The following is a 117,643-nucleotide window of genomic DNA, read 5'->3' as shown; positions in this document are numbered from 1 at the left end:
TCGTATCATAATCGAGTTTTGTTGTAATAGAGTGAGTGTGTTTTCCTTGTGAGGTATACTTGAGCAACTATATCCTATTATCTTATCTAGAATTTATCTTAATTTTACAAGAACGATAATAGAATAGAGTGGTGTGTTTAGAAAACAATAATTGTAGTTATTAAAAATTTTGGAGAGATGATGGATTGCATTGGTTTGAAGATTGGAAAATTGAGCCACAAGAATGCAATTTTAAGACTAAATAAGTAGCACATGTTTTGCTTTTTGCTTTTTCAATGCCATGATAAATTTGTTTAGGTCTCATTAGCATGCCAATGTTCAAAGTAGTCTACACTTGGATGTTATGAAAAATCGAGCTACGAGATTAAGTTTTCATTAAAATAGAAGTAGCACATGTTTTTGCTTTTTGAGGTGTTCAATGCCATGATAAATTTGTTTAGGTTTCATTAGCATGTTAATGTTCAAAAGTAGTCTACACTTGGATGTTGTGAATTCATTGTCAATTTGCCACGATGAATTCGCCCTTTAACATTTGGCCATGTAAAGATGTGAATAAATGCATTTTATACTTCTATACCTTGTTTGTTTTACATTGTATAAGTTTCTACATTTATTTTACCTTTGTGGTGTGTTGAAGGATATTTTTTATTTCATATTTCTATTTCTTCTTTCTCTTTTTTGGACAAAGTTTTCTCTAATTTATTTACAAATTTCTGATTTTTAATATTTTATTTTATTTTCAATTTGTAGCTATTTTTCTTATTTGTTGTTTCATGCTTTCTTTCCATTTCTCCTTGTAGGGTTTCTGTTCTTCTTTCCGTTGCCACATGCCCTCGAGCCTGTGATGAAATCCTCAAACCGCCAGGCGATCAGCGTTCTCAATCTTGAAAGTCGGCGATATTTCCTCGTCTGAATAGTTCCTCTTGAAACTTGGAGAAGATGTAAAGGTTTGATAATGTACACTTGGTTATATTAAAAGTTTTGTAATGAGTTATTATTAGATTTGACTTAGCTGTTGTCATGATATGATTGTAAATATGTTTGCCTTCCCCATTTACAAATGACGCAATATATATTTTATGAAATTAGTGACTCTATTAATTAAATGGAGATTCATTTTATGATTTTTTAAGAGTAAAGGCGTATGATTAAGTAGTAGAGGCAGGTATTGATATCTTTTAGTGGGTTAAGAATTAGTCTTCAAAGGAGCAGGTACTTGACAACCGATGGTTTAAGTGCCCAAAGTCGGCGGTGTTAGAAAGACTTTCCGGGTGCAGAGACCATGGGATCACGGTGTCATGGGTGGGCATCCACCATTGGCATTACGTTGCCAGGCGGGTCTTCACAGGTGGGTGCGAGGGAGCCATTTGACAGACAAATGATGGCAGGCGACTGACATGATGGCAAGCCGGTTACGTGAGAATAAGGCCGCTCACAAAGGCGGTGATGAGGAATAAGTGCGTGAGAACCGTACCTAAAACCGTAGCAAAATTAACCGCGGTCAGAAGTCGTAACAAATTATATTTATCACGCATATTAAGCGCGGTTAAGTTTCTTGCCAAAATCGAAAGCTGGGTTCTCCACGTTTTTAACTCATTTCCAAATGTAAACCCATACCAATGTTTCTTCTAGTGAATTATTAATTAATATATCAAACTTATTTTTGCTTTTCCTAAAACCACAATGATAATACTATATAGAACATGAAAAAAAAACAAGAACAATGATAAATATATGTCGTAGTTGATGATGTGATATTTACAACCAACCCCTGCACCAAAATTACGATTAAATATCGACAATATTTATGACCTTTTGGAATAGTAGAATAAATTATCTCCAATTCTAAGCGGGGATATATTTTGGAGATTGGAACTTATTCAATATTGATAAGCATCAGTGATATGAATCCTAATAGCATATTTTGACTAACAAAAATAATTAAACACCATAAAATTAAATCATAGCATTAATTATATAACTTCAATATAAATTTATATATAGATAAACACACTTGAATCTTCTTTATAGCTTCATGCATGGGTATGTACAACATTTTGAAACCCACTAATATTAAATAAATCAAAGATGAATCAGGTTAACATTCACATAAAGCAATGCATGCATGTGATAAGTGTACAATTAAACAAATTTATATTATTTCATACATTTAATTGGCATGAATTAGAGTTTTTGTTTGGAAGAAGATACTTAACATGGTGTAAAATTTGATTTCAAGTCATAGCCAATGAATAATGAATAAGATGAAGCTAAAAGAAGTAATATTGAACAAAAAATAAATAAATAAAGCTCTCTCAATATAAAAAACAAAGGAACAAGCGGACAAACACCATCGGCCCTTCTTACAACTTCGACCCTAAGCCCTCACAAAGAACCTTGGCATATTTATGCTCATAAGTAGGAGTATATATAACTCTAAGATAAAGGGACTTCTGCAGACATAACCCGCGCCGGTACACCGGGACGTAGGGTTTCATCTAAAGGAGTCGAGGGAGGCGGTGCACATACGCATACGGAGGTCGCGAGCATCATTTAAAAATTACGGTCTTAGCACACACTGCGATGATCAGTCGAGCCGTGAGCATTGCGCGAGCACGTAAGACCCATGAGCGGAGTTTGTGGCTGCATGGATGCCTGTGAAGGTCACACTGATCACCATTATCTGTCACTATGATCTTGTACTCGCGAACCACCGAAAGGTTAGGTATAAAAGCTAGTGAGTGTGAACAATCTTGCCGGCCGTCGATCAGCAACAGCGGAGTAATCAGACTCCCAGCCGCTTTCCCAAGCAATCCAACAACTTCAAGGGGCCTCATCGATAATCTGGGGCATCATCGAGCCATTGGGGAGAGATCTCGTGTTTGTGAAGATTGGTGAGAAGATTTCACGCTCAGGCAAATGATCATGGAGAGAGCTTTTCTATGACAAGAGACCCCTTTTCTTGAGTTTTATCTTTCCTTTCTGAGAAGGTATACCTGGAAGGGTTTTACATTTAGCTCTGGGAGAATACTGATCGTGGAACAGTATTTTTGGCATTTTTAGTCTGTGAAAGACTAGTGCGCCATATATGCGGCTGTGTTTATACCGCTGCTTACAAGAAAGTGCGGGGACTTTATGCCGGTGCTGAAAATCATCAAACTAGCAAGACGTGCCTGCGAGCACGCTGCAGCTCGCCGAAGGCGGCGCTTTGATCTCGCACCGCTGCGATTACGGAGAATAATCGCCATGCTTTTCTTATTGTACCAATGTAGCATGCTGTAGCTGTTACTGTGGACACTCCTGCGTGAAGCATGCTTAGCGCGTGCCAGAGGAGACTGCGTTTGTGATTGGCCTTTCGACCCCTAAAGCCACTAATTATCTTTCTTCTTTCTCTTTTCCTCTCATTCTTTTAACACCCCCACCCTTAGATGAGTAGAAGGTGCCTTTGGCTGATCATCTCCCTTCTTGGTAGATTGCAGTCCTTTGTCCATCGTCTTTGCTTTCTTTGTGGCTAGAGGGAGCAGCATCCTCGTCCTTTCTGGTTTTATACCCTTGTTCCACCTGTAGAGTTTGGAGGTGAATGGTAGATCTAGAGGTTTGGTTATGAGCTTGGCAAAAGCTTGTTTGCTCACTCCTTCATTCTTTAGTGCTAGAAACTTGAGGAGGGTTTTGTGTGACTCGCATTTTCTTTCAAGATTGCTGTAAACTTTTGAGGCCCTTCTTTTTGCACGGGAAACAATCATATTGTAGCTTTGACAACTATAGCAAGTATGTAAATTTCTTCATTTTATTGTCTCATTGGTTTAGATTGGGCTAGACCCTTTAGGAACTCTTTTGGAAATCTATGAACCCAGCTTTTGTGCTACAAACCTAAGCCTCTAATATGGTTGCATTGCATTTTGGACTTAGGGTTTATTTTTGTGCATTCATTTGCTTGCTTGTCTTGGTTGTGTGTGTGTGGTTGCATGTTTGGTTAGGTGGTGAGAACTCGGCTCAAGCAAGGAGTCGCGTGGAGAAGTAGCACCTCACGTGATCTACTAATTGCCTAAGTTGTGAGTGGGTTGTTGTTTTCACATTTGTAATATAATATTATCTAAATATCTTAATCGTTTGATTGAAAAGAATTCAAGGCTTCATCATATTGAATCGATGCTTTGATTGATTTGGAAGGAGTTTCTATGCTATTGATTTATATATGAAACTCATGATATTTGAATGAAAATGTTTATGACTATACTCCTATATCGACCTGGAAGGATTTATGAAACTTTGTACACCTTGTTATGCTTTTGGCATCGGTACATGTGAAAATGTTTTTCCATTCCCGATATATGAATCTTTGTCCTAGATATGGACCCTATGATTAGATATGCATGGATTGTATTATTTGAGCACCTATAGGTCTCTGACTTTGAACATATACACTGAAGTGGCTACGGGCCTCAATGTTCTTTGATAGGGCGGTTTGATGAGTGACCCAGGCTTAGCCCTTCCCCGTTACTCGTAGGCGCCTTCCGTCGCCACCGTCAGTTGAAGAAGACCTAGATTTACTTGTCCACTTCAAGTGGTGCATTGAGCCCTAAATGGATGTGGATCGGGAACCTAGAATCACCTCATAGTGTCCATGTGGGTCAATGTCGTGGCATGAGTACCTTGACGGGTTTGAACTTAGCCACAACCACGGCTAGAGTTTAGGAGAGGCTTTTCTAGACCACTGATCATTTGATCAAGTTGTAAATTTTGTATTTGAGAAATTTTATGTTTTCATGCAAATGAAATCTTTGAGATGTGATCTCTTGTATACTCTTTTGGGAAAGGGTTTGATATCGAGTTTAATGTATTAAGGCTTTTCAAAACTCGTATCATACTAGTCATAACCCCATATACATATATGTATTTATTTATGCTGAAATGTTCTAAGACTATATGTGTTATTGCAAAAGCTTGTTCATTACAAGTTCAAATGGTTTGATTTCATATTCTCTTAGATTTGTGCTAACCCATTTACTAAGTGACTCTAGTTACTCACCATCTTCCTTCCTTCTATGCTTTTAGCTAGTGTTTAGTGGCCTTGCTGCCAGGCGGAGTGCTGGGCATCCTCGTGTCTATCTTTCCTCATTTTCAGTCTAGTTTATGTTTACTTAAGAGCATGTATGAATTGTATAAGGACATGGATCCACTAGTGTGCTTGACACTCTCTTTGTTTGACTTGTATGCTTGTCTTATTTCTTGAAAACTTTGGTGGTAATTGCGATGAGCATGTCTCCTTGAACTCTACTATCATGTTTATGGCATTATTTCTTCTTCAATGTAATTAGTGTACTCCATGCCTTGTGTATTATGAAATTGTGATTTTATGTGTAGCTTTGTGTGATCCCAGGAATTGTTAGCCTCGTGGCTACCGAGGGTTGAGTAGTGTGCATCCCTCCTCGGGTTGTCGCGGGCGGTTGTCGTGAGCCGATCCCTGTGCGATGGAGTGTGACATTTTTCAATGTTTTTTTATTTACTTTTTCTAGCATTGATTGATTAGTACGATTGTTCTCCTCACCGGAGAACTAAACTTCTTGGTGTTTAGGTATGGATAGAATCTAGGGCTTATATTTTTTATTGACATTGGTTGTAGACATTGGAGCTTTTAATTGATTGATTGATTACAATGTGTTGATGTTGAATTCAATTATGTTTTAATTGTCTTGAATTCTATTGTTGGAAAAGCCACAAATTCATGATTATTGTACTTGTGTAATGAATCGAGAGATCAAAAACCTAGTATAGATATACCACAATCGAAGGAGATCATGAGTCCAGCTTTAGAAATACACCACTTTTCGAATTGAAATTTCTCCCGGGTCATGATTTTTTTCCAAGTTAATTGATATAGAAGTCCGAGTGTAATGCAATTATAGAGAGTAAGCATTAGGAAGAGATTCAAAGCTAATTTTGTATGGAATTAGGGTCAATAGCCTCGAGAGAGGGATAGGTTACTCATTGTATTCATGTTTTCTCTAGATAGAGTTTACCGAGTGTAATGCAGCAATAGGGTAGTCTATATGAACGCCGTATGAGAATAGTTATTGTTCACCTTGAGAAAAGGGCAATGAGTTAGGAACTTTCTTGGTTTAATTGTATTACAAAACCTTATGTAATCTTGTCTAGAATTAACAAAACCATAGGGGAAGTCTATGCCCAAACACCTTTCTTACATGCTTGATTTGCCATAATTTTAATTTTTGCTCCAATTCTTAGTTTGTTTTTCAGATTTATCACCCACAACTTCAATTAGGTTAATTGATGACTTTAGAACTTGTACTAGTATTCTCTACTTTCTCGTGAATCAATAACACTGCTTTCTAACATTCTATATTATTTAATCGGCATGTGCACTTAACATAGGTGATATTAGTCCCTCGTCAACATGCAAGTGTGAATGCCGTTAAGTTAATTAAGAACATTAACTCAAGAACATATACCTTTCTAAGACCATGGAGACCATGCTCCTCCGGGCGTCCCCTTCAATTAATGATCGGTCTCCGCATTCCCCGACCACAAAATATTAATTGTATATGGTACTACTATACTACTCACGAAGCAATTAATTAAGGAAATGTTTAAGAACTCATGAAGATATATATATATATATATTGCAAGCTCAATGGAAGGAGAGTGCTAGACCAAGTCAAACAAAGAGTGTGTATTTATATACGTATACTCTGATGATTGTCAATATTTACGTAGTTTATAAGCTTCCATCTCTTTCAAGCTGTTAATAATTATTAAGAAACTATCAAGGTCAGTAATTACAGATCCAAATGGTGTTTCAGCTTATGGCCATGGCCAGCTTTCTTAATTCCAAGCTCAAGCTTTTGATAGCAACGGAGATTTTACTTTTTGTCTGTAATTTTTGAGTGTTTAAATTATTGATATTCCTTGTGCTTGTGTTAGAGAAACAGATAGAGATATTTAATGGAGAAATGTTAATTTATATACTAGAACTTCCTAATGAAGTAGTTTGATATTCATGGGTATGAATTGCCATTTGGTCCATATCAAACTCTTAAGTGGTTGTTGCATATATTTCAGATAGAAATATAAATAAAATAATAAACAAATCCTCTATATATATAGAATGTCATTTGCGGACGTTTGTAAACATTGCTAGATTTAAAAAAAATAAGAGAGAACAGATGAAAGTTGGGTGTAGAATCAAAGAGGAGTCTGGGGTGGGTGGGGGTAATTAGATATATATTGACTTAACTTCCACCAAAAGGCTGGCGCTTTGTACTTAAATATATATACACATATATACACTCATATAGAGAGTGTAAATCAAAAAACATTTATAGATCAGTCGTTGGATTCAAATCTAATGACTGCACATCTGATGTATAGTGTCCAATGTGATAAATGGTATTTGTATAGTGTTATAAACATCGGCAGTAACAATGATATATGGGATGAAACAATATCTCCTGCCCAATGATGCATTCACAATCATATTGGATCAATATCCAAACAAAATCTATACAATCTTGACCGTTGAATTCCATTTGCACCCCTTCCCCTGACCCTAGCAATATTTATGCAATCTTGACCTTTAAAGCTTATTTGCAGCCCTTCTTCCCCGCCCTCAAAACAACTCTCCCTAACACATTCAAGTAGAAGTACAGTGGGGAGGATACTTTTCGTTCATAATGTAGTTCATCTCTTTTTAATTTTTGTTTGTCTCACTTATTTATTCTCACTCTTTTTTTATATATTTGTAGAACGTCCATAGTTGATGTTTTTTGCCATATACATATCAGCTATGAATAAATTCTTTATATCCCTTTTTATCAAATCGTTTATTTGCAGTTGCTACAAAACACAAATATTTGTATACTATGGAATGGGCTGGGCTTGGGCCTGTCTCTTTTCCCAACTGGTCTATGGCAATGATTTGGAACACTACTAATATTATTTTGGAAACCCAATAACAGACATTAACATAAATTAATTTTATGAAAATGGATTGAATAGTTACATGAAAAATTAAGTTATATATATATATACATATATTTATATTAGTAATAATTGTCTTTTTTGGGAAAAAAAACACTAAATTCAACATATAACTTACGGTTTCCATATTATGATTACTTTCAACTATATATAAAAACAAATAACGATAAAAGAAAAAAACAATAAACTACTTATTGACTGAAAAAAAAAATTAATAAGAAAATTTTACAACTAAACCAAAAAAACAATCAATAAATTTTGATCACTTCCCACCACTTTCCAATATATAAGTGTAGGATGTGCACATCACAAAAATCCGCTATGTTTTTATAAAGAAATTGATAAATTACAACTTATATTAAAAAATTAAAATTAAAATTAAAAGATCCGTAACATGGTCACCCTCTCTAATAGAGAGATTAAATTATTAGACCAATAAAATAGTAAAAGAAAAACAAAGAGAAAAAAAGTTCCTAAAAAATAACTAAAAGTAAGAATTATCCATTTTTGACAGTATTTGTGAAATTTTTGTTTTTGTATTTTTGTTTTTGTTTTTTTGTTTTTGTAGTTTTTTTAGAAAAGTTGACAAGCGATAAAGTAAAGGAAAGACGGGTATAGAGATGCACCAATTACAGTGGTTTGACTGATGTTTTAGGAATAACCCCTATTATACAATTCTAGAGAAGAGAACGAAAAATATTTTTTACACAACTCCCACAAAGGATCTAGAAAGTGAATTGTAATCTGAGAAGTTCAAACTTGAGATCTTTCAATCATAAGTATGGATAATTATTGTTGAATTACCTTAGTTCCTTATATGGGAGAGCTAATAAAATCAAGACTATTTCTGATAATGGACAATGACTTTTTCAATATTTTTTAGTTAGTTGTTGTAGGGAATTAAGTAGAGAACATACAATAGATTTTAATAATAATAGTAGTAGTTTAAGCTGAATTAAAATTTGTACTGGTCTATGGCATGTGCCTCAAGTTCTCACCATGTTAAACAATTTTCATATGCAATTAGCACCAAAGAAATCATAAAAGAAATGGCCACTACTTGTCATTGTTGAATGAAAAGGACATCACAAACTTGAACATCATTCATTACGTCAGCTAACAAGAAGACATTGCTTGTTTTCATTTGTTTATTCAATTATTTCTTGATTACGTGATTCATATGTTTTTGTCAATGAATTATTGAATCCCAGTATCCCACCTTGTTGTCCTACATATGCATGCATATCTATATCTATATATATATATATAATAAAAAGATAAAAAGAAAATCCACGTCACCAGCCACATCAGTTGTGTGGCTGATTTGTGTGATTTTTTCGCCTCATATACCATTACTCATATATATATATATATATATATATATATATATATATATATATATATATATATATATATATATATATATATTCATACATGTGCTCACAAGACCTTTTTTAAAGGCTTCTTCTTTTGTTCTTATTTATTTCTAAATAATCATTAGTTGCCATTATTGAAAAACAATTTGATTATTAAATATAAGTGGCGCAAATGAATCAATATTAGTTTATTTATCTTGGGAACCAAAGCATGTGCACGTGTTAGGACTGTAAAATGAACTAATATGTTCGTTAAAAGCTCGGCTGGTTAAAGACTCAGCTCGGCTTATTTATTAAAGCTCGTAAGGTAAACATGCCGAGCTTGAACACCACCAAGTCAGGGTCGTTAAGGCTTGTGAACAACTTATTTATAGTATCATTAAAAACTAATTTACAAGAATTTTTCAAATGCTCATTTATAGTATTATTAACAAATTTATTTATAAAAATCATTAATAAAATTATTTATATATCACCAACAATCTCATTTATGTAAAGAATTTATAGAAACTTTTATAGCAATATTAACATTGTCATCTATGGGGTAATAATAATGTCTTGTAAAAATATTACACTAATTTTTAAGTATAAATTTAAGAAAAAAAATGAGATTAATTTATAATTTTTACTATAAAAAAGTTCAATATTAATTTTAAAACAATACTTTTTTAATAATAATAATTATGACGATGTATTATTTTAAAAAAAATAACCGATCTTTATCAAGTAAATGAGTTGAACTTAAGGGTTTTACTATTTATGAAGCTCAATGTAAGCTCGAGCTCGACTCAGACTTGAATAAAAGAAGTTCCAGCTCGACACAAACTTGATTAAATTAATAATGAGCCAAGCTTGAACTTGGCCAAAGCATGTGTAGTCCTCACCAAAAACTAATTTTGGTTATCTTATTTGGCTTTAATTTTTTTCCCGTTTATGTGATTTTAAAATATTAAATAAGATTGAATGCCTATTTATTTGTAATATTTAAACAATTTAAAGATAAAAGAAAGTTGAGAAAAAAACTTTACAAATCAAACCTTGCAATCAAAACAATGAAAACACCCAAAAAGGAATGTTAATGCCTTAATGTACAACTTTATATAAAGAAACAACTAGAAACTGAAATGAAATAAAACATAAGAAATTATATATAACACAATATATATATATATATATATTGCAAATTGAGAGACATTCCTATTTTACAAATTAAAATTATATGATTTATATTGTTGAAATAAATTCTTTACAAGTAGAATAGTCTTTTAAAAATAACTTCTTCCATAGTTAGTTATACTATGGGACAATTTATTCCATGTCAACATCTGGTTCAAATTTTTTTTTAAATAAATTGTTATTTAGATGGTGGCAATGGCGTATGTTTCATAGGATAGACTGTGACATTATTTCTATCTTCCACATCAGTCAAGAAAAAGGGAATAAAAACAATTATAAATTTTTTTAATACTATGAAAAAAATAGTGATCACATTATTTTTTTAAGATTAGCAAAAGAAAAATATAAAGTTGAATAATTATAATGGACATTTAGAATATAAAATGATAAAAATAAATATAAGATCAAATAGTCTTACCTTGCCCCCACTTAATTTGTTTTTTTGCTTGTGAGAAATCGTTTGTTATCATATACTTTAAATCTCTTTAAACTCTTTCAAGATTTGATCATATGAAATTTGTTGTGCTTATGGTTTCAAAATAAAGCATATGGGTCCTTACCAAAAACTAATTTGGATCATCTACTTGGACTTTCCCCCCTATTTACATGATTTAAAATGTTATATTTAAAAAATAAAAAAAAAATGAAGAGAAGAAAGCTTTGAGAAAAATTTGAAGAATAAAAAAATAGAATTTGTGAAATACCACAAAGATGATAAGAAAAAGATGAATAAAAATAAAAATTTAATGAGACAAGCGCATATAATCAAGGGCATGTGCATGCATCGAAAATTTGATCGTCAAGTCTGTGCTCCCGTACTTGAAGACACAGGGTTTAGGAGCCAAATTCGCACCCACAGAACCGATTATCACCCCTACGCTTTAGCTGAAAACTTAAACTCAAGATTTTTTTAATCCCCACACTAACACTTTGTATAGTAAGCCCAATATCAGCTTAACTAAAAAAATCCTTTTGACCAAAAAAAAGCGAATCATCTAAACACAAAAAAAATAATAATAACACTCATTAGCAAGCTAATTTCTCTCGTTTCAATGTATCTGCAATTGCCATATTTTTAATACCTTAATAACAAAATTACAAATTAATATCACATGAAATACAATCTGTGATTGAAGTCTAGTTTTAAAAATAATTCCTTTAGCACGTTGCTTAATAATTTGTTATATTAAAGTCTCTAAAAGTTTTTTTAAAGCAAATTATCATATAGATGGCGACATGGGAACATGCATTGAATGGGAAAACCATGACATCATTGATATATGCTTTATATATTCGAGGAAATGGGAATATATAACTATACATTTTAAGTACTTCACGTCACTTCTTAAAAAGACAATTAACAAAAAAGAAAAATAATAATAAAATACAAGGTTCGATACCTGCAATGGGTAAATCCGTAAATATAAAAAAAATACATCTACCAAAATAATTTTAACCCCATTTAATTTTTTATTACTTGTCATAAATCACTTGTTATCATACTTCTTTTGAAACCTTTCAAGATGAAACACAACTCTATTAGTTTAGAAATGGTAACTTTTTAAGATGTGATCAAATGAGCTTATTCATTGGCAATAGTGTACAGCTTATTGTTTTATATTAAAAAATATTTTTGTTATTTTATTTTGACAAATTATTTTGTTAAAAAAATTTGATATGCTTGTTTATTTTATAATAATCTTTTGTGATTTTGTTTTGGCAAAAGATAAATTGAAACCAGAAAAATTGGGTTTTGAAATAAATTTTTGGTATGATTTTCAAATATTATATCATTTAAAAATATATATGTATATTTTTTTGAGAAAAGCAACAAGTGCCGGAACCCAGGGATGAACACGTGGGGGAGCCTCGCTCACCACCGAACCGTGCCCTCACCTTGCGCGAGATGGGGATCGAACTCGGAGAGCCACGTTTGACATTCGAGACGAACACCCTACGCAAGAGACCCGATGCCAATAGACCAAATGATCGTTGGTATCATTTAAAAATATTGTCATTTTTTTGTTGTGAAAAAGAATTAGATATTTTTTTCTTGTCCGAGCACTTCATAGATTCCTATTATAAATGTTTATATATTTGCAAGATAAAATTTACAATCATACATAACCCTAATGCATCACCAGGTATAATAAGATTTTGAATCATTCATGTTTTATTTTTTATATAAAAATCTTCAAATCTTAAGATTTTTAATTTTTCATATTTGATGTGTTATTATTTAATGCTCTCAAATACATTCATAACCACACAAAGTGCCAAAATAATAATAATAATAATAATAACAATAATCTATACATACTATTAAAGTAGATGTATAATCTACTCTGAGAGCATTTCAAGAAACAATTTTAATATTTTTTTAACATTTAAGTTTTTATTTATATAACTTATAATATTAAGTGAAAATTGCCAAAAAAAAAAAAAACCCCTAAGTTTGTCATATTGCCAAAAAAAACCCCTAATTTTACAATCCCCAAAACCCAATTCCTTTTGCACTCCATGATTTTGAAACCCCCAAAGTATGTAACGGTGGTTAACGGAGTGATTTTTAAATTTTATGAACAAAAATGCCCTCTGTACGGAAGTCGAGTATGCATGCCATTTTCAGGGCAGTGAGAGGAAGTGGGATGGAGGGGGTTTTTCTTTAGTGCTACAACCATTTCGAACTGCTTGCTTTGTCTTCTCTCAACTCGCTCTCCACCATTTTTTGCAAAGACATCCTCTATAAAATTCAGCTTTTTCCCTTTCCAATCGTGTCTCAAGGAGAAGTCCCGCTAAGTATTCGGCATTTCATCGCTTGTAAATGTAAGGTATTGATTATGGTTTTATGTTAACTATTCTCATATAAAAAAACATTTTTTTCGGTTTTTGTTTTTATGATTTTGTTTTTTTATTGAAGACATCAAGCCCTCGCAGAGGGATTTATCTACTGGGTTTTTGTTAGTCTCGCAGGGAGATTTCTCGCTAGGGTTTTGTTTTTGTTTTTACATTTTCGTCTCAGTACATGATCGAAAATAGTTTTTTTCGATTGTTGTGATTTGTGTAATGTTTATAATGTACGTTTCCCTTTTCAAATGATATGGTTGCAGTTGTACAAATGAGGTCTCCGTTTAAAAAATGAGCTTTTACCGTTTAAGTTTTGTCGTCTCCTTTTGAATATTGGTATCCCTATTTAATAATACAGGCCTTTGTTTAACAAGTGATATCACTGTTTAAGAATTGAGAGTTTATCGTTTAACAACTTATATTTCCGCTTAACAATTTGTGAATACTGATGGTCGAATGTGTTGTTATTGCTGCAGCTTTGTGATTACGGGCGGTCAATCTAGTTAACGGGCGATGCTACTTGACACCCCTAGAGTGGAGACCGTGGTCGAATTGAAAGTTCATATGATCCTCGACACTCGAGATCATCCGAAGGACACCGTTTGTAGCATTTACTAAGTTGGAAGCTGTATTCCAAGAGCGGGCCCTTCTTGATTCTCTGTTGCAAAGATACGATAGCCGCACCAATAAATTCAGGATCAGGGAAAGCATGCTGACTTTCAGGCCTGAAGATGTGGCCCTCATTCTTGGTCTGCTTTGCGATGGAGATGCAGTCGTGTTTCAGAAAAAGAAAACACACGCAAAACTTTCGAAGAGAGGTATTTATCCAAAACCTACGGGAGACACAGAGACTCCATCAGGAGCATGCTTCAGCAACTTGTTGGACAGAGGGGAGAAGAAGAAAAATTTTGCGAAACTACTGATGGTGTACCTCATGGGTACAATCTTCTTCACAAATACCTCATGCTCGGTTCCTAACTGGATCGTTGAATATGTCGATGATCTACCTGGCATAGGGTGATACGCATGGGCGCAGGCGACACACAAGTGGCTTATGAAGGATATTCCACAAGCAGCCACTCGAGTGCAAGCTAGATACGCGGGGAAGAAGACCAACATAGGGTATATCAAGGATTGCACGGTCACTCTTAACATCTGGTTTCACAAGCTGACTAGAACCTGAAAGAAAGTCCGTTTCTTTAAGATCCCAAGGATGCTGTGCTACGGTGAAAATACTTACCGGAAGCAAGCGACGATAGAAACCAGTTTGTCATCTCTCAAAGGAAAAGAGGTAATAAATCACTGAACAATGTGTTTAATAAGAGATGTTAATGTTTAAACATATTATTTACCGCTTAACTTTGTTCATTTACCATGCTTTCAAAAAGTATTCTTCAATGTTTAAAAACTTTTGTTCTCTGCTTTACGCTTACGCTATAATGTTTAAATATATAAGTTCAATGTTTAACTATAGTTTTTTATTGTTTAAAACCGAATGATTTCACTAAATTGTTTGGTTTACACATGTTAGTTTCCGAAACTGGTTCCCGCTGAATCGTCGATGAAGATATATTTGTTCGGGCCAACCGTCTGGTTGATGCTATTGCTCCCGAACCACTTGCTCGAAGGCAAGATGAGAGGGAAACCTCTTCCATGCGCTCTCGACGCCGTTCTCCTACTTCCAGCCCAAAACGCGCACGCATTCCTCGACATCGGAGAAGCTCTCCCCTACCCCGCCAGATTGCAACACCCTAACCGACGATGACATCGACAGGGCCCCCCGACCGCTGGGCGCAGCTCTAACGAAACTAGGCGAGGATGTCACTACAACTCTTTTGCAGGCTTGCCAGATATTGATAATCGAATTTCCTCGGCTTGTCGCTCGGGTTGAGACATTGAAGGCCGGCCACATCGATCGCGCCGGCCCCTCCGAACAAATAAAGCACCCGGATCGACGCAAGGCCGAATCACGACGATGACATCATCGGGAGACCATTCGAAAATGGCCTCATTCAAAGAGGCTCATGCGAAAAAAAGAGGAAAAACAATAATGCCTCCGTTTCCACCGCCGGTTGATAATGAAACAATAGCAGCACCATCGGCGGCAGATGGTGTTACCGTTGATGACATGGCAGTCACGGTGGAGGAGATCGCAGATGATGTTGCCATTGTCGTGATTGATAAGATAGATGACTCTGTTGTTAACGAAATCATGAACCCGGTGGAACGGGCGGCTGATAGTGTTGCATCAAAGATGGATACAATCCCAGAAGAGTAAGAACCAGCTAACATTGTGTCTCCCATTGATGCTGTTGCCGTGGCCACGGTTAAGAAGGTCGTTGACTCTATTGTCAACAAAATCATAGTCACGGTGGAACCAACGGCCGACAGTGCCGCATCGAAGGCAAACACAATCTCACAACAACAAGAAGCATGTAAGGATATGTCTCTGTTTGATGCTACTGTCGTGCCCGCATCAAAGGAAGATGATGCTGGTGCTAAACACCCACAACCGTCAACAACAGTGTCGTATGAGGATCCCAAAACAGCTGTTGACGAGGGTCAAGGGAATGCCGCCGAAATGACGACGAGAGAGAAGATCAATGCCAATAAAAAATTAGAAGAAGTTCGGAAAGTCTTTATTCTGAAGAAGAAAAAATACGTTGGCCAATTGCGCCTCAACAAGTACGAATAGGAGTTGATAAGGATCTTCCTCAACTGCCCTATGGACAAGTAAGTTTGAAGTTTTTATGGTATTGTTTAAACTATTATATGTTACCCTTTAAGTTATATATTTAACATTTAACTATTCCAAATAGAATTTAAACTATTATATGTTACCATTTAATTTATATAGTTAATGTTTAAATATTCAACATAGAATTTAAACGGTTGATGTATCAGTTAAATATTTACAATATTGTTTACGTATCTCTGTTACCGTTTAACCATAGCATTGTCGTGTGGAAGAATGACTCTGTCAGCCTCACACGGTCTAGGTTATTCGATCTGCTTGAGGGGAAAGAGATGGTCGTAGACGATGTGATGGACGCTTTCGTATGTATAATCCAAAATTCGCTAATGATAGTGCCATATCATTATAAGAAGCGCGCCTCCATCACTCGACCACTGGCGTTGTTTATGTTAATGCAGGAAGACGCACATGATACCACTATGGCTATGATCGGAGATGCCGCGCGCAACGTGCATGATGTTGAAATTGTCATCCTCCCGATAATTATGAATGGCCACTTCTATGTCGTCGTCCTTGACAATGGCAAACAAGAATACAGGCATTATTCTTCATGCCAAAGCAAGGAATACGATAAAGACGCTCTAGAAATGGTAAGTGCTTTAATAATTTGTGTTTGAGCAATAATGTTTGGTAAATAACCGATATTCTAATATCAATTTGTATACCTCCACAGCGGAACCTATTCGACCTTTGTATCGATATGGAGTTCGGCGAGTCGGCGACCGTAAAATACCCACTTGTTCATGACAATGAAACCCCACGACATAAACAAGGAAGTGTCGATTACGCCATCTATGTGATGCGGTTTATCAAGCAGTTACTCGCAGATGAGAAGCTACGGCTACCATAGACGGACGTCCCTTATCTACGATTAAAGTATGTTTCCCACATACTAAAGGAGGGGAGGGCAGCCAGCATCACTGCCAAAGGGGAGTGTTCGAAAGCGGGTTCATAGAATACGTTGTCTTAGTTTCAAATGTAAACCAGTTTAAATTCAATTTATTGTTTTCGAAGAACATGACAAATTTTGTCAATGTAAATTTACATGTATCTATATTTATATACTTGACTCTTTTTTTAACCTTCCAGTATCATTGTTTAACTTGCACTTTCATTGTTTAATTTTAAGTTTCATTTTTTAACTGTCAATGTCATTGTTTAAATATCCATGTTACAGTTTAAAACGAACTAGTCACTTGTAAAAATAACTATTTACCGTTTAAAATAATAATGTCTTTATTTAAATACATGTGTTAACTGTAAAAATAAGGTTTTCTCTGTTTAAAAATGAAAAGTTGGCACACAATTAAGTTTGTTTCTTTTTAAAAATCAGTTGTTTTACAATGGCTAGTCGGCGACAGTTTCATTGCAAGATTTGTGATTGTGACCGGAGTCGTGGCAGCGGCTGCAACTTAACTCGCCGACCTCAAAACTTGTGCCTCGATGCTCTTTCGCCTAGGACGCCCAGGTTGCCTTCTCGTCACAGGTAGTCGCAGACGCAATTCATGATTTCCGTCCGTAGGCTTGTCAACATCGGATATGGGGAATATAGCTTCCTTATACGCCAGTTTGTAATTATCGACGGTAAAGTAGCCGCTAATAAATCGATGAACGTTGGTGTCTGTCTGCATTATTGCAGCGCAAGCGTATTTGCACAGGATACCATAAACTTGTCACCTGCGACATGAGCATATTCTGATGGCAAGATCTACAGAGTAGCTGCACTGGTCAATCACTTCATAACGATCATCGACACAACGACCAACACGAAGATTTCAGCTATTCTGAACAAGTATCTCTACCTTCGAATGTATGTCCGGGCACAAGTAGGTCTCTCATTTGTTCACTTGCTCACGGCTGTTGCATAACATGCGCATCAACTTGAACCTGTACAGTGTACAACACAAATCTCCGACAAGGTTAAGCGAAGACATTGATAGTTAAACATAAACACACTTTATTAAATAGTATTATCATAAATTAAACAATGATGTAGATGGTTAAACACAGAAAAAGATATTTGAATATTTATAAACTATTTTAAAGGATAATACGAATTCTTAAGTGAAAATGAACATTCGAATACCTTATGGAGTCGACCATCTTCGTTACCGGCAGATGCAGAGCTTCTTTGATCCAGGCATTGAACAACTCCGCCAAATTGGAATATATCTCACCCCAATGTTCACCTCTGAACAGATAATTCGATCAATGTGCCATATCCGATTTATTAATCAACCAGTGATGGGCTTCGGGTGATGTGGCCTGCAGTTCATTCACGGTATTATCGAAATCTTTAGCCGTGGATGCCCACGCAATACGAAAGTATATAGACTAGCACTCCTCTCTCAATGCCTTCCCTAGTCTAACATTGGATTTTATGAAATTGGCCTCCAAGTGTCGAAGACAGTATGCATGTGGGGAAGAAGGGAAGACTCTCGCAATAGCGTTCATAAGGCCCTTAGACCTGTCCAAGACGAATGTAATTATCTCATGATAATCTCCTTCCTCGTATAAAGCATCACCTAACTTAGATATGAACCAAGTCCAATTAGCATCAGTCTCGTTGTCGATAATACCGAAGGCGACGTGGAAGAAACCATTGTTTCCATATTTGCCTGTAGCACCCAGTAGAGTACCCCCGATACTTTCCAAGGAGATGGGTACCATCGACAAACAGCAACGGCCTGCAAGCCTTCTTGAATATGACAATACACGCTCTGAAAGAAAAGAATACACGTTTAAACCGCTCACCATCTCTTTCCACAATCGCAATGCTTCCGGGATTTGTCTCAACCACCTTATCCACGTACCAAAGCAACAAATGGTAGCTGGAGATGTCGCTGCCATCGAGCACCACCTGCGCATACTCTTTTCCCAACCAAGCCTGCTTGTGTGTAATGTGGACACCATGTTCCAGCAATATGTCCTTCTGAATGTCGATGGCTTTATACAAGGGCCGGTCTTTGAGTTTCTGAATCACCCGTGCGCTTACCCATTTTTTGGACGCTTTCGGGTGTGAGGTCGATCCCACTCCACCACCACAAGTGTGTGACGGGTTCATTGTCTTTATTCTGAAAGTATTTTTATTATATTATTTTGATCCATGAAGTCGCCATTGACAACCAACGGCAGCGCCCGGTGTTTCTCGTTCTTTATGAATTTGAAATCAAAATTCCGTTTGATTGCAAAATTTTGAAGTGCGTCCCTAAAATGTTCAACGCCTTCAAAACGTTGTCCGATATCCAACGACAACACTTCAGAATGATCTGACGAGGAAGGAAGGCATCCCACACCGTCAAGTTCGCCATGGGGTTGACCGGGAGCGCTCGCAGAATCCGAATTCCTGCCAACACTTTAGTTTAAACGAAACCATCCATAAGTTAAACAGAGACATAACGTGCTTAAATGATAAAATCATAATTTAAACGTTAAGTCAAATAGTTACACGTTGAAGATAAAATTAATTACAAACAGAATATATTTAAACAGAGCCTGTCAAAGTTAAACCGTAATGAACTTATACAACTAGATAAACATAAAAGAGAATAATCTTATAAAGAGAAAAACTCATTTTTAGTAGGATTCGACAATGCCACATCGTCTTTCTCCACAACAAGATCGACTACAGAGCATTTAAAGATCGAGTGAACGTGACATATCAGCTGGAAGTCGACATCGTTTTCTATTGGACAAGCCGTTTTATACCCGTCGGATGTGATAAACTTCACCCTCACACGGGAAACATCGAGACCCCATCGCTCACATATCTCAGCTAACACCGACTCCCAAGAAGTCAGCGCCGTGAACATTAGCACTTTTCCCTCCCCGTTGTATCTAGCAATACCACAAAAACTATCCATAATATAACTACTGAACTCAAATCGAACAAACCAAACGAGAAGAAGAAGAAGAAGAAGAAGTAGATGATGTAAAGAGCCTTCTAAAATGTGTTTCACAAAAAAGTACACAATTATATGCATAAAGTCAGACATGATGTAATTGGGCGGTATTTTTCCCACCATTTTAAATGGAAAAAAAGGTATTTCATTACATGGACCCACTTGAAGTGACCGACAAGCGTTAATCCCTAGAGACAATCATTACTGGCTCCTTGGCTTGTAGTTCTTCTCCGTTTTCCACCATTGTCGCTTTCCACCATTGCCGCTTTCCACTATTGTCTCAAAGTTTTTCTTCGCTTGTAAGGAAGATGCTGCAGTGTGAAGTCCTTGCAAGCGACCGGTCGACTGCAAGCGAGAAGTGGCTGGAAGTAAGCAAGTGACGATAGAAGCCAACCTGTCATCACTCGAAGGAAAGTACTCCACTTATCATGACTCTCTCTGTTTAAATATCAATCTTTAATGTTTAACAAATATGATTCAGTGTTTAACATATTGGTTCACTATTTAAAATCTTTTTATATAGTTTAAACAAATATGCAAACCGTTTAAATATTATCATTACACTGTTTAACAATATATGTTATTGCTTAAATTGAATGTTGTTACTGACATTGTGTTCACTGACAGAGCCTCCATGAGGAGAACACTTGAGCATCTTGCTTGTTCACTGTTTAAATTGAATGTTGTTACTGACATTAGGTCGTTTAAACCAATATGTAAACCGTTTAAATATTTGGATTTAACTGTTTTAAAATATATGTGATTGTTTAAATTGAATGCTTTCTGCGACATCGTGTTGAAGATGGATATTTTTTGAAAACATTGTGTTACAAACATTCCATCAATCCTCTTGGGTACCTCATGGGTCTCTATTTAAACGTCAACCTTTTTACGTTTAAACAATTATATATATTCTTTAAACTATCGGTTCATTGTTTAAATAATTTGTATATCGTTTAAACATATTTATTTTTTTGTTTAAACCGTTGTCATTTTTTAAACATATATATTTTTTTGTTTAAACATCGTTGTCATTGTTTAAGTAGTAAGGCGATTTTGTTTAACATTTTGTTTGTTTACAATACCATTTTTTGTTTCTAAAAATGTTTAAATATCAAAAGTTGACACTCAAATAAGTTTGTTTCATTTAAAATATTTAAACATTTACAATGGCCTCTGATTAAATATCAAAAGTTCACACTTAGATACATTTGTTTCATTTCAAATAAAATATTTACAACATTTACAACATCCACAACATTTACAATGTCTTCATGGACATCGGACACTTGCGAGTCTATCCTAGTTCGTCTATTAAGATTTCGGCTTTCCTCAACGAGTATCTGTACCTTCGAATGCTCACGGCGGTTACATAACATGCGCATCAACTTGAACCTGTACAACGTAGAACACGAACAGTTAAAAAAGGCAATTAAACAATTTAAATATAATCGATGTGTCATGGTCATCCTCCTCTGGAGAATCCTCCGCAATCAAGCAATAAGTGAAAAGATAGTTAAACTTTCTTTTCTTGACCAAGTCGAAACCCCCGTCCTCCTCCTCTGGAGAATCCACGCATTAAGGCAATTATGCGGGCATTTTGACCTGGTCAAGAATAGATAGTTTAACTTGTGGTCTGAATGAAGCGAAGATACTATGAGTTAAACACAGACAATAATATTTGCACACTAAGAAAAAAATTTTAAACGATGAGAGTAATTCTCAAGTGATAAATATCAATTTCATTTTAAAGTTTATGTCATGGTCACCCTCTCCGGAGAATCCTCCGCAATCAAGCAATGCGTGAAAACTTTCTTGTCCTGATCAAGTCAAAATGCCCGCTTAATTGCTTGCCCGTCATCCTCCGCATTCAAGCAATTAGGCGGGCTTTCTGACTTGAACAGGAAAAGAAAGTTTAACTAGTTGCGTGATTGATTCTCCAGAAGAGGATGATCATGACACATCCTTTAAACGAATAACCTGGACACATGAAGATGAAACTCATCCGAGAAGAAGCAGAGGACGAGGAGGAGGGGTGTTCAGGGGAAGTGGTCTTCCTTCTCATTTATGGTATGAAGTCCGTAAGCCGGTTGACGCTTCAGATCCGAGAAAAAAATGGAAACGCACGGGTGACCGAGCTTTTGTCATTAATGAGATAGAATTTAATGTCGTCATTAATTATTGTGCACGGGATACCATAGATTTGTCATTGGCCACCTGGCAACACTTCAGTTTAAACAGAAAAGAAAATATTTTAAGCAGAGACATAAAATGTTTAAATGATACATTACAATGTTAAACGGTAATACAAATAGTTAAATACTGACATATAATTTAAACAAAGAAGATAATTGTTAAATATAAAAATAATGTATTTAAACAGAGACAGGCGACGTTAAACGGTAATCAACTTATACAACTAGATAAACATAAAAGAGAAGAATCTTACAACGAGAAAAACTCATTTGCAGTAGGATTCGGGGAACTATTTATTTTATATCCATCGGGTGTGATAAACTTCACCCTGACACGGGGAACATCAAGACCCAATCGCTCACGTATCTCAGCTAAGCTAACACCAATTCCCAAGAAGTCAGCGCCGTGAACAATAGCCTCAAATCGAAGAAATTCTCACCTTATCAAGAAACCGGCAGAATTCAAATATAACAAACCAAATGAGGAGAATAAGAAAAATAAGAAGAAGAAGATGTAATGAGCTTTCTAAACTTTGTTTGACAAAAGGCAACAAAAAAAATGCAAAATTGTATGTATAAAGATTGGACGATGTGAGTGGTCGTTTTTTCCCGCTATTTTCAAAAGCAAAAATGGAATTTCATAACATGGTCGCATTTCAAGTGAACGGTAGGGCGTAAAAGGGAAGTTAAACAATAACGGAGGGGTTGTCCGGGGTTTGCCAAAATTGGAGGGGCTGTTTGGGAATTTTTGAAATTCGCGAGAGGTAAACAGTAATTTTCCCTATTAATTAAATAAAAACTTTATCAACTTCAAATAAAACTTAGAGAAACTGTAGTGGGATGGGAATCTTCGCTCAATAAGCGATCAAAAACTGGGTGCCCATTAAAAGTGCTCAATAGCCACTGAGTACTCAAACGATCCATTAAGAACATTCAACGATCTTTGATAGTTCAATTACCACCGAGCGTTTAAATGATAGCTCCATATGGTCTATTTTATTAAAAAAAAAAAATTTAAACCCAAATAATTAGCATGGGATCCACACATATATATTCTTTTAAATCGAAACGTTGAGTGAATGCAACCGTTATTTTCTTTTTAATTTTTAATTTTAAAGTTTTTATTTGATCTTTATAAATACAATTACATTCTCAAATAAAACTTATATTCTTCTCCACTTTTTTATTTTAAACTTTCTACTCTATTATGGATAAAAATACTCCTCCATCTCCCCAAACTCCAAATTTTATAAATAATTTTTAAAATTTTCTATATTGTTTCTTTCCACCAAATATATAAAAATTTTCAATAGCCTCAAAATTCACAAAATTTTCCCAATTTTCATCCAAATGTCTAAAATCAACCAAATTTTCCATATAATTATTATAAGTTTTCAGGACCCGATTTTTTTCTATCCAAGCATGGTAAGTCAATAAGCCAATGCAAAAACAAGTGGCTTTCAGATTCCTTCAAGCAACCCCGAAAATTTAAATAAAAGTTCTTGTGCCAATCAACAAAATACAATGGAAACATGTTCATTTTCTAACTCTCAATTTTCCCATTATTCCACACAACTAGAAATTTAAGAAGATCGTTCTGGATGAAGACCAACATGAAGATCAAGTTGAAAAACGACAGAGCATGAACCATGACTCTCAATTTATATTAAGTTGTTTTCTTATTTCTTCATCATTTTAATAAATTGTTTTTTTATTTTTATCATCCGCAAATTAATTATTTTTTTCAAAGTAATATAATAATTTATTATTATTCATATATTTTTATTATCTAAATTATTTATTTCGAAATATAATCTTTTAAATATATTATTTAACTATTTTATTAATAATATTTAATATTTTATTAAATAAATATGTTTTAATTAAATATATAATGTAATAGTTAAAAAGATGAATAAAATGATTGTGGTCCCATATTATAACATAAATATTACGAAAAATAGTTTAATGGGTAGGAGTTTAATGAGTTGACGAGGTGGTGTGGACATCAAATTCTTTGATAGTATGACGATTAAAGTTGCCTTTACCTTCCCGGTCTATATAATCCCGATGAAACACTAATGAACATCCAGATCAATTGTTATATTAGCTTCACTTCCATCATTTTTTGTTTTTTAATTTAAAATATATAAACAATAAAATGTCAATTTTCCTACTTCACCATTATCGAATTTTCGACAAAAAAAAAAATGGAGGGTTTCCCTAATTTATTTGAATTTAATTTTAAAACATTTAAATTCATTAAATAGCCAAAAACAAAAAAAAAAATAGACACACCCTTATAACCTTATAATATATATATATATATATATATATAAGCTTCAGTCTTCTAAGGATGTATGTATATTTCACTCTACAGACGTCCCCTAAGGTTGTTAAATCAACATCTAACACCCTCCCCTAACCCCTTGGCCCCTCGCTGCTACTAAGGCCAACCCCATTCGTTCCCTTTTCTCTCTTACTTTTTCAAATCTACGAGCATTCTATGAACATTCGCAGATGCCGTATAGTGTGTGTGTGTGTATCATGTTACTCATATATACAAAAAATATATATTATTTTTAATACTTTATAATTTTATGAGGGTAGTTATGAATTTTTATATTTTTATAATAGTGACTTATTAATTTCTCTTTTACCGTTTGGTGCAAGGAATCTTACGTTACCATCCAGAATATGATTACTAAGAATGTGATTCTCCATTGACAAGAATATGTGTAATTTCTATTTATTTGACAAGATAGGAATTTTATATTATCAACTATCTTTTTACTAAAATACTCTTCAAATTCTGAATTACTTGGTCCAAATCATCAAACAATATAATATTATATTACTTGGTCCAAATTTTAGGAGTAATTTAATATTACTTCTAATCAAACGCCACCTTTTGGTGTGTTTAGATTGAGGTCTTGAAAAGAAAAATAAAAAGAGGGTTAAAGAGGGTTGGGTTCAACCCTCTTATATAGAATAATATTTTTAATTCAATAAAGACAAAGAAAGGATTAACTCTAATTTTCTAAAACTCTTTAAAACCACACTACTTGGGGTGCCAAGGATAGAAAACTATCAAAAAATAATTTTAATTTTTTAAAAAGATTATAATGCACTCAATTTTTTAATTAATTAAAAACCTTAATTTTTAAATATGGTATAACTGATAAATCATATTATATTTCTTTTTTTTCTTTTTCTTTTTCCTCCCTAGATATTAAGTTTATCAAACAATTCTCTCTTTCTTTTCTTTATTAAGATTCAAACATTAAATTAAAATTTCTAAATAGAAGAGTTTTTATTTTTATTTTTATTTTTTAAATTTGGGCAGGACAACATAAAACAATAAAACCTGTTGTAATTAATGTCCTTGTAAAACTCTTGTACCATATATTTTGTTTGAATTTTTCAGTTGTCTATGGTCATTATTTTTTTTTCTCACCATCTTTATTTGTTACTTAGATCTTGGAAATATCTAACTAAGATGTATCCCTGTCTATTTTGTATGTTTAATTTGATAGTGTTAATCACTTGATTGAACGCTACAACATTCTGTTTTATCATTTATAACCAATGAAAATGCTTTACAAATCTCTTTGCAATTCCAAAGACAAAAATAAATAAAATAAAAATAAAGAAACAGTGAGAAAAAAGAATAAAAGGAATAAAGAGACTTGGTAAAGATAGAATAAAAGAATAAAGAAGAAGATAGGAAAATAAAGAATCAAAGAATAAGGGAACAATATAAAGAACCATTGCCAGAGAGGAAAATAATAAATTAAGAGGAAGGGAAAAAAATAACAAATTGGCTATTTTATAATTCTTGAAAATGTTAAAAAAATTGGCTGATTTAGCTTTAAAAAATTATATTTCACATAATATAGGGCCTATCTAGATTGGTTTATTGACAAAGTGTTTTTTAACCTAGCTTTGCAATAGGGAATTGAAGTTGGTAATCCAACTTGTGACTTATTCACAATTATTTCAAAAAAATATTTTTTATTGTAAAAATATTTTTAGAAGTTTCTTTGATGTTTTTAAATTTTTTATTTTGAGTAAGTTAAACGGTTTGTTTTTTTGGATATATTAATTTAGAAATGCTTTTGTGGTTGAAAAGTTTCTATAGCTCTTTATATCTAAAAGTGCTATTAAAAAATCTATAAATAGACCCGACTACCTTCCTTAAACTTTGCAATTTACACTGTTGTTTTAATCAACATTGTTTTAATCAACAGTGTATGTTTTTCATCCTAAACTAAAACTTTAATATTTTTACACTGACACTGTTGTCAGACGGTGTTCTTTGCCAGTCCAGATATTCCTTTATTTTCTTGCATTTTATTTTTCTGTACTTTTTTCTTTTGTGTACCTCACCTTTGGTGGAGGACTTGTTTTGTGTTTTTTTTTTTTTCTTCTCTGTTTGTCTTGTTTCTTCAATAAATCTATAATTTATCCATATTTATTAAAAAAACATATTTTTTATAAATTTGAAACTGCGATCATTAAATTGGGTTTAAGGATGAAGACAACAGAGAGCTTATGGATTCTTATAGATTATAACACTTCCCTCGCAATCAAGGATAATAGACAATTATTAAAAAAACATATATAAATGTGTTTAGTATTAATCTTAAAACTAATGGGCCATTTGGACTCGGATCTTAAAAAAAGACATATAAATGCGTTTAGTATTAATTTTAGAACTAATGGGCCATTTGGACTCAGGAATCATTGATTCCAGAGTATGCAACACAGAGAATGATTCCCCTAACCAAGAGAAAGTCCATTCCCTCAATATTAGGGGGTGCGAGAATGTGGGAGAACAGGCATGACATGATTTGAATTTTAGTCCTAAAATTTTAATTATAAAATTATTAATTTAAATTATTAATTGTAATAATTAAAGTGAATAATATATTCAGCATATTTTATAAATACAACATTATTTATCATTAAATATAATTGACTATTTTTATTTTATGCAAGAAAATTATTTATTTTGCATTATTATTGCATTTCCTCATTTTTCATTCTCAATGAAAATCCTCCCAACAATCATTATTAGTTTCATTTTTTATTCCTCAAATCAAACACCCATTAATCTTATCCTCAATTTGATCCTAAAACTAAAAATTGCTATAAAACTATATAATATAGCAAGACAAACATAGAGCAAAAGAAAGTAGTGGAAATTCTCTTTCTTGTTCTTATTATTTATATCATTCTTTTGGTATATATATATATATATAGGTTTTAAATTAGATACTGAAAAAACTTTTGGCAAATGAAACGCCAAGAGTAAAGAGGAGTTAAGATAAACATAATGGGTATTCACTTTAAATGTTTCATAACACTCCTCCTTGAATGTCCATTATATATGAATTGCCTCATTAAAATCTTACTAGAAAAAAACCCAGTGGGGAAAAAATCCTATTGAAAGAAAAAGGTTACAACTTTCTAGATATACGTTTCATCTGTTTTCTTATTAAAACTTTGTCAAGAAAACCCAGTGGGATAAAATCATGACGAAGAGAAAAAGAGCACAGCGTGTATATGACTCCCCATAAAGAGAACATTATTGAAGATCCCTGAGGCAACGCATCCCAATCTTGGGAACAAACATTTCAAAAGTTGATGTGGGTAATACATTAGTGAATAAATTCTGTAGAATTTCACTGGATTGTATTTCTAAATATGGACATCACCATTTTTCTCAAGATCATGTGTGAAAAATAACTTAAGTGATATATGTTTTGTTCTGTCGCATTTGATGTATCCTCCTTTAAATTGAGCTATACAAGCTGCATTGTCTTCATATAATAGTGTTGGTCTATCCTTCTGGGATAACAAACCACAATTTTCTTGAATATGGTGTGTCATTGAACTTAACCAAATACATTCACGACTTGCTTCATGAATTGCAAATATTTCTGCATGATTTGAAGAAGTAGGAGCTATAGTTTGTTTTATAGAACGCCATGATATGGCCGTTCCCCCATGTGTAAACACATAACCAGTTTGTAATCGAGTTTTGTGCGCATCAAATAAATACCCCGTATCTGCATATCCAACTAATTGTCTTTTTGATTCATGTGTATAAAATAATCTCATATCAACTATTCCTCGAAGTTAACGTAGTATATGTTTAATATCATTCCAATGTCTCCGTATTGGTGCAGAACTATATCTTGATGATAAATTTACAGCAAAAGCTATATCTGGCCAAGTACAGTTAGTAAGATACATCAAGACACCAATTGCACTAAGATATAGTACTTCAGGGCCAAGTAATTCTTTGTTATCTTCTTGAGGTCGAAAAGTGTCTTTATGAATATCAAGGGATTGGACAACCATAGGGCTTGTTAATGAATATGCTTTATCCACATTAAATTGTTGCAAAACCCTTTCTATATATATATCTATATATATATCAATTGGTGGATAAAAACACCACTCTCTAAGTGTTCGAACTGCAGTCCGAGATAGAATTTTATTCTCCCAAGATCTGTCATTTCAAATTATTTTTTTAAATAATTAACGATATTTGGAAGCTTTTCAGGAGTTCCAATTATATTTAAATCATCAACATATACCCCAATTATCACGTATCCCTTTTCCTATTTCTTGATGAACACACATGGGCAAATAGGGTCATTCTTATACCCTTCCTTTAACAAATATTCACTAAGGCGATGATACCACATATGCCCAAATTGTTTCAAACCATACAAAGATCTTTGTAACTTAATTGAATACATGTCTCGGGAATTCAAATTGTATGCTTTAGGCATCTTAAGTCCTTTTGGGTATATATATATATATATTATTATTATTATTATTATTATCTAGTTGGCCATATAAGTATGCAGTAACAACATCCATTAATTGCATATGTAATTTTCTATGTACTGCAAGACTAATTAGATAACGAAACGTGATTGTGTCAATTACAGGGGAGTACGTTTCTTCATGGTCAATACCAGGTCTTTGCTAAAACCCTTGTGCAACGAGCCTTGCTTTATATCTAACAATTTCATTTTTCTCATTTCGTTTTCGCACAAATACCCATTTGTAACCAACTGGTTTAACATCTGTAGGTGTTTTAGTTATGGATCCAAAAAACTGCTCGTTTTGTGAGACAGTTTAATTTTGTATGTATTGCATTTTTCCATTCTAGTCAATCATAATCCTTATCTTCTTTCAAAAGATAATTGCCACATTATATGCAAAAATATTGTCAACAGTTGTTTCATTTCTGTCCCAATTTTTTCCATTTGAGACATAATTTATGGAAATTTCCTGATTTTTCTCTTCAATTTTAGGATCTTGAACTCCTTCTAGAAGTTTACTATTATTTATTTCAATGTTTATTTTATCTGCATTTTCTTTATGATCTTTTGTTTCCCTTTTCTTTCGAAGATTTTTATCTTTTGAACCAGCTAGTCTTCCACACTTCAGGCGTACTTTAGATTCATTTGTTATGTGAGGGACATTTATTCTAATAAGAGCATTTTCCGCAGGTACATGTGATTTTGTTATTCTTTTGGGATTAGAGAATATATCAGGTAATTGATTTGGAACTCGTTGTAAATGAATTATTCGTTGAACTTCCAGTTTACATTGTTTTGTGTGAAGGTCGCAATGATTTAAACTCTAGGCATTCCATGTAATTTCTTTTTTCAACATTTTCATCTTTCCATTTTCTCCCCTAATATTGGAAAAATTGTCTCATCAAAATGGCAGTCAACAAATCTTGCTATGAAAACATCCATTGTCAACGGCTCAAGATATTTAATAATAGAAGGAGATTCATATCCAATATATATTCCTAATCTCCTCTGAGGTCCCATTTTAGTTCTTTGTGGTGGAGTAATTGGGACGTATACTCCACACCCAAAAATTCTCAAATGAGATATATTTGGTTCTTGCCTAAAAGCCAATTGAATGGGGGAGAATTTTTTATAACTTGTTGGCCTTATGCTCACAAGTGATACGGCATGTAAAATTGCATGTCCCCAAGCATAGATCCGAAGCTTTGTTTTCATTAATAACGGTCTAGCAATCAAATGGAGTCGCTTAATAAATGATTCTGCCAAGCCATTTTATGTATGAACATGAGCAATATGATGTTTAACTTTTATTTCAATGGACATGCAATAGTCATCAAATGCTTGAGATGTAAATTCACCAGCATTATCAAGCCGTATTGTTTTAATTGCATGATCAGGGAAATATGCTCGTAATAGAATAATTTGAGCCAACAATCTCGAAAGCGCCAGGTTTCAAGTTGATAATAGGCAAACATGTAACCATCTCGTTGATGCATCACTTAAAACCATAAAATATTTAAATGACCCACATTCTGGATGAATTGGTCAACATATATCACCATGATTTCTCTCTAAAAACATAGGAGATTCAGTCCCAATTTTATTTATGAATGTCTAGATAATAAATTCGCCTTGAGAGCATGCTGGACATGAAAATTCATTTGATTGAAGAATCTTCAAGTTCTTTAATGGATGTCCATATGAGTTTTCAAGTACTTTTCACATCATTATTGATCCAGGATGGCCTAACCGAATCATGCCATAGAATGAATTCATTTGAGTTAGTAAACTTCTAGTTTACAATAGCATTTGACTCAATTATTCGAATATATGTATAATAAAGGCCACATGACAATGCCGGCAGTTTCTCCAATACATGTTTATTACCTGAAGTAACAACAGTACTATATAAATATTCAGTATTTCCCATATTTGACTTCTCTATGTGATGCCCATTGAGACGTATATCTTTAAAATATAATAAGTTTCTGTAGGACTTTGGAGAATATAATGCATCAGTTATAATAAATTTTATTTATCTAGGAAACAATATATTTGCTCTTCAGGAACCTTCAATCAAATTTATACTGCTCGATATTGTATCGGCATTGGTTTTACCCATTATTAAATGGGAAAAATATTTTTTGCTTTTAAATATTGAGTGCATTGTTGCACTATCAACAAGGCATACATCCTCATCATTTGATGTCCAATCCAACCATGGATTTGGTAGTATCCATATATTCTTCACAAAATAAATAAAAGTATATAAGTATTATAATTGGAAGAACAAGATAAAACATGCATAGATTAATTAAAACAAAATGCATAGGGAAAAAAAAACAATTATGGTGTCAATTCAGTTGCCACCATTAAACTGAGAATCTTCAAGAAAATCAGCAACATCTAAATGTGACGGCATACCCACAAGAGGGTTATTGTTGAAGTCATCATTTTGGTATATAAAATTTGCCTCGACGTTTTTCTCTTTTATCGATGCTTGACAAAGATTGACAAGGTGCCTTGGTATACAACAAGTACGCGATGAGTGCCCTTGTACACCACATCGATAACATACATTTTTTGATTTGTTACTTGATCCATTTTTGACTTTAAACTGTTTTTCTTCATAATTTGTCCACTTCTGGTGGTAAGATGCATCTCTATGATCTCCATGATTTTTCTGATATTTATAGCAGCCATGCCCTCTTCCATGACCACGGCCACGGCCACAACCACGCCCTCGTTTGGAGTTTTCATTTGTCATCGCATTCACTTCAGGGAATAGAGTAGAGCGAGTAGGACGAGATTCATGATTTTTCATTAGTAGTTCATTGTTTTGTTCAGCTACAAGCAAACACAAAATCAAATTAAAATATTTTGTGAACCCTTTCTTTCGATATTGCTGTTGCAGGAGCATATTTGAGGCATGAAAAGTAGAGAATGCTTTCTCTAGCATATCAAAATCAACAATCCTCTCTCCGCATAATTTCAATTAAAAACTGATTCGAAATATGGCTGAATTATATTCACTTACTGTTTTAAAATCTTGTAATCGTAAATGCATCCAATCATAACGAGCTTTCGGTAAAATTACCATTTTTAGGTGGTTATACCTTCCCTCCAAATCTTTCCACATTCCAAGTGGATCTTTCACAGTTAAATATTCAATTTTTAAATCCTCATGCAAATGATGTCATAGGAAAATCATTGCTTTTGCACGGTTTTGCTGTAAGGATTTTTTATTACCATTCTTGATGGTTTCTCCAAATCCATTAGCATTCAGATGTATTTCAGCATCAAGCACCCGTGACAATATTTTTTTTTCTGAAATATCAAGGGCAACAAAATCAAGTTTTGCAAGATTGGACATGACAGAAAAAAAATGTTTGTGTACTTACGTGAAAAAAATTTGCCGAGAAATTGAATTAGTCACAACTTGGTTAAAAAAATTAATTGATACAATATTAATCAAAATAAATATTTTAAAATATAGAAAATATTTTTATCTGAAAATAGGTTTTATTAATATCAATAATTTCAAAAAATAATTATATAACTATTTAATTACTTTTAATTAATTTAATATTTTGTTAACTCTGAACTCTAACATTACCTTACCCTACATATCTATAATTATAAATATATAATAATCAATAATTATTTTTTAAATATTTACTCATACAACACCAAGAAGAAGATTTATGTTCATTATATTTTAACAAAAATGTAACCACTAGCCATTAGTTTCATTCAGATTCAGGACTTGCAAAATGGAGTTAAAAATTTACTGATTTCAATAAATAATAATAATTTTTTTCATTTGAGTTTATTTCCACATGTTTTTATCAATCTGGTCAGTACCCATAGTCAAACATAAAATCCAAACATAACTTTGATATTTTTCAAATGGTAATGAGTGAAAATTCCAAACAGAAAAACACAAGCACAACAACCAGATGTTGTCTTTGAACTAACCAAAAGAAGCTCATATTTAATTAATTAATTAATTAATTTAAAAATAATAAATAAAATTAAAAAAATTAGAATGACAAGAACTAGTACACATAAGTTCACTTTTGCTAATTTTGGTACAAAAGAGATGCTGTGAAGGGCAAAGAAGACAATTGGGATCATCCAAATGAGGAAGCTGCCTCATCATACCATGATTTCTTACTTTAAAACAATATATATAATAAGCGTTATTTTTGTTTATTTTATTTTATTTATCTTAAAAATAATTTCAAATTACATGTATATCTCCATAATAGTTTGTCCCTGACAAACTCTTAAATCGAGTGTTTGTTGTCTATGTCAAAAAAATGAAAATTATTTTCAAATTTTAGGGGTGCTTTTCCCTAGATCATTCTCTTTATTTTATTTTATTTTAAAAAATATTATAAAAATTTTAGGGTTGTTGTTGTGGAAGCATTGCAAAATTTAGACTGATTCATGCATATATATATATATATATATAATTTTATAATTTGAATCTTTTTTAATTAGTTGTAATTAACTTAGTGCTAAATCACAAATATATTTTGTAGTTTTACAATTTTTGCAATAATTCATAACAACTTTAAATCTATATTTCAACAAGGTTTACATATAGTATTAAGGATATTTGAGGGGAAAAAATTATTTTGGAAATAATTTCAAATTTTTAGGGAGTTTTTTCTTCACGTATTGTTGAAGATATTTTGCTAAGAAAATACAAAGATATTTTGGCTTTTTCCCAAAATAAAATTTCAAAAATGAATGATTCTTGATATGTTATATTTCAAACTATAATTATTGCAAATTCGAAAAACAAAATTAATAAGACAATATGTCTTAATTGTGTATTACAGGTAACTTCAAATCCAATTTATAATAATATGTAATGAATGATTTTGCTATCAAATTTATTTAAATAAAACACTAATAAAATATATTTAATGAGGGTTTAATAGTTACTTCAAAACTATCATAATAATAGTACATGATCACTGGACTCCATCCTCATAACCTTCCAAAAGAATTATGGTTTATGTAATAATGCATTTATTGGTGAATGAATAAAGAAATAAAATAAAACAATATAATATTCAAATAATTAAATTATATTACAGTAGACTAGAACCTTTGCCTCTCATATCAGTTCAGGCCTCTTCATTTCTTATTTATATAAATATTAAATAATTAGTATTAATAAAGGAAAACATCATCTGTGTTTGTACACATAGTTACTCTTATTTTAAAAATAATTGATAATAGCTGTTAAAATTATCATCTAACAACTATTATTTACATAAATTTATTATTATTTATTATATATAATTATTGTTTATTATATATTAATATTGTTAAGTATTACATATTTTAGTAACTGTTAAATCTAAAACCATCCTTAAATGATGCGTACTCTACTTATAATACCACATACTATACAAATTTTTTTAAATAATAATAGCATTAAATATAAGCTCATCATATATCTACACATGCATATCATCATATTTTATTGAATAGTTCTTTGAACACGTCTATTTGGTAACAAATTCTTCATATGTAAATTATATTATAGGGCAAAAATCTTGGGCTAATTAATGTCTTGTGAGACTAATTATTGATTTTTTTAGACCAACGACCTCGGGTCTATTTTGACACTGGTCGCTGACAGAGTTCTCACCGAGTGGTGAGGAGTCTCGATTCTCGACCGACAGCACATTTCCTGGGAGTCTGTGAATAATGGCTGTGATGGGTGGTTCCAGCTGCACGTGAGCGTGCCCCATCCCCATTTATTCCACCGAGCGCTTGTCACGCTCCCTGGGCTCTTTAGTGGGGTTCGCCCGCCCTCTTTCCCCAAAAATTATTGATTTTTAACAAAAATGGCAAGCATTAAAAATAGCAAGGGAGTGCACACGAGCTAAGAATTAATCGTTCAACCCATATAATTTCAATCTGGGATGAGGGAATAGAGCTGTGAGTCCGCACCCACAACCAGCGGCCTATTACTATTATTAATTTTAACAAGAACTTGAGACTTTTTTATTGTCTCACCTTCGATTTTTCACAATAATGTCAAATAGCACTACATTATAAGCACTTTGGTATTATTGATTTCTTTATGAAAAAAGACTTTTTTCTTGAATAGCAATTACTTAGTCTATAATTTTTTTTATTTTATTACTCGAAAAATTTATCTTTTTTATTTTAAATTTTAAATTCATTTTTTTTCAAACTTATCATTATTATTATTATTTTACTTGCCCATTTTCTATATGTTCACACATTTGCAGACAAATGTATAACCATTCAAAGCTTGTTGAAACTATATTTGAAAATAAACATAAATTTTTTTTGTCGTGTATGGCTTATATACGAAAGTAAACAAGCAAATGCGGAAATGAAGTATAGTGGAGTGACGACATTTGTCATATTAGGAGAGCATCGGTTTGATAGGTTGGGGGTGAGGGGCAATGCCCCGCGGTATAATACAAGGGTAATTTGTATCAAGTTAGGACTATGATTTAATAATCATGTAAACTGTACCCAGATAGGATTTGTATCTGGATAGATTTAGAATTCATATAGGGTTAGGATTTGAATAGGTTTGTATCTGGATAAGCTTAGGTCTTTTATTTATAAATACATGTAACCCTAGTCTTTTGTTTAGTGCATGAGACGAGTGAATAAGAAGAATATGACCGCTCTACTTCTGAGGATGTAGGCACATTGCTGAACCTCGTAAATCTTGTGTGTTCGTGATTGTCTTGTTGCTTTCTTGATTTTCCCTGCATATTCTCTATTTTTCTAACAAGTGGTATCAGAGCGAGGTTTCATTGGTAGGATGAACTCAGTTACAAAATTCGATGTGGAAAGGTTCGATGGAACTGGGAATTTCGGATTGTGACGGCGGGGGGTAAAGGATTTGCTACCGTAGCAATGGATGTTGTTAACATTAGAAGAGACAAAGTCTCAAGGTTTGGAAGACCAGGTATGGGTAGATTTACAAACAAGAGCTGCGTCACTTATTCGGTTGTGTTTGGCGGATGACGTTATGTATCACATCATGGATCTCTCATCTTCGGTGGAGGTTTTAGAGGAAATTAGAGAGTCAATATATGTCGAAGTTGCTGACAAATAAGTTGTATTTGAAACAGAAAGTTGTATGGCCTGAAGATGCAAAAGGTACATATCAGGTACAACATATCAATTTCTTCAATCACACAATCAGTGATTTGTAGAGAATTGAGGTTGGAATTGAAGATGAAGACAAAGCTATGATTTTATTGTGTTCTTTACCACCTTCGTATGAGCATCTGGTGACTACACTCACATGGGGGGAAAGATACAATCATAGTAGATGAGATCACTATGGCGTTATTGGCCTATAATCCACGAAAGCAGAACTATGCTGAAGGTTCTCAGACTGAAGCGATGTATGTGAAAGGTAACCATGAAATTGAGAGAAGGCAAGGAAAATATGGTTTTAGCGAAATGAATTCTAGAGTCAAAAAATCTGTGCAATGTTATAATTGTCAACAGATGGGGCATATTAGAAAAGATTGTCCAAACAAGAAGCAACAAATTGATGAAAGGAACAGTGATTCATCAAAGTTTGCTAATGTGGTCCAGAATGAATCAGATTATAGTGATGGGGATCTGCTTTCAGTTTTATCATGTCATACCTCAGATTCATGGATTTTAAATATGAGATGTTTGTTTCACATGACATCGAACAAGGACTGGTTTGATTCATACAAATCAGGGAGTTTTGGTTTTGTCTACATAGGCAATGATAAAGTGCGTGCTATTGCTGGAAAAAGGCAGATCAAGATTCGGATGCATAATGGTGTTGTTCGGACTTTGTGTGATGTTAGACATGTTCCAGAATTAAAGAAGAATTTGATTTTTCTGGGTACTTTATATGGAAATTGTTTTGGCTATAAAAATGAAAAGGATTGCATTAAGGTGAGTAAGGATGGTGTGATAATGATGAAAGGGAAAAAGAGTATAGGAAATATCTACAAGCTAATGGGAAATACAGTTGTAGGTGGAGTTGCAGCTGCAGTTACAAAATCTAATCAAGTCTATCACTACAAAGAAGTTCAAGCATTGCTTGGACTTGATTAATGTCTCCAATGCTAAGGAGACATAGCACTCAACCTATCTGGATATTAAGGAGCTTCCTGGTTTATATCTTCATGGGGTATAATCGCCAAGGTGGAGATTGTTGTGTGTAACTCATATACAAAAGTAAACAAGTAGATGCGAAAACGGAGTGAAGTGGAGTAATAGCATCTGTCATACTGGGGGAGCATTGGTTTGATAGGTTGGTAATGTGGGGGCATAAAATACAAGGGTAATTTGTATCTGGTTATTATTACGATTTAGTAATCATATAAACTGTATCCGAATAGGATTTGTAAAACTAGATAGGTTTCATATCTAGATAAGGTTAGGATTCGGATAGGTTTGTATATGGATAAGCTTTATGTTTTTTACCTATAAATACATGTAACCCTCGGTCTTTTGTTTAGTACATGAGACGAGTGAATAAGAAGAATACAACCGTTCCGCTCCTAAGGACGTAGGCATATTTCTGAACCTCATAAATCTTATGTGTTTGTGATTGTCTTGTTGCTCTCTTGATTTCCCCTATGGACCCTCTATTTTCCTAACATATTCAAACTAAAAGTTCAACATTACCAAATAAGCTATTTTATACGTGCTTAAATAGATTTATGAAAGGAAGTAATAATAAATTCTAAAGTTAGGCCTCTATAAATATTGGATTTTATTAAAGAGAATTTTTAAAAAAATTGTGATTAAAAGGTATATCTAATGATGTCAAAGTATTTGTTGAAGAATTTGTCTATTAAATTTTGCATCATAGAAGGTTAATAAAAAATAAACACATAAGGTTATTGCTTTATTCTCCAGCACACTTAAATGCCTACAAGCAAAGAAAGTTCAAGAAAATAAGATTTTATTAATTTCTTATAAGATTATTCCCACTAATTTAAGCATTTTCATACAAAAATCATTGAGATACATTTAAAATAAAATTCAAACTTAACCAAAATAATAATAATAATAATAATAATAATAATAATAATGAAAAAATAAAATAAAATTGGAGTAAATTATGATTGAAAATCAATAAAAAAAAATACATGCTGTTCATTTAACTCATTATGTTGAATAAAGCTTCTCAAACATATGCATATGTATATATATATATATATATATATATGATATATATATATATGCATATGTATATATATATATATATATAATATTTATATATTTTGAGTTATCTAGGTGACTTAGATGTAGTTTAATTTGATTTTGATAATCAGCTTAAAAACTATACTTAACTTTAGTTTAAAAACTTTTAGTATAAGCTTTTATCCAGCCAAACTCAAGCGAATCATAAATATCTTAATTGATTGGCAACTCAAAAGTTAGGTAAAGATTAAAGCAAATGTTACTAAAAGCATGCATTGTAAGAGGATCGAACTTTTGCAATATTCCTCACCCCCTAAAAAAACATTGAAATTCCATGCCTTTATATACACACATATATATATATATAGACTTCTCTAGAACAACACTTGTCTTGAAAACCACTCAATTGATGAAAAAAATGATTCTTATGCTTTGGCCTTGATGACTCACCATATCACATCTTAAAGTTATTTACTAAACTTATATTAAAGCCATTTTTATTATTGTATTTTTATTTTTAATTTCCATCCCTAATGTTGATGTAGTGCGCACATAATGTAAAATGATGAATCATATGATACTATTTCATTATAAATTCCTTTTATTCCTTTAGAAATGAAAATTCTATGTGCCAATGTTTATATGAGATATGTTGCCATATCATCATACTAAAATATAAAAATTTAATATTTATATATATATATATTATTGTCACATATTTTTGTCGCACTATCATTTTTATAAATATTTTTTATAATTCGTACGGTTACAAATGTGGTATAATAGACAAATATTACATGTCATGTCAACAATAATACATTTCCAATTATATGTTGCATGGCATCTTAGCATCAAAGATGATGAAGAAAATATATATAAGAAACTTCTAGTCAAAATTAATTGAACTTCTCAAATACTAAAATAATGATAAAGTAAAAACTCTGGAAATTTAAAATAATAATAATATCTCACCATGCTAGATATAATTAGCATATTTATAATATCTTAGCACTTTTATGTAAGCACATAAATATAAATAAAACTATAATAAAAAAAATAACATAATTATCAATTTATAGAAACCAACATGTATAAAAGATTACAAATCAATCCTACATACCTTATATCATTATTATAACTCTTTGGCAATCCATAAGTCATATAATTCAAGATCTAAATGGTTTCAATCAATTTGAGAGCCATAAAAAATAAAAAGAAAAAAATTAAAGAGAAAAAAAAGGGTGGCAATGAAAGTAAAGCATCATTGCAATGGCCCTCTTTCACTCTTTTGTGTCAAGAGAATCATGACAAAGCTTTACATCAAATGGGAGTGTGCATGATAAAGTAGGAATGTCAGGGTGGAATGTTGGTTAAATTTAGGGACTACCAATATATATATATATATAAATATAAAAATATATAATATTTATTTTCACTTCACAAATTGATTGTTCATGATATTATTCTATGGTGTATGTTTCTTTGTAGTGAATTAAAAAAAAGAAGATAATTTATGTTCAACCTAACCATGATCACAATGTTTGAGAGAATAATCGAGAAAAAATCACAAGAATAAAGTGTTCATATGCATGAAATTTTCAAAAATTAATTTTTAAATCCTAAATTGGATGGATTTTATCGATAAAATTATTTATTTTATATGATGTATAATAAAATTTATAATTCAACATGACATCAAGTTTTATGCATAAGTTCAATAAAATATTAACTTGACAAAAGTAAATAATGTTCTAAAACATCTTTTTATCACATTGAAGAAAAAAATATATATAATAAATAATTAAATAAAAAAGCTTTGTAACAAAAGCAACCAATTACTTCAACACAAGAACTTTACTTTAAAAGTAAATAAATAGAAAAAAAAAATTGGAAAGTATATGTACAAATTAGAGATCAAACAGTACACAAAGGGCAGACAAAAGATGGCAGCTTTTGCTTTTGAATGCTTGTCCCCTTTCCTTTTCTCTATCTATAGGACTATAACTATGCCTCTGATGCTCTTATAATTTTCCCAGTGAGATATGACAGCACCCTGACTTTTATTTTATATATATATATATATTTATATTTATATATTTATAGTATATCTATTAATATATATGTATGTATATATATATCTATGTATGTGTATATGTGTGTGAGAGGGAATCAATAAAGCAACAAAAACAAACACTCACTTCCTTGTTTATATTTTATCTTTACTTTTTTTTTTTCTATATTATTCTCATTATTCTCTTCATGCAATATTATTTTAAAATTAACATTGGCTTATTATTTATATTTGGCTTCTCACAAGAATTTTTTTTTTACTTTATGAACTAAATAAATTCATGTGTTTTGATATTTTTTTTATTTACATAGAGTTTTTTCAACATGGTTAATTTATGAAATAAGTGTTTATAAATAATAGATAAACATATTTATTTTTTTTCTAATGGTGTTTATTTTATAAATAAACAGTTTTGAATCATAAGCTAAGAACTAATGTTTTTGGTGAAAACAAGTATATGGTAGAAGAATTTTATAGAAAATATAAGTTAATACCTAATTCATGACAATTATTTAATTTAAAAATTAAAATATTTGCTTAGTAATCAAAACCAATAATCAACTAATGGAGGAGTCCAAATGATAGAGATTTGAGGTTTATTTTTTTTTATTTTTTTTTAATAAATATGGTTGAGTTTGAATTCTTGTGAATAATACAAAAAACTCTGTAAGAGATCTCTACTCTCTTATATAGTTCTCAGTATCTTTTTCTAATTGGTTTAAATTTTGTGGTTCTTAGAAACCTGGTGGATCATACATAGCCTTAAAAAACCAACAATAATAGGATTCAAAATTTTTTCAACCACAAATATAATTGAATAAGCGTTTCGGGGGTTTTTTTCCCACTAAAAGTGTATTGATATTATAAAATAAATAATTTTGATGCCTTTTAAAAAACATTTAATAACAAATATTATTTTTCTCAGGTATTATTTATATGCCCACTTTAACCAATTCATGGGGATTAAGAAGCCTGGTTAAAATTAGTTGATAGTCTTAAAATTATAAAAAATTATACCAACAATCCATAATTAACTTTATTTAAAAGGTCCATCATAATTCTATTAATTTCTTTCTATTTTAATTACTCCCTTCGGTACTATTTATATGTCCATCTTAATGATTAAGAAAGTTAATTAAAATTAATTAGTAATTTAAATTTATAAAAAAATATATCACTTTTTAAAAATTACCTTTATTCAGTCCACCAAAATTCCATTAATTTTTTTATATTAATTTATATTTTATTTCTTCTTTCAAAATGGTGTTTTATATTTATCAAAGAATATTGAAAAATGCAGGATAATTTTGATAAGAAAAATTATTTAATGTTTTATAGATTTTCTAAATAGATATATAAAAAACTAAGAAAAAAAAAATATAAATAGGACCGGATAGAAGATATCTCTCAAAATGATAAAATAATACTTTATATTTTTCAAAAATAGTAGAAAATGAAAAAAATACATTAAAGATAAATTAAAAAAATATAAAAACATTATTTAATATTTTATAAATTTTTTAAATGTACATAAAAAAAACAGACAAAACTTTCCAAAGACATGAATTAATGAATAGGACTGGGAAGTAAAAAACATAAATTATAAATTTATTTCTACAAGTACATTCAGGTTGTATTAGCTAATAAAAATATAGGGGGAGAGAATGAGGAGCACAATCCAACAAAGATATGCTTAAACTTTATCTTTCACCAAATCAGAGAAGAACACATATCCCAAGGCACATATCTCAAAATGCCACCAAATGCCATATCCACACACACCTCATCCCACTACCAAAAAAAAAGGGACATGATTTAGGAGCTTAATGAATGGCCAAACACAAGGAATGTTAGTATTCTCTCATTGCATGTCTAACCACAACCATAATCTCACACTTTCCCACATTACTACCATTCCTCTTCTCCCTCTCTTTGTTTATTTTCCTTCATTTCCCTTTTGTTTATTTATATAATAATAATATCACCAACTCCTACTTTTACTTTTGTTCTCTGTCTGTCTGTGTGTGTCTCTCTCTCTTTAACTTTTTTTTTTTTTAATATATTTGTTTAAGATGATCATCTTTATTGGAAATTTGAAATTTGTTGCTTTTGTTTTCACACCTCCAAACTACATATGTGGTATCATCTAAAAAAAATTGCCCATAGTTGTTTAAGTGTGAGAATTTATTTTCACTTCTCATGAAATGAAAAAGTTCAATTTAATCATGAACCAATCTTCAAACTTTCAAAATTAATCATTAGAAATATTTTATATTTTTAAAGATTGAAATTATATACATAGCTTTTTTTCTTTTGTTTTTTATTGTATTTGATTCACTGATTTCCATGAGAGTCATGGATTCTAAATCAGTACAGTTGAGGTTTTAAAAATTAATTATATAAACATCTTCTAGTGGGTTTTTTTTACATATAAAAAATGAACCAACTCTTGCTAATAGCCTTCATTTATTTATAAATAGAAAATAGATAACTAGTATTTTTTTTATTAAATTTGTTATATTTCATTAATCGATTAAATCATTACTTAGACATAATAATACATCAAAACTTGTAAAATTGATTTTGAACTCTTATTTATTATTTATACAAGTAAAAAATTACATTGTTATTTGTCCATATTTATATATAAAAAAAAATTAAGTTGTTATTATTTCCATATTAACATTTATTTACATGTGTTTAGCAAATATTATAAATAGACAAATTAGATACGCATTCAAATAAAAATAAAAGTAATTATTGACTTCATGGCCATCTTTTTCTTTTTACCATATGACCTAAAAAATTATCATAACTTAATATTAAGTAGATGTTTTTTTCTAAAGGAAAATTAAATCAATTGCATTTCTTTTATATCATAGCTCTAACATGGAAATCATTCTTGCACTCTCAAATGCTTGCTAGAGAATAGAGAACCATTACTAATTTACAACAATGGACCACAATCTTTGCATGGCATCAAGTTTGTCAAAAAAAAGTACTTGCAATTTGAGCTTACATCGAAAGGAGCCTTTAGTGACAACTCAAAAGAGAAGGCCTCAATGTTGTTGATCTCGAGGCAATCGATCGATAAAATGAACGGTGGTGATATGATACACTTCATCTTTGCCTAATATATATATATGTCTACCAAATGTACCAACTAAAGAGTTTAATCACATGCTATGGACCCCTTTTTGAGAGGGTCATGCAAAAATTATTCTCTTTTGAATTGCATCATTTAGGTGCTTTTTCTTATTGTTCTTAACCTAACTAACATTCCTTATTAAACCTCTTTAAGCAAGTGGGCTATATATTTTATTTACTTTGCTCTCTAACTTTCTTTATTTATCTATTTAATGCGGCGCAATGATATTTTCTTTTTCTTTATAATTTTATGTGCTATTAAACATTTCTAAAAAGGTCATATTTTTCTAAGTTTTTGGGAAATTTTCTTAGGTTATTATTATTTGATTTTATTTTTTTTACAATTCTATTTATAAATTATTTGTTTATGTTCAATAGAATACTATTAAATTGATATTTTGGCCATATATATATATTTATATATATATTATATGTTATATATATAATTAGAATATTTAGAAAGCAAGATGGAATAATAATAATAATAATAATAATAATAATGACACTATGGGTTCCCTTTTTCTTCAAAAACAAAGTACTAACTATTCAATTGGATCATATGGTGGTCCTTTTTTGTTTTTTATATGATATGGTGGACAAATCACTCAGCTTAACCAATGATATAAGAGAAAATCGATCACTAAACCTCTCATTTACTAAGAAAAAAAGTTATTATTTTTCTAATCATAGACATGCATAGATAAAAAAATAATTTATCAACTCACCAGTACTCTCATCTAGTGTGCGTTAAGGTTCGAATATGCTTTCTTAATAAAAATGTAAATATTTTAATTAAAAAAATCTGATATTAATAAACCAAGAAATTATTATCCAATTTGTTCTAATTTATTTATAAATGTTAGTTAATAAAAAATAGACACATTCTTTTAAAAAAAAATAACATTCTTTTAATTTTTTTTAATTCACTTGTCTTATTATGTTCAAATTTAAACGTTCTATAACAGTATATAAATAAATATAATTTCATAAGAACATAGTACTAATCACCTACTTTCACATAGGCATACAAGGCTATAAACAGTTATATATATATATATATATAAAGAGGACAACAGAAAAAGAAATAAAAAAAAGAAAAAATTCCACTCCCTCTCATCCTCTCTTTGAAAAAAGAAAATTCCTTGGCATCAATCCAAGAAAGAGAGTGAGAGAGAAAGAGAAAGAGAACTTATCCTTGCAAAAATCCCAATTATACATGTCAATGTCATGCTTTAACCAGTCACATAAAATTCTCCAAAGCTCACTTCCCAAGCAAGTGATTGTAACAGAACCCCACCAAAGAATTCTTGTCTTTTGATCTCTTTCAAGCATGCATTGGTTCAAGTTTGCATCTTTCCATCTTTTAACACTCCACCACTTCTCTCTCTTTCAGTCTTTTTCCCCAAAATCAAGAGTGCTAACCATGTTCTCCTCCTCCACTCCCTCTCTTTTTTATGCTTTGTATACAATCAAAACAGCTGTGAAGGCTCTATACTGAACCTCTTTATCAGTGTTCTTCTTGTTTTTCTTCAGTTTTTCAGCAAGAGAGTGAGCTCAATGGCAGTAAAGAGTGGTAAAGTTGGGATCTTTTCAATCTTGTTCTTCTGCTTATGGCTTTCTTCTTCTTCTCCACCTTCTTTAGCTGAGCTTTTATCTCCAAAAGGTGTCAACTTTGAAGGTATTTCCCTCATTCTCATGGTTTTCCTTTTTTTATGAATTGGTTTTTCATCTACTACACTTGTTGTTGATTCACAGTACAAGCTCTTATGGCCATAAAGGAGATGCTCAAGGATCCTCATGATGTTCTTAATAACTGGGATGGCAACTCTGTTGATCCTTGCAGCTGGGCTATGGTCACTTGTTCCAACCAAAACTTTGTCACTGGATTGTAAGTCTCACTCAAATGGAAACAAAAATAATCTCTTTTTATCTTTGTTTAACTTTATCCATTAATGTCATTCAATCTGTGAACTACTTGATTTCAGAGGGAGTCCAAGTCAAAATTTATCTGGTACTCTTTCCCCAAGCATTGGGAACTTGACAAATCTTGAAACTATGTATGCTTATATCTTGTTATTTTTTTTTTCTCTTCACACTTTTCTTCTTCTTCTTCTTACTCTCTGTTTCTGTTTATGTTTTTAGTCTTTTGCAGAGTAACAATATATCAGGAACAATCCCAAGTGAGATTGGCAAGCTTCCCAAACTGCACACACTTGATCTTTCAAACAACAAGTTCAGTGGAGAAATTCCCAATGCTTTAGGGAATTTAATGAGTCTTGAATACTTGTAAGCAGAGATTATGAAATTTCCAAAGTTTTATTGCTTTATTTGTTCACTTAATAATTCCCAATTTTATTTTGATTTGAGAGCAGGAGGCTCAACAACAACAGTTTGTCTGGAGCTTTCCCTTTATCTTTGGCAAACATCACACAACTTGCTTTTCTGTATGTCTATATATATATACATAATGTTGTTTTTCTCTTTGAAAGTGCTAGTGATGTAGTTTTCATATGAAGTTTTGGTCTAAAATGTATTGCTTCTATTGCTTTCAATGCCTCAGGGATTTGTCCTACAATAATTTAAGTGGTCCTATTCCTCGGTTTCCAGCCAGAACTTTCAGGTAAGATTTTTGGCATTCTCTTTGCTGCCCCATCTTAATATTCGAAATGTTGTGCAATAGTGTTAGGAATTTTGAGCACCATGGAAGTTGTTTTCTCATTGATAGGCTTCCAAACAAACACTTCTTTTGGATGGATTCGATTATTATTTGCTATGGACCATAATATGCGGAAATTCACATTCCATCTGCTCTTTTGGGCTAAACATATCTTCTTTGTTGATTGATTAGTGTTTTCTCCCGTCTTGATTTATACCAAAATGTTAATTAATCCTTGTCTGATGTTTTTGCAGCATTATTGGAAATCCTCTAATTTGTGCAACTGGTTCAGAGCATGAATGCAATGGAACAATGCCGATGCCGATCTCCTTCAACTTGAATAATTCACAAAGTACTTTTTATCTATCAGTCAATTTTCATGTATAGTTTCTAAAATTCACATAATTGATTCATTAACTTTTTATTGTTTTTGAATTTGTAATTTTGCCTATATTCCGTGATCTCTCTGTTTTGAAACTTTGTCAGCTTCTTTAGACGTACAATCTCTTCAATATGCTACTGAAACTTGATTTAAATTACTGTATTTCATCGTATTTTTTTTATACTGATTATGTATGTATGTATATTCACAAAGGTGCTCCACTGGTGGGAAGAACAAAAACTCACAAAGTTGCTCTTGCATTCGGTTTGAGTCTTGGATGTGTTTGTGTAGTTGTTACTGGCCTCGGGCTTTTTCTCTGGTGGAGGCAACATCGAAACCAACAAATTTTCTTTGATCTCAACGGTTAGTGAAAATTTCAAGAAATATTACCATTCAAAATTACAGCATCGTACTGATTACTTGTCTAATTTCCTTCCAGATCAACACAAAGAGGAAATATGCTTAGGAAACTTAAGAAGGTTTCAATTCAGAGAGCTTCAGATTGCGACCGAAAATTTCAGCAGCAAAAACATACTCGGAAAAGGCGGCTTTGGAAATGTCTACAAAGGTCATCTGCAAGATGGGACGGTCGTTGCAGTTAAAAGGCTTAAAGATGGAAATGCGGCTGGTGGAGAGATACAATTTCAGACTGAAGTGGAGATGATAAGTTTGGCAGTGCACCGGAACCTCCTCAAGCTCTACGGGTTTTGCATGACTGCAACCGAGAGGCTTCTCGTTTATCCATATATGTCAAATGGAAGCGTTGCATCCCGACTTAAAGGTAAAACATTAATCGTTATTATTTCCTGTGTTTATCAATCATGTTAGAACTTATCTTCCAAACAGAACTCGAGACAATTGGAAAGATATGCTCACATTTGTCATATTTTTATTTCCGGCAGCAAAACCACCATTGGATTGGAGTACTCGAAAAAGAATAGCATTAGGAGCTGCAAGAGGCTTATTATATCTTCATGAGCAGTGTGATCCGAAAATAATTCACAGAGACGTAAAGGCAGCCAACATATTGCTAGATGATTATTGTGAGGCAATTGTAGGAGATTTCGGTCTTGCAAAGCTTTTGGATCACAGGGACTCACATGTTACTACAGCAGTTAGAGGCACCGTCGGGCATATTGCGCCAGAGTATCTCTCGACCGGCCAGTCTTCTGAGAAAACCGATGTTTTCGGCTTTGGCATTCTCCTTCTTGAGTTGATTACTGGACAAAGAGCGCTGGAGTTCGGCAAAGCGGCAAACCAGAAAGGGGCCATGCTTGATTGGGTATGCACATTAGTCTCTTATTCTTCCAAACATCGAAAATATATGTTTGGTTTACATCTAACATCTGACCATGTCTATACTGCAGGTGAAAAAACTTCACCAAGAAAAGAAACTGGACATGATGGTGGACAAGGACCTAAAGAACGGCTATGATCGAATCGAGCTTGAAGAAACCGTCCAAGTAGCGCTTCTATGCACACAATATCTGCCAGGCCACAGGCCAAAGATGTCGGAAGTAGTACGAATGCTTGAAGGCGATGGTCTCGCCGAGCGTTGGGAGGCATCACAGAGAGTAGAGTCTCACAAGTTCAAGGCCCCGGAACTCTCATCATCAGAGCGGTACTCGGACCTCACTGACGACTCATCGTTGCTAGTTCAAGCGATGGAGCTCTCTGGACCAAGATGATACACTATAAAAACATCGGAACTGAGGATTTCGAGACAATGTATCGTCGCAATTTCATTCAAGAACTTTTGTACAGTTGTGTATATGAAACCGGTGGTTCGGTTACGTCGAGGTTGATTCATGAGCACTTGTATAAAATTATAGCATTGGCTTAAGCATGAATCTAGGATCTAGATTCATGAAAAGAAGAGAAAGTTCCATATGATTCAATGGTATGAATTGTAATGTAAGTTGTTTGTTCATCTTTTGAAGGTTTGAGTGTTATCTAAGTTAATTGGTTTTGAAATTATAATTTGAATATTGAATCAGAGGGAAACTTGTTTGTATTCTTGGTTTTTTGTTTTTTGTCAATTTGATGCAAGTGGGTGTATGGGTTGAAATTTTTTTGAGAGTATGAAAATATACATTTTTGCTTTCATGTACCTGAGAAGATTTATAATGCTGTATATACCCTTGCAAAAGGCAATTATTATTATTATTATTATTATTATTATTATTATTATTATTATTTTTTGAAAAAGTGGATAAACCAACCACATGCATTAAAAAGATGATCCCACGGAACCGGTTCCATAATAGTTATCATGGAACCGAGATGTGGCTCAAGTCAACCTCATCCGTTGGATCGCCTCGATTTAATAACTTCTAAAGTAAAGGGCATGGATCTTTTAAGATAATTATCAATATATCCCTAAATTATATAATAAAAAACAATAAAATTTATAAATACATGGTTAAGATTGAGTCACGGTTCCGTGGTAGTTACCATAGAACCGAGTCTACCGAATAAAAAAATTCTGCATTTAAATAGAAAAGAGAGATACAACAAAAGTCAGACCAAACAGTTAGAGATAATCCACAGAACACAAAAGCCCACTAGAAGTGGGCACAAAAACCCCCCAAGTCCAACAGCAGACTGGCCAGAACCCAAACAAAAAGCACTACCCCAACCCCTGAATAGAGTCCCCTCCACCGGTAGGATCAACATGCTGCCTCGAGAACATCAAGCTGCAACGAAGGGTCGAAGAGCGCTCACCAAAACTCGCCTGCTGGGAGGAAGAGGCTTCGCGGAGCTCATCGCAGCCTGCTGGTAATTATTTTTTAGTCCCTCTAAAACTAGGATTGTTTTTATAAATGTCCTTGTTGGAGGATGGAGTACATGTTAGTACATGTATAATAAGGTTATAGCTATTGTGGTGCCCTCAAATGGGTACAATTATTCCTTTTGATCCACTGAATTAAAAAAAATTGTATATATTAGCTGAATTTTCCTATGTAAGCTGAAATAATTACTTTAAAAACATGCTCCAAAAATTATTGAAAATTATGATATATTTCCAAAAAGTGGCCGGTTATTATTATTATTATTATTATTATTATTATTATTATTATTTAGCAATGACAAAAATTGTGGAGAGTTTTAAATGGAATCAAGAATAAGTGAGGATTTATTTTTAATTTACTGAAATTTGGAAAGCATATATAACAAAGTTTGCATCTTTCTAGGAACATCTGTAGATTCAAAATCTATGAATGTCTCCGGAAGTGGTTGGATAAACATTCAATAGTTCTCTTTCTAAACTCCAAACTCATATGTTCTTTCTTTATTATTTTTTGATCTAGATGCATATTTTTTATATAAAAATATTAACTATATTGTTAAGATATCAAAGCAAAAACAATATAAATAATTATAAATTCTTATAAGGGTTTATATATAAATGTCTCATAGGAATACCAAATTAAGGGCCTATCAAGAAATTTTGAACTTTCCAAGGAGTAAAAAAAAAGGTTAAGAGACCTGTTAAAAACACCACAGGTTTTAATAGGGGTGAGAAAAAAATCCGGATCCGATGATCCGATCCGATTTTTTTACCTGAATTTTTTGGGTACCTGATCCGAAAAAGAGGGTCGGGTACCCGGTCCGAATTTTTAAGGTGAAAACCGGATCGGATACGGGTCGGGAGAAATTAAAAACCGGGTATCCGAATCCGATCCGGTTTTTAATATATTCATTTATATATATATATATATATATATATATATATATAAAATTAGATATAGATATATAATTAGATATTATAAATTTTAATTTTATATGATTTAAAAAGTAAAAAAGAAAAAAAAAATCCAAATCCCTCATTTAAACCCTTTAGTTTAAATTTTCCAAATCCCTTATTTAAACCCTCTAAGATATTTTTTTTTCTTTTTTACTTTTTAGACCATATAAAATTTAAATTTATTATATATATATATATTAATAAATTTAAAATTTTACAAGGACGTAAGTAGAAAAAAAATAAATTAAAATCCCTTGTTTAAATACTTAAAGAGTTACTTATATAGTTACATTATTATATATATATACATATTAATAAATTTAAACTCTTATAGGGTTAAAAAGTAAAAAGAAAAAAATTTCAAATCTTTATGTCTAAGATCGGTGAAACTCTTTTATTATTTTTTTGAATTTTTTTGTAGGGGACAATAATGTAAGGTTTTCAATCCTCTTTATAAAGTTCATGAGTTTCTCATATTTGTTTTTTTTAATGAAAGTTGATATTGTTATATAAAAAAAAATCCATGGAGTAGATGAAACTTAATTTGGATCCGGATATCCGATATCCGATCCGGTTTAAACCGGGTACCCGATTTTTAGTATCCGGTTTAAATCGGGTCGGATACGGGTCAAGCTTTTGCCGATCCAAAAAAATCGGGTACCCGATCCGGTTTTTAAAACCGGATCGGGTACCCGGTTTTGCTCACCCCTAGGTTTTAAGATGATTTAATTATATTAATTAATATGTTGTGAAATTCATTTCTTAAAAAGAATAAATATATTCAAAATTTTTTAATCATATATATAGAAATAAATTTTAAAGAAAAAGAGAAACATAACATATGGATGCAATTCTGTTTAGCCACTCAAGCTAAAATTTATTATTTTCAGGAAAAAAATTAAAATAAATTTTCTATATATTTACTAATGAAATAAAAGGGATAAAATAATTTTTTTTTAAATTTGATTTTACCCAAAAAAACAAAAGGGGTCAAATCGTGCTTAAACCCATCTAAAGATAATTTCAACTTTTCAAGGGGCTCAAAGCAAAAATTTTACAAAATAAATAATAATAATTAAATAAAAAAACATCTCAGAGAAGCAATAGAGACGTTGTTATTTAATATCTCAGTGAATCAGTGAAAATAAATAGATATTAATTAATGTTTTATTGTTTTTAGATCTCAAAACGAAACGAAAACGGCCACAAAACGAGATCTCGTGAGAATTTTGTCCCGTTTTCTCGTTTTCCGTTTTCATTCTCCATCGAAGCAGAAGAAGAAGAAGAAGAAGAAGAGGCCATGGGGTGCTCCTTCTCCGGCCTCAACGCGATCTATGGAGCGGTGAACGGCGCCGGAGACGTCTGGATCCGTGACAACCGCTTCCGGATCGTCCGGCAGCTGGGTGAGGGCGGTGCTGCCTTCGTTTTCCTTGTCAAAGAGGTGCTCGCTGATCCATCGGCTGGTGGGCTTGCCAGGAAGAAGTCTATTAACCCTTCTCATCTCTCAGGTCTGCTTTTGGCTTTAATTGTTGGTTTGCTTTGACTTTGTGAGGTTTTTATCTGAAATTTGATGTGATTTGTGGCATTCTGAATCAAGGTGTGAAGTTCGTTTTTTGGTTCTTTGGATTGTGGTTTTTGGATAAAAATTGGAGTTTGAAATGTTTCTGTATGTAAATGTCATGATTTAAGGGTTTTTTTAGGTGTGAGGATGCTGAGGAGGTTGTGTTTATGTGTTTGTGATTGTATTGGAAAATTATGAGATGGAAAAAGTGTAGGAATTTAATTGATTGTGAATCAAATTGTAAGACAGTTCAGTGGAATGGAAATGTTGTTGAATGTGGGAAAGTTTAGAAAAGTTTACTGCTTGCATGACGTGCAATCCTTCCATGATAGTGAGGAAACTACATTTATCAACTTCTCTTTGCATATACGGCATGACAAATTAGTGAGAATCATAGTCATGTTGACCGAATAAATAAAGTAGATTTTCGTTTTTTGGCTTGAGGAAATGGAGTCACTGTATAACATTTTGTTTCCTTGATGAATGTTCTGCGCATGTAATGAGCATACTATAGAATCTAGCAAGACAAGGAAACTTCACTAGAGGTAGTTTTGGCTTTTCTGATAATATGTTTTTCTCTTTGGATCTATATGAGATGGGGCTTTGGATAAATTCTATAGTCATAATTTACTGGTTGTTTCATGTTTGTGACCTTGTTTGTGGAATATTTGAAGAATCATGCTTGTCTTCTGTGTTGCTTTAGATGATGGAATATATGCTATGAAGAAAGTTCTCATCCAAAATGAGGACCAGTTGGAGCTAGTGAAACAGGAGATCAGTGTTTCTTCTCTTTTTAGTCATCCTAATCTTCTTCCTCTTCTTGACCATGAGATCATCGCAGTTAAGGTAATTTATTTAGAAATTTGGGTATCTGATTTCATTCTACATGGTTCTTTCCTGTGAAATGTTCGGATTTTAGCTTAAATGGTCAGTGTGCTTGCTAACTAAAATTTTAATTTGGTATTTAACATGTCATCACTCTTTCTAACACTGGAAAGCTCGTCTTGATAATTAATACAAACATGATGGGGATGTTGTTGCTTATGCTAAGACTCACAAGGAATCATGTAGTTAACTTTTTTGTTACAAAACATTACACCATATGCTAGGATTTGCTACTTTGCTAAGGCTTTTTTATAAAGCCATCACCCACCATTAACTTCTATATTTCAAAAAGAATCTGCCTTGGCATGCTTTACCATGTAGTTTTCATGGGTTTGTGTTATTATTCATGTAGGGTGCGAAAGAAGGATCAAAGAGTAATGAAGCTTACTTGTTATTCCCAGTTCATTTAGATGGAACTCTACTTGATAATTGTAAGGCTATGCAAGCGAAAAAAGAGTTCTTTCCAACCATTACTGTTCTTGAAATATTTCGACAGGTATGCTATTTGAGAATAGATTATTTTTCTTTCTACCTTATTTCTTGTGGGATCGATCATGCTTTGCATTACATTCTAGGAGCTTTGGCATTAAGCTATCTGAAATTCAGATTTCTTTCATTATTAGGTTGATAATTAGAATGCTCAGTGTTCAGTCTGATTTGGTTGGTTTTAATGAGATATGCTATTTGAAAGTTTAATTAGAGCTTTGACAATAGCTAATATTTGGGTTGGGTTTATGAACTCTCATTAGCTCATTCCTAAGGTAGCATCTGATATTACTGAAGGCACTAACTTTTTGTAAATCACTAGATTGTTCATCCATGGACTGGAATCAATGTTTGCTGAATAAGTTTTGATGCTTGCCTTGATCTGATCTTATTTGTATGAACTGTGAACCATGTAGCATTTGTATAAAATTATAATTTACACTTCTAATGATCAATCTATACTGATTTTTTCAAACTGCAATATTTTCCATTGGAAGGGCGTTCGAAATTTCAAATTGACACAATTTCTCACAGCTTTGTTCAGGACTCCAGCATATGCACAACTTTGATCCACCATATGCTCATAATGATGTCAAACCTGGTAATGTCTTAATAACCCATAGAAAGGGGCAGCTGCCACTTGCTATTTTAATGGATTTTGGAAGTGCTCGACCTGCAAGGAGAACAATCAGCACTCACTCTGAGGCACTTCAGTTGCAGGTATCTATTGGTTCTTCCTTTCTGTTAGCACATGCTTTCTATACTAACTGGAACGCGTATTCAACAGTACTGCACTATCCAACAATATGCTACCTTTTTCTGGTTATCCTTTGTTTTTCCTCCAGAGGTGTCAGGATCTCTTTTTATCTCTTTTTATTTTAATCTTTTATAACTGCCCAAAGGCATGAAGCCTTAAATGCATGTTTTTCTCTCTTCCCTAAGGATGTGCTTCATATGCTTTTCTTCTGGCAACTTTTATTTCCCTTGTTCTTTTGCTTAAACTCATGCACTTTAGTCAGCCTGTTACCAATTGCTGCTGTAGACAAAATGTAAGGCAATGTTCTCTAATACAATAAATATTATTACTATATCGTAATTATTTATTAGATTTTTTATGTTTTCTTTTCATAGGAATGGGCAGCTGAACACTGTTCTGCACCATTTCGAGCTCCTGAATTGTGGGATTGTCCAAGCAATGCAAGTATTGATGAGAGGACAGATATTTGGTCTCTGGGATGTACCCTGTTTGCCATTATGTGAGCATACTTTAATCTCTTCATTTTACACTGCTTTTACAACGAATTTTTTATATTTTTTTAAATTGATAAAGTATCATATATATACATATATACATATATATTAATTCTAGTTTCATGGCCATGAGGATTTTCAAATGTGTTTGCAAATAATGGTTTTAATGATAAACTCTACCTGCGAGACTGTCATCTATGAAATAATCACTACAAGAATGGATCACAGCTAATCCGAGAAGTTCTCAAATGTATTTGAGCCAATATTTATTCATGCATGGGACATCATTTTGCATGTTCACCGATTAAATTCTGCTGCAAATTTATGCACAAGTTTGCTCATGGTATTTGCAATGGACACATAGAAGTCAGCAAGTGTCAAGTCAGATTGTTTTGCTTGTTAGAGCTCAAGCCTTAAAATCTTTGTTTGATACTTCCCTTTTGACCTTCATATGAAAAGTAAATGGTTTTATTGTTAAACTGATTTATTTTCTGTGTGGATCACTGTCATATGAAGTTAGAATGCGTGGTGTTGGATCTCAACTTAGTTAAATTGTGCCTATTCTACCATGATCGATCATTGTCCTAAGCATGAACACAATTTCGATTATTAGAGTAACCAAAGTATTTGATAACCTCTTTATATTTTGTCATTAAATGACAGTATCATACATGAATTATATATAAACTGTTTTCTTGAATCCTTACAGGTACGGTGCATCGCCCTTTGAGTATGCACTTGTTGAATCAGAAGGAAATCTAAAGGAGACAGTTATGAATGCACAGATAAAATGGCTTCCGGTGCCTGACCCAGCGTATCCGGAAGCCCTGAATCAGTTTGTGGTCTGGATGCTGCAGCCTCAGCCGGCCGTTCGCCCTCATATCAATGATATAGTCATTCATGTCGACAAGCTTATATCAAAGTGCGTAAATTAAGCTATAAAAGTCCAACACCTGCAGAAATTCAATCAATGTTGCAGCAGATCTAGTGGTTTTTATTTTTGTTGTTCTCATCAAGCATTTCTTGTTCTTTTATAGTTTTATATATGTCGATTAATGTCAGTTGTATTCTTTATGTTATAACTTATATAAGTGTAAGAGTTATGGAAAAGGAGGATAATTATTACCAAGGAAAAATCAAATTTATTTTTATCAGCATATTATGAGCAAAATGAGATTTCTTGGAAGTTTTGTGACAATTCATGGTGTTCTCATGAAGCCTGCCCTTTTATACGTACATATATACATATATATATACATACATACATACATACATATATATATATATATATATATATATATATATATATATATATATATATATATATATATAAAAGAAAGCATTTGGGAAGAAAGGTTTGGAATGTTTATGTTTGTTTTTTTGTGAAAAAAATAATACTAGGAGCACTGTAAAGGTTAAAAAAATGGTCAATTTGTTTTTTTAAAGGACCATTTATTAATTTAAGAGCAATTTTAATTATTATACAATTTCATTCATTAACTCATTAAACTTATACGGGAATCACAATCATTTCATTTATTTTTTAACTATTTATATTATATATTTTATTAATATATATATATATATATATTAATAAAATCTTTAAATATTATTTAATAAAATAAATAAAATAGTATATTTTTAAAAATTATATTTCAAAATAAATATTTAAAATAATAAAAAAATCTTATTTAAAAGATGGAGCCCTATTACATATGAATTATAAAAAAATAATTTAAAATGGAAAGGGAATCTATTAATTAAATGGTTGGTGACCACCGATTTAAAATGGAAAGAAACTCAAATTAAATAGTTGGTGGCCACTAATACTCAGTGGACATGAATGTTTAAGCGCAATCTTTAGTAGCGCACTCAGTGCCTTCTCTAATAAAAGAGAGTTGGGTTGAATGTTCAATAAACCCTAAACTCTCTCCCATCGAAGATGCTCTAATATTTGTTTTTGGGTTAAAAATCACTTTGAATAGCTTTGGGAAAGCACTTGATTAATAATATTTGGATTAAAATATTATTGTTAAAAATATGTATCTCAAATGATTCTCTGAGTTTTGTCTTGTTTCTGGTTCAATGTAATACTCTATTTTAAATTTGAGTGGTTTGATTTAATTAAAATAAGATGAATTTAATTTTATGAGAAGTCTCTTGATGGATGTGCTCGCAAATATATTTAGATTGAGAGATATTTTTCAATTTATTTTAACAATTTTTACAACTTATCAAGTGATAATTTATGCTAAATCACCCAAAATTGACCCATTTAATTCCCAATTTAAATATTTATATGATAAGTATTGCTATATTTACGTAATAAATTTCTGAATAGCTTTCCAAAATTTAGTTGATGCTAAATTGATATCTTTATCATTTTTTCTCTCTTTAGCTCTACATTTTATAAAACACTATAAAAATCTTTAAACCAAAAACTCAAAAACCTTAAGCCTATAAATCCCTAAATCGTAGGCTGTAAACACTATAAAAGCACTATATCTAAAACCTTTAAATCCTCAGCCCTATAAATCCTAAACCCTAGACCATTAATTTAAACTCTAAATCTTAAATTCTAAACTATAAATTCCTAAATCTTTAAACCTAAACTTTGAAGTTTAAACCCTTATGTTATACATTTAGATGGAAGGAGACCAAGAGAAAAATGATATATATATATATATATATATATATATATATATATATATATATATATAAAGATTCATCTGAAAAGTATAACATCATTTAAGCAAAATCATTAAATCTTTATGAAGTTTAAACCCTTAGTTAAAACATTTAGAAGAGACCAAGAGATATATATATATATATATATATATATATATATATATATATATATATATATATATATATATATGCCAGTATTCATCTCAGTATTCACATCATTTAACAAAATTATTTGAAAAGGTATAACGTAAACATATCATTAATGTTATGAAAGATTCATGTATATATATGTGTATGTGGATGACTATTATCAAAGAAACCAAATCAAATCAAATAACAACTGTTCACATGTAGCAACACCATGTAGTCTTCACATCCCATGTATTGGTTTTTCCTTTCTATTTCTTAGTCTATTTAAACCAGCAGAATGAATCACTTTGAATAAAAAGGTGATGAAGTGAAGTGTTAGTAGCAGTTGAAAAAGAAAATTTTAAGAGGAAAAATCTAAAGTAAAACAGTGATAAAATTGTCAATGATATCTTGTTTTATTGGCATTAGTCTTGTTTTAAGATGTTCATCTCATCGAGGAAGCATATTCAAATATTAGCTCATGCATATGAAAGGGACATGCGTTGTACAACTCAACTCCTCTTCGTGTGTCTATTTCTAACATATACCTTATCCAAATTTGTATATAAAAAACATTTCTTCTCCTAATTATATCCCTCTGTATTTTTCGTTCTATTCATTTATTTTACTTATTCACACACATTTTGAGCTATTAGTTTTCTGCAATCATCAATTATTAGTTTTTCAACAATTAAAAATTATATAATATCCAAGGGATTTGAAAAGTGAAAGACACAAACAGGCATTTTGGGAGAAAATTTCAAAATTAGTTGCATAAAGTAAATATTTACTAGTATATCTTCATAAAAAAACCAATATTTACCTCTATATGCATATAAACATTATTTATTTATTTATTTATTTATTTTTAAAATTGAAAATCAACATAGATTATATTAAAAAGAAAGCTGTCTTTCATCATAAGAAAGCAAATACATTCAATTGAACAAATAAATATGTAAACATGGACCTCAATAAGAAGCAAAATTTAAGACAAATTTGCAAACAATGACAAATAATGATTTTTCATAATAAGTAAATTTTCACTAATTCTCTTGAACAGTATGTTTCTGAAATTAATATACAAAATCAAACCAATGATGAGCATCTCAATGAAAAGTGGTCATTAATTGAGACTTACATAAATGGAGGGAAAATGAGGTCCCAACTAGTTGTGCACCTAGCTGAGGTTAATCTGCTAAAAATTAACTATCAAAACTACAGAATCTCATGAAGTTTTTCTAAGCATCCAATGCAACAAATCGAGATCGCTAAAGCGATCACAATATAATCGAGAATGTTGAAGAACCTGCCGCAATGGGAATTCACGTCTAACCATGTTGAAGTAATTGATTTGATTCAATTCTCAATCTTCATGTTCTTCTTCATCTTCGGAATCTATATAATAGAAAACATAAGTTATTTCATATGAGACTTTTGTTGGCTTGGAGCAAAAACTAAGAGTAATTTTTGTTTTGAAAAAGATAGGACATACCGGAACGAACATCATCCCCGACATGTCCTCGGGATTGGATTTGCTTCACAAGCATCCGGAAGATTAAAACCCACCAATAGATGTGAAGAACAAGTAATGAGATCAAAAGGGAATTGAAAATGTAATAATAAATCGGTCCTTCCACCTTGTGCTTCTCCTTGTCTAAAGTCAAGACCACTTCATAGCTGAAAGACAAAGATGTTCAATATGATCAAATACATGCCACTGGATTATACGTGTTTTAAATGAAAGTTCAGATCAAGCATCTTGTTCACAACTTATAAATGATTCAGGATGGTCCAACCATCTCATAATCCACGTTTTTAAATCCACCAATCCATTCCCAAAACACAAGTATTGGGCACTGGGTTAAAAAATATGCATGCACCTTTTTCAACAAGGTAAAAATAGCAAAATATCGTCTAAAATAGGAGCAATGATCCCTAACCACAGAAGGAAAACAATCGGAATAAATGTGCCATGCAGAACGATCACCTTATGAACTAAATATTCCATAGATAGCTGAGCATCTGTTAATAGCAGTTTGTAAAAAGAAACTAGTAAAACAACATCAAAAGATAAGGAATAAGAAAAGCAACTTTGATTTACCTGGTACTTCGAATGACCCAAAATGGGAAGCATATGAGGCGGAATAGCACCCATGAAGTAACAAAAAGTAGAAACATAACAACAGCCAGTGGCTCACAGCCAGTGTACTTGGACATCTTTCCTGCCTCTAGAAATACATCAGAAGCATCATGAAGGGCTAAAACAATCGAGCCAACACGTGCAAATCTGTTTAATAAGGATGATGAAATTTGTTAGAGCATCAAAAACAATTATAACAGCAGTAATTGCAGTGATATCAAAGAAATGTGAACAATTGACCAGAATAAATATACATGAGAACATGACAAAACCCAGGTAGTGATTTTTAATTCAAGCAATCTACAAGAGCAGTGGAATCCCATTTGCAAGCCAAAGAGGAAATTTTGACTGTTGCAAATATGACAAGAAGACTTTGACTTCTAGAATTCCTTTCCATTCTCGGGTAGGGAGATTGATATCTTATTTGACCAGTTCAAAAATGGCAACCAATTCATTTGAACATGCATTCAAAGCATGATTTTGCATCTCATAGAATAAAAAACCAAAATAGGTTCCTCCGGTATCACATATAATTAGAATGAAGACCTAGAAACTTGTGTTATAATATCATCTTTTGAATTTAGACAATTATCTCTCCACTGTGTCCAAGAACAGTATTATCTCCTTGTAAACTTTGAATTATGCATATTTCAAGGACAATTTATATAAGAATTGGTTTAGTGGTTGTCATAGATGAAGATCAACTTGAACCATTGAGAAACTGAAACAGCAAGACAAATACTAAGGCAGAAAATTACATCATTTATGAGGGAATCACAGACCATAAATCATACCTCCAAGCTTCATTTTCATGTATATTGCATGACATATATAGCCACTCAAATACAGAAGTAAGATACCATTCGGTTTTACTTATATCATAGATGATAGTATAAGTAAACAATATCCGCTGAGATGAATAGATTCGACAGTATTGCTTCATGTAATTCAGAAATAAACAACCTGTTCTAAGATTTTATCTCTAAATATGCACCTCTCTCAACATTGGTTGTGGAGCGCCTAGTCAATGTTCTTATATTGTGAAACCCATTAGCCTCAATTTATCATCATGGGTCCTAGTCAACGCACAATTTAACATTCTATTCTAAGCTTTTTCCTCTAAACATGGACACCTCTTAACCTAGGTGGTGGAGGGCCTAGACAATATTCTTAGGTTGTGTAACCTAACAGCATCAATTTAATCAACACGGCATTAACTTATTAATTATTATCAAATTAGTCCTAGTCAATGCAGAAATTAACATTCTGTTTTCTGTTTCTAAGATTTTACCTCTAATGGGCAAATCTCACAACCTTGGTTGTGCACAATGTGCAGGGCCTGGTCAATGTTCTTTTATTATGGAACCCAAAGGCATCAATTTGTTCTTATTACTACAGAAGTTCATGTCAGTAAATATGATGCAAAATCAAAATCAAGCCTCTCCAGGATAGCCAAAGCTTGGACCATAATGTGAAAGAGGGGCTTGATTTTCTTAGAAAATCACATTCAAAATGAGATGAATATTATAATGGAAACAAACTAGGATTCACACACCTGCATTCAAACATAATTTGCTTGAGTACAAGATTAAAGTAGAATTTAAAGAGACAAGCTACTTGAAAGACAGTATTAATAACAAATAACTGAAAAATAAATAAATAATGGAAATCATTAAACCTAACAAAAAACCATTTCAGTCAGAGACAAACCTGAAAATATAAGACAACATTATAAGAATGGCAGTTGCAACATGATGGGACATTGAAACACCCCAATCTGCACGTTTTGTTTCCCAAAATATCAAAGCAAATATGGAGTAGGTGTAAAATCCAGCAGCAAACATGTAAACGCCCTTAAGCTTCAATCTGGAGGTTAGAGAATACTAAATCAACACGTGCCATATAGACTTGACTTAGAATAACTTATTAGAAAATAATGCATGATTTTTTTGAAAATAGCTTACTTATATTTTTGGTCAGGCCAAACTTGATCTCCAGGTCCCACCCAAAAGTAACGGGTATTTTTGAACCATGGCTCATCATACGTAACATACAGGGAAAGAAACTCAGCAGAAAGAAAATAGACACACTTCCAGGCTGATTCCTTGAATTTATTGATCTTTTTTCTCCGTTCTTTTGTTTCAAGATCAAGCTTTTCATGCCCCTTCCCAATAACAAGTCGCCGTGCCGCTTTCTGCATAAACCATACATATGGACTTCAGAATAAATCATGCTCAGAGGTTTGATGTACAAAAATAAGGTTTTAAATCTCAAATTTGTTTCAAATTCAGATAGATTTGAGTTGCTAAAATAGGACCTGGAAGTGAAGGATCAAAAAAGTAAAATAATTAGGCAAAGCTTTTGATGTTTGAATACAAAGAGAATGTCATAGTTTCTCTTATATAAGATCTAACATATTTTTATCAGATTCAAACATATTTTTACAAATTAATTCTGTTGCCAAAAGCCCTGCATGTCATGATGAACACATTCAGTAAGGGAATATTGAACATAGATTCTATGTAGAGAATAGATAATCCAACATTTTGACCGGAACATCATTTAATAACATGTTACACTAATAGCTTTTAGATGTATCTTCAAAACAAAGTCAAACACCAATGACACCAAACAGAAAATATAGCACTTTTCCATGACATTTCTCAAGCTTTCAGAGGTTGGGTATTATTCATCATAATAATTCTCAAGACATGATCTTATACAAAGAATGAAACTTGTCAAGAAAGAATGTTGAAAAGCTGTAACAAAAAGTATCTAGGAAATACTTCAAGATGACAGCAGAAAAGTTCTGACCATATTTTTCTAAAATTTCTGCCTCAACTGCAATATGTTCAACTAAGTGTCACTATGCAAAGTGTCAATGGCGCCATGAAAGAAACCATCATGCAACTACGACTAATACAACAGAATAGATCTTCCACTCTTGCGTATTTAAGTTGACATTTATCATCTGGTCCATCCAAATCAAGATGGGGACCAGTTGATAATAAACAGATATTTGAAGAGGAGGAACTCCATGTTAAAAATAAATAAATAAATAAAAATAGAACCAAGCTGAAAACCCTTCAAAATTCGAGCATTTCCATCCTTACAGAAAAACTACTCATTTTTCATGACTATACAAACTCTAAATCACATTAACAGAACCCACCAATTCTGCAAAACACGTTACATTACAAGCATTATAAGATCTACACAATCATGAGCCCACGACACCATCCAAATAAATTTTCAGTACACAATACCAGAGATACCAAAATTGGTCAACTTTATTGAACCACTGCTCCCCTAAAAAACCATGCAATTTCTAACAGAACACAATGCTATACTCTCATGGAACATGTAGCAAAAACCAGCATCCAGAGACCAAAACCAGATCTGATCATCTATAGCAACAACAACAACAATAAATAAAATAGCTGAACTTGAACAATATGAAGCATATATAACTGTAAAGATCATCAAATAGAAAAACTAAGAATAATAAAAAAAAAAATTCTAATAATAGCAAACTCCAACACTCAAACTCTTCTACAAACTTTCAATTATGATCTACCACATGAAATCCTCCAAGCCATCCAAACAATTCATTAATCCGCAAGATCTAGAAAACCTAAAGACCAAATTTTCCCTAAAAAAAAAGGCAACAAGATCAACCAGAGGGAAAACACACGCCTGTCCCAAAAATCATTCATAAAACTCACCAAACAACCTAGAAGAAAAACACGAAAAAATTCCAACTTTCAACCAAAACTCAACCTAAAAAGAGGAATACAACCAAACGAGGGATCCAGAACATCAAGAAGACGAACCTCAAAGACGAATTTATCAAGAAGAAATCGAACAGTGGGGAAGAAGGCGACCAAGAACGGAAGAGCAGCAAAGTCCTCATAAACAGGATATGATTCCGCCTCCCAATCCACAAGTCGCAGCACATCTGCGGAACCCATGGATTGAAATCGAAAACTAGAGAAGCTCGTTAGGATTCGATGGAAAAAATTGGGGGAAAACTGGAAACGAAATCGAAATCACAAGCGAAAGCTGCGAAATCAATTTGCGAGAAGAGAGACATTATAATCACAAACTGATGCCATTTTATTTAATTATTTAATTATTTATTTATAATTTTAAAAAAAGAAAATTTACTTTTATAAAACTCACACGACACGTCCAAGCAAGAAAAGTCTAAACTATTAACGTTATTTATTTATTTAATTTTATTTTTTGTTATGGGAAAATTATATATTTGGGCTTGGAAATGAATTTATTCTCAAAATTGCCACTGGTATTTTTAATTTTTGCATATATTTATGAGTTATTATGGGTTTATATACAAGGTCCCTTGAGTTATATGTTGTAATTTTTTTTATATTTTAGTTGATTGGATTATGTGTTCAATAGCTACTTAGACTATCATTTAAAGTTAAGAAAATGTGATAGGCTTCTTAAATTAAAACATGTGTTATGCCATTGGGGGAAAATTAGTAATAGTATTATTTGTGGGCCTTAAGTTGGGAGAAATTAAAACAACCATTAGCCAAGATAATAAGAGTTACAGGCATCAAGTTTTAGATAAATTCAATAATTTTTTGATTTATTATATTTTACTGAGTTGTTTGCTTTTTAGAATGTATTTATTGGCATGACAATTGTAATATACTAAAAAGAGTGATACCATAGAAAACCTAACAAAGGGTAGCCCCTTTTAATCATTTGGATCAAAAGAAAAGGAGGACTAGGCATACAAGCTTTACACTCCATTTTAATAGAGTAGCATGCTATTTGTTTATACTCATTAATTTGTGAAGGGTTCAATGCCAACTTTGATGGGATCATATACCTTCTATTAGGAAACCCAAGTGGAGGCTCGTTTTGTTATGATTGCTCATATGAATCTCTTGTCTCCAACTATGGGCTAGGGCTTTATCTAAGAAAAGAACCCCGTAGGGTAGAAAGGGGGCTTCCATAAAGTTTGACGGATGGAAAAACCAATTTATTGGTTATAATTAGGCTATACTTAGAGTAAAGGATATCTTATTCGGAATTTAAATAATTAATCATTATGTTTTTTATTTTCAGAAATATGCCTAGTGGCAGACATTATAATAATGAAATAAATTGGTGTGAAATTATTGGTTGAGTCCTATGTTCATGTATATCATGTACAAAATGGATGGACAAAAGAAGTATATAATAAAATAGGATGTTGATTATATGCAAGTGGAATCTCTTTACACTCAAATAGAATAGGATGTAGCAAAAGACGTGGCGACACCTAGCCCACCTTATGGTCCCACGATGTAGTCTAATTGAACACGAATGAGTAGATTATTACGAACATTTCTTGTTTTGACAATCATCTGTGTATAAACCCTTTGTTCTTATATCCCAACCAAGTGAGAGTAATAGTAATTGTCAAACTCACTAAACTTAATTATGCAAATAACCATAATAGAGTAAGATTACTAAACTACCCTTTCGTGTCCCACATAATTAGTTTGATTGAGTTAGGGATTGTGTGATTAAATTAGAAATTGTCATAACTAGGAGAACATTATTTTGAGATAAGACCTATAACCATCGGATTGCATGAAAAAACAAACATTAAAAAAAAAAAATCTAAATAACGGGTTATTAATTAATTAATTAATTAACAGGAAAAAGTGGGTGGGTCCTGAAAAATGAAAATAGATCGATAGGACCGAGGGTGCGGAGAAAACAAAGAAGGTGAAAAGCAAACCTCGCCCTTCACAATACTTCTTCGCTTTGAGCTTTCCGCCCGAAGCCATTTGCTTTCCCTCTTCCTCTCTATAAACAAGCACCAATTCTCTGTCTTTTCCTTTGCATTTCTCATCTCCCTTTTCTTCCCCTACTATGGCGGCTGCTATGCACACGGCAACATTGTCTTTCTTCTCCTCCTCCTCTGCTTACAAGACCACCAACGTTTCTGATAGGCTTCGGCTCGGATTGGCTCCGCTGCCCGTATCTCTTGCAGGTTGGTCCTTGACCTCCTCTTCTTCTTCGAGATTAGCCCTACCTAAGGGTAAACTAAGTCTAACGACTCTAGTAACAAACTAGATGCTACAACCACATTGTGATCATGATACCTCAAGTTTAAGGTCCACTCATATGATTATAACCAACAATAGCTCGAAGGTCAGTTTAATGAATAAATATTGTTTTGATAATTTTATTAAAAAAAACTAAGGTGGTGTTTGTTTTGATGTATTTAGAGTTACATGTAACTCCAAATACAGTAGTGGTTGTAATCCCTTCTTTGTTTCAAGGTTTTTAGTTTTCAGTTTGACCAATCAAATTCTTTGATTATATGAGAATGCAGGATTTGGTTTTACACCCAAATTGGTTGTAAAACCAAATTCATGATTTTAAAAGCCACTCATGTATCCCTCATGGTTGCACAAGGGAGGGCAACCCCATCCCAGATCCATACCTCTCTTCTCTCAACCCCTGCCTCCACTTCACCTGATGATTGCAGCGAATCGACACATTCTCTATTGGAATGCAATCAAAGCCCTAGTTCTCTAGTGCTACTCGCTTCTTCTTGATCTACACTATTCTTCTTCCTCACATCCCCCTGCATCATCGGTGAGTGTATGAATCTATGTCGTTTCAATCTAAATGCAATTGGAAGCCCTAATTGTCCACCACCACTTCTCTCCAGTTTAATCTTAGCATCTCTCATAGATCTATCTATACCTTTTTCTCTTTATTCTTCCTCGTTTTTTTCTTCTTGTTTTTTTTTTCTTAGTTCCTTTTCCTTCCTTTTTTTTCCCCACTTTTTAGTGGAAACATAACCTAATTGATGGAATCATAAACTAATCAATTACGTATCTGTAGGAACGGAAAGTAGGAATGTCAATGGGTTCCGACTCCCAACAAGGAACCTGATTCCCCACCCCATCGGGGATGAGGATAGGAACGAGGAATATTTTCTGAGGTCGGGGCCAACAAATAATTCCTGTCCCTCCCTTGTCCCGAAATATTAAATATTTAATTTAAATATTAAATATTATATTTATATTATAAATATCTAAATAGAAATTGAACAAAAGCCTATATATTTATTTAATCAACAAATTATTAATATTTAAATGAGTATTAATATAAAAATTAAATAAAATCCTAAACTTATATTAACTATATTACATTTTTGTTAAAATTTTTCTAAATTTTGCAGATAATTTATTAAAGCACTAAATAAAGAGTTGGAGATTAAAATTTAGATGGTGAGTCTCATGGATTAAAAAATTCTCTATTTATTATTTTTTTTAAAAGTCAAAACTTATTTATATTAAAAAATGTATACGGTTGAAAATAATATATTTGATATATTAATATTAAGCAATAGAATAGATCACGGTGACCCTTCATGATTCCATTATACACCATTATTTTGAGATAAGACCTATGATCATGGCAAAAAAATACACATTAAAAAAAAAAAAAAAATCTAAATAGTGGGTTATTAATTAATTAATTAACGTAGAGGACAAAGTCGATGGGTCTGAAAATTGAAAATAAATTGATGGAACCGATGGTGCGGATACTGCGGAGAAAACAAAGTGAACCTCGCGTTCACAAATCTTCTTCCCTTCGAGTTTTCCCCCTCTTCCTCTTCTATAAACAAGCGCCAATTCCTTTGCATTTTTCTCATCTCCCTTTTCTTCCCCTGCTATGGCGGCTGCTATGCACACGGCGACACTGCCTGTCTTCTCCTCCTTCTCTGCTTACAAGACCAATGTTTCTGATAGGATTCGGCTTGGATTGGCTCCGCTGCCCGCATCTCTTGCAGGTGGTCCTTGACTTCTTCTTCTTCTTCTTCTTCTTCTTCTTTGATCTGTCGTTTTTTCTTTTTTCTTTTTGTTCGAATTTATTTGATTTTTTGATCATTGGATGTTTTTTTAGAGAGAAATTTCTTCTTCTTCTTCTTCTTTGATCTGTTTTTTGTTCGAATTTATTTGATTTTTGGATCATTGGATGCTTTTTTAGAGAGAAATTTGATGGGAAATTGTTGTTTATTTTATTCTTGAAGTTTAGTTCCTTTTTTATTTTGTTGAGATTGGTGATTTTTTGTTGGATCTATGAAAAAAAATTTAATTTTTTTTTTTAATTTTTACCTCTGTTGTTAGGGCGGAAAGGAAGCATTTTGGTAATCAGATCTGAAGCTGGGTTTGCTTGTGGTTCTAATGCAAGGGCTCGATCTTCCAAATTGATCACCAATGCAGTCGCGGTAAAATATGGCAATCTTTTCCTCTGTAGATACATGCTTATGTGCTTCATAATCCACTTGAAGCATTCTTTTTGTTTTTGGTTTCATGGGCATGTGGTTCTCTATCTGAAGATTGTTTTGAATTTAATTTAATTTATTTTTTATTTTTTAACAGACTAAGCCTGATGCGTCTGCAAGTTCAACAGGATCAAAACCTGGGTAAGTTTATCATATGAACTCCAAGTGGTTATTAATTTTGTATGCCTACTGGTTAATCATGCATAGTCATGTGAATTAATATGTTGAGGATATAGCTTGATATGAAGACACGGCATTAGCTAATGGTGCAATTAGTAATCATTTTTATAATTACTTTTTGAACTCTTTTTAATGGTTCACAGAGTGAAACTCATGTCTTTATTATTTACTTTGTGATACATGTTTTCAAATAATAAGAAGCAAAAACTTTTTTAATTTTCTTTTCTCTTTGTGTGTGTGTGTGGGCTCTTCATGATTTTCTTTCTTATCCTGATTTATTTTTTGTGTATAATGCTACTTTACCCCAGCTTCACATCATCTTTCTTTACCCATTTCTCGACTCCTATTTTCTTTACATCAATTTCCCTTTCATTTTTGAATGTGTACCTCAAAAATTCTGATTTGACAAAAAGATTTGAATTTTTAGAACATTGAAAAATGCATTCTTTGTTTTTGGGTAATAGCCTTTTGTTTGGAAACTAAGAACTTGAATTTTTTTGGCAAAAATACTTTTGATATGAAGACACGGCATTAGCTAATGGTGCAATTAGTAATCATTTTTATAATTACTTTTTTTGAACTCTTTTTTTAATGGTTCACAGAGTGAAACTCATGTCTTTATTATGTACTTTGTGATACATGTTTTCAAATAATAAGAAGCAAAAACTTTCTTAATTTTCTTTTCTCTTTGTGTGTGTGTGTGTGGGCTCTTCATGATTTTCTTTCTTATCCTGATTTATTTTTTGTGTATAATGCTACTTTACCCCATCTTCACATCATCTTTCTTTACCCATTTCTCGACTCCTACTTTCTTTACATCAATTTCCCTTTCATTTTGAATGTGTACCTCAAAATTCTGATTTGACAAAAGATTTGAATTTTTAGAACAATGAAAAAAATGCATTCTTTGTTTTGGGTAATAGCCTTTGTTTGGAAACTACTTGAATTTTTGGCAAAATACTTTGATATGAAGACACGGCATTAGCTAATGGTGCAATTAGTAATCATTTTTATAATTACTTTTTGAACTCCTTTTAATGGTTCACAGAGTGAAACTCATGTCTTTATTATGTACTTTGTGATACATGTTTTCAAATAATAAGAAGCAAAAACTTTCTTAATTTTCTTTTCTCTTTGTGTGTGTGTGTGGGCTCTTCATGATTTTCTTTCTTATCCTGATTTATTTTTTGTGTATAATGCTACTTTACCCCATCTTCACATCATCTTTCTTTACCCATTTCTCGACTCCTACTTTCTTTACATCAATTTCCCTTTCATTTTGAATGTGTACCTCAAAATTCTGATTTGACAAAAAGATTTGAATTTTTAGAACAATGAAAAAAATGCATTCTTTGTTTTGGGTAATAGCCTTTGTTTGGAAACTTAAAAAAAAAAGAACTTGAATTTTTGGCAAAATACTTTTTGTGATGATCAGGGATTAAAATATTCATTGTTCTAAGCCTTAATGAACTGAAAGAATAAAATATGGTCAGATTTTAGTGTTATGTTGAGAGGTTTAGAAAATAGGAATAAAATAAAACTGATTCGAAATAATGAAGTAAATGAAGAAATTTTAAGATCCCTGACATCGTCAGCATTTTTGTTTAAAATTCCAAATAAAACCTAGAGGAATGTTGATGGAGTGGTAAGAGATAACAGGGAAAAGATTTTTATCAATTGACACTTGACAGAGAACATAGACATGTTGAGTAGCTGTATTTCACTTAATAATGTGCAAGGAAATTTATCTTTCTAAAAGTGAATGAAGTAGTGGGGTGCTGTTTTAGATTATTTTTTGGCATATGATTTGGCTGTTTTTAACATTATTCCATGAATTCTCATGCCAAAGTATTACAAGTGCACCTGTTGAAGGTGTGGTTAGTTATAGGTCATTTTACAAGGCCAAGAAAAGCAATAGGAGAAAACAAAATATATCTAATGCTGAAGATGAATTTTCTAATCGAGCGGCTCTTTTCGAGTTCACAGCCACCATCACCACCACCACGACCATTCTGGTTGAAGAAACCCCTGCATCCATATAGAAGGAAACTTAGTTTTGCCTTCTCAATTAGGTGTTTGACAGGCAATCTGTTCATCATGAAAGAACCAGAGGATCTATGATTTTAAGGAATTTCAGGTTTTGAGAGGTCACCAAACCAGGATAATAATTTAGTTTCTGTTTAGTTAATTAATAAATGTACATTCATGACCTCTCAAATATTAGAAGTCGAATTTATCAATAAGAATGGTCTTAACTGGTTATGATTACAGATTTTGCAAATGTTTAATCATTTGTTATTATGTATAAATTTCAGTCATGAGCTGCTGTTATTATGTATAGAAGGAAACTTAGTTTTGCCTTCTCAATTAGGTGTTTGACAGGCTATCTGTTCATCATGAAAGAACCAGAGGATCTATGATTTTAAGGAATTTCAGGTTTTGAGAGGTCACCAAACCAGGATAATAATTTAGTTTCTGTTTAGTTAATTAATAAATGTACATTCATGACCTCTCAAATATTAGAAGTCGAATTTATCATTTTTTTTTCTTTTTTAAGAATGGTCTTAACTGGTTATGATTACAGATTTTGCAAATGTTTAATCATTTTGTTATTATGTATAAATTTCAGTCATGAGCTGCTGTTATTTGAAGCTTTACGAGAGGGATTGGATGAAGAGATGGCCCGAGATCCCCGGGTATGCGTTATGGGTGAAGATGTGGGTCACTATGGTGGTTCCTACAAGGTGACCAAGGGCCTTGCAACCAAATATGGAGACCTGAGGGTTCTTGACACTCCCATCGCGGAGAACTCCTTCACTGGCATGGGCATTGGAGCAGCAATGACTGGCTTGAGGCCAGTGATTGAAGGCATGAACATGGGCTTCCTCCTACTTGCTTTCAACCAAATATCAAACAATTGCGGTATGCTGCACTACACCTCTGGTGGTCAATTCACCATTCCTGTTGTGATTCGAGGGCCAGGGGGTGTTGGTCGTCAACTTGGAGCTGAACACTCACAGCGGCTGGAATCATACTTCCAGTCAATTCCTGGCCTGCAGATGGTTGCCTGCTCAACGGCTTACAATGCCAAGGGACTTATGAAAGCTGCTATTCGAAGTGAGAACCCCGTTGTGCTCTTCGAGCATGTTTTGCTATATAATCTGAAGGAGAGGATCCCTGATGAGGAGTATATTTGCTGTTTGGAGGAGGCAGAGATGGTGCGACCTGGCGAACATGTGACAATCCTCACATATTCACGAATGAGGTACCATGTGATGCAGGCTGCTAAAACCCTGGTCAACAAAGGATATGACCCGGAGGTTATTGACATCCGTTCCCTCAAGCCATTTGATCTTTACACCATTGGCAAATCCATAAAGAAGACACATCGTGTGCTGATTGTTGAGGAGTGCATGCGCACAGGTGGTATTGGGGCGAGTTTACAAGCAGCAATCATTAAGGAGTTCTGGGACTATCTTGATGCGCCCATTGTATGTTTGTCATCACAGGATGTGCCCACGCCGTATGCTGGAACTCTGGAGGAATGGACTGTGGTACAACCAGCTCAAATCGTGAAGGCAGTGGAAGATCTCTGCAAGTGAAGTTTCAGTGCATGGTTTAAAATGAAATCATTGTTCACTGTTGGTTTTAGAATCTTGTTTTGTTTTCGTTGTTGTTGTTGTTGTTGTTGTTGTTGTTGTGGTTCTCCTGATTAGTTTGCTCTCTGCTGATGTTTATTGTCAAGAATTGATAATTATTCACTTTTGTTGAACATTCACTTGAATAATGTTTTGTATTCTGCAATGATTTTGGCAGTTCACAGGCTCTTCTTTTTTTTTCTGTGTGAAGCAACCAATTTGATATTTTCTGGAAGCTTGTTTGTCATATCCTGATGCTCATTACGTTTATAGAATTGAGTTCTGATTCAAGTGGACCTGCTCAAAATGATTTGTTAAAGATACAAGAAAACAGTGTTGCAAGTTTTAGCAAAAGACCAAGGAATTGCTATTTTATGTAGAAGCCCATCCTTGTTTTACAGCTGAGTGTTTGTGTTGGATCTATTATTCTGTTTTATCTGTTTCTCTTGAAAATGTCTTCAATGTTTTTTTATTGTGATTTTTCCTAGCAGTTTTTTTCTTTGATAAAATATATATTTTACAAAGAATTTGATAAAAAAATATAGTTTTCATGAGAAGCTTCAAATAGATATACAACTCTTTCCTATATCTTCAATTACGGTCTACACTAGATCTATTCCAAGAGTACCCTAAAAAAAACCCCAGTTTCGTCCGTCACCTGAGCTGCTATTTCGGGTTTAAAAGATGTGAAAATGCATCTCTCTCAATAAGACTACAATACAAACTCTGGAATTTATTTATTTCAATTGTATGTTTTCTACTTAACATATGTCAAACTAATCATTTTCATCTGCATTGAGGTATCCGTATCTCAAAGATTTCAGTTCAGAAAAAAAAAGAAAAGTTCTACTTCAAACTTCTTTTACTGTAAATTTACGACAAACTAATTATTTTCATCCAGGTAAAATAAAACACTTATCTTTTAAATGGTTTACCAAATAACATCTGCAAACAATGTCACACCAAAGTAATGTAAATAAATCCCACATGAAAAGTTCACAAACTTGACTCCAAGATATAAATGATTATATTCCCAACTTCAGCAACATCTGAAATAAGGTCAGTGTAATGATTTTATGTTTATTTCATGACAAAAGCAAAATTCTCTCTTTTTTTAATAAATTAATGGTTTATCGACCTTATTCAAAAAAAAAATAAATAAATAAAAGCAAAATGCTCAGACTATACATCCACAAGGTACTGATGCCAAACCAAGATAAAACCACAACAAATAACAGCATTTGAAACAAGAGTTATTTGCCCGAGTTCCCGTTACAGCCTGACCTCCAAAAACATTAGCCAAAAGAAAATAGCAACAATGAGATGAACAGCTACCTTGCAAGATTCAAAGGGAACTCATGGGCGGGATGTTTCCTTAACTATTGATCTTCTCAAAAACCCAAGTAGTTAGCTTGGAAAACCTTATCCACAGTGATTTACAGCAAGTTGTGCAGGGTATACATCTAGTGGTTGATAATTCAAGCAATCATTAACTGGCAATGTTCCCCTGATCGAAGACAAGAAATAAAAATAATCATTTATAAAAACGAGTTCAGCCTGAAGAAATATAGTAGTTCCAATAGTTTCTCATAAAAAATTAACACTACAGAGGATCTTTTATTAATGTCCAAAAGATGCTAACATGAGATCCTACATGCATAGAAAAGTATTTACCACATCGAAGAATTTGCAGACATGGAAACCACACCAACATAGAGAGCATGATATACTCATGCAATGCCAACAACATTAAACGACAAAATCAAAATCTGCAATAGAATTATAGATCGCATAATTATGTAAACGTGTTTGTCATGGACATATGAGATCTAGGAAGCATCTTCTCACAGCCTAACCTGACATCTGATGAAGATTAAGTTGCTTCCTATTAAAATCCGAGTTAGGAATTAATTACCTAAAGAAATTTGTGTTTGGAAACCCTCTGATGCTCAATAAAAAGGTCTGTGAAGTACTCCATTTCCTGAAATATAAGATGATAAGAAGAGAGATCCAAACTTTTCTATTCAATTCCAAATTTATATAAAAAAACCCCATGTTGGACACTTAGTTATTAAATTAACCAAAACACTGATACCTGACGCACAACACCTGAATTGCTAGTGAATACTCAACACCGATGAAGCTGTGCAGGATACACATCAAGTGGTTGATAACTCAAGTGATCATTAACAGGCAATGGCCCCTCCTGAAAACAAATAAAACAAAGTAAATTCTACCAAGACATTGCATAATAATAGTATTTTATAACAGAATGTCAGCCCAAAAAAATATATATAATAGCTCTCATAATTTCTCATTGAAGCTCATGATTGCAAATACAGATTTTATCATGTGCAGATATCTTAGAATGTGATTCTACATACACACAAATGAACATTTTCCAGGTCAAACGAATTGAAAGAATTACAGTCAAGGAGATCATACCAATGCAGGAACAAATGACATATTATTACCATGCAATATGTAAAAGGTATAATAGACAAGACGATAGATATGATAAAAAGACTTTCTAATGGAAATGTAGGCTTTAAGAAACACTTCAGAACAAAGCCTGGCACATGAGAAAGGTTCAGTTGTTAGCTTTAGACATTCCAGTTAGGATTTACCTAACTGGATTGATAACAGGCTTTTTTACAACGCTGCTTAAGATTCAGTGATATCAAAATGCAAAATAAATTAGTTTTGCTTAAGGAAGTTAATGGGTGCGACCGAGGGGGACATTTAAAACAAATGTCTTGGGTCTTTTCTACAATTTTTAAGCTTGGGAAATATGTTCATACAAGTCTTTGTGCTTATTGTCACATACAAGATTTCCATTAGAACAAACTAGACAACAATTTATCTCAGTTTTGTAACGATTATCTATACAATTACTTTCCTTCCAATAAGAATGAAAACTTTCTTTCTCCCACTTATCAAGTCATGGTCTTGACTTTGAGCACATCCAACTTTAAGATCACAGATATAAATGGAAAGACATAAAAAAATATATCCACAAAACTAATAAACCAGTTTTATGCATGCCTTTCTTGTTTTCTAAACAAATCTATCAGACACTATTTTAGATAATTTACTGTGACAGTTTTCTTTAAAAAGAAAAAGAATAACAATTATATTAAACAGCATATCATACATGCAAGAAATGTATGGATTTAAATGGAGAATTTTTCATAAACTCAATGAATAACTTCCATATATAAGACAAACAATGATGACTTTTAGCTATGTAAAACCAAGCAAAGAAAGATAAATCACCACAGCAAGTAAAGACAGCAACCTGCAGACAATAAGAATTAATATTCCTTGGATAAACATTAGAAAAGACACCATTTAATTGAACTATCAAACAATGAGGGAATCTCAACATCAGCGTCAGCAGAACAGACAATACGGGGATCAAAATAGCTTTGACAAAGGTTTATTAGATGAAAGATAATTGAAATACCTCTTCAATGTTTACTTGAAAAGGCACTGCAAGATCCTCAAGCATCACAGGAGAATATTGCTTCATTCTCTCCTCTACTTCCTAAAGAATCATACATGAGATAAAACAATAGTTTGAGCAACTTCATTGACAATCTAATAACCAAGAAAAACAGCATCAACAATATGATCGTTTCTGACAAATGAAGAAACATCACAGAAATACACAGGAGCGCGCGCACACACACAAAAAGGAACTCTGACCACAGTTCCCATTTCACCTCAACTAATTTGTATGCACGAATTAAATGTCTATAATAATGAAGCAATGTATATGAAAGAAAAAATTGATTTCCATTAATCAAGTTTGAGATGGGGTACCCAAATAAAAATTCTTATCCATTGAAGGGGAAATCTAGTCCATAAATCATGCTATGTCTCGAAGTTGGCCTATTTTATCCCTATCTTCATGCCAAAGCTTCTGATAAGTGATAACATATTTGTACTGTTCATTACTTAATGTCCATGAACTTACTTGAGATCCTCATCTATGTTCCTTTCATTTAGTAGTATAGATTTATCTTTAACCATGAAAAGTTGAAAAAAATAATTTTTGATGAGCTTATTGAAGTTAATTTGCTACTCTTTCCTGATTTTTTTAGCATGCAATAATACAATAGTAATCTACCATGAGAAGCTTTATATCACTACAAAGCACATTTCGCTAAAGTATAAGAATACCTTTCATTAATTGTCATTAATATATGATCCTAAGATATGAATGGAACCAAACTGCCAAATTTTGATTATAACTATAGTGACAGACACTTAAACCCAGCTCAATCCAATAATGTCAGTATGGCATCAAAATGAATTTTTCAACATAAGCTGCAATATTAGTAGAAAATACGAATAACTGTAACATTGAACAAAAAAATAAATAGAAAATTGGCTTGCTATTTTCAACAGAAACAAATTAAGAGAAGCCTACAAAATAGCATTACAGAAACAAGTTTACTCCATATCAATCCAGTAACCCTTGATTTTTCTACAAGTTCTTTGGCAAGCATATGCAAGATATGCTTGTTTTGCATCAAGCCATACATAGCAATTTTTTCAGTCTCATCAATGTACTGTGAAGAACATTCAAAAGTATATGGTAAAAAACTTTGCACATTTTATTAGATTGAGAATAAAGAACACATGCACAGCAAAAAAAGACTAATACGATCGGCATTCTATGAATTTTTCATGGTTGAAAAATATTTTTTCATTACTGTATTTGTTTGTTCACAACACAAATTTGTAAATTCCATGCTTCAAATGTTTCAACAGCTTCATTTGATATGTTTCTATGATATTAGTGGCTAAGGCACTACAATGAGCTCTTGGGAGAGTGAAACCAATGAAAATTTACCAGTTAACCAAAAACATATGGAAAGGAATTTATATTTCTAACAATTTAGACAATTTGTTTTCTGATTATATGCTTCCACAAAATATTTATGTTAATGTACTCACTCATTAAATGACACACACACACACACACACAACCAAAAAAGGATTATAGACCTCCAACTATTAGTGTACACATATTTATGGTTTTTAAGGTTGCATTTGCAAAATAAACAGAGATTTGACCTTTGCTGAGGTCCATTGGACCGCAACTTGGAAAGAGCTAGCCAAATTGGTGAATGGTGCATATATATTTTTACATTAAGATTGGGTGATTTGCTATATCTGTCTAAGTATATGTTCCTGACTGGTTAGATGCACTTTTTGCCTGAGGTTGGATTTCTCTTTCCATAAACATTAAGTTTCTAGAAAATACAAGCCTGCAACTAAAGCTGGACAAGGTTAGTGCTGGTCTGTGTTTACCAACAATAACATTCGAAATGGAATTTAAATCAAACAACAGTACTTGATTACAATCTGGCTATTTGATTTGTGTAGCAAGAAATAAAATATACAGGAAAATTACATCTAGTTTCCATAAGTAGAAAGAGAATTATTTTGAAACAAGCAAATAAATGACTAAATAACTCCCAGTCAATAAAGGCATTGTTTAGTCATCATGGCAATGATGGCGAACAAATATAAATTGTAGTTCACATATTTATAGGCATCAAAGGAATGAGTTCTAAGCCCTTTGGGTTGCACAAAAGAATATCAAGCTTTCTCAGTCATAAATCCTGTCTGGTCTTTAAACCATGGACGGATCAAAGCGAGCGTAATAGAGATGGGAGTGATATGTGGGAAATGGTTAATCTGTGATCTTGAATATTCTGACAGGCTTTCTTAATCTAATCTTTTATAGGATAAATTAAAAAAAAAATGTTCCAGTGGCAACACCATGCATTCCTACTCAAAGATAAGAAACAAAGTGCACACATGCAGCTAGCATATGGAGAAATGGGTACTCTGGTTAAAATGCTAAATGATTGCCATAACTGAAAATTGGGTAAATTAAGAGAATTTTAAATCTGAAGATAGGGATTGCTGCATACTTTGGTGATTTTCTCCAGGTCAACTCTACCTCCATCACTAATATCATCACCAAACAGAATCCTTTCAGCACAGCGTCCTCCGTGTGCAACAACCATTTGCATTTTCATATAACCAAATGTAGTATACCCTTGGTCTACCATGTCCTCCCTTGGATAAAATACAGAAATAGCAGTCTCCTAGCCTGCTCTAAACAAAATAGGTTGGTTAAATGCAAGTTCTATTGCAAAGACTTCAAGTATGAATGCATAGTTAAAACAATCTCCAGTTCCATTCAGGATATGTACCTTGCCACCAGGAAGCAACTGCGAAAATGCATGCCAATCAAATCGAGTGAACAAATGGGCTAATAATATATGGCCAGCCTCATGTATGCTAGTAATCTCTTTGTTTCAACGGAAACCTATATTTTTTTTTTTTTGGGGGGAAAGAGCTCAGAGAGCTAATTTTATTGATAGAGAAAAAATTACAAAAAGTTTAATCAGTTACACAGCAAAGCAAACACAGAAAAAAACAAGAAAAACAGAAACCAAATACAAAAGCTAGCACAAAGAGAAAGCTAAAATGAGAAACCAAAGTCGAAAAAGATCTTCATGATCCACTTAGGTAAGTCGCGACCAGACAAAAAGATTCAACATGTGGTGGTTGTTGCTGGCGCCAGTAAGAGCAAGAGCAGGACCATTCCAACGACTAGGAATGAACGCCAAAACAGGGTTACCTGCAATTTGAAGGAGGTGGGAGACATCCGAGACATCAAAATGGAAACCTATTGTATGAGCATGAATGACAACGAGAGAAGAAAGAGTTAACAAAATAAAAAATAGATGAAACAATACAGTTTTGGTCTGCTATGACAGTGTAAACAAGGTTACATACACTTTCTTCGCACTTCAATTGTTCTTCTTCAGTGAGCAGTACGCCCATACCCTCGAGCAACTGTTTATCTAATACATCAATGATGTCTTTCTGCATTATCATGGAATGACCTTTCTGTACCTGAAAATCATAACTTTTCAGTCATCCTTCAAAAGGCAAGACCCACTACTTAAAGCATATATCAAAGATCAGATCCATTTCAAATTTTGCCTCCATAAAGCCAGCATAGTTAAGGTTGATAAAAACTGAAAATCAATTGGTTCCATTCTGCAGGTTGAAAATTTTCCATGAACCACATATATAGAACTCAACTGTTTACACTCATATATATAAAGAGCAAGGGTAGCATTGACGTACAGATTTATCAAAACACCTTTGATTAGTCCTAGTATATCACGGAAAAAGCTGACACCAATAAGTCCTTTAAACATATTTACATGATTATTATACCATCCATCCATTAAAACTGACCTATTGGCATTTTAACCTTGAAAACTTTTTATATGATATTGCTACATTTCTTGGCTTACCCATGAAGGCATCCCATTACTTATCAAGAGGATTTAAAACTATAAAATATTAGGATTTTAACTAAGTTTAAATTTAAGAATATTACTAGTCGCCCTATAAAATAGAGTTATATTAGCATATATGTGTGCATTTATTAGGGTTCGCGTTAGGGGTTGTTAGGTTAGTTTATCATAATACAGTATGAAGTTAGGTTATCTTCGATATAGGTTAGGTTATTCTCACTTTCATGATTTTTTTTTTTTCAAAGAGTCAAAGGGAGCACATCAAAGCACAAAACAATGAATGGCATGTTGCATCCCTGAAGAATGAGAGAAGCAACATCCGTCAATTGAGCTTTACCCAAATCAGAGCCTAGGGTGCTGTGGTGCTCTCACCACTTCAATATGTCTCATTGAGAGCCTTTGGCACAACATGCCCAATGAAGGGTGTTACCACATCCCATCTCATCTCATGAGAGTTTCAAGTTAGAAATTAGAAAGAAGGGTGAAGCAATGCCCAAGGAAGGAGATTTCGTTGCCTTTCCAAAGTTATCTATTGCGCAAAGATTATCCCAAGTTGGTGACGTCCTGACTATATTTATCTCAAATATCCCTCAATACGACTGACTATAAACAGAACTCAAAAGAATCTCACTGATCTGGTCCATCTATCACCTAATATCTATAGACAATGCCAACATCAATCATTTTTTAGTCTTCATCAATTACTCCCCCTTACTTTAGTAGGCGTCAATATAATCTTCTTCATATAGCTGCATTGCATCAATATGGATCAAATAATCCATCAATAATCTAAGATCTCAGAGCTAGAACAATTGAGAGGAAACAGCTATTCTGTGAAAGAGATGACAACTACCAGAGAAAGAAGGGTGGATTTGAGTGGAAGCTCCTTTATTCTTCTTTTCATTTATCATTATGTTTATTGAATACTTCAATATTGATTTGATGACTCTTTTGAACTAAATCACCTTACTAGGATTCCAACAAACTTTGATTTCTTAAAGTGATATTGAAGTATTCTTTAAACTTGATGTTCTTAATGAAGATAAGATGTTGATTCAATTTTGCTCTTCATATTTTTATGAATGACTGACCATCATCGAGATTGATCTGCGAACCATTGATGAACTCAAGAGAGGAACTCTATGGCTAGTTTTGGATTTGAATTATTAATGATCAATCATGTGATTGATTAACTTATAGGATGGGAATATACTTGCAAACCAAACACATTAAAAAATGAGTAGCACTTAATAAATCTATTCTTTAGATAATTCTCACAGGGATATTGAGATTTGATAAGGTTTAAGTAATTTCTATAAGGATTCTGCAGTAGCTGGGGACCATCCTAACAGTTGCTAGTGATAGTAAACTTATCAGATACAGATAACAACTCCCAGAAATCAATCCGCATAAAATTCAAAATTGACTGCATTGAAGTAAAAAACACTAAATGAGAAGAAAAATATACCATAAATGCATGTAAGAGAACCGAAAAGAAACAAAAAAAATTAGAAATTAGAGTAACTTAACATAGAAAAAGAATAATCAATTAGAACACCTTAGATTTATGAAGCAATAAAATTCATCAAATAAATGAGACTCACATAATGTTTCTAGTATTCTTTATCAAATATGAGGGAAATAAACATTTGTGTTGCAATTTTAGATAAAATGCTTTCACCAATAAAAATAGGAAGGACAGTACTGATGTTACAATTATCAATGTCATCAACAATGATGATTACGAGAAAATGATGAAACTTTGTAACATGATACTTTTGGAGTTACTCGAATAGTTTAAATGCTAACAAAGAGTTAACTCTACGATAGTAAAGAATTAATTATACCTCTGAAGAATTGAGTTTGTTAAGAAAATATGTATACGGCAGTTTAGGACGATAACGCCACCATCTTTTTGATATCCATAATGCCCTATTAATTAGATAGCGTATCTGGTGCTTTATCCATAACTTGGTCATGCAAGCTTTTCTCCACTTCTTGCATGTCAAAATCAACTACGTACTTAGCTTTCATGGAGTCAATATTCTCAGCCAGATTGTCATTGCTGAGAATTTCTTTCCATGCTGCTAGCCGTTCTCTCCACTTCACTCCATTTTCTCTGTCATATAAAATCTTATCAGTAGGATCTGTGCAGTTGTAACATTTCAGAAAGAAAAATAGCAGCATAACCAGGATATCTAATAAAACCAAAAATTTTTAACATAAAGAAATAGAGTGATGGTTCTATATCAAGTTAAGAAATTGAGGAGGATATAACATAAAGAATGGATCTCAAGATAGAACACAGAAAGTCAATACAAAGGCCAGGGCATCAATACGTTTGCAATTTTTATTTATTTAAAATGGCTCTAATCACTGTATTAGATAGCATTTTAGCATGCACCGCAAAACTTAAACTAAAGAAATACGTTTCATACATACGCATAAGCAAAATTAATTCTGAACTAAATGAAATTATTGCAAGATAAGTCAACAAATTGGGCATAATTGCAAGCCAAATTTGAAAACAAAGTATAGTGAAACAAATTTGAACTTTTTAGAAGATGGCCAAATTCTGAATGATATAATATTTATTTGCCCAAGTTCTAGTGATTTCATGTGAAAATGATACAATGATCAAATATGCACATCTATAGGTTAATAACTCCGACATAAGCGAGAGCTCACAGGAGTATATTAGTATAGTGCTTAGTTCAGACTCTATTGGACATGTTGTTTTAGTAGTTTAAATTGGATTAATTTTCCATCATTTACTAAAGCCTTCAAGTATTCAGTAGCAAACATATTATATAAGGACAATAGCATTTTCAGAACCTTATTTGACTAAACATTACTTTTATTTAAATGTTTTCTTCTATTGTTTATATTCAATACTAACTTATTTCCTTACCTTAACTCTACACTATGATTTGAAATTCATTCAAAGTTCTGGATTTAAAAAAAAAAAAAAATCACTTCAGCCATTCAGTCATAACCTTTTTCTTTTTGCCTTCTTACATTTTTTGAGAAATGTGGGCAAGCCACCATGAGAAAAAAGCGAATCGGTCCCTCTAATTGGGGAAGAGAGTGGATTGCCAACTCTCCATTGTGAGATGGTATTTAACCACGATTATGACCTTGGTTGAATTGCACTTTCAGCAATTAGAAAAGAGAGATTCAAAAATTAGTAAATAAGGTGAATTTGAACAAATATGGAGGTTAATTACATATTCTAATTGTTACATAATCAAACTCTTATTGGTATTCTAACAAAATGATAATGGCCAATCAAATTGAGTCCTTAATTTATTTGACTGATATTTGTATTCAAATCATCTTACACAGATTATATGCAGTTTATCATGGTTTCACTGTTAGCTCTCCTCAATCATATCATTAGCCCATTATTTTCGAAAACTCAACTTGAATGACCAGTTAAACAGCATTGAACTCCTCCAATTGTTACCCACAGAAAAAATATCAGGTCCAATCTTTACTGAAATTGAAATTATACACTCTTATCATATTTGAATCACCAACACATCTGAACAAATTGCTGTACAACTCCCCTAGCTACATTTTAATAAACGTTCAATCATACTAACATCTAGTGATTTGTTAATTCAGAATTCATTCAAGCAAAACCCTACAACTTTAGTTTTGCTTGATTCCACACAATCAAATTGTCATGCCTCAACCCATGGGCCAAGCACGCAACAACCGCCATGGTATCTTGAAGTAGGTGACATGCACGCCCATCTAACTCCAAGACATCACCAGGCTATGTTATCCTACTACAATTATGATTAACAATATTCAAACTCATTAAATATTGCAAACTAAGTAGAAAATATATCAAACACATGGTAACATAGAACATGTGTACAATTAAAATTTATAGAAAATCATATTTCACATGCTAGTGGATCCGTTTTAGCACAACACTAAACAAGGAGAAAATTTTGGATCTAAGCAAGACAAAAAGGAGAACAGACTAGCGGGCTCAACACAATGTAGCCTAGTTCACAATGAGTGCAAGAGTCTTTCCCTCAAAAATGTGGATGACAAAGATATGAGTAACACAATTGCCCAATGAGTGGACAAAGAACAATGCAGAATCAAAAAGGTAATGAGAAACCTTATTTAACTAAACATTAGTTTTTATTCAAATGTTTACTACTATCATTTATGTTTAGATCCAAATTTTGCTCCATGTTCAATGATGTGCTAGAACAGGTCCACTAACCTATGAGATTTGATTTTCTGTAAATTTTTATTGTGCACATCTATGTTACTTTGTGTTTGATATGTTTTCTGCATATTTTGCAATTGTATAAGGAGTTTGAATGTTGTTAACATAATTGCAGTAGGATACCAAAAGCTTTGTGATGTCTTGGAGTTAGGCAGGCGTACATGTCACCTACTTCAGGATATTGCAGTGGTTATTGCATGCTTGGCCCGTGGGCTGGGGCATGAAAACCAAGCATGCAACAAATCAAGCATCCAATTAGATAAAATAAAACTGATATGGTCAAAAATTTCCTCAGTCATATAACTGATTCATCAATTAGCAAATTCAAAATTAATTAGAGCAAAATAGCACTAAATCTAACAAATTAAAACTTCATAAAATAAAACCACATTAACACATGCAATACCAAAAAAATTACTCTTCAACTTTATCAGGTAAAATGAATTTCCTGACTTAAACAAGCAGATTGAGGAGCATTTTACCTTAATTGTATTGATAATTTAGTGATAATCACGCAAACAGTCTATTACTGCAAGTTCATATTCAAGATGACTTTGAATTCAGCCAATTTCAGTACAATTCAAAGGAATCGAGCTTAATTTCATCAATCAAAAGACAATTTCTAATTATCTGAGAAAATTGTTCTCCAACTGATCTTAAATAAGAACTAAATAACAATAAAATTTGCTATATAGATAATTTATTGAGTTAGTCAACTCTAGTTTGATCAAATTTAGTCAAAAATTATTTCTTAGAAAAGGGAAATAACTGCACCTATCACCACTATAATAACCCATCAACTCCAGTGTGATCACATCATGCACAGTCAAAAAGGTCCATTTTCTCAGAAATCCAAATTTTGGTTTACTTCAAACCAAAAACCCACGGCACATACTATAAAATAGTGGTAGACAAATTAATTACTCACCAATTTGGTATGCAATAAATTAGGATTTCCTAACATCTACAAAGGATACTGACACCCTTTTAGCTTGTAGGATTTAAAAGGGCACCAACCTGTAATGCCCAATGTCTCCTTCAATTCTTTCTTCTCTTCAAGGCTTAACATTGCATCTTTATCAATTTTACTAGTAACTTGGAAAGAAGGTTCTGGATCATCCTCCCATGCATCTTCTCCAACATAAGCTTTATCTTGAACAAGTGTTCCCCCAGGACCTTCAATGAACTTCTTAACAATCAATCCTTTTGGCAATTTCTTCCTCCATATGCTTTTCTTGAACCTGCAAAGAAAAACCTGATTAGCTGTGGTCATAATTAAACAATTACTGAATTAGCTGCATCATACAACAATGTTAAAAACTGGCTTCTAAGAGACATCAAAAAATCCATCATAAGGCTATCATAGGCTGAAACCAATGTGGTTGAGAACAAAGAATGAACAAAATAACCCTACGGTCAACTTTTTTTCTCAATGGGAAAACAATCTTGAGTTGATATGCATTGGTAGATATTCAAAGTAAAGCTATAGCTTCAGAGATGAAGCACACAAAATATGAGATGAAGCATACAAAATATGTTATCAGTCCTAAGTTGATATGCTTTGTTTGAGGAATAAAATTTCTGAAAAGGAAAAAGTCAAAGTATCATAGAGATCAAATGATCAATACATAGTTTAAACTATACAAAAAATAAAAAATAAAAACTCAAGTTATTGTCATTTTTAAAATGAATTTCTTCATGGCATAATTCGGTTCAAAAAATTATGAGATTTTCTGTTGAAGCTTTTATGTTAACAAGTGATCTATTTCCCAAAGCAATTCATCAGCCATTCATCAATTCAATCTTTTCAAGTTCCAAAACTGAAATGAAATTCAAGGGAAATCAAGTGTAAGCACAAAATTGATCCTTAACTGAGAATCTTTGTTCAATTTGGTCCCGAAACTCAAATCAAACATTGGTCAATTCGGTCCATGAATTGAAAATGAAAGACAAGAAGAAGAAAGACTCAAGTGACTAAATTTTCACTTAGTTCAGGAAATATCCTTGAACACTATTGTTAGTTTAGGGACCAAAGTGACCGACTTTTGAGTTCAAAGGTCAAATTGACAAAAAGTGCTTAGTTTAGGGACCAATGTTGCACATATACCAACTCAAATACTTGTTACACAAAGCATCTTAATGATGTCGAGTTAGCATATCCATGCTATGATTTTTAAACTTATATAAATAAGATCATGTTAAAGATTAACTTATTTTGCTTTCCAAAGTTACTCCATCAATAAAATGCAATTACGAAGTAGTCCTTGAATTAGAATCAAAAACATCTTTCACATTGCGGGTTCAAGTTCATGTAAGTGGCATTCTAATTCATGTTATAATTTCTGCTAACACTAACCAAAGATATAAAAGTTAGCATCTCAAAGTCAAAAGACAGATTTATCTCACGATAAAACCACATAACAAAAGTTAACATGGATGGTAAAGCTCACAACACATCAAAACAACACCACGACTTGAACTCCATTCTCATGTCAAATAAACAGGTACAAGTGCACTTTTGGTCAATAAATTATAACACATTACACTACATAACCATTTTGCTCCCTAAAACCCAAAATGGTTCATTTTAGTCTAGGATTAAAAAAGAATTGAGTAGGATAAGAATTGCTTGCATTTTGTTTTGGTTTAGGGATTATTCTAGAACTTTACTTCTTAGTCCAAGGATCAACTTGAACCTTTATATTTGGTTTTGGGACAAAAATAAATATCTTGGTATGGTCCAGCAACCAAAAGTTCACTTTAACCTATAAAAAACTTAGAGCAATTTGGGAATACTATTAAATGGCTTGGTAACCAGTTATGCTTTCTCAACAAATAGAATTTTAAAGAATGCAACCATAAAGAGTCAAATAGAGGGAGGGCATACAACTTTCTCAAAAAATTCTATTTATATAAAAAATCCTTACATAATTAAATTTCAAGTAAAGCATGCTCGTGAAGTTTCAAAAACTTGCTACCATAATCTCATTTAGCTATCTATCAAAGACAACATTGTGAATTATAAAAGCACAAAGTAATAGTAATCTGTATGTGCATCCATATTATATTGAGAAAGGTTATGTATGCTATTTCTTTATATTAAAGATGTATACTAAATACTATCTTTGACTAATAGATTGAATCATTATATTTAGTTAAAATAACTTGTAGATCCTAGAGATTTTTGTTGGTGCTTCCACAAATTATAGAACTACTATAGATATGTTTGGCTGTTGAGTTAGGCCAAGAGTTAGGCCAAGATAACCTCAAGGTGCCCAAAGGCTCCAGCCAAGCACCCAAGGTTACACGCAGCAACTTATTTTACAATTTATTTAATTATTTAAGTAAATATATTGGACAATTATTGAAAATTTTATTAATATTAATAAAATATCATTAAGTACAAAAGTAAACTTTAAATTTTAAAATATTTGTTTTGATTATTATTAATCAAATCAAATTTTGGTTAACCAACCAAACACACCTAATGTACTTGAACCAAAATATATTTGGGCCAAATTCACACAAACTAGTAATTCAGTCTCATTTTTACAACACTGCCACATGGGGTAAATATTTTATAATCAAAAACATGTGGTGAGTTAAAATGAACTCACAAAAGACATGAATAAAAAGTAATAATTTCATCGAGCTGTTTGCAAGAGATCCTTACTGTCTGGTCTGTGTAGATTATCATGTTATCCTTATTGTGATGTTTTATTCCTCTGTTACAATATTGGTAAAGAACTTCTCAAAGGCAATATATGTCTCTGTTACAATATTGGTAAAGAACTTCTCAAAGGCAATATATGTCAATAATGTTTGGAGAGGATGATTGTCCCAAAGGATGTCCTCCTTATTTCCACTATGTGTAAGATTTTATTAAGACTTGTGCTGACTTGTTCACAGGAAAAAAAAATTACCAACAGAAAACTATAAAACAAAAGTCTTTTTCTTACAAGGAACAGATTTAAATGTTCAAGACACAACAAAAGTAAAAGAACTAGAAGGAAGGATGGATTTTTCTAAAGGGAGGAAAATTAAGAGCGGGTCATCATTTGCAACATTAAATTAATTGCTAAAGAAAACAAATAACATGAATGTTGCAGACTTACTTCCTAATATTTGCTCTAGAAGGCTCAGGTATCAATGCTTCCATGTACGCCTCAGTCAATTCCTTCTTACTTCGTTGGTATAGATGACTTCTAATGGTTCCATAGATTCTTTGACAAAAAATAGCCACAATACTGATATACAAAAGCAATACCCAAATACAATTAGGTTCCCACTTTTGAATGTCCTGAAGAAAATAAAATGATATAAAATCATTAAGATATTCAATGTAGGTTTCACAAATATTATATACAAAAAAAAAATGCAGCAAATTAATAATCCTCTTCCATCATATATTCAACTATTCATGCATAAATCATGCGGTGTACAAACCTCTTATAAATTGAAAAAAGATTATGATTTATTAGCTGGAATAATTTTTCAAAACACCAAAACATGATGCAGCTGTTTAAATTGCACATTTAATAATTGGATCATTCAGAACCTTGGAAGAAGTTTGCAAAAAGAGTCACATTGAAAATGATATAATATGTTGTCCCGAAAAAGAAGTTACAGTATCTAAACTTCCAAATGCACAAAGGCATACACACGTATTCCTTTTTACCCCAAACAGACATTCTCAACTTCTTGAAGCTTCATAAAGGAAATTTCAGAGACTCCAATCTACATAACATATCAAATAACTTGGCTTGATAGAAACGGTAGTATTAAATCATAATTTCATTGAATTAAAAAACTATACCACACTGTGAGATATCAAGAGTGGTTTAGCATCATGGGGCATGAACATATTTATGTAAAGTGAAGGGTTGCCCCATCGCTCTAACTAAAAATATGGTTTAAATAAATAAAATAAACAATCAGCAGACTTTCAAGAAGAGGAACAGTATAAAGTACATTTTAATCATGCTTAAACTCACTGAGGTATTAGGTTGAGGGAGTGAACTTCAAATTGTTAGGAATAAATGAATTCAATTATGAAGTGGCACACATGCAATTATGAAAATAACCTTAACAAAGACTACCAAGACCCACCCATTTCAGAATCAAATTGTCACTAACTAAACAATTAGAATTGTGTCATTGGCAGCTAAAGGCAAGGAAAAATACCTTCCAATTTTCCCACTTGTTCCAATCGACCAAAGAAGGAACCTTTTCCATCCGAAATCGGACTAGAGCATCTCCACTCTTTCTTGCAACGTCCTGCACAATGTTGAACACCTTTGTGGACTGCTGACCAACACCCTCCACATCAAACCCAGTTTCCTTTTTGAGAATTTCTCTCAAATTTGAAAGCGCGCGCTCGGAACCGTGCTGCACTGAAAGAGAAAACTTTCTCCATGAGAAATCGTCCGATCCATCAGAGGAGGAAGCTAAAACAGCGGTTCTACGGCGGCAGAGTGTTCTTCTTCGAGGGAGGGGCAGAGAGAAGGAGGGCCTGGAGAGGAGTGGACTCTGAGAGGCGTGAAAGTGAGAGGGGCAACAACCGGAACGCACTATGAGTGCCATCAGGGCGATATCAGGATATGGAGACTAGATTTCTCAAGAATGCCACGATTGGAGCATCTTCAGAGAGGAGCTGAGGTCTGAAGGGAGGGGGGGTTTTGGGTTTTATCCTGCTACGAGTATTTTTTTTTTAATTTTTTTTTATTTTTTTTTTATTACAGGATATCCTTATAAAGAGCCTAAATTAGGAAAATACTGCTCTAAAATTTGTCAATTAATATAGAGTAAATGACCTTAAGGTTGAGTTTAATTGGTGACCCTCGAATGTGGATCAGTTTACGCTACTTTATTTAGTTGTTTATGGTGATATTACCTGAATATGATAATTTGAGTAACATTATCGGCAATATAATTAGCATTTGAAGGGATTAATGATATTTTTATATAAATTCTCAAATAGTTTTTCTTAACAATATGGATACGGAGTTGACATTCATATCAGCATCACATCATTTTTTTTCTTTTCTAATATTTTTTTTTCTAAAAAAAAACTTAGTTTCAGTTTGTTTTCTAAACCCTAAATCATAAATAATAAACTGGATACTTGATAAAGGGTTTAGGATTTAGGATTTACCATGCATTTGGATTTGGGTAATGGGCCCAGGCAGCGGTGGCGAAACCATGAATACTTGATAAAGGGGCTGAAAGCAAAATGTAAAAAAAAAAAGTTTTATCCAACAAAACAACTATTTCTAATATAAAATACTACAATAATATAATTTTTAATTAAAACAATCATAATTTGAATACACATACCTAAAAAAAACATAAAGCAACTATTTATGCACACTTGAAGTAGAACTGCCGCCAGCGCCAGTGTCGATTTGTGAGACATGTGACTAAAAAAGGGTTGCTGCATACGGCGAGTTTGCGTTTTCTAAAAATGTTATGGAATCACTTCATAATTAATAGTTGCAAAAACCACCCTCTCGATATAGACAATTAGCCTATCATTTATCCACTCATCTCCTATTTTATTGCGCAAGTCTATTTTCACAATATTCATTGCCGAAAACACCCTCTCAACACTAGCTGTCATAACTGGTAGAATTAATGCCAACTCAATAAGCCGATAATGAGTGGAAAAATAAAACTTTTATTTGTCTCAACCATCTTCTTTGCAAAACCACCTAAGTCCACAACATTTGCAAAATTTTCATCACACCGCACATCATATATAGAAGTGGCAAGTTGATCCTCAAGTATCATGCATTCAGTCACAGTAAGTCTTCAGGATAAAGCTCTGCAAGCTGGAGTAGTATATGGATGTTCAATTTGGAGAATGTGTCCCTTAGATCAAGGCATGACACAAGAAGAAGTAACTATGTGCTAGTTTATGGGAAACAATTTTGCATTTATTGTGCTATCAAATCAATAACCTAATATTACAATAAATAATAAAATCAATAACAAAAACTAAAAAAAAAATTAATGGGATTTATGAAAACATAATAAACATATAAAATAATAACCTGACAAAAAATTTCAACGCAATAATGGTGAAAGTTAGTAATAACTTGCCCCTCCCGCATAGAACAACCACGAATTCTCATATTATCTTCCATATTAAGCATCGGGATCGAGTTTCTCTCACAAAAAAAGCTAACCTCCTCCAAAAATTCCTCTCATCTTGTCTCCCTAAGGTCTTGAAGCCGAACTTTTATGGCTATAATCAAATGCTTCGCTTGAACAATATCCTGATCTTTTTGTTGTAAAGCAAGTGATAACTCATTCAATATCCCAATAAACACCTCATCAAGTACATCACAAATAAGATAAATTTTTTGAGAGGTCACTAAGGATTTTTTTCAATTTGATCACCAAACTTTAATTTGAATAAAAAAGGTCATTGATATTTGATTTATCTTCATCGGCAGGTCACGCAGGTGCTTCCCGCCCACCTTTGTTGATGTGGCTGCCGGAGGAGCTTAATCAGCACCCACATCACATGCCATCTTACCGACATGGCTATCCTAGTCATTAATAATATTCCACAGTGGACTCAACCCGCCACATCACCAAGAACCACTCCACATCAGCCTCAGACATCACCGTTTTCTAGTGACAAGACATTACCATCCTTAGTTGAAATGCCCTAGAAGGTCATCTCCTTCTCCACCCTCGATTTAGGAAACTTTTTGCATACCCTAGCACTATTCCTAATAGACGATGCAAAGGAGGAAGATAGTGGAGTTTTGCATCCTTATTGTGAGCAAGCAAGGAAAGTTTAGTCAATGGTGATGGCCGTGAAGTAGGAGAAATACGCATATGTGAATGATCCAGCACTGGAATATTGTAAGACCCCCTTTATAAACCCTAATCTTGGGGATGTAGGTCTTATTATTTTTTACAGTGTAGTACAAAATGTGAACTAATGTATTATATTCAAGGACTGATAAGTGCTTGTGTGATAAGAATGCGAAGTGTTCTTTCCTTATGATGAGCATTACTTTTATCAGGTTTTAGCGCTAATACTTGTGCATTTATGTTACTTTCATGCATATAGGGTTGTGAAGCCGAATGTTAAAAAAAGAAGCCAATGTAGATCGTGAACGCACTATTTGGAGGAAATCTTGAGAAGGTTCAAACACAAAGACATAAGTCGGTTTCAAGATGCTAGAATGTGTGCCGACCTCCTTGTATTTAAGTTAGCACAATGATTTGGAGGGGTACAAAGGCAGTCACATTCGAGTATCCCTGCTTGTGCATTAATAGCAAGATCTTCACCAATGAAGCCGTTTATTGAAGAAGCAAGGCGATCTACGACGTAAACGTGTGCCCGTTTACGTTATTTCGATGAAAACATGGATTCGGGAGTGTTTCAGGCCGGCATTGTAGCAAAACACTGTAGTAATTTACTGTAACAGGTACTGTTCACAGTCGGCCGAGAAAATGAATTTCAGAGAATCCACATGGGTGTGTGGAAACTCCACACGCCCGTGTGAAAAATCCACAGGGGCGCCCACAGGGGCGTGTGGATGCCCGATTCCAGCCCTTTAAAAGCCGATTTCAACCCCGATTTTAGCATTCTTTTTTTCATCTTTCCCCAACTTGAGAGAATGCTTCGGCTAGGATTTTGAGAGGTATTGGCAAGGGTTTTGGAGAGGTTCTACGGCTTTGACATCGCGCTCCGTTTGGAAGAAGGTTATTGGGAGAGCTTTCATCGGCACCGATCCAGCGAGGTGTATCCTAGGCCGGACAAAAGGACCTTTGGAAGAGTCGAGGCTTCTCCACAAGACCATCATCACGACTATCGAGGGGGTTTTCTCATGGATTACTTGCATTTACATTCGATTTCCTTGTTGATTGTAACTAGCTCCATGGAGAGCTAAACCCCTTAGTGGGTACTTAGATTTGTGAACCCTAGGATGGTATTTGTTTCATTAAACCTTATATTATGCTTTCCTTAATTGATGTTTTAATTGAGTTCCACTCTTGAATGTTTGATTGATTGAATGCTCCCTTAGAGTGACACTAGGGTTGAGAGTTCACCTTGGTAACCCTTGTGAGTGAGTGACACACCACGAGAGTTAGAAAAAGCTAGATTGGAGAGGGTTGAGAGGGTGAGTTGAGAGGTAGCGGAGCGTCCCCTTTCCCCTCCGACATGATTTATCCTAACTCCATTTCCTTGAGTTCTTTGCGGTCATAGTAGAGTGAACGGGCTAAGGGATGACCTTCCGCTGGGGCTTAGTTGCAAAGGCAACGGAGTGAAGCATTAAAGTGATTTTAGCACCTAGGGCTTAATTGTGACTAGGGACCTTCCACCTGGACCAAAGGATTAGGTCTACATCTGGGAAGAGAGTTTATCACTTGGAATCCCTAGAACGCATTACAATTCTATACAAGTGAGAGGTGTTGAGATTGTTCGATTTCTCCTCCAGGACATCGTATAGAGTTAGGCACGGTTGACCTTAGATTTGAGACCGTGTATTAAAGGATCTCCACGACTCATTAATACATTAGTTAGGAAGCATAATAGAGGGTTTTGCATTTGAAATGATTGTCCTAGTCGGAACAATATCCGAGTACCCCATCTACATCGATTGCCTTATCTCTCATTTACTTGTGTTTCTCTTTCTTATTTCTTTTATTTTTGTTTACATTACATCTTATCAACACAATCATTATTCATTTTCACTTGGTTAAGTAGCAATTTAAGTATTTTTATTCCCTACTCCCTGTGGATACGATACTTCACTCACCTGGGATTTTATTACTCGACAAACCCGTGCACTTGCGAGGTCCTTATCAAGGACATAGTTGATGGATGGTGTTCCTATTTGGGGTTATTTATATAGGATATAATCCATTTTATTATTGATGTGAATGTCGTTGTATTGTCTGATTTAAACAAAGGAGTTGTATCCTAAGTTGCCAAGAAGACAACCTAAAATATGCAAAATGTGAAAGTAACTAGTAAAGCTCAAATCCTTTCATTCAGAATAAATAAATAAAATAAATAAACTTTTGACTGTAGACTATAAGGAGTAATTAGAATGAACTTCCCTGAAATATTATTCCATTGAAGGAAACTTGACTTGAATATCTCATAATCTGAAAATCACAAAATGATGATCACCAAAGACGACAAAGAAACATCAGGCTGATTTATAATTTCAAAACACAAAAACATTGAGACGGTAAGACTTTTGGGTGTCTGAATACTTTGGTTTTATGTGTTTAAATCATCTAATGAGGAATTCAAGATGGTGTCATACGCTAATTCTTGCTCTGCCTTTGGTGATTCTCCTTGCAATCATCTTCCAACCAACCTTTGTGGCCTTACTGTGAGACACAGCATAATTTTAGGAACATGGATTGGAATTCAAAAAAGTACGCGAGTTTGAATAATGAAAAATGTATCTATAAACAATGTGGTAAAGTTTGAGACTATCATGGAAGATACTTTGGAAAATGACATTCACTAGGATGGACTATGATAGTTACTAATATGGAGAGGATATTTTGGAAAATGACATTCACTAGGATAAACTATGATACTTACCCACATGAGTCATACCAAAGATTATCAATGTAACTATTTAACTTATATTATCTATTAAAGAAGAAAGAATAAGATATATGACAAGTATTATTTCAAAGCATGTGCCTTGCTATACCATAAACCACAAAATATCATAAAGGACATCAAGACAAATAGTAGGAAATAGTGAAACTAAATAAATTGATCTTACTACAACTTGAAATAGGCAAAGTAAATGATATGACAAGAGAATGATGATGAGGTTGAAAATAAGGAAACTGTACAACAGAATAAACACATTTGAGTTACTCTCTACACATTAGCCTAAAATATACATCAGAGTATTCATAAATAAAAAAAATTAACATCTTCATGGACCATCGATAATATTAATGAAGGCAATCAAAATGAGAACTTGTAAAATAAGATAAATTTTTGTTCATAATTATACCAAAATAAGGAAAATTGTACAATAGAATAAACACATTTGAGTTGCTCTCTACACATTAGCCTAAAATTTACATCTTTCACTTTCATCCAAATTTTCATTTCATCCTTTGAACTTTATAATTTTCATTTCATGCTTTTGGATAGGTAAAAATTCAAAGATGCTTTCTGAATCAAGGCAAAGAGTGTACTTCTAACTAGAATAATCACACTAGTGTGGCTTAGCATACCACCTTTTGATTGCATTTTGCGTTTTGGTTGTAATGTGATGAGCTAAACAACTCAACATCAATAGTTAAAAGCAATAACAACTTGAAAGAAAGAAGAATTAATTTATTCAAAATAAATAAATAAATAAATAAATAAAATGTGATAATTAATATTGTGTCTATTTTTTTGTTTGGGTTGAAAGTTGAATTTTGGTAACAAAAAGTCTACAAAAGTAATAACAAATGGCATTGGGTATGCTTTTGTCAGGTGGAGAAATGTGTGTTACACTAAGTAAATTGAAGTAGATGTTGTGTCGAGGATGCATTTTTTTTTTATTTTTTAAGTACATAAAAAGAAGTTATTTACAATGTTTACCACCAGATTTTGCAATGCTTGCTTGAATTTTTGTAGGTTACTCTGTATGACAACCATACATATATATAACATTGGACTTACTTTCATTTCAGTGCCCCATGCCGGGTTGTTCTCAATAAGAATTCATTATATGATTGGTGGTATAAAAGGTTTAGCAGGATATGTGGACTTTTGCTACGCTGATCAATTGTCCAAGATTGAACTGATTAACATGGTTAGGGAATTCAATTTAGATGTTGATGGTTGCAATATCTAGTGGTTGGATAGATGCAGTGAATCAGGGGCCTAAGGGGAAAAGGATCAATTGGATATGATGAAGACCATGGAGCAAAGGAAATGCATGAAGAGGACAGTGATTTGGAAGGTGCATTGATTGGGATGGGGAAAGACAATAAATATAAAAATGGAGAAGTAGACAGTGAATTTTATGACTCTAACTACAATTTTTGTCATGATTCAGATGATGAAGGTAGAGAGAATACTGCAATCCATAGGGCTATTGTACATGTTGGTGGAGAACCTCCAAGACTAGGGAGTGATGTTGAAATGGATTCAAACTATGTAATTTCTAATGAGTTACACTCATGTTCTTCGACTGATGAGGATGAATTGGTATCTAAAAATTCCAAGTACTTTGAATTTAATGAAGAATGTGACATGAAGAACCCCCAATTTGTAATTGAATGAAGTTTAGGAGCTTCAAGCAGTTTAAGGATGCAGTAAAAAATTATGGAATCAGGAACATGTATGTTATGAACTTTAGACCAAAATCTATGAAAAGGTGTAAGGCAATTCTGCAAAAGGGGATGCCCTTTTTATCTGTGGGCTTCACCCATGGTGAGTGATGGGAACACAATGCGAATAAAGTCAGGTAACTTAAAATATTAGTGCACAAGGGACCACAACAACAGGCATGCCAGTGCTCCTAGATTGCAAATGCTTATTTGGAATAATTCATGGCTGACCCTTCTTGGAAGATAGCAGGTATTATTCAAGCAGTGAAGACCCATCAAGAGGTGGACATTAGTAGATTGAAGGCATATAGGGCTAAATGCATTGCATTAAGGTAGGTTATATGCCTAGTGAATTTTTTTTTTAGTAACACTTGTTTTTTATTTGTAAGTTTTTGTGTAATGCATTCAATTAACTAATCCAGTTCATATATATTGTTGTATGGATCAAAGTCTTTTAGAAGGTGAATCTATTTGATTATGAGTTAGATGGTGAATCTATTTGATTATGGGTCAAATGGTGAATCAAATTGAAAAAAACCCAAAGTTTAGTAACCTCTCACAAATTTATGAAAAATAAATAATTTCTTGCACTATCAAATCAATAATGTAATATTACAATAAATAATAAAATCAATAACAAAAACTAAAAAAAATAAATCAATGGGATTTATGAAAACATAATAACTTGACAAAAAATTTTGATGCGATAATGGTGAAAGTGAGTAATAACTTTCCCCTCCCGCCTAGAACGACCACGAATTCTCATATTATCCACCATATTAAGCACCAGGATCTAGTTTCCCTCGCAAAAAGAGTTAACCTCCTCCAAAAATTCCTCACATCCTGTCTCCCTAAGGTCTTAAAGTCAAGCTCTTATTGATTTAATCAAATGCATCGCTTGAACAATATTCTAATATTTTTATTGTAAAGCAAGTGATAACTCATTCATTATCCCCAATAAACGTCTCATCAAGTACATCACAAATGCAAATTGATAATTCTCCATTTTTTTCAATCAAACTTGTCATTGTACCTCTATTATTATAAGAAACACCATCATCAATCACATTTTGGAGTACCTCTAACAATGAAGTCCACATAGAGGTTAGCCAAGGAATTGCAGTGTAATGTGATCCCCAATGAGTATCCCCTAGTCGTGCTAAGCTAGATTCTTGATTTTTCCCTCAACCACTGCCTATGTCTCCCTTTACCAATTGCTCAACTAATCTATCATGATGATGTTGTCGAAGTTGGTTTCTCCTTTTAGATGATGCTCCAATGGAATTAACAATTATAGTAACATACTAGAAAAAATCACTTACAATCCAATTGTTTTTGGCAGCAACAACAATAACTAATTTGAATTAGTGAGCAAAACAATTGACATATCTTGCGTATGGATTTTCTTTTAGGATTAGTGCTTTCAAACCATTTAATTGATCCCGCATATTTGAAGCCCCATCATATCTTTGTCCTCTCAACCTCAAAAGTGGTAACCTATGTTTAGCAAACAAACAATCAATGGCATTTTTTAAGAAATGACAGAGGTGTCAGCCACATCAACCATAGCAAGAAATTACTCTATCACATATCCATCCTTATTCACATATTACAAAACAACTCCCATATGCTCCTTCACTAAGACATCCCAAGCTTCATCAATCATAAGGGAAAAATAACTATCTCTAATACCATCAACAATAGTGCATGTAATCTCCATTGCACAAGCATTTGTCAACTCTTTTTGAATCTTTGGGGGAAGTCATTTGACTATTTCCAAGGGCATTCTAATTGATTGCTCACTAAACATCTTCATTCTGTAGGCTATACCACTCAAGCAATTTAAGAAAATTACACTTGTTTAATGAGCTCGAGAACTCATCATGTCCACGGAAAGCCAAACCTTGATTCAACAAAAAAATGTGTCACATCCAAAATTTTTTGATGAAGTAATTATGTAAGTTTACAAATATCATCATGCCCATGGAAAGCCAAACCTTGCTACAGTGATCTCGCTATAGTAACTATGCTACAGTGATCACCAGAGCTGGGGCCCTAGGGTTTTGCCATTGTCAAATAGGGGAAACATTGCCCCCATCTATCCAAGCCCAAGTTTGGGTATCTCCAAAAAAGGTTATAATCCCAAAACAAAAGGCATTTGATAGCCCCAAATGAGTTATTATCATTACCCTCAAACTTTAGGTAATGCTCAAACTACCATGGAGATGGTTATTCTTGCCCCCCCCCTTTTTTTTTTATCATCACTTTTCTTCACGATCTGAAAAGCATCTCACATGGTCACCTTCCTCCATTAAGCCAAGGTTGTCATCAGAGTAGAGAACCAACAACACCGAGAGAAGCAGATCTGGTAGATCTCTTCTTTTCTTCGCATTATACGTCATATTTTGGATTTTTATCTCCTTTTTTAGCATCTTCTATCTCATGATTTTGCAGATTATCTCACACCTTCTTCCATCCTCCATTACAAGCTAAGTTCTCAAGTAGTCATTGAAGAAATAGGGAACAAACACCACCCAAGAAGAAGCAAATATGGTTTGAAAAGATTTGGTATGTGCTCTTTATTCCCTTTCACCTCATCAATTCTTCTGAAACTGATCTCCAACCAAGTAATAATATATTTCTTTTTTTCTTTTACTTTATATGTTGATCTTCTTTTATTGATTATTTTTGCCATGTTATTCCTGGTTTATATTTTGTAGCTTGCAAAAAAGAAAAAAGAAGTCTTTTTGGTGAGTTCTTGTCTCTCCCTATATATATAATCTCTATCAATTTCTTTTATCCCATTGTTTATGTGTTCACATCCGTGATTTATCTTGCAACTGGGTTTGTTGACTTTTGTTTTAGGTGTGTGGTTAGTGGTAAAGTCAAAGCTACGAAAGCTTATCATTAGTTCTAATTGATGTTTGTGTTTCTATAGATGATGATTGGTATTAATTCTTCCTATATTTGTTTCTTTTTGTGCATGACTAACTTTCTGTGGTTGTTCATTTGATGATTTATTATTTTATTTATTTATTTTTCTGGTATCTTATGTTAAGTAAATGAACACCATTGAAAATTCAATCTTGTGTTGAGAGAAGTTTGATTGCTTTTTTATTTTGTCAAATTTGAAATGCCTATATTATTTGGTTCATCGTAACATATTCCAAATGTATAAATGGGGCAGAAATTTCATTTGTTGTTCATTAATATAGAATAGTAAACATGTTTACATTAAAGAATTATGAAGTGTGCAAATAATTCATCAAAACAGATCTTGAGAATGCTTACACAATAACAAGACATAATCCAATTGAATAAACTACAGTTATACAATGTGATATACTAAACATGTTTACAGTAAACGAAGATATATATATATATATATATATATATATATATATATATATATTGGTGTGGGGTTCAAAAGTGTGGTGCAAAGCTATCAACCTTTTGGAAAAAATCTTTAGATTAAAATACAGTGTCGAGCTTTCATGCATAGCACTAGCAAAACTATCAATCCCTTGGCCAAGTCTTTCATCTAATGATTTTGTTTAACACTCCAACCAAGAATATAATGTGGTTTAGATGAGTGTGTTCTTTTGTATGTTATTTAAAAATATTTTACAATTCTTTTTCTCACTAGAAGAAAGAATGGCAAGGCTTGAAAAGACTCTTTTTGTAGGTATATTCTATATCAATACATTAATAATGGTTCTAATTAAGGCAACCTAATTTTTCTGTTGAAGTACTCTAAAACTCAACAATAATTGCACATAATTGACCTCTTTACCTAATTTAGTTTGATAATTCATCTAGGTCTACTAAATTGAATAAACTAAAGTCTAAAAATCTACAATACTTTTATCTTGGTCTATTAAATGTTCACCTTTATAGTTGATTTATTTTGACTCTGGCACACTAATAAAGGTTGATTTTTTTTTAAAAAAAAATTTAATGATTAAACTAGCATGCTAAACTTAGTTCATTTTAACAGGATGTCATTTTAGACATGGCTTTGGTCCTTATAAAAGTAGAGGACTTCATACATTTCCCATAATCTAATTATGGTTATTTTGTTTTTTTGTTTTTTTCGTTTACATATGCTCGACTATATTACTTTGCCTCCATATGTTACATTTTCCTATTGAACATCATGATTGTTGCATATGCAATAAAGCGAAGCAATATACGAAATAGTATGGTCCAACATGAGATTGAGTCAACATCTATTAGGCATTGTTTCCATATAATATGAATACTTTCATCGTGTGGTACATGAAAGTGATGTTTAGTGTATTGATAAAATACCCATGGATCGCCATTGTTTCCATAGTTTATACCAATTGCTAATTAACATTGGTGGTTTGTGTGGTACGAGAAATGTTTTGATTTAGGAGATGGTCGCAATGTTTTTTGAATATTGTGGCACACCAAGTCAAGAATTAATAGAGTAATTGAATTTGACTTTTTTCAATTTGCTGAAACAGTTAGTCAGCATTTCCACATTGTTTTAATGGTAACCACGCTTTGTCATGGTGTCTTATTAAAGAAACTAGAACTTGCCTTTGAGGATGCAAATGATCCTCGATGGAAGTGGTTCTGGATAATTGTTCAAATCCTTATGCTCTTTTTCTTAATGAAATAATAATCAATGGTTAACAAGAAATAACTTTTTTCCCCAACATAGAATTGTCTTGGATGACTAGATGGAACACATTAGAGTAAATGTGCCTAAAGTTGATTGACCAAGATATATAACAAGAAAATTAGAAATCATATTTAATGTTTTTGGTGTTTGTAGAAAAGAGATACAAGTCATATATGTCTCATCTAGCTGGGAGCGCTCAGCTCATAATAGTCGAGTTTTTAGAAATGCGGTTAGAAAGCCTAATGGATTAAAGGTTCCAAATGGTAAATAAAATGTGCTCTCATTACTTTTCCAATTTATTATTAACAACAAAATGTCCCCTAAACCATTGTCTAATGACATATTTTTAGTTGTATATATGTTAGGTTTTTACTATTTGTAATTCTGGCTATACAAATTGCCCTGGATTTCTTGCACCTTTTCAAGGATAACACTATCATTTGAGTTCTTGGGTCGATGAATGTCAACCTTGCATGGCATAAGAGTTTTTTTTTTTTAATGAAACATGCTAGTGTGAGAAATGTAATAAAGAGACTTTTGGCCTTCTAAAAATTTGATGGAAAATTCTAACTAGCCCAAGCTTTTACAATATAGCAACTCAAAGGTGCATAATTAATGCATGTTGGTTTCTACACAACTCCATCTAGAAAGAGATGGAATAAGACCCTACAAAAGCTGAAGTTGATAGTTTAATGCTATGAGAGAACATAAAAGATGATGTTGCCAACATCACAGTTGTTGATCCAATAGATGAATGGCCCAATTTAGGAATGACATGGTCGTGGACATGTTTAATACACGGTGATCAAGTTGATTTTGATAATTAATATCTATGTATTCAAAACCAAACTTGCTATTTCTAATAATTGATTTTGATAATTAATATCTATGTTGTGAAACTAAACTTCGTATGAAGTGGTTGTACAGATAATTAAAATGTGTTCTTTTTATATTGATCTTTTATGTTTGTTCATCTAATCACATAATTTCTACAATGATCTAGATATTGTTTTTAATATATGCAGTTTGGAATGTGGAAGACAAGTATGTTCGTCAATGATGTTGTATTGTTTTTTTTTTTTCTCACATAATTTCTACAGTTATCTAGGTTTTGCTTTTTTCATGTTTTTTCATGTTTGTTCGTCTAATCACATAATGTATGTTCATCGATGATGTTGTAATTTTTTACTTGTAGTTAGTTTTAAAAACAAGTAAATTCACTAGTTCTAAGATGTATAAGGGTGCAGGTCCAACCTCTGAAGCTTGGCATTATGGTGGGGATATGCCAAAGTCCTATGAAATAAAAAAAAAATTAAAAGATAACTAGGGAATTGAATTAGTAGATATAGGCAATAAAAACCCTTAATTTTATTTGATAAGCTTTACTAAAAACTCATCATTGCTTTATGTACATGAAATAATGGCACTTTTAGGATCAATGTTTGTTAGTGCATAATAATTTAATAGGCTTTGAAAATAACTTGAGATTGAAAAGTGTTACATGTAGAATTGATCATGATTTTGTGTAATGTGGTTTGAAAATTCCATCAAAGGTATTTTTGCTGAACTTTGAGGTTGGCTAAAGGATCTTTCGGGAATGAAGTTCACAAGAAGTTGGTCATGATTTGGTATAATGCTGTTTAAAAATAGATATAATATAGTATGCAATGTTAAAAGGTTGGCTTAACATTTTTATTATGATTTGTTAATGTATGCAGCTTTGTTAGCCTGCAGTGGTTTGACATTACTTCATTGCTTTTAGGTTTTTCAAGAATGGACATTGGAGAATCTCAAGACAGGGGAAAGGGATAGAACAAACATTATTAGATGATAGAAGAAGATTAGGCTCTAGTTGAGGCCTTAGTTGAGCTATCCACAAATGCTATGTGGCAGAGTGAGAATAGATTTTGCAATGGGTACCTATTTTAATTAAAACTACCCTTCGTGTGCCACATAATTAGTTTGATTGAGTTAGGGATTGTGTGATTAAATTATAAATTGTCATAACTAGGAGAACATTATTTTGAGATAAGACCTATAATCATCGCATTGCATGAAAAAACAAACATTAAAAAAAAAAAAAATCTAAATAACGGGTTATTAATTAATTAATTAATTAACAGGAAAAGTGGGTGGGTCCTAAAAAATAAAAATAGATCGATAGGACCGAGGGTGTGGAGAAAACAAAGAGGGTGAGCCTCAAACCTCGCCCTTCACAATACTTCTTCGCTTTGAGCTTTCCGCCCGAAGCCATTTGCTTCCCCCTCTTCCTCTCTATAAACAAGCAACAATTCTTTGTCTATTCCTTTGCATTTCTCATCTCCCTTTTCTTCCCCTGCTATGGCGGCTGCTATGCACATGGCAACATTGTCTTTCTTCTCCTCCTCCTCTGCTTACAAGACCACCAACGTTTCTGATAGGCTTCGGCTCGGATTGGCTCCGCTGCCAGCATCTCTTGCAGGTTGGTCCTTGACTTCTTCTTCTTCTTCTTTGATCTGTCTTTTGTTTTTTCTTTTTTTTTTTTGTTCGAATTTGTTTGATTTTTTTATCATTGGATGTTTTTTTAGAGAGATAATTGATGGGAAATTGTTGTTTATTTTATTCTTGAAGTTTAGTTTATTTTGTTGAGATTGGTGATTTTTTGTTGGATCTATGAAAAAAATTAATTTTTTTGGGTAATTTTTACCTCTGTTGTTAGGGCGGAAAGGAAGCATTTTGGTAATCAGATCTGAAGCTGGGTTTGCTTGTGGTTCTAATGCAAGGGCTCGCTCTTCCAAATTGATCACCAATGCAGTCGCAGTAAAATATGGCAATCTTTTCCTCTGTAGATACATGCTTATGTGCTTCATTCTCCACTTGAAGCATTCTTTTTGTTTTTGGTTTCATGGGCATGTGGTTCTTTATCTGAAGATTATTTTGAATTTAATTTAATTTATTTTTTATTTTTTAACAGACTAAGCCTGATGCGTCTGCAAGTTCAACAGGATCAAAACCTGGGTAAGTTTATCATACGAACTCGAAGTGGTTATTAATTTTGTATGCCTGCTGGTTAATCATGCATAGTCATATGAATTAATATGTTGAGGATATAGTTTGATATGAAGACACAACATTAGCTAATGGTGCACTTAGTAATCTTTTTTATAATTACTTTTTGACAAAATACTTTTTGTGATGATTTGGGATTAAAATATTCATTGTGCTAACGCTTAATGAACCGAGAGAATAAAATATGGCCAGATTTTAGTGTTATGTGGAGAGGTTTAGAAAATAGGAATATAATAAAAACTGATTAGAAATAATGAAGTAAATGAAGCAATTTTAAGATGACTGACATCGTCAGCATCTTTGTTCAAAATTTCAAATATAAACAAGTGGCTTACTGAAGAAAAGTTTTGGGAGAATTTTGATGAAGTGTAAGAGATAATATGAGAAAGATTTTTTATCAATTGACACTCGAAAGAGAACATAGATATGTTGGGGAGCTGTATTTGACTTAGTAATGTGCAAGGAAATTTGGCTTTTCTAAAAGAGAATGAAAGTAGAGTGGGTGCTCTTTTAGATTTTTTTTTGGCATATGATTTGGTTGTTTTTAACATCGTTCCATGAATTCATATGCCAAAGTATTACAAGTGTACCTGTTGAAGGTGTTGCTAGCTATAGGTCATTTTACAAAGACAAGAAGACCATAGGAGAAAACAAAATATATTTAATGCTGAAGATGAATTTTCTAATTGGGCGGCTTTTAAGTAATTTCAGGTTTCTGAGACATCATCATACCAGGATAATAATTTAGTTGTTGTTTAGTTAATTAATAAATGGATCATTCATGACCTCTCAAATATTAGAAGTCAAATTTATCATTTTCTTTTTCCGAATGATCTAACTGTTTATATTTACAGATTTTGCAAAGGTTTGATCATTTTGTTATTATTTATCAATTTCAGTCATGAGCTGATGTTATTTGAAGCTTTACGAGTGGGGTTGGATGAAGAGATGGCCCGAGATCCTAGGGTTTGTGTTATGGGTGAAGATGTGGGTCACTATGGTGGTTCCTACAAGGTGACCAAGGGTCTTGCAACCAAATATGGAGACCTGAGGGTTCTTGACACTCCCGTCGCGGAGAACTATTTCACTGGCATGGGCATTGGAGCAGCAATGACTGGCTTGAGGTCAGTGATTGATGGCATGAACATGGGCTTCCTTCTACTTGGTTTCAACCAGATATCAAACAACTGTGGCATGCTGCACTACACCTCTGGTGGTCAATTCACCATTCCTGTTGTGATTCGTGGGCCAGGGGGTGTTGGTCGTCAACTTGTTGCTGTAGGCGATCTTCATGGCCAGCCTTGTGAGGTGGCATGGAAGACCTGTTGATCTTTTCATTCAATATAAGAGGAGGTGTAGAACCTTGATTGGATGGTCATCGGGGAGCCGGAGTCACTACGCTGTGGACCGATGGGGTCAACGTCAAAGGCATGATAACCTTGATAGCTTTAAACCTACCCACAGCCATGGCAAAAGTTTAGAGGGATTCTAGATCATTGCTTGTTTGCTCGAGACGCAAACTTCGTATTTTATAAAATTATTTCTTCTGAATCTTGGAGACATGGTCATTTGTATACTCTTTGGAAAATAAATTGGTTTGATGACGAGTATCATGTTTTATGGTTTAAAACCCGTATTTTACTATTCATGAGTCGTGAATGTTGAAATCCCCACTTAAGCAAAAGTGATTATTTTATGCTATTCAGTATTTCTATAGGTACACATATATTGATTTATGTATAAAAATCTTTAAAAGCTATTTGTATTATTTTGAAAGCTTATCTTTTGTAATTTTATTAGTTTTTTTTTTTTTTTGACATTCTCTTAGAATTGTGCTAGCCCACTCATGGAGTGACATTAGTTAGTCACCCTCTCTCTCCCTTCTAGGTTTTAGCTTCTAAAAACGTCTTGGAGGGCGGAGTGCTAGTCATCATCTTGTTTGTTTTTCCTTATCAAACTTTGATGTGTGTTTTTTCTAGCATTTTTGCATTGTCTAATTAACAGGGGATCCACTAGTGTCTTTGGGTTTTGAAATCATGTGTTGTTTTAAACTTGCTATTTTGGGGGAAAATTGACTATATTTGTGACTAGTATGCTCCTTGGTACCCTATTGTCAAGTTTTTGGTAATATTGCTTCCTCTTTGTTATTGTTATACTCCTTGCCTTGTATGTTCTGATTGTGTGATTTGTGTTTAGGATTGTGTATAATTTAGGTTTTGTTAGGCTTTGAGGTGACTTGAGGATAGAGTGGGCATGAGTGTCCGTCCTTGGATAGTCACATGTCAGTCTCTCGGGACGGGACATGACAGATATTTCCTTCAATTTCATATTCATAATTATAGCCTCTCTCCTACTACAGTAGTGAATCAAAACCCATTCAATTAACCGACTAGATAATAGAAAAACAAGTAGTAGTAGGAGCATTAGATATTGAGGGATCGACAACCTATTATGAGCATCAAATATAGAAAAACAAGTACTATTATGTACTTTTCACATAGTTCTTTTGAATTTCATTTTTTATGTGCCTCTTGGGTGATGTATAAATTATGAGTTATTATGGGTTTATATACAATGTCCCTTGAGTTATATGTTGTAATTTTTTTTTTAATATTTTAGTTGATTGGATTATGTGTTCAATAGCTACTTAGACTATCATTTAAATTTAAGAAAATGTGATAGGCTTCTTAAATTAAAACATATGTGTTATGCCATTGTGGGAAAATTAGTAATAGTATTATGTGTGGGCCTCAAAGTTGGGAGAAATTAAAACAACCATTAGCCAAAATAATAAGAGTTATAGGCATCAAGTTTTAGATAAATTCAATAATTTTTTGATTTATTATATTTTACTGAGTTGTTTGCTTTTTAGAATGTATTTATTGGCATGACAATTGTAATATACTAAAAAGAGTGATACCATGGAAAACCTAACAAAGGGTAGCCCCTTTTAATCATTTGGATCAAAAGAGAAGGAGGACTAGGCATACAAGCTTTACAATCCATTTTAATAGAGTAGCATGCTATTTGTTTATACTCATTAATTTGTGAAGGGTTCAATGCCAACTTTGATGGGATCATATAGCTGTTCGTGTGCCTTTCTATTAGGAAACCCAAGTGGAGGCTCGTTTTGTTATGATTGCTCATATGAATCTCTTGTCTCCAACTATGGGCTAGGGCTTTATCTAAGAAAAGAACCCCGTAGGGTAGAAAGGGGGCTTCCATAAAGTTTGACGGATGGAAAAACCAATTTATTGGTTATAATTAGGCTATACTTAGAGTAAAGGATATCTTATTCGGAATTTAAATAATTAATCATTATGTTTTTTATTTTCAGAAATATGCCTAGTGGCAGACATTATAATAATGAAATAAATTGGTGTGAAATTATTGGTTGAGTCCTATGTTCATGTATATCATGTACAAAATGGATGGACAAAAGAAGTATATAATAAAATAGGATGTTGATTATATGCAAGTGGAATCTCCTTACACTCAAATAGAAGAGGATGTAGCAAAAGACGTGGCGACACCTAGGCCACCTTGTAGCCCCACGCTGTAGTCTAATTAAACACGAATGAGTAGATTATTACGAACATTTCTTGTTTTGACAATCATCTGTGTATAAACCCTTTGTTCTTATATCCCAACCAAGTGAGAGCAATAGTAATTGTCAAACTCACTAAACTTAATTATGCAAATAACCATAATAGAGTAAGATTACTAAACTACCCTTCGTGTCCCACATAATTAGTTTGATTGAGTTAAGGGATTGTGTGATTAAATTATAAATTGTCATAACTAGGAGAACATTATTTTGAGATAAGACTTATAACCATCGCATTGCATGAAAAAACAAACATTTAAAAAAAAATCTAAATGACGGGTTATTAATTAATTAATTAACAGGAAAAAGTGTGTGGGTCTTGAAAAATGAAAATAGATCGGTAGGACCGAGGGTGCGGAGAAAACAAAGAGGGTGAGCCGCAAACCTCGCCCTTCACAATACTTCTTCGCTTTGGGCTTTCCGCCCGAAGCCATTTGCTTCCCCCTCTTCCTCTCTATAAATAAGGACCAATTCTCTGTCTATTGCTTTGCATTTCTCATCTCCCTTTTCTTCCCCTCCTATGGCGGTTGCTATGCACACGGCAACATTGTCTTTCTTCTTCTCCTGCTCTGCTTACAAGACCACCAACGTTTCTGATAGGCTTCGGCTCGGATTGGCTCTGCTGCCCGCATCTCTTGCAGGTTGGTCCTTGACCTCTTCTTCTTCTGCATTAAATATATTTTGTTTTCTCCTATTGCTTTTCTCGGCCTTGTAAAATGACCTATAACTAACCACACTTTCAACAGGTAAACTTGTAATACTTTGGCATGAGAATTCATGGAATGATGTTAAAAACAACCAATCAACTGCCAAAAAATAATCTAAAACAGCACCCCACTACTTCATTCACTTTTAGAAAGATAAATTTCCTTGCACATTACTAAGTGAAATACAACTACTCAACATGTCTATGTTCTCTGTCAAGTGTCAATTGATAAAAATCTTTTCCCTGTTATCTCTTCCCACTCCATCTACATTCCTCTAGGTTTTATTTGGAATTTTAAACAAAAATGCTGACGATGTCAGGGATCTTAAAATTTCTTCATTTACTTCATTATTTCGAATCAGTTTTATTATATTCCTATTTTCTAAACCTCTCTACATAACACTAAAATCTGACCATATTTTATTCTTTCAGTTCATTAAGGCTTAGAACAATGAATATTTTAATCCCTGATCATCACAAAAAGTATTTTGCCAAAAATTCAAGTTCTTTTTTTTTAGTTTCCAAACAAAGGCTATTACCCAAAACAAAGAATGCATTTTTTTCATTGTTCTAAAAATTCAAATCTTTTGTCAAATCAGAATTTTGAGGTACACATTCACAATGAAAGGGAAATTGATGTAAAGAAAGTAGGAGTCGAGAAATGGGTAAAGAAAGATGATGTGAAGATGGGGTAAAGTAGCATTATACACGAAAAATAAATCAGTATATGAAAGAAAATCATTAAGAGCCCACACACACACACACAAAGAGAAAAGAAAATTAAGAAAGTTTTTGCTCCTTATTATTTGAAAACATGTATCACAAAGTAAATAATAAAGACATGAGTTTCACTCTGTGAACCATTAAAAAGAGTTCAAAAAGTAATTATAAAAATGATTACTAATTGCACCATTAGCTAATGTTGTGTCTTCATATCAAACTATATCCTCAACATATTAATTCACATGACTATGCATGATTAACCAGCAGGCATACAAAATTAATAACCACTTGGAGTTCATATGATAAACTTACCCAGGTTTTGACCCTCGTTGAACTTGCAGAGCGCATCGAGGCTTAGTCTGTTAAAAAATAAAAAATAAATTAAATTAAATTCAAAATAATCTTCAGATAAAGAACCACATGACCACGAAACCAAAAACAAAAAGAATGCTTCAAGTGGAGAATGAAGCACATAAGCATGTATCTACAGATGAAAAGATTGCCATATTTTTTTACTGCGATCGCATTGGTGATCAATTTGGAAGATCGAGCCCTTGCATTAGAACCACAAGCAAACCCGACTCGGATCCGATTACCAAAAATGCTTCCTTTTTCGCCCTAACAACGAGGTAAAAATTAAAAAAAAAAATTAAATTTTTTTTCATAGATCTAACAAAAAATCACCAATCTCAACAAAATAAAAAAGGAACTAAACTTCAAGAATAAAATAAACAACAATTTCCCATCAAATTTCTCTCTAAAAAAACATCCAATGATCCAAAAATCAAATAAATTCGAACAAAAAAAAAAGAAAAAGATAGATCAAAGAAGAAGAAGAAGAAGAAGAAGAAATTTCTCTGTAAAAAACATCCAATGATCCAAAAATCAAATAAATTCGAACAAAAACGACAGATCAAAGAAGAAGAAGAAGAAGAAGAGGTCAAGGACCAACCTGCAAGAGATCCGGGCAGCGGAGCCAATCCGAGCCGAAGACTATCAGAAACATTGGTGGTCTTGTAAGCATAGGAGGAGGAGAAGACAGGCAATGTGGCCGTTTGCATAGCAATGACCATAGCGAGGGGAAGAAAAGGGAGATGAGAAATGCAAAGGAATAGATAGAGAATTGGTGCTTGTTTATAGAGAGGAAGAGGGGAAGCAAATGGCTTTCAGGGCGAAAGCTCGAGCGAAGAAGTATTGTGAAGGGTGAGGTTTACGGCTCACCCTCTTTGTTTTCTCCGCACCCTCGGTCCTATCAATCTATTTTCATTTTTCAGGACCCACCCACTTTTTCCTGTTAATTAATTAATTAATTAATTAATTAATTAATAACCCATTATTTTGATTTTTTTAATAATTATTTTTTCAAGCAATGCGATGATCATAGGTCTTATCTCAAAATAATGTTCTCCTAGTTATGACAATTTATAATTTAATCACACAATCCCTAATTCAATTATAATTTATAATTAATTAATATAATGGAATCATGAAGGGTCGCACTGATCTATTCAATTGCTTAATATTAATTTATCAAATATATTATTTTCAACCGTATACAATTTTTAATATAAATAAGTTTTGGCTTTTAAAAAAATAATAAATAGAGAATTTTTTTTAATCCATGGGGCTCACCATCTAAATTTTAATCTTCAACTCTTTATTTAATGCTTTAATAAATTATCTGCAAAATTTAGAAAATTAAAAAATGTAATATAGTTAATATAAGTTTAGGATTTTATTTAATTTTTTTATATTAATGCTCATTTAATTATTAATAATTTGTTGATTAAATAAATATATGGGCTTTTTGTTCAATTTTTTTATTTAGATATTTATAACATAAATATAATATTTAATATTTAAATTAAATATTTAATATTTCGGGATAAGGGAGGGACAAGAATTATTTGCTGGCCCCGACCTCAGAAAATATTCCTCGTTCCTATCCCCATCCCCATCCCCATCCTCATCCCGATGGGGTGGGGAATCAGGTTCCTCGTTGGGGTCGGGACCCATTGACATTCCTACTTCCGTTCCTACAGATATGTAATTGATTAGTTTATGATTTCATCAATTAGGTTATGTTTCCACTAAAAGGAGGGGGAAAAAAGGGAAGGAAAAGGAACCAAGAAAAAAAAACAAGCAGAAGAAGACGATGAAGAAGAAAGAGAAAAAGGTATAGATAGATCTATGAGAGATGCTAAGATCAAACTGGAGAGAAGTGGTGGTGGACAACCAGGGCTTCCAATTGCATTTGGATTGAAACAACATAGATTCATACACTCACGATGATGCAGGGGGATGTGAGGAAGAAGAATAGTGTAGATCAAGAATAAATGAGTAGCACTGGAGAACTAGGGCTTTGATTGCATTCCAATAGAGAATGTGTCGATTCGCTGCAATCATTAGGTGAAGTGGAGGCAGGGTTGAGAAAAGAGAGGTATGGATCTGGGATGGGGTTACCCTCCCTTGTGCAACCATGAGGGATACATGAGTGGCTTTTAAAATCATGAATTTGGTTTTACAACCAATTTGGGCGTAAAACCAAATCCTGCATTCTCATATAGTCAAAGAATTTGATTGGTCAAACTGAAAACTAAAAACCTTGAAACAAACAAGGGATTACAACCACTACTGTATTTGGAGTTACATGTAACTCCAAATACATCAAAACAAATACCACCTTAGTTTTTTTTAATAAAATTATCAAAACAATATTTATTCATTAAACTGACCTTCGAGCTATTGTTGGTTATAATCATATGAGTGGACTTTAAACTTGTGGTATCATGATCACAATGTGGTTGTGGCATCTAGTTTGTTACTAGAGTCGTTAGACTTAGTTTACCCTTAGGTAGGGCTAATCTCGAAGTGTGCGTATGTCGAGCAAGTAGCAGTTGTGAGTGATTGCCAACAAGGAATTTATTCTCTTAGAAGTAAATGAGTTAGTATCCTATTGGATCATGAGTAAGTGAGATTACAAGACCTTGGTCAAGTCAATCAAACTAATTATGTGGGACACGAAGGGTAGTTTAGTAATCTTACTCTATTATGGTTATTTGCATATGATTAAGTTTAGTGAGTTTGATAATTACTATAGCTCTCACTTGGTTGGGATATAAGAACAAAGGGTTTATACACAGATGATTGTCAAAAGAAGAAATGTTCGTAATAATCTACTCATTCGTGTTAAATTAGACTACAGCGCGGGGCCACAAGGTGGGCTAGGTGTCGCCACGTCTTTTGGTACATCCTATTCTATTTAAGTGTAAGGATATTCCACTTGTATATAATCAACATCCTATTTTATTATATACTTCTTTTGTCCAATACGCAATCTTCTATGCCATGTGCCAGTCCCAAGTCTACAGACATCCCAGACACTCCTACTCCTGCCCCCTCTAACAAAGATATCAATGTTGAACCCATCCCCTCTCTGTCCATGTACCACAATTTTCTATGCCATGTGCCAGTCCCAAGTCTATAACCTGTCCCCTTCTCTTGTGAAGTTTACCTTGAGAATATCAAAAGAAACAACACAATTTAGTTGGAGGATAATAGCACTAATAGATAATAGATTTAATAGAAATGAGGGAGCATACAATATATTAAACAAGATCACTAAATTGGTACATTTAATTGTACCTTTACCAACCATAGGCTGGGTTGTGCCATCTGCTATTTGGATGCCTTTTGGGAGAGGTCAAGTGAGTGAAAGAAGTGCACTCACTAGACGCCTCTGTCATATGTCGACATGCACCAGAATCTATGATTTGTTCTAGTGATCTAGTGGGAGATATAGAGGCAAAAGCATGTGCAGTACCTGTGGCAGAATAAACAAAAGTAAAAAGATTACCCCTGGAGTCAGATGTGGATATCTCATCTGTCATGCTCTTCTTTCCCCCATGTCCTGTCATTCTCTGCTTCCTCTTTAGCATCTCGAAGAGCTCATGCTCCTCCTCAATAAGGACTAACTTCTCCTCTACTTGTGGATCTACTATCAGATGTACTAGGTATTACCTCTGCCTCCTCTACAACCCTTATGTCCACTACCTAAACCTCTAGATTGTCCTCGCCCACCTGTCTCTCTCTCCTTAGGTGGCTTTGGACAAGCTTTACTCAGGTGGCCCACTTTTCCATAGTTGTAGCACCTGCGGGTCTTTCCCTGCGTACTTGTCATACATGAGCTCAAGGTAGCCAAAACTGATTAAACACCTAAAAGTCCACTTGACTCAGAGTATAGCCTCATGTGACTCTCCTCCTGTATCATAGCAGAGACATCCTCATCCAAGGAAGGGATCTTTGATTGGGTTAAAAAGACTGATCTCCTCAAATGAAAGGTCGAGTTTAGATGAGCCAAGAACTACATAGTCCTCATCTGTACATTGAACTCCTTGCTCTTGCACCCTAGATCACTATAGCTCAATATAGGTGAAAAATGATCAAAATCTTACCACAACTATTCCAGCTCCATGGAGTACTCCTGAATAGATCTATCACTCTACACCACCGTCTTTATGTCGCTGTGGATCTAGAACACCCTCATGTGGTTCTCAGCCCCAGCATAGATCCTCTTCCACTTCACCCAAATATCCTTTACCTTTCAAATACCATCCACTAATGAAGCAACATTTGGAATCATTGAGTTCAATAGCCAAGTATAAAGCAAGGCGTGTGTGGTCCTCTACTCATCCTCCTCAGTGTTTGCACTTATTGGCTCAGCCTTGACTCCTATTAGGTATCCATTTAGCCTCTTCTCTACTAGAGTAGCCTCGATCCAACGCAACCAACTCAGATACATGGATGGTCCATCAAGTTTTAGATCTACAGGAGGGAGATCTAGCCTCATAAGCTGTGGATATACCGATGTCAACCCTTCACCTTGCCTATCCAACACCATAAGCCAAGGTTTTGAGCTCCATTTCATTTAGTTTTTTATAATATCCTCCATTAATCAATCTCAAGTATCAAAGTCTAGATTACACAGATCTCATGTAACTTCCTTCCCAGCCTAGATCTTCTTCACCCATAAGATCAAGATCTCTATTATTCAACCTTTCTTTAATTTCTTAACACAATCTTGGTCCTTCAAGACATCAAGATCTAAATCAAACCCATCTCAACCCCTTCTTCGGGATTGGTGGGGCATCAGCCTCCCCACCTGGACAAACTTCAATTGATGGAAATAGAGAAAGGTGGTGGCCGAGTAAAGAAGAGATGGTGGCGGTACTGTAGTGCCGACGTATTGTAGTGGCGGCGGAACTTCATTAAGGTTTTGCTTAATCAAACCCAGCTCTAAGACCATATTGTTTTTAATTTTGGTTACTTCTCATTGATAATTTTTTTTGGCTTATATAGAGCCTTACACCTCACTCTTATAAAAACAACCCTGGACTATTTCATAATTACCTATTTGCCCATAGGCCCTTGAAAACCCTGAAAATATATAAACATACAATAAATCTCAATATTGTGTTTCACATCTTTAAATTTTACAAAATGCTGGTGAAACTTAAATCTGGCAAGAAGATTATGTGCTTAAGAACTGATAACGGAAAAGAATACACTAGCAAAGAATTTGATGAACTCTGTAAACAAGAAGACAGCTCAATACAACATACACTCCTCAACAAAATGGAGTGGTAGAGCTAATGAACAGGAATCTATTTGAAAGAACAAGAGCTATGATGGGAGCTGTAGACTTAGACAATAAGTTTTAGGCAAAAGCAGTCAACACCACCTATTATGTGGTAAATCGGTCTCTATCAACTGCAATCAAGTTGAAGACACCGATGTAAATGTAGATTGGTAAGCTAGTTGACTATTAAAACTTCATATATTTGGAAATCCTATGCATGTAATGTACAATACCCAAGAAACTACAAAGTTGGATCCAAAATCCAAAAAATGTATATTCTTAGGATATGCTGATGGAGTTAAGGGGTACCGCTTATGGGATCCCACAACCCATAAGGTTGTAATTAGTATGGATGTTATCTTCATAGAAGACAAAGAATAAGAGCAATTGGATGATGAAAGCACTTCAAAAGAAAGCATAGAGACTACAATAGTACATGTAGAAAAATAAGCTGAAGCTACACCAGAGCACAAGGTACAAGAGCTAGTTAAATATGAAGTTCTAGAAGTTTCACGGTTAACTTGTAATAGAAAAGGCACCAAGTTGTCATTATGACTCTATTATGGAGGGTAATATTGTGTACTGTCTTCTAACTAAGGATGGAGAATCATCAATTCTTGAAGAAGCACTAAGAAATTCAAATGCATCTCAGTGGATGACAGTAATGCAAGAAGAAATTATAGCTCTTCATAAAAATATAACATGAGAACTGGTGTCACTGCCACAAGGGTGAAAGCCCATTAGCAACAAATGGGTCTACTAGATCAAGCGCAATAGTGATGATCAAGTAAATCGTTATTGTGCAACATTAGTTGTGAAAGAATATCCTCAAAAGGAAGGAATTGACTTTAATGAAATATTTTCACCTGTGGTTCGACTCACAACAGTCCTAGTAGTCCTGATGATGTGTGCTACATTCGACTTGCAGCTTGAGCAATTAGATGTCAAAATTGCATTTCTTCATGGAGATCTTGAAGGAAAAATTTACATTCTCCAACCAGAAGGATTTGAAGATAAAGATAAAGTGAACTTGGTTTGCAGGTTGAACAAATCTTTGTACGGTCTAAAACAGGTGCCAAGATGTTGGTACAAGAGATTTGATTCCTTCACATGAGCCTTGGATACAACAAATTCAATATAGAACCTTGTGCATATATTAAGAGGTTTGATGAAAAAGATTTTGTCTTCTTGTTGTTGTATATTGATGACATGTTGGTCACAGGCCCCAACAAAGATCGCATCAAGGAGTTGAAGGCACAATTGGCTAAGGAGTTTGAAATGAATTGAAGGACTTGGGATCGACTAACAAGATTTTAGGAATGCAAATTCACCAAGACAGAAATGATAGGAAAATTTGGCTTTCTCCGATAAATTATCTGAAGAAGATCTTGCGACGCTTCAACATGTAAGACTGTAAGACAATTTCTACCCCACTTCCTATAAATTTTAAGTTATTCTCAAGTATGTGTCCTCACAGTAAAGAAGAGAGGATGGAGATATCTCAAGTACCATATGCATCAGTGGTGGAAAGCCTAATATTGGCCATGATTTGTATAAGACCAAACATTGCACATGCAGTGGGAGTGGTAAGTCAGTACATGGGGAATCCTAGTCAAGAGCATTGGAATGTTGTTAAGAGGATTCTTAGATATATAAAGGGAACCTTAGGTATTGCATTATGTTATGGAGGATCAGACTTTACTGTTAGTGGATATGTTAATGTTGTTTGAATAGGTAATCTCAATAAAAGAAAATCCACTATTGGATATGTGTTCACACTAGCATAAGAAGCTATGAGTTGGGTTTTAAAACTATCAGTCATGGCTACCTCAACGATAGAAGAAGAGTATTTGGCAGCTACACAAGCTAGCAAAGAAGCAGTGTGATTGAAGATGGTGTTGGATGAACTCGAGCACAAAAAAAAAAATATTACTCTATATTGTGATAACCAAAGTTCATTGCATCGTGTAAGGAATCTAGTATTTCATTCAAAGACAAAACATATCAGAGTTTAATACCACTCCATTTTTGAAAAAGTGGAAGAAAGTACAGTGGACATGCAAAAGATTCATACCAAAGACAACCTAATAGACTTTAAGGCAAAAGCAATCAACCCTAAAAGATTCATATGTTGTCGATCCTCTTATGGTCTGACAGAGATGTAAGCAACATCGAATGGCAAGGTAGAAAGAATGGTGTGAAGATCTATTGCTTTTCAATCAAAATCTTCAAGTGGGAGAATTGTTAGTCAAAAACCATTAATTAACTATAATTAACTAATCCATGTGCTAAACAATGGCTCACCAAACCATCTACTTAAAGAAACAGCTTAATCAAATGGAACCCATAAATTAAAGGATGAAGATAGGTTGGGGTTGGTGAAAAGCAAGCTTTTCTTCTCCTATAAATAAGTGTATTGAAGCTCTCATTCAACATACTCAAGAGAGAGTGAAAATGAGAGTGAGAAAATTAGAAAAAGAAGAAGAGTGATTAAAATATTTTTTGAGAGATTTAGTATTTTTCCTAGTATAAGAGAGAAAAGTAGTTTTTTCCTTGTTGTCAGAGAGAGTTTGTAACTCTTGAAATTTTTCCACTTAGTAAACTCTTCTATCCTTGCTCATGGTTTTTACCCTAATTATTTAGGGATTTTTGACTTAATATCTTTGTGTCCTTTAGTTTTAAGAGTTATTTTTATTTATTTTACTACAGTATTTCTATTCGATCATATATTTCACAACATATACCTTATATTGAAACTCTAGTATCTTTTCTCCAAGCATCCTAAATATTCCTAAACCTGATCAAAGAATTTCATTCTTTACTTCGGGCAACCTACTCTTGAAGGCCAAATAGGATACATGCCAACATATAATTAAGTGTCATTATCATTCTCATCCATGAAATTAACAATAAATTCAAAGAAATAAGAGAAGAGATTAATCACCACATAATTAATCGTTCAATAACTGAGATATCACCACATAATTAATCATTCAATAATTGAGATTAAAAACAAATACTCATGAAAAATCACATTAAGATTGCATTAAAATTCAAGCACAAGACTTCAAACCCTAACTAATAGTTTACTCTATGAATGGTAGAAAAAACATCAAATCAAAATATAGATCCATGGAACATATCATCAAAATGAATGAAAATTATGAAAAAAAAAGAAGCAAATTCAATACAAATGATGATCATCATCAAGATTTAGTCTTCTTCTCCTCATTGACCTACAAACCCTAATGGTGGCTCCTAGAAAGCTCAAAGAGCTCTCAAATCTAGAGCCTTCTCCTTTTATATAACTCTTTAATACTTCTAGAAGCTCTAGATTTGAATTTGTCTCCAATAATAACTTAGTTAATTAGGCCAAGTGGTCTCTTAATCACATACTTAATTACAGCTAATTATATATGTCATTACTAACTAATAAGCTTTGGCTTAGGCTCTTGCCCTGTGACTTAATAACAAAGCTCGAATTTTCAATAGATTTTGACCTTGATCCTACATGAATATTGGAGAAGAGTGAATAGCAAACTAGTACTTTTCTAACAAGGTTGAGATATCTATATATGTCCCAAGGAATTACGCACATTTTATTAAAGTTGTGCAAATATTCAGGCCCAGTAGCTTCGCGACTCCTCTATCATCAATTCCTTCCATTCTTTGGAGCTTTTATTTATATTTTTCCTTGAAAGAATAAAATGTATCTCTCAAGAATTT

General features: G+C 33.0%; 6 protein-coding genes and 2 long non-coding RNA genes across 10 annotated transcripts; 4 read left to right on the top strand and 4 right to left on the bottom strand.

Annotated features, from left to right (window-relative positions):
* The first annotated feature begins 44,790 nt into the window (after positions 1 to 44,790).
* On the top strand, positions 44,791 to 48,580 carry LOC120269037 (protein NSP-INTERACTING KINASE 1-like). The gene is made up of 11 exons (XM_039276327.1): positions 44,791 to 45,206; positions 45,284 to 45,416; positions 45,514 to 45,585; positions 45,671 to 45,814; positions 45,901 to 45,972; positions 46,089 to 46,148; positions 46,439 to 46,536; positions 46,780 to 46,929; positions 47,006 to 47,347; positions 47,469 to 47,848; positions 47,934 to 48,580. Exons 1-11 carry the CDS (start codon positions 45,086 to 45,088, stop codon positions 48,252 to 48,254), a joined length of 1,893 nt encoding a protein of 630 aa, XP_039132261.1. The 5' UTR covers positions 44,791 to 45,085; the 3' UTR covers positions 48,255 to 48,580.
* Positions 48,581 to 51,487: 2,907 nt separating this feature from the next.
* Positions 51,488 to 55,654, top strand: LOC120269505 (probable serine/threonine-protein kinase DDB_G0291350). The gene is made up of 6 exons (XM_039276838.1): positions 51,488 to 51,822; positions 52,579 to 52,721; positions 53,113 to 53,256; positions 53,781 to 53,966; positions 54,378 to 54,502; positions 55,207 to 55,654. Exons 1-6 carry the CDS (start codon positions 51,615 to 51,617, stop codon positions 55,430 to 55,432), a joined length of 1,032 nt encoding a protein of 343 aa, XP_039132772.1. The 5' UTR covers positions 51,488 to 51,614; the 3' UTR covers positions 55,433 to 55,654.
* Positions 55,655 to 58,327: 2,673 nt separating this feature from the next.
* On the bottom strand, positions 58,328 to 63,556 carry LOC120269460 (ASC1-like protein). The gene is made up of 6 exons (XM_039276792.1): positions 63,291 to 63,556; positions 61,422 to 61,651; positions 61,168 to 61,323; positions 59,419 to 59,604; positions 58,810 to 58,994; positions 58,328 to 58,712 (listed from the first exon to the last, which is right to left on the bottom strand). Exons 1-6 carry the CDS (start codon positions 63,426 to 63,428, stop codon positions 58,681 to 58,683), a joined length of 927 nt encoding a protein of 308 aa, XP_039132726.1. The 5' UTR covers positions 63,429 to 63,556; the 3' UTR covers positions 58,328 to 58,680.
* A 3,479-nt stretch (positions 63,557 to 67,035) lies between these two features.
* On the top strand, positions 67,036 to 71,801 carry LOC120269140 (pyruvate dehydrogenase E1 component subunit beta-like). Its single transcript, XM_039276458.1, has 4 exons — positions 67,036 to 67,291; positions 67,629 to 67,729; positions 67,884 to 67,927; positions 70,596 to 71,801. The coding sequence occupies exons 1-4, from the start codon at positions 67,174 to 67,176 to the stop codon at positions 71,566 to 71,568; spliced, it is 1,236 nt and encodes a 411-aa protein (XP_039132392.1). The 5' UTR covers positions 67,036 to 67,173; the 3' UTR covers positions 71,569 to 71,801.
* Positions 71,802 to 72,821: 1,020 nt separating this feature from the next.
* Positions 72,822 to 75,152, bottom strand: LOC120269282. The gene is made up of 4 exons (XR_005539121.1): positions 75,071 to 75,152; positions 73,700 to 73,810; positions 73,520 to 73,585; positions 72,822 to 73,111 (listed from the first exon to the last, which is right to left on the bottom strand). It is a non-coding gene; the product is annotated as an uncharacterized LOC120269282 (long non-coding RNA).
* A 999-nt stretch (positions 75,153 to 76,151) lies between these two features.
* On the bottom strand, positions 76,152 to 77,926 carry LOC120269283. Its single transcript, XR_005539122.1, has 3 exons — positions 77,841 to 77,926; positions 77,556 to 77,732; positions 76,152 to 76,181 (listed from the first exon to the last, which is right to left on the bottom strand). It is a non-coding gene; the product is annotated as an uncharacterized LOC120269283 (long non-coding RNA).
* A 115-nt stretch (positions 77,927 to 78,041) lies between these two features.
* Positions 78,042 to 88,905, bottom strand: LOC120269281 (ATP-dependent zinc metalloprotease FTSH 12, chloroplastic-like). 3 transcript variants are annotated; one of them, XM_039276618.1, is made up of 6 exons: positions 88,399 to 88,905; positions 87,330 to 87,514; positions 84,232 to 84,455; positions 80,810 to 81,081; positions 78,430 to 78,549; positions 78,042 to 78,319 (listed from the first exon to the last, which is right to left on the bottom strand). In XM_039276618.1, exons 1-4 carry the CDS (start codon positions 88,795 to 88,797, stop codon positions 81,068 to 81,070), a joined length of 822 nt encoding a protein of 273 aa, XP_039132552.1. In that variant the 5' UTR covers positions 88,798 to 88,905; the 3' UTR covers positions 78,042 to 78,319; positions 78,430 to 78,549; positions 80,810 to 81,067. The 3 variants fall into 3 exon arrangements, with proteins under 3 accessions (XP_039132552.1, XP_039132551.1, XP_039132550.1); XM_039276617.1 differs by having other exon boundaries at positions 78,042 to 78,271; XM_039276616.1 differs by lacking the exons at positions 78,042 to 78,319; positions 78,430 to 78,549; positions 80,810 to 81,081 and adding an exon at positions 81,966 to 83,427.
* A 13,630-nt stretch (positions 88,906 to 102,535) lies between these two features.
* On the top strand, positions 102,536 to 104,572 carry LOC120268484 (pyruvate dehydrogenase E1 component subunit beta-3, chloroplastic-like). The gene is made up of 4 exons (XM_039275874.1): positions 102,536 to 102,656; positions 102,894 to 102,994; positions 103,149 to 103,192; positions 104,143 to 104,572. The coding sequence occupies exons 1-4, from the start codon at positions 102,536 to 102,538 to the stop codon at positions 104,570 to 104,572; spliced, it is 696 nt and encodes a 231-aa protein (XP_039131808.1).
* Positions 104,573 to 117,643: the final 13,071 nt, after the last annotated feature.

The sequence above is a fragment of the Dioscorea cayenensis genome, chromosome 9 (assembly GCF_009730915.1).
Source record: "Dioscorea cayenensis subsp. rotundata cultivar TDr96_F1 chromosome 9, TDr96_F1_v2_PseudoChromosome.rev07_lg8_w22 25.fasta, whole genome shotgun sequence".
NCBI classification, from domain to species: domain Eukaryota; kingdom Viridiplantae; phylum Streptophyta; class Magnoliopsida; order Dioscoreales; family Dioscoreaceae; genus Dioscorea; species Dioscorea cayenensis.
This window is presented reverse-complemented; position numbering and strand designations above follow the sequence as displayed.

What these genes read in the sequence shown, in the direction of transcription:
- LOC120269505 (XM_039276838.1), top strand. Translation starts at nt 51,615, where the DNA reads ATGGGGTGCTCCTTCTCCGGCCTCAACGCGATCTATGGAGCGGTGAAC. An exon ending in TTCTTGAAATATTTCGACAG is followed by an intron (nt 53,257 to 53,780) that starts GTATGCTATTTG and finishes AATTTCTCACAG; the next exon opens with CTTTGTTCAGGACTCCAGCA. An exon ending in TGTACCCTGTTTGCCATTAT is followed by an intron (nt 54,503 to 55,206) that starts GTGAGCATACTT and finishes GAATCCTTACAG; the next exon opens with GTACGGTGCATCGCCCTTTG.
- LOC120269460 (XM_039276792.1), bottom strand. Translation starts at nt 63,428, where the DNA reads ATGGGTTCCGCAGATGTGCTGCGACTTGTGGATTGGGAGGCGGAATCA. An exon ending in TGGGTCATTCGAAGTACCAG is followed by an intron (nt 58,995 to 59,418) that starts GTAAATCAAAGT and finishes TTTGTCTTTCAG; the next exon opens with CTATGAAGTGGTCTTGACTT. An exon ending in CGGGGATGATGTTCGTTCCG is followed by an intron (nt 58,713 to 58,809) that starts GTATGTCCTATC and finishes TCTATTATATAG; the next exon opens with ATTCCGAAGATGAAGAAGAA.
- LOC120269140 (XM_039276458.1), top strand. Translation starts at nt 67,174, where the DNA reads ATGGCGGCTGCTATGCACACGGCGACACTGCCTGTCTTCTCCTCCTTC. An exon ending in GCTGCCCGCATCTCTTGCAG is followed by an intron (nt 67,292 to 67,628) that starts GTGGTCCTTGAC and finishes CTCTGTTGTTAG; the next exon opens with GGCGGAAAGGAAGCATTTTG. An exon ending in TCAACAGGATCAAAACCTGG is followed by an intron (nt 67,928 to 70,595) that starts GTAAGTTTATCA and finishes TATAAATTTCAG; the next exon opens with TCATGAGCTGCTGTTATTTG.
- LOC120268484 (XM_039275874.1), top strand. Translation starts at nt 102,536, where the DNA reads ATGGCGGCTGCTATGCACATGGCAACATTGTCTTTCTTCTCCTCCTCC. An exon ending in GCTGCCAGCATCTCTTGCAG is followed by an intron (nt 102,657 to 102,893) that starts GTTGGTCCTTGA and finishes CTCTGTTGTTAG; the next exon opens with GGCGGAAAGGAAGCATTTTG. An exon ending in TGATCACCAATGCAGTCGCA is followed by an intron (nt 102,995 to 103,148) that starts GTAAAATATGGC and finishes ATTTTTTAACAG; the next exon opens with ACTAAGCCTGATGCGTCTGC.
- LOC120269281 (XM_039276616.1), bottom strand. Translation starts at nt 88,797, where the DNA reads ATGGCACTCATAGTGCGTTCCGGTTGTTGCCCCTCTCACTTTCACGCC. An exon ending in ACAAGTGGGAAAATTGGAAG is followed by an intron (nt 87,515 to 88,398) that starts GTATTTTTCCTT and finishes TATTTTCTTCAG; the next exon opens with GACATTCAAAAGTGGGAACC. An exon ending in GGAGACATTGGGCATTACAG is followed by an intron (nt 83,428 to 84,231) that starts GTTGGTGCCCTT and finishes TTCATGCCCCAG; the next exon opens with CCCACGGGCCAAGCATGCAA.
- LOC120269037 (XM_039276327.1), top strand. Translation starts at nt 45,086, where the DNA reads ATGGCAGTAAAGAGTGGTAAAGTTGGGATCTTTTCAATCTTGTTCTTC. An exon ending in TTGACAAATCTTGAAACTAT is followed by an intron (nt 45,586 to 45,670) that starts GTATGCTTATAT and finishes TTATGTTTTTAG; the next exon opens with TCTTTTGCAGAGTAACAATA. An exon ending in TTAATGAGTCTTGAATACTT is followed by an intron (nt 45,815 to 45,900) that starts GTAAGCAGAGAT and finishes ATTTGAGAGCAG; the next exon opens with GAGGCTCAACAACAACAGTT.